The sequence below is a fragment of the Monodelphis domestica genome, chromosome 7 (genome assembly GCF_027887165.1).
Source record: "Monodelphis domestica isolate mMonDom1 chromosome 7, mMonDom1.pri, whole genome shotgun sequence".
Lineage (NCBI taxonomy): Eukaryota > Metazoa > Chordata > Mammalia > Didelphimorphia > Didelphidae > Monodelphis > Monodelphis domestica.
The window spans coordinates 218,402,903-218,547,081 of record NC_077233.1 but is presented as its reverse complement, the minus strand read 5'-3'; the positions used below and the strand labels follow the sequence as shown (position 1 = coordinate 218,547,081).

The window sequence follows — 144,179 nt, the reverse complement described above, 5'->3', positions numbered from 1 at the left end:
TCTTCACAATGGCAGCATCCTGCTCCTGCAGAGACAGCTTCTGCTCTAGTTCCTGAGAAGACCAGAGACCCAAAACAGAAGAAAAAACACGAGAACACTGTAGAAATGCTAATGAACTATTAAACTTTAGCAATTTCTTTTTTCAATACAAATCAAACTTGATGCACTTAAAAAAGTCACAGTGCTACTGACCCAACATCAAGAAAGGAAATTTGACTCATTTTTAAACTGTGGGGATATATCTATCTTGATGCAGCAACAGATACCTAATCTACTTGTTTTGAAATGCATGAATAGGGTTAGAGGTATATGTGATTATTAATAAAGTAAAAGTACCTGGTCCAGAATAAATCTACAAAAATGGCCTCATTAGCCATATCTTTAACTGAGTGGACAAAGACTCAAAATGCATGCATGCCATAAAATTAAAATTCATTCATTTTATTTCTCTTCAAAAAGATGTTAGGGGACAGCTAGGTGGCTCAGTAGATTGAGAGCCAGACCATAAGACAGAATATCCTGGATTCAAATCTGGCCTCCAATACTTTCTAGCTGTGTGACCCTGGGCAAATCACTTAATCCCCATTGCCTAGCCATTACCACTCTTCTGCCTTGAAGCCAATACACAGTACTCATTTTAAGACAGAAGGTAAGGGTTTAATTTAAAAAAATTTTTTTTAATTTTAAAATGTTGGAAGAGAGGTGGGGGTAGGGGAGAGAAAGAACAAGAGTCTTGTAAATAAAAATTTCCAAAATTTGAAATAAAAATAAAATATTAAATGGTTACATAAGTATCTAAGAATAGAATAAACCCAATGCCGGAGAACCATAGGTTGGAGATGACTCAGTCTAACAAATAATTAGTTAAAAATTACTTAAACATATTTAAAATTCATGTCATATATTTATTTTGAGCCTAGTGATATACTATATGTATAGTATAAGATGTTGAACCCTAATTCTGCCCAATTGCTCCCTCATTTTCTTAACAGTTCCTTTCAAATAATGAGTTCTTCCTGAAGGAAGTTACACTCTTGAGCTTATTAAACACAAGGTTATTAAAAAAATTGTCATACAGTTTCATCTTCATCACTTTTGAATATTCCTGCAGGAAGACCAGGTTCGTCACTTCTAACGTCTATAAAACAATAACATCTTTACCTAACTTGAAGGGAGCAAGAAATCAATACTACTTACTTTGATTTTCTGTTCATTGTCAACAATAAGACACTGATTTGCTTGGAGCTCCTGGACTCTCTGGTTGGTTTCCTGACATTTTCTGTTGAACAGATGAGAGATGTGGATATATAGAAGCATTTCACAAATTAAGCATCAATGCAAATATGAAAGTCCATTCAGTGGAAAAGTATTAGTAAGACTTGTGTGACTTTAGCAGAATCAGGACAAAGGGCAAGCAAAGTAAGCAACAGCTAATGGGTACAAAACAGAATACTTTTTAATATTTTTAAATTGCATCTGTTTTTAATGCCCAAAACTTTTATTTATGGTAAACTATTATTCTGTAGGTTTTATAGTGAATGCTCAAGCCAGAGCTGGACAATAAGAAATCTTCCAAGAACAAAATGATAAAAGGAAATGGCCTATCTCAATAGTTGTCTGCGTGTCAAATTCCACAGATTCTGAGCAACAGACTAAGTTTTTAAGGTAAGTCCAAAGATTCAGATTTGGGATGGGAATGTAATGAAATAATTCATGGTGTACAATATACCATAAAAGTAAATTTTAATAAAGAATTAAAAATAGATGCTATTTCCCTCAACCTTCATATTTTTCAGGACAGTGACACAAAATAACAACCTTCAGGATACTGAAAATGCCACTAGACCTAAGGAACATTCCTCAAAGGCTGGAAATTTTATACTTCCAGATCAACCAAATCCTCAGGACAGCTTTCTTTCCTTCTTAAAAGAAAGAAAATTATTCCATCCTACATAAAATAAATGTGAATCCTACCACATGTTACTTCCTAGGTGAAAAGGGACCAAAAATCTTCATTGGGATTTTCCACCACTTAACGGACCTTGAAACAGCTATGGCCTAGTTAGGTGGATGAAAAGTTTCATATAAATACAAACACAGGACAGACAAGCAAGTCTAGATTGAAGCAGTGAGGTACCCTGAGGGAAAGAGAGGAAGCAACAAATAACCCAGTCAAACGACCATCATCACCTTGATTACTCACCTCAGTTCCTGATGAAGATGACCAAGGACTCTGAGCTCAATGTAATGAGGTGGGGAGGTCCTAAAGCTCTTGCAGGCAAGTTGTCCCAAGATTTATAAATTGATACTGAGACTCATCACAGAATACCACTAACTAGCCCACCAGGCAAAACCTCATTCTCCCTGGAAACTCCATTAGAGGGATCATACCAAATTCCTGTCCCTTCTGCTGAGAAATTATCCTCACCCCAAACCACCTTCTGTAGTGGCTAGACAAAGACTCCTTCATACCTTTGCCCAGAGACTCAGTATTGCTACAAGGTCAGCTAAGGGGTCTCCTCTCTTCAGAGTGAACATGATAGCCTCCATAATTATATTATATACTGATTATATAGACAGTTTTACCACCTCCTCCTCATATCATTATAAAGTAAAGTACTTCCCAACAATTTTATTTCTTTTTCCTCTTAAGTCCTTTCTAGAAAGGATTTATCAAAATTTCACTGGGGCGGGGGGGGGGGGGGGGGAAGACCTGCTAATAGAAAGTCCTGAACCATTTTTTCCAAATTCAAAATCTTCAGGGATTAAAACAAACAAAAACCTAAAGGTGCAGGAAACTTCATGACATGAGTGGAATAAGATAGGCAAGCAGAAAGAATCAAAAAGACTATGTCTAAAAGTAGTTCATCCCCATCAGTGAAGTCTTTTTGAAGGACACATCAAAGAAACCACTAGAGTAGAAAGCACTCCCCCTTCCTAGCACAGCACTTATTCATCTCAGATGCAGCTTCTGGAAAGCGAGACACCCAACCCCAAAAATCAGGGCTATGATAGCACAGCTGAAGTTTCAATAGTTCCTTTCAGTGTTCAATAAATACCAGATGCCTTAAAAATGCCATTAGAGGCAAATGTGTTAGTCATGCACCCAATCTTTGAACTGTTTCACAGTAAAATGGGTGTCCTAACCAGAAGTTATGGTACAGGGGGTCTATAAGGAAGAAAGACAAGTTCTGAAAAGAGCTTTCATAGTAGCACACTTTGCTAGCACTACAAGATCCTGAATAAGCATCAACCACAATAAAAGCAAGCCTCTTGACTTGATATGGAGAAAGAAAATGGGTAATGTCATCAATCTGTCAACTGAAGGCATGTTGAGAACATAACCATGTCCAGAATTGAAGATGGACCCAGGCCCTAATCTCTGTTGGCAAAAGTTGACAAAAAAAGTAAAATTATAAATAGAAGAGTACTTAAAGAAAATGCACATATTGATACACAATTGATAGAGCTGGAAAAGTGGTAGTCATTCTTGAAAGTAATTTTGGAACTGTTTTTGCCCAAAAAATTTACTAACCAGTATATACCTTTTGACTCAGTGATACTAACCCTATACACCAAAGAGATCAAGGAAAAAGGAAAAGAATCCATGTGGAAAAAAAAGCCCAACAATAGTGGATACTCGTCAAATGAGGAAAGCTGAACAAATTATGATATAAAATGTAATGGGACATTACTGTAAATGATGAAAAGGATAGTTTCAGAAAAACCTAGAAAGACCTGTATGAACTGATGCAAAGTGAAGAAAGTAGATCCAAGAAAAGAATTTTTTTCTAGCAAAATTGATGCAAAAACAATTCTGAAAAATCTAAGAAATCTGAAATCAATGCAATGACCAATCAATGCAATGATTCCAGAGGCCTGATGATGAAGAATGTCATTCTTATCCAGACAAGGTGAAGGACTAAATATGCTGAATGAGACATGCATTTTTGAACATGGCCTACATGAGGATTAGTTTTGCTTGACGGTTTTGTCCCCCCGCCCCTCCCCCAGGGGCCGTATGAGAAAAGAAAAAATGCTTCTTAGTTGAAAAAGAATTGTTTAAATGAAAACATAGTCTGATCAAAGGGGAAGAAAAGAAGATGGGAGCAGCATTGATCCAGTTCACCAAATGCATTTCTTTCAGGAATTTCAACCTTTTCCTTGCTGATCAGAGGGAAATTGCAGAGGTAATCCATCTTTAGAAACTTATACAGATCTTCCTGATATAGGCATCAAGAGACAGTTGGCTCTACATGACTTAATTGGCTTTGCAAGGGTCATCTGTGAACCCTATCTCAACTGAACTCTGAGGCCCAGAGAAGCTCTTCATTGGCTCCTACTAATTTTTTTTTTTTAAACAAATCCCTATCTTTCATCTTAGAATCAATACTGTGTATTGATTCCAAGGAAGAAGAGTGGTAAGGGCTAGAAAGTGTCTGAGGTCAAATTTGAACGTAGGACCTCATGTTTCTGGGCCTGGCTCTCAATCCAATGAGCATTTACCTGTCCTCCCCACTAACTCTTTATAAAATGATGTTCATTAGGCTGTTGTTCAGACAAGATTCTCATTAACCCTTTTTCTTCCACTTTGAATATACCTTTATTTTTTTAATAGCATTTTATTTTTCCCCTTTTACATGTAAAAACAAATTTCTAATTTTTCTTTTAGGGGGGTTCTAAATTCTCTCCCTTCTTCAGACCCCTTCTCCCTAACTCCTTCTCTGTCTTCCCCCCTCTCTGAGATAGAAAGCAATCTGCTGGATTTTACACATGTAATCATATAAAACATTTTTCCATATTAGTTGTTTTGTAGAAGAGCTCTCAAATGGGGAAAAGGAATAAAGAAAATTAAATATAGTATGTTTTAGTATGCACTCAGACTCCAGATCTTTCTGAAAGGGAAGATGGCATTTTTCATCTTGAGTCTCTGGAATTGTCTGGTATCCCTATATAGTTGAGAATAGCCATCATTCACAGTTGTTAAAATCCAGAAATATTGCTATCACTATATATACAATGTTCCTCTGATTCTGCTTCACTTTGCATCAGTTTGGGTAAGTCTTGCCAGATTTTTCTGAAATCATCCTGCTTGTCATTTCTTAAAGCACAAACAGTGTTCTATATATCATCTGCCACAATTTGTTCAGCTATTCCCGAACTGATGGAAACCTCTCAATTTCCAACTTTTTACTACAACATAGAGCTACAATAAATATTTTTTAACAAATAGGTCCTTTTCCTTTTTTTAATCTCTCTGATACATAGGCCTAGTAATGGTATTGATGGACCAAAGGGTATATGTACAGTTTTTTTGAGTCCTTTGAACATAGTTACAAATTGCTATCCAGAATGGCTGAATCAGATCACAACTCCAGCAACGGTATATTGGTGTTCCAATTTTCCTGCATCCCCTCTAACATTTATCATTTTCCTTTTCTGTCATTTAAGCCAATCTGATAGGTGCCACTAACCCTTTTTAAATGGAATTTGTAGGTTGTGGTTTAGGTTTAGGTTGTTGTTAACTTCTTCTGCAACCATCCAAATCCATGGTGATAAAGGTCGCACACCCTCCACACACACACCCAGACCCAACACCAAAGACACTAATAGAGTGGGACAAAGGCACTCCTACCACAGGTAATATCTAATTCTCATCCTTAAGCAGAATTCAACACATTCACCAGCAAGACCTTTGGGTGTTTTCTGCCTGGAAAGCCCTTGACCCCATGAGGAGTGCTCTCTTTACCTGTACTATTACTAAGTCCATAAGGCAAATTTCTGCCTTCAAGATGAAATCCTTAAAAAACAAATATATTCATCTATCTCTAATTGTGGAATGCCCAATATCTTCACTTCCCTTCAACAAGGGATCCAGCTTTTCTAAAATTGTACTAAGAAACAAAAAGTACAAGTTTTGAAATATTTTTACTCTCCTTCCTAATGAACCTATCACACTGCAGTGTAGGTGGGGGCCTCATCTTTATCTCATTTAAAAGGTTCCTCTTATACTCAAAATTACTGTAACCCCAGGGTACCACCTCCTATATCTGTCCATTCAATTATCTGCAGCTCTATTTCTTCTGCAAAATCCTTCCCAAATTTCAATCACAAAATTATCCACAAAGTCACTAATGCCAAAAACTCTGGGTGGGACTGAACTCCCTATTCCAGAGATTCCAGTTCAACAATAAAACACAATGTAACACTTGACATGTTATTATTCAATCCATATGTGTTACAATGCATCTGTTGAACAGTAACAGACCTTCCAAGGCACAACTCAATGAAAGGAAATGGCCTATCAAATCTCACCTAATTTGAGCAACAGCATAACTAAGGCCAATGATATAGTCTTGAGATAGAATGCAATGAAACACATAAGGACAATAAAAAGTAATAAAAATTACTAATTATAGGGGATTTAAAAGGATACAAATACTATAAATAGATACTGTTCCCTTATGCCTCCACATTCACCAAAACAAAGGGAACTACACAAAATCTCAGGAACATCCACTCCCCATAAACTGGACTTTTTATATTCTTTATTCCCCAGAATGGGCAAATCCTGAGAATGACCTCCTTGCCTCCTTTAAAAGGAAACCATTCCAGCCAACATAAAATAAATGCTATTCCTACCACACCATCTAATGAGGCAACCCAAATGCTTTTGTAAATTTACATTTTGCTGCAATCTATATTCTAGTAGCAGAAAAGAACTGCTTTGTTCAGTGGAATATTGTGAGAATAGATCATATATCTGGCAATCAATGGAGTACAGTGCCTTTATTAAAGGAGAAAGTGATTGATGATTTTCAGTTCCAATTCTGTTGATCTGTATTTCCCCACCTTGTTTTAAGGGAACCATCAATGGATATTAAGTAATTAGGAAGGCAAATACCATGATATTCTCAACAGCCAATTCATTGTTAGTGACCTGTCACCTGAGCATTACAAACAATAAAATAAGATCAGTCTTAAGTCAAAGTTATTTATTTCTGGCAATCAAATGAGAACTAGTATTTCTGACTACAAACTAAAGGAGTTAAAAGGAAGAAGCTCTAAAGTGCAGTATCTTGCATTCACACGCACATAATTATTTATATATATATATATATATATATATATATATGAACATATATATATAATATTATATTATAATAAAAGCCACAAAATTATTTACAAAGTAAACAAGACAAAATTATATTAATTACTCCCTATTTTTCATATAAGGACAATTTTACTGGATGTTAAGTGGCATTAAAACAGTCTAGAGGCAGACTTAAGAAAAAGAGTGGGAAGAAGCCCAGAAATGGCCAATCACTACATGCAGAAATGGGTAACAACAGATGCTATGAACCACTGAAAAATTTGAGAAGAATATTTTTTTTTAATACATGCAATCTGAAATTCAGGAATTTTCTAAACAGCTAATAGCCAAAAACCAGAGCTTCAACAGCTGTCTACAGGTATTTCACCAAGTAATAAAAATGTTCTGGTAAGCTTAAAATTCTGTCATTCTTAAAGAAATATTGATAATTAAATCAGATGTTAACAAATCAGCACATAGCCCTACCCAGAATAAAGAGGGTTATTTCTCAAATTCAATGTGACCCATGATGACAAATAAATGTCATTTGCTATAAGCAAAGGCTCTTAAGTGTGCAGAGGGGGTGGGGGGGCGGAAGAAACGCCTTTGGCATCTACTGAAACCTACAGATCTCATGCCAGAATTAATCCCATAAATGCATAAAATAAAACACATAGGGTTATAAAGGAAGCCAATTATATTAAAATACAGTTATCAAAATACTTTTTAAAATAAATTCACACTCCAAGTTAAGAATTCCTGCTTTACAGGTTAATGGTCTTACAGACGACCATAAGCTTAAGCCACATTGCAAATTTAGCAAAGCCTGGTTGAGTAATATATCATATATCAAATTATAATTTTGTTTTCCTTGCATTCTCTTCAACATATAAAATAATGTAATGTCATTCCCCAAATAAGATACCTATTTATCTAATAAAGAAATAAAACTTACACCTAAACCTAAAGACAGAGAAATCACCTTTTTTTTAAAAGGAAGTCAATGGAAAAAGGGAAAGAGCACTTTCTTGATAATAATATTCATCAGTTAACCTAACCAAAAGTAATAGGAAGTTCCTAAATATATTTCAAAGCCCATTCTTTTTTTTTTTTCACAAAAAAATCATTAGTACTGACTATAAAATTACAAATCTAAGTAATGAGAGCTTTCTTTTCTTGCTATTTACTGAGTTTATTAATAACCACAACAAAGCACAGAAAGAAATAATTTAGATTCAATTCGATTTCAAAAGAGAATATTTTTTCTATAAACTATTCATATAATAAAATCCAAAACTGAACTATTGGCTTGTGGGTCAATGATATTAAAGCTAAAATTATTTCTCAAAAATGTTTGTTTTTCAATAGTACCTATGATGTTATGTCCCAGGAGATGAATCAAATATTTCCATAAGTCAATACTATCAATCAAAAGGCTCTCCATGAACATTTCATTTATATCCACAATGAACTGTCACCAAATTGGAATGGCACCAACATCTTTAATAAATTACTTTGGCTTATATGAAGATTAAATTTAACTCTCCTCTGATTGTGAAATTAATTAACTCTCCCCGATTGTGAAAATGAAATTAATCAACTCTCCTCTGATTCTGAAGATTAAATTGTAACCCCTGCCCATTTTTAGATTTAATCACCAAAATATAAAAACCCTACTTAAAGTTGAGTGGGAAGATCAGCTCATTTTTAGATTTAATCACCAAAGGTGTAAACACCCCATTCACAATTGAATGGGAGAGGTCTGTGAGGAGGTCTGTGAAGAATCAGAATTAAACTAACTGCCCTTGGGCAGTCTTAAAGCAAAGCTTCAACTGTAATTGGTAGATGTAAAATTAAAGGAAGGAACAGGAAGTGAGGCAAAAGGAAGTGTCTTTAAAAGGGAGTTACAACTTCCTGAGTGGAGTTCTACTTGGGGTTCTACTTAGCATGGAGGCTGAAGAAAAATCTGCTGACTGGACCCAAGACCCTGTTCCTGGTGAGGTTGTTCTTAAATCTATTCCTTTTGGACTGACGTGGTGAGTGAAAAGGCTGACTCCTTTCCTGGATATTATTCTAAAAAGAAACTAGCCTCAGGAGAGACCTACCTCTTAAGACAGTTTTCCTCACATCCTTGGCACTGCCAAGGCCAGCTGAAACTAACTCTGCGCCCGGGTTGAGCCAGGGTCTGGGAGTAAATTACTTAGTGCTTAGGCTAGATATCTTATCCTATCCTCTCTCTCTGACATCCTACTTCATTCTTTCTATATTTTGTAAAGAAATTATCAACAAATCTCTTTGGAATTAATATAAATTCCTGGAAACCCTATTCTTAAATAATCCAGTCCAACCTTTTATAATATAAACCCCTATTTCCTACCCTTAAAATTAACAACAATGATAAAAATAAATGAGGCTGAATTCATATTATAGCAAATCGTTGAATAGTAAGATAATCTACAATTTCAGTAATGTAGCCATATATTCCTTCCATTGATGGGGATTGCAACACATTCCATCCTGCCCATCATGAACAACCTTCTTCCCAAAAGCCTGTCAAAGGAAATTCATTCACTGTGCTCAGGTCCTTCCTTATTCTCTTCACATCTCAAGGACCAGTGAAACAAACAGGTTATCCACCACTGTCATCATCTGTCAAGTCCATCTTTATGGATCATACATTTCTTTAATTTCATCCTTTATTCTAGTTATAGTGAGTAAAGAGAAATGAAGCACAGCATAATACTCTTCAATAAAACAAATTTGTGACATAGTTCCACATAGGTTTTAATGAAGTAAAAAAAAATAGAAATGCAGCTTCTTTAAATGAGGTAGCTCTTAAATTTTCTGGACTAATGTAAAATCTTTTTCATTCCTTTTAGGTTCCACCACCCAGAGGAAAATGTTAATGAATAAATTAGAGCCATTTTGTAAATGTCACACTCACTCTAGTCTTCTAACATGATGCTAAAGTGATACATTCACAAATAACCTCTGAGAGTTTAAAGTAATGAATGACATTGTTACAAAAATCAACAAATCCAAAAACACTGTATGGAGACCAAAGTCCTGTTATAATGGGTATTCTTTTCATTCATGGATTGGTCTGGCTAGCCACTGAGTTCTCTTCCAACTTCCAAATTCTAGGATTACTTGATTCTCTAACTAGATATTGAGTTTTTCTGTACAAAGAAATTTTCTGGAATAAAATTCTAAGTCATGTCACTAAAGTAAACATAGCATTATAATCCATGGTTTGTGATAGCCTTAAGAACCTAAAATAAATTTATGAGAACTAAAATGTAGAGAAGATACAGAAAATGACACTGGATTTGACAATTAAGAGAGGCCATTAATCTGGACAAGTCAAGTCAAGAAATACCATAGGGGATAGCTAGGTGGCTCAGTAGATAGAAAGCCAGCCCTAGAAATAAGAGGTCCTGGGTTCAAATGTGATCTCAGACACTTCCTAGCTGTGTGACCCTGGGGAAGTCACAAGACTTACCCCTTACTGTTCTTCTGCCTTGGAACCTGCAAGTAGTACTTAGTATCCATTCTAAGATATAAGGGAGGAAGACAGAAAAATAAAGGGAAAGAGGAGAGGGAGAAAGGAAGGGAGGGAGGGAGGAAGGGAGAAAGGGAGGAAGGGAGGGAGGGAGGAAGGGAGGGAGGAAGGAAGGAAGGAAGGAAGGAAGGAACGAAGGAACGAAGGAAGGAAATAGAGAGGGCAAGGGATTTTATTTGCCTTTCTTTATATCCTCAGCACTTAACACTGTGTCTGACACAAGAAATATTTTAAAAATCTAAGCTGAATGACTTTTCTTAATCATAAAAAAGATATGTTAAAGTTTATTAAATAGTCTATGGAGCTACTTACTAAGCAAGGCAAGATCTAATAAGATTAGTTATTAATACAATAAATAATAATAATTTAACCATAAGGTTTTCCTATGGATATATTACTAGCTTTCCATAAACTCATTCTAGTGGGGGAAGGCACCATATGTATATTTGGGAGTTAGAAGGAAAAAAACAACCTATAAATTTCTATGCAATGATAGGCATCCAACATTTCATAAATTTATCAAGAACAGCTAGGGAAAAAAGCTTTTCTTCAACCAAAAGAAAGCAAAATACATCAAATAAGTTCCCTCATCAAAGTACAGACAAGAGCTTTATTTTCCTGAAAGGGATGATGTTACTATACTCACTTGTTCTGCACATCTAACTGCTCCATCAGCTCCTGCTTCTGGGATTCCAAATTCTTCACTTGCATCTCCTGGTTCATTATATTCCACTGCAACTCAGAAATTTTCACCTTTAATTCACTGATGGTCTAGATCCAAAAGAAAGAGGGAAAAAAAGGCAAACAAAATGCCAAGACTATCAGGTCAACTAATTACTAAGGCAGAATGCGCTGATATCAAACACTGTTAAACAAAGATGAAGACACTCATCCAAAAGACCAGATAGACCAGTAAATTCTGTAAAACAAAGACAATAAAGAAAGGAGAATCACTTCCAAAATCTGTTATGAGTTCTCATTTTTATAACTTAAGTCTACCATTGGGAGGGTCAAAAGCATTGTTATCCGTCAGAGTATGCAACAGGAGAATGAATTGGCTCCCTTTGCAAATAACCAGTTTCTCTACCTGCTGATCTTAAGCCTGTTGTAGTTTTTCGGGTTTGTGTTGGGTTTTTTTAAAGAAACTCTTACCTTCCATCTTAGAATTGACATTAACTATCATTTCCAAGGCAGAAGAGCAGTGAGGGCTAAGCAACTGGTATTAAGTGACTTTCCCAGGGTCACACAAGTAGGAAGCATCTGAGGTCATATTTGAACTCAGAATCTCCCAGCTCTAGGCTTGATTCCCTATCCAGTGATCCACTTAGATTTTCCTCATAAGATATTATTATTACAGGATAACCTTTTATATTAAGAGCAAGAATCACCCAAAAAGTAAACTAGCCATGAAAAAGAGAACTATAGAAACATAGTCAGTAGAACATTTATCCATAGCAGATCAACAATATAGCCAGTTCCAGTCTTGCTCATCTTATACCAACATTCAGAGTAAGTATACTCTCTTTCCCTGCCTATAAATAAAAAATAAATAATATAACCTTTTGGCAACATCCAAATAGCCATCAAGAAAAGGACCAGAAGGGGGACAGAAGGAATACGGACAACTTGCTATCATCTTTTCCCTTTCTTCTTTGACTTTTTTCCCCATCATCTCCCTTCAGAAGCACCAACCATAGACACCAATGAAATAGGATTATTTTTTCTTTAAGTCCTCAGTCTTAGTGCCTTCTTATAACATGGCAAATGCTTTGGTCAGCCACTTCAGATGAATTAGTGACTGTTCTAGTTTTAGAGTCCCTGGTGCTCTGGAGTCACTACATCCTAACAGAAAAAATAGAAACCACCATCTCACCACACCTCAACCCCTACCTCCAAAAAGCAGAGCTAAAAGATTATAGAGACTGTGATCCTGTGAAACCTTTTACAATTCCTCTCAGTAAAATGAGGGAGCTTGAATTATATGATTCCTAAGTTTCTGTACAACTATAATTCCCATGATCTTGAAATATGATCTCTAATGCTTTTTGAAGACTCACCTCATTAGCTTCAGCTAACTTGTTCTCTTTCTCCTGAAGCTTCTTATTTGCAGTGTCCAGATTCTGTTTACAAGACCTGTTGATTTCAGTCTGTTCCTTCAATTTATTCTCCATTTCTACTTGTCTCTCGTGAAGCTGTTTGATACGGGTCAGGAGCTCCTGGTTGCGGTCAGCTTCTCTCTAATGGGAGAAAATAACTTCCATTCAATACCATAGAAAAGAGTCCTGGAAAGAAATTGGGTAAGCTGAGTCTGTGTCACAGCCAACTGACAGTGACCTATACTACAAAGGGGAAACATGAATGCATAATATTGGAAAATTCTTATTTGGTCTTGAAATTTAGGATGTGCCTTTTAGGTTTGGGGTTTTGTTTGGGTTTTTTCAGGCTTTCAAGTTGTTTTTGTAACAACTGCAGATTTTCCTTACCAACTGAATTTTGCTCTGGACAGTATTAAAATAAGTTTGACTCAGGGACAGATAAGAGAGCCAGTAGGTCCTGGGTTCAAATCTGAACTCAAGACACTTCCTGGTCTAACCTTTACTGCTTTTCTACCTTAGAACCAATTAATACTTAGAATTGATTCTAAGATGGAAGATAAGGGTCTAAATAAAGAAAAAACAAAAATAAAATAAAATCAATTGAATTCTCTAAACATACAATATTTATTAAAAGGGGGAAGGGGAATATACACATAAGGATTCAAAATTTACCAAGACTAATCTACATATGGCTCTTAATTATAAAATCTTGGAAAGTGTGCACTAAAGCTAGAAAACAAATGCATCCAAATTATTAGTAGCAGAAGCCAAGAGAAACAATGACATTAAATCCTCCCTGTTAGTCACTTCATTAATTCACTGTCCTTGAAGGTTTCTCCTTCAGATTCCCTTTTCCAGATTTTATCTCCAATCTACTACCACCTATGTTTCATTGGTTTCACATTGCTCTACCAATGAAATGATCTCCTAAAAGAGAATTCTAACCTGGCCATCAGAGAGATCACTTGTTCAGTACCTGTTCCTAACCTCTCTTTTAGCCTTAACCAGTACTAATTCTAGTTCATCTTTTTTAAATTTTTTAAATTAAGTTTATTTATTAATTAATTTTGAATTTTTTCCATGGTTACATGATTCATGTTCTTTTCCCCCACCTTGTACCCCTCCCCCATATAGCCAACAAGCAATTTCACTGGGTTTTACATGTGATCAAGACCTATTTCCATATTATGTAAATCTTAAAATCTCTCAGACTTGTGAATGTTAAAAATTTCCCCATCAGGGAATTCTTAATTGGAACAAATTCCCTACTGAGAAACATTTCCCATTTTGATGTGAGAACTCGCCAGGATCAGAAATGGGAGGACCTCTACTCCACCCGTACTTAAGACTGCTTTAGGGGAGAAAACTCATTGCTAAACAAAGAAAGTACTTGGATCCATGCTTATGGTGGGGCAAGGAGTTCTTTGAGCCAAACCTGTTTTTAGAATTGATACAATGGGATGCTAAGTGCCTATAAAGGTAGAGCAACTTGTAAACTACTTAGACCTAAAAGGTGAAAACTTACTCAGAGGTTTTCTCTTAAAGAAATTAGTGGACACAGCAGCATTTTTTTTCTCTCTTACTAAAGAGATTAATCTACTCAGCTGTGAATTCAAAATGGGCTGTCTTTTGGAAAACATCTACAGTGATTGGTAGATGTAGGGACTTAGGGGAGGTGACATGGGAGAAAAACCCCTATATAAGAAAAAGCAGAATCTCCAGGATAACCTTTTGGAGAAATCCTTTTGGAGAATCTCTGATGAGGACCACTTGGGAAGAATCTCTTGAGAGAGGCTCTGGAGAAGGGAAGCTCTTGGAGGACAATCTCTAAGGAGGTCTCCCTGGAGCTCCTCTAAGGGGACTCTGTCCCTCTGGAGGCTCTGGAGAGAGGCCCTTTGGAACAGTCTCTGGCTGGAAGGCTCTCTGGTGAAGTCAGCTGAAATGGAGCTGGCCTGGTGTTACTAGAATCCTTGTTTAGTCAGACCTTGTGGTGAGTGTTAAAAAACTGACTGATTTCTCTCTTAGACTCAGGTCTAGGCCATATTGGCTTGAGGCCCTTCATACTTATTCCTTTCTTACTCTCTCTCTCTTTCTTTGATTACTCATTGTATTGTTAATTTAAATCTCTATAAAACCCAATTGACTTGGGTATTTGAATAATTGGGAATATTTCCCTAGCAACCACCTTATATTTGATTTAAAACCCAAGACACTGTAGTGAAACATATTTCTGCGGTCAAAATTACTCACCCTCTCTTATATCTATCACAATTTATATCTTCCACCATTTTAACTCACTACAGTTTAAGACCTCAACTAATTTTAATTCTCATAATTATTAACATTTGCACTAACTCCAGTTCATCTTGATCATAACATTTTATACAAATCAAAAGTGGACAATAAAAAGTCATAAAGAATAAGTATGGTTACAAAGAAAGAGATATGAGAAAACACCTTTACCCCACCTTTTAGTAGAGGTAAGTACAAGGAATAGTATATTACACATATTCCAGAATTTTTCAATGCATTGATTACTTTTGCTCACTTTCTTTTTTTTTCCTGGTCTTTAAAAAATGTTATTTGAAACACAGAAGAAAAACAACTGCTTGATCACATGGGTTAATGAGGCTATGACTGGGAAAGTAGACTCTAAATGATCACTTTAGTACAAATATTAATAATATGGAAATGGGTCTTGATCAATGACACATGTTAAAAACCCAGTGGAATTGCGCATCAGATACGGGAAGGGGGTGGGGGTGGGAGAAGGGGACAGAAAGAATGAGTTTTGTAACCATGGAAAAATATTCTAAATCATCTAATTAAATAAAACTTAAAACAAAAAATAAATAAATAAAACAAAAAAATTTTATTTGTTATGTGGAATGGCTCTATAGGAAAGAGATAGCAAAGTCTGGTAATGTAAAGAAAGTTAGTTCATCAATAAAAATTTATCTTAAAAAAATCAGATCAAAACTTGGCATTTTCTAGAAGAGGAAACAGACTGTAAGGTTAATTGATTTGGGAAACATCATGTAAGCTAGTAAGTCGGAGAGAAAAGACAAGACCTCAAGTTTCCTAACTCCCAGTCCACCCTCCCTTTTCTACTCCATCCCATGGGAAAGAGACTTGAGAGGACAGAAAAAGCTTCCTCAGAGAAAAGGAGGCTTGGGAAGCAGAGAGGAGCAACCAAGACTTTGTAATCCAATTCTCAGCTTTCATTTCTGGCAGTATTTCTGCTAAAATTGATTAGCACTTATTGAAAAAGCCATGGCAAATTGCTCTGCTAATCAAAGCAGATCAAGTCAGGGATTTACATACTAAAGGAGGATTATGCCACATCACCTCAAAGGAGCAGAGGAATCACAGCCTGTCCTGCTCCTCTGTAAGGCTTTCTCACCACTCTGGTAAAATGCAAGACCTAGTTTGTACCTAATTTGTTCATGGATGGGACAAGGGGGTTCCTTTATAGGAATCTACCTTTTCCAACTCCTCTATTACATATACAGTGTCTGCCAATACCTCTGTTATTTTCCCAGAGGAAGGAAGAAAGCCAGAAGGTCAAATTCTAGACATAGCTGCCTACTTAAGCAATATAGTTCAGTAAACCTACAAGCACATTCAACCCAAAAACTTTCAAAGTCATCATTTAGGTTTCATTTCCTCTCTCATGTGGGTCCTGGAGTTGTCATCATTCCAACTCATCACTGTCAAGGTCCTGAAGCATTTCCAATTACCTAAGCCATTTAAATAATTGGCCTAGAGGAAGAATGCCTAAGCATTCCAGACCTGAAGCTCCTTGGCTACATGCTGTCATGTCACTGTGGAATTTTTCAGCTGACTGGGCACTTATTTATTTGGCAGGTATCACGCGAGTTCTCTCTCAAGAGGCTTGTCTCGAAATGGTTTAGTCTCTAGCTCATACCCACCTCATAATTCCTGGCATTAGTTGTTGCTGCCTTCTCAAGTTCAACTCTAGCCCTTTTATGGCTCAACTCCATCTGTATCTTCTCCCGTTCTACCTGGATAAGGTGAGACTTTGAACGAATCTGCTCAGCTCTTTCTTCCAACTGTGGACAACATAGAAACACAGAATGACAATGTGAAAGTTGGAAGGGTCTTCAGAAGCCCTCTGGGCCAACCCATACATGATAGAAAACAATATATATAGTAAACTTATTCTCTTGAAAGACCTAAAAGGAAAAGGATTCTACCTCCCCTTTCCCCCTTGGGCTTTTTAGTCCTCTTTTGGAAAGCTCTGATTGTTAGAGAGGTTTTCCTGACATAAAGATTTTGCAGCTTCTATCCATCACCCCTGTTTCTGCCCTCTGGCAGAAGTTTCATTTTATTTTTAAACCCTTACCTTTTGTCTTATAATCAATACTGTGTTTTGGTTCCAAGACAGAAGAGTGGTAAGGCCTAGGCAATGGAGGTTTAAGTGCCTTCCTTGCCCAGGGTCACACAGTGTACTAGTGGGGAATCAAAAGGAACCAAAGTTTTGACAGATACTGAGAGTGAGGGAACAGGTAGAGAGTAACACCAATTCTCCTTCCCCCCAGGCAGAGCTGTTTGAACACTGGAGTCAGATCTGACTAGAGCTGAAGGGTAAGAGAAATCCCTTTCAGTCTCTTTCTTCTTTAGTTGATGTTATTTGTAATCCCCCTTCTAGTACATTTAAGATGTCTGAGTCCGTAAAGTAAAATTAGATATTTATTGGATAAGGGGTGAGGTTATAAATTAGGAAAGAGGAAGCAGGAAATCCCTGAACTAACTCCCTCCTATAGATGTCTTCAAGGGTTTGAGGCATAAGTCTGGGGACTAAGTCCCAGACTATCTTAACATCTTGGTAGATTCAAGATGATGGTGTATCTTGTCTCAGAGATATAGTTTGAATGTGTCTTCTGAAAGATAGGCTATTTCTTTCCTTGAAGGGAAAAAGTTTCTGTTCCACTACTGTAACACAGATTAATGGTCTGGATCTCTTCCTGCTCAACAAGGGATTTGTATATGGTAGCTAAGTAAGCTCAATGAAGATTTTGCTCCTTCCCTCTTCAAGTCAAAGAGAAAAGATCAGCAGTCTCTAACTGTTCCACTCTTTTCTTAGCTGAAATGTTCCATTCCTATCCCCCATTGGCAGTCAGGGTTCCATCTCATCTCTTCATGAGATCACCTTGAAAAATCCAGTTATTGCATTCATTTTAGCATTTCTCTCTTCCATAACAGCTAGGAAGTGACTGAGGCCACATTTGAACCCAAGGCCTGGCTCTCAATCCACTGATTGAGGAACTGATTCAAATTTATAAGATCCATCACCCAACTGATAAAATGGTCAGAGCAGGAATAAGCAGTTTTCAAAGGAAGAGATACAAGCAATCAGAAATAGCCATACAAAAAAATGCCTCAAATCACTAACAGGGAAATGTAAATTAAAACGCCCCTGAGTTTCCAACTCATACCTATCAGATTGGCAAAGTTAAACCAAAAAATATAAAAGGAAAACAAGAAATAATGAAGAGCTGCAAGAAAACACATGTTGAAGTTTTATTGGTAAATCTATTAATTGCCCCAGCAGTTCTGTAAGTAATTTGTAATTACGCCCAAAAAAATGATACCAGCAGTTGGTCTATAAACCAAAGATTAAAAAATAAAAAGGAAGAAAAGGACCCACATAGATATAAATATTTATAGTAGTTATTTTTGCACCGGCAAAGAACTAGAAACTAAAAGGATAGAAGGCAGATTGTTCATCAAGTAGGAAATGTCTGAACAAATTATGGTATAGGAATGTAATGGAATATAAGTGCTCTAAGAAATGATGAAGGAGAGTTTCAAAGAAGACTAGGAAGATTGATATGAATTAATGCAGTGATATAAGCAAAAAAGGGAGAACAATTTATACAATAATAACACTATAAAAATAAACACCTCTGAAAAGTATAAAAACTCAGAACAATGTAAGAAATCTAAGGTCCTAATTCACAGCCATCAGATTGGCAAAACTGAACAAAATGGAAAATGACAGAAAGCTGCAATAAAACAGGCCATTGCTAGAACTTTGGTGAAGCTATGAATTGATCCAGCCATTCTGGGAGATTATTATGAAATATTTCCTACAAAATAGATGTTTTGGACATGGGCTTTAAAGACTATAATAGACACATAAGAAATGCATTTTCAATCAAACAAAAAGAAGCAAGATTGTAGCCAGAACTTAGACTGTATATGTTGATAATTATACCCAAATTTCACATTCTAAAGAGATTCTCCCAAGACTATTAAGACTTTGAGTCCAGTTTCAGCAACATATTTTGCATTTTGTCTGAGGAGTAGCCTACCTAAATATGAAGAGACCCATCACAGCAATCTATGAAACAAAGGGAAAAGTTTGTAGGGCAGAGAGTGCTAAGAATCAGTTTCCAGAAGAATCATAAATATGAACTGAAATACCAGTATTCTGAATATGCATTCTCTGCCCAATGACCAAAAACCTGATGATACAACTGGAGGAACTAAACCACAGATACTGATATCCTTACTCTAAATGAAATCAGAAGGAAAAGAAGTTGCAGCTAAACGGAAGGAAAATTCTCAGGATTCTCTATGGAGAAAGAAGTACTGTCAGAGGGAATTTCCTTATTACAGTTCTTTAAAGTTGAAGGCAAAGTGTCTTACATGTATATTTCCTTTTATCTTAACAAGGACCCTGGGAGGTGACCACTATTATTATCCCCAGTTTAGAGATGAGCAAGCTGAGGATAAAAGTGACTCATCCAAATTTGCATAGCTAATCAGTGTCCCTTTGTGAGAATTTAACACCAGTTTGCATCCCTTTTTCTTGGCACCCTAAGAATAGTCTTAGAGTATTAAAAAGAAAGTTTCATATTGAATTAAAAAACCCATTCTTTAGTGAATTGGGTTTCAGTTCAGTTACCACCCTAAAGTCTGAGGCTTATCTGCATACTCTGGGAGGACTCCAGAAGGCTTGTAGCTCCTTGGCATCTGGAAGACACTTGCCCCTTGTCCCACATGACTCCTGGCATCTGGAAGACCAGCCTATGACCCAGACCAAGGTCAAATCTGTCTACTCAGGGAGATCCAGAAAAAGTGATGTTGAGGGGGAAGGGCAGGGGTAGGGTAAGGAGTATGAGTTATGACTCAAGGAAGTTCTCATGTCTTTTCTGGGCAAGCAGTGACAATGAATGAATATACAAGGAGAGCAGCTAGGAAAGAAGGTATGCAAAGGGGAGAGTTTACGCATTTTCTTTCACTGACCTACTTTTTACTTTTAAATAAATAATTATAAATTAAAATATGATCTCCAGAGAATTTTAATCCTAACACCAGACAGGACTTTAAATCAAGTCTTCCTGAGAAGAAACATTTCACCAGACCCATCATTTAATCCAGCAGTGCTTACTGTAAGTAAAAGCAAAACAGCTACAATGAATAAGACTTTTAAGGGTAGAAGGAATGCCAGTGGGGTTGGGAGAAGGTAGATAAGTCTGCCTGAATATACCATTTTCATCCTTTCCCATCCCCTCTCTATTTATTGGGGTTAAATCTAAATAGATAAGGAAGTAGAGTTGAGATGACCTGGACTCTGTTCTAGACATGAGAGAGGAATAAAAACTTTGAGAAAGGGAGTATGGGATAGTAAATAAGGACCTATACTTAGTGTCCAAGGTCCTGGTTCTAAATCCTGGAACTGCCAATTACTACCTAAATGACTCTGAAAGACATTTCATCTCTCTGACTTTATTTCCTTACCTGTAAAGAAAGTGTTGGATAAAATAACCTTTCAAGACCCCCCAGCTCTAAAGATATAAACCCATGTTATTTATCAAAGGATGGCAGAGAGACATTCTACAAAAAATGATGAAGACAGAGACCAAATAACAGGCATGTTTAACCTGAAGAAAAGAAAATTTAGGGGGCACGTGATAAACGTTTTCACCTATTTGAAGGACGGTTGTGTAAAAGAAGTGTTAAATCTGTTCTATTTGGTCAGAGAAAAACAACTAGAATGATAAGTGAACCCAACACCATTTCATGTCAGAAGGTGGGAGAGATGAAACAATTGATATTGAGCCTAGACATATTGAGCTTAGAGAAAAGGTAAAGATCAAGAGAAAAAAGGAGATAAGAAATGATAGCTACCATATTCCAAGTGCCATCAGGAAGAAGAGGAGATTTATTATTTATTTTATGTAGCTCTGAAGACAAAACTAGGACCAAAGGATAAAGGATACAGGGATGCAAAGTTTGGATATTTATAAGAAAAAGATTTCTAATAATTTAGAGCTACAGAAGAATGAAACATGCATATTTTTAAGTTAGTGACCTTGCCAATGCTCAAGTAGCAGCTTGTCAAGAATGAGAGAGATGAGAAAACTCACCATGCATGGTACATTCTAGAAGCTGTGAATCCACCATCTTGACTAAAGGAAAAAGGCCATGTTAGGAATTGATAAATGCCTAAGCAAGGTAGAAACCAGACAATGGAAAGTCCTGAATAACAGGTTGAGGAGTTTGATCTTATTTTATATATGTATATGTATAGGAGTTTCTGAAAAGATCTTTCTGTGACAAGATGAAAGAATGTTGATGTTTCTTTTTGCTATGTTTTCAATCAATCTGGAGGTTGTATGCAAAAAAAAAAAAAATAAGACACTCCACCTCTCAACTCCAGTATTTTCTCTGGCTGTCTCATCCCCTGCCTTTGTGCCTAGAATGCACCCCTTTCTCATATCCATTTCCTGGCTTCCTTCAAGTCCCAGATAAACTCTCAGCTTCCACAGAAAGCCTTTCCCAATATCCTTTAATTCTAGTGTCTTTCCTCATTCGATTATTTACCAATTATCCTATAGTTTGGGTTTTTTATTTCCTTTTTAAACCCTTACTTTGTCTTAGTAATAACTAAGACAAAAGGGCAAAAAATAGGGAAACAGGGCTAAGTGACTTGCCCATGGTCACACAGCTATGAAGTGTCTAAGGTCAGATTTAAATCCATGTCCTCTTGACTCAAGGTGTGGCTCTCTTAGTTGTCCCTATATTTGCACATAGTTATTTGCAATGTCTTCTCCATTAGACTGTGAGCTCCTTGAGGGTAGAAACTGGCTTTTGTCTTTCTTTATATTCCTGCACTTAGAACAGTGCTTGGCACATAGGAGACTGTTATCAATTTTAGATCTATGGACAGGAAAATAGTTTGTGACCAAACAAAATAAGGAGGATCATATAGGATAAAATAGACAATTCTGATTACCTAAAATTAAAAAGGCTTCACGATAACAAAACCAAGGCAACTAAAATTAGAAAGGAAGAAGCTAAGTGGGGAAAAAAATCTTTGCAGCAAATTTCTCTGATAAGGTTCCTATTTCCAAAATATAGAGACTCCATTTCAAATTTATAAGAATAAAAGCCATTCCCCAAATGATAAGTGTCCAAAGAATATGGAATTTTCAAAGGAAGAAATGCAAGCTAAAAATAGAAATAATTATCTGTAGTCGAGGCATTGCCGTAAAGGCAGGAGACCTCCTCTTCTCCCCGCTTGGGCTGCATAGTCAAGGTCATAGGTTGAACTGTACGACCTGCCCAGCTGCGTGTTCAAGATTGGAATAGTCAGCATGAGGGAGGTTGGATAACGACTGTGAGAAACTTGTTTTTCTGCCCTTTTTTGGAATCCTCTCGGTTCCTCCTGGTGCCTGGCAGGTAACGTCATGAATTCCTATGAAGTTGCCCAATTATTGGTTCCTGCTGTTGCTGGGCAGTAACGTCATATCTTCCTGTGGTTTTAACCTATATATGCTTTGTCTGAATCCAATAAACTTTGTCGCTATGCATTTCATATAACGTCCATTCGTTACTCTTCATTTTCGTTACCCCAAATAAGGTCACACAGGGCTGGCCAACCCTGGAGCTGAGCCTTACAATTATCCAAATCACTAATAATAAGAGAAATGCAAAAAAAAATGTTCTGTTTCATGCTCATCAGATTGGCAAAGTTGACAAAAAAGGAAAATTACAAATGTTGGAGGGGCTTCAGGAAAACATGCAACTAATAAACTGTTGTTGGAGTTATGAAACAATCCAGCCATTCTGGAAAGCAATTTTGGAACTATGTCCAAAAGTTATTAAACTATGCTTGACTTTTGACTTAATAATGCCACTACAAGGCCTATATCCCAAAGAGATAAAGGAAAGAGGAAAGATACCTATATATACAGAAATATTCAGAGCAAAGCAAAGAACTGGAAACTAAAGGAGTTCCCATCAAATGAGGAAATGGCTGAACAAAATTATAGTATATGAATATAATACTACTGTGTTATGGGAAATAATGCAAGGGAGGTTTTCAAAGAAACCTAGGAAGATTTTAATGTATTGATACAAAGTAACATGAACAGAATCAGAACAATTCATACAGGAACAACACTATAAAGACTAACTACTTTGAATATCTTAAGAACTCTAACCAATGCAATAACCTGCTATGATTCCAAAGGATTAGTGATGAAGCATGCTACCCATCCCTTGACAGGGGTGATAAAACCCAGAGTACAAATTTTTAAAGGCATTTTTTAGAAAAGGCCAATGCAGAAATGTCTTTTGCTTGACTATGCCTATCTATTAAAAGGAGTTTTGGTTGTCTTTTGGTTTTGTAATACGTAAAAGGGAAGGAAGAGAAAAAAATAGATTTTTCTTAATAAAAGAAAATTAACATAAAAAATGGGGGGTTCCTACCACTCTCTTGAACAAGGAGGCTCCAAGGCACAAGGGCCTTTACCCATACTAACCTTTAGTAAGGTTGACCCTGGAGCAGTGTTGGATCCATCAACTACATGGTCCCAAAATTCCCACATATACTTACTTGCATGCTCTGCTGATACTGCACATTCAGGCTAGATCCACCCTCCACATCTGGTTTTGAAATGAAGTCTTCCAAAGTCCTCAAGCTAGAAAGGACAGCAGTATTTTCCTCAAGATTTTCCATGATCACCTTTCCTCCTACAGAAAGATAAAGGAAAAGCAAAGGACATCCTTTATAAACACCACAAAATCTATATACAAGTGGAATGACTAAGCAATTCACTGCCTTTGCATCTTGCATCAAAATATTCCTGTATTCCAGTGTTTCTCAAATTACTCCAGCATTCTTCACAACATTCCTATGATCCAAGCATTTTAATGAGGAGTAAACTGATCAAAGAAATAAGCCCAATGAAAGAAAGGAATGGAATTCATGTCATGGTCGCATGCATACCTCTTGAGAGCACAAGAAAGAATGATTTAGTTTAGAGCACAATTAAATTACCCTAACATGATTTCATGCTTTCTGGCTGACACTTTACACAAGTCCCTTATTCTCTCCTTTTTTGATTACTGTTTCTCAACAGATATTAAAAGACTAATCTGGAGTAGATGAGAAATAATAAAGATAATTAATTAGTATTAATGAAATAAATCTCCCATCTCACCACCTTTACTCAGCTTTGTTTTAGGAAAAACTGCAGGCTGAGTTTGAATATACTTACTATTTCTAAGCTTCACTCTCAATGATATGTGTACTGTTACATCCACAAACTTCATAAGTACACTACAAACGTTTTCCAACGCCTCTTTTCTAAGAAGCTATACCAAGTGATTGCCACAAGAGAATTATACTTTTCTCCTCTACCACAGATTTGTTACCTAAGATTTGACAAATAAGGTTATAATCTATGTAATAATGACTAAGAAAATCTGAGGAAATGTAGTTAGCTCTATTCCTTCCTGGAAGATGTGAGGGACTCTGTATGTAAAACAGGGCAGTCAAGGAAGCTAGGTAGTAGAGTGTATACAGTACCAGATCTGGGGTTCAGACCAGTGTGCAAATCTGGCCTTAAATATTCCCTGGCTCTTTGACCCTGAGCAAGTCAATTAACGCCAACTGCCTAACTATTACCACTCATCTGCCTTAGAATCTATATTTAGTATGAAGTCTAAGATAGAAGGCAAGTTTGTTTTGGTTTTTTTTTTTTAAACAGCACACACTGGGAGCCATATCAGTATTTCGGTGTTATTTTTTTTTCCTTTTTAAAATTTTTGTAATAAGGGGAGAACTGCTGGGTGAGGGAGGTAACAAAGGACTTCAAAATTATATCTGACATAAAAAGAAAAATCAGGAATTTTTTAAATCCGCACAAATTTTTTTTTCAGTTTATGTTCTAAAATTGTATTGCCCTTGGCTATTATGTTTTAGCTTGATAAAGAGATTAAAATATTTGCTATCAGAGGTGGGTTCTTTAGACTCTTCATTGTGCTAACTGATTTATATTTATATTTCTTAAACTCCCTGAAATAGAAAGGTCTCTCAAAGTCTCTTCTATTTGTTTCTCATCCTGTGGCATCAACAGTTTGCTTAGGTAACTCGGGATGGAGCTGCACAATTGCATGCCCCATCTTATTATTTTTATAATCTTTCTTCTGATTTGGTTCCAATATTGATCTTTAATTTGATGAGTTGGTTGGTCAAGTGTACACAGAAACAAATGATTTAAAAATGGACTCCAGTGGACTTCCAGGTAAACATGGCCTCAGTCTAGACGCAGGATTCTTCCTCTCCTCAGCACCTACCGATATAGACTACCTCAAAAGACCAAAAAAACCAAATTCATATGAATGAAGAAACTCTACAGTAGGGCACAGCATTGAAGGTATGTGGGATTGGGGCATTTCCACACTATAAGGAGATGAAAAAGCTCCCACAAAAACAAGAGCTGATCTACCCCTCCCCCACCCCACCTAAGGAGCCAGAGTCAGAACCAACACACAGAATCAGTGAGTGAGTGAGGGGCACCACTAGAGTGAGTGAGGAGCACCTCTAGTTCCTTGGCAGCTGACTAAGACCACCAAAGACCTACCCCTGAGAGCAGCTAGACCTGAAACCCCAGCAGGCTAAAGAGAACAGACCATGGGCACTCGCGGGGAGATAGCACAGAGAAGAGCAGCAAACAGTAAAAGCTGCAGAAATTCAAGAGCTGGCCTCAGGCAAAATCCTTGCTCTGTAGCTCCATACACAGAGAACCTGCCCTCCTCACTCAGATTTCAGATAAAATACTTAGGAATTTATCTGCCAAGACAAATACAGGAACTATATGAAAACAACTACAAAACACTTTCCACACAATTAAAACTAGATCTAAACAATTGGAAAAACATTAATTGCTCATAGGTAGGACAGGCTAACATAATAAAAATGACCACCCTACCCAAACTTATTTACTTATTTAGTGCCATACCCATTGAACTACCAAAAAAACATTTTTACTGAATTAAAAAAAAATCGTAACAAAGTTCATTTGGAAGAACAAAGATCAAGGATATCCAGGGAAATCATGAAAAAAAAAATGCGAAGGAAAGTGGCCTTGCAGACCCAGATCTCAATCTATACTATAAAGCAGTGGTCATCAAAACAATATGGTACTGGCTAAGAGACAGAAAGGAGGATCAGTGGAATAGACTTGGGTTAAGTGACCTCAGCAAGACAGTCAATGATAATTCCAAAGATCCCAGCTTTTGGGACCAAAACCCACTATTTGATAAAAACTGCTGGGAAAATTGGAAGACAGTATGGGAGAGATTGGTGTTGGATCAACATTTCACATCCTACACCAAGATAAACTCAGAATAGGCAAATAACTTGAACATAAAGAAGGAAGCTATAAGTAAATTAGGTGAACACAGAATAGTATACATGTCAGATCTTTGGGAAAGGAAAGATTTTAAAACCAAGCAAGAGTTAGAAAAAGATCACAAAATGTAAAATAAATAATTTTAATTACATCAAATTAAAAATTTTTGTACAAACAAAACCAACACAACCAAAATTAGAAGGGAAGCAACACAATGGGGAAAAAAATCTTCATTACAATAACCTCTGACAGAGGTCTAATTACTCAAATTTATAAAGAGCTAAATCAATTTGTGGAAAGGAAACAAAAACAAGTTCTGGACTTTCTGCAACTGTGTTAGAACAAGCAACAGTAGGAATATTAGAGAGAGAAGAAATTGACAATACTGACAGTTGGTGGGGGAAGGGACAACTGGGAGTGGCAGTTGGTCTTGTGACTAGCATTTCCTTCCTGGCATGGGAAGTGTGTGGAATTTTTTCTTCCCAGTCTCTGGATGAAAGTGCCTCTATTTTCTTCAGCCCGAAGAGACAGGCCCAACCAGCTCTGAAAGTCAGAACTTTTCTTGTTGCTTGCTATCTACTGCTAAGATTATGAAATTACAAAAACTAGCACAGATATAGCGTAGACAGGAATAACCAGCCTGTGAGGCCTGGACTCGGCTCCAATACTGAGAGACTCAAACCTTATCTAAAGAAATTCCTCTTTCCTGATACCTCTCCAATCTGAACTGGTTATTAAAATTTATCTTATTTGAATATCGCAGGCAGATAAGAGGATTATCTTTTCAGGGGGCATAGAGGGAGCTGAACCTCAGGACAGTCATTCAACTACAAACGGTCCTTATCGGACCCTTGCTGGGCGACCAAAGTCTGAGGAAAGGCTTGTCCCTCAGGAGGGTCCGTGTTTACCTGCTCTGGGGCATCTTCAACATCAATCAATAGAAGACATCCCCACTGGCTATCATAAGTGGCCCATTTCTCAGACACCCCATTTTGTTCAAAAATAGCCTCTCAGCAGGGGGCATCTCTCTACTTTGCCTCACCGGCAGCCATATTCCCTCTCTCCCTTCAACTCCCTCCATTCCCTTTTACAAACCTTCCGTATCCCCTGCTCTTCATATCCACCCATCTTTCCCTATAAATATTACAAATTATACAAAAAATCAACCAATTCTCCAATTGATAAATGGGCAAGGGACATGACTAGACAATTTTCAGTTAAAGAAATCAAAACTATTAATAAGCACATGAAAAAGTGTTCTAAATTATAATCAGGGAGATGCAAATCAAAACAACTCTGAGGTATCACCTCACACCTAGCAGATTGGCTAACATGACAGCAGTGGAAAGTAATGAATGTTGGAGGAGATGTGGCAAAGTCGGGACATTAATTCATTGCTGGTGGAGCTGTGAATTGATCCAGCCATTCTGGAGGGCAATTTGAAACTAAGCCCAAAGGGCGATAAAAGACTATCTGCCCTTTGATCCAGCCATGGCACTGCTGGATTTGTACCCCAAAGAGATAATAAGGAAAAAGACTTGTACAAGAATATTCATAGCTGCGCTCTTTGTGGTGGCCAAAATTTGGAAAATGAGGGGATGCCCTTCAATTGGGGAATGGCTGAACAAATTGTGGTATATTTTGGTGATGGAATACTATTGTGCTCAAAGGAATAATAAAGTGGAGGAATTCCATGGGAACTGGGATGTGCAGGAATTGATACAAAGTGAAAGGAGCAGAACCAGGAGAACATTATACACAGAGACTGATACACTGTGGTACAATCGAATGTAATGGACTTCTCCATTATTGGTAATGCAGTGACCCTGAACAACCCGGAGGGATCTACAAGAAAAACCACTATCCACATCCAGAGGAAAAACTGTGGGAGTAGAAAACAACTGCTTGATTACATGGGTCAAGGGGATATGGCTGGAGATGTAGATTCTAAATGATCATCCTAGTGCAAACAACATGGAAATAGGTTCTGATCAAGGACACATGTAATACTTAGTGTAATTGCGTGTCGGCTATGGGAAGGGTGGGTGAAGGGGAGGGAGGGATAGAATATGATTCTTGTAACCAAGGAATAATGTTCTAAATTGACTAAATAAAATTTTAAAAAATAAATTAATTTAAAAAAAATTCTTAATGGACTTCAACAATAATAGTCACTTGTCTATTAAAATATAGCAAATTCTGTAAGTTGGTGCTCATGCCCAATGCCTCCAAATTTTTTCCTTAATCAATCAACTACTATTTATTAAGTGCCTACTATAAATACAAAAAATTAAATAATCCATACTTTCAAGTTTACATTCCACTGCAAAGGATGATAAATATATATATATACATATATATACACATATATGTACACATATATAATTACATGCAGAATAAATATAAGGGGAAGACATACAACATAACTACAAGGTAGTTTGGGAAGGAGAACACAAGTGATTGGGAAATAAGGAAAGGCTTTGTGTATGAAGTGGTACTTGAGCTACATCAATACAGAATAAATAAAAAAAATAAGAAAAATAATTACAAAGTAATTCAGTACAAGTTAGTTAAGGAGGAGGGTACAAGCAATTGTGAGTATCAGGAAAAGCTTCACACAGAAGGGACTGCTTGAGCTGCATCTTGAAGGAAAAGAAGTTGCCAATGAGATGTAAGTGAACAGAAAGAACATACTAGGGATGGGGAAGAGGTAATATAAAGATATATAAATATAAATATAATAAAGGTAATATAAATTCAGCACCATGTATAAGAAGAGTCATCGATTTGGCAGGATCAGAGGAACAGAGAGAAAGTAATATATAATGATGCAGGAAAAATAGGTGGGGGCCAAGTTGTGAAAAGCTTTAAAAGCTAAACAGAGGAATTCTTAAAAGGCTCCCTAGGGAGTTTATTCAGCAGAGGAGAGTGACAGTGAAATTTGTGCCAAAGAACACTGACTAAAGTGGGGAAAGACTTAAAACACAGATCACTTAGGAGGCTGATGCAATCTTTTAGGGGAGAATAGATGAGGCCCTGACCTAATTTGTTAGCTCTGTGAATAGAAAGATTTAGAAGCATGAAATATTATAAAGGTGGAAACAGCAAAATTTTGCAAACAAGCAGATACATGAGCTAGAGAATCAAGGATGACTGTGAGGTCCCAAACCTGAGAGAATAGTGATGCCTTAGATAAATGGGAGGAAGTTGTGGAGAGGAAGAGAGGGAAAGAGGTTAAGTTCTATTTTAGGCATGTCTAATGTATCATGATGGTTCTGGGATATCTGGTTTTAAATACCCAATAAGTAGTTAAGATAATTATAGTCATAAGGCCTAGGTATAATCTGTAAGTCTTTTTGACTTTTTAATTTTTTAACCATGTTTTTCACTGTGTTCTTGATGCTCACCTTTGTATTAAAGTCACCTGATATTAAAATGTTGATTTAATTTGGAATCTTCATTGAATTTCTCTACCTCTTATTCCTATAAAATAGATGGTGATACATAAGCTGCAATTATTTTCATTGTGCCTCTCCCTTTTTCAATCTATCCTCTATTCCAGCTGTCAAAGTGATTTTCCTAAAGTGAAAATTTAACCAGGTCACTCCCTTACATAATAAAATTCAGTGGCTCCTACAGGAATAAATATAAGCTCTTCTGCTTGGCTTTTAAAGCTCTTCACAGCCTGGTCCCTACTGGCTTTTACTGGACATTACCCTGCCCCTACATATACTGGGCAGCTGGGTGGTGTAGTGGATAAAAGCACGAGGCCTGAAGTCAGGAAGACAACTCTTCTTCAGTTCAAATCTGGTCTCATATACTTAGTAGCTGCATGGCAAATCACTTCACCCTATTTACCTCAGTTTTCTCATCTGTAAAATGAGCTGAACAAGGAAATAGCAACTATTCTGGTTATCTTTGCCAGGAAAACCCCAAATGGGATCACAAAGAATGGGACAAAACTAGAAAAAATGACTGAACAAGAACACATACTGTATTCCAAAGAAACTAGCCTTCTTGCTTGTTCCTCAACATATGGCATTCCTCAGGAGAAGCTAGGTGGCTGGTTCGATGGATCGAAAGCCAGGCTTAAAGACAGGAGGTCCTCGGTTCAAATCCAGCCTCAGACACTTCCAAGCTTTGTGGCCCTAGGCAAATCACTTCACCCCCTTTGCCCTTACCACTCTTCTGCCTTTGAACCAATACACAGTATTGATTATAAAACAAACAGTAAGGGCTTAGGAGAAAAATATAGATATCGCTATAGATGTATGTGTGTGTCTATATGTGTCTATATGTATGTATGTATGTGTATATAGCATTCCTGCTTTCATCCCCTAGGCCAGCAAAGTACTCCTTCCTCACCTCCATTTCTCAGAATCCCTAGTCGAATTTTAGCATAATGGCCATATTCATTCAACTTTAGGCTTTCCTGATACTCCATAGCTACTAGTGACTTCCTTCAAAAATCACCTCATATCTATTTTGTAAATAGCTATATAAGTACATTTTGTCTCACTGAGCCAGATAAATAAATAAAAAGAATAAATATAAATAATTAAAATACACAGTAATTAGGGAGGGAGGGCACAAATTATTGTGAACAAGAAAGGCTTCATATAGAAGTTGATATGTGAGCTCCATAGAGAATAAATAAAATTACAAATAATTACAAAGTAGTTAAAAACCACGCAATTAGACAGGGAGGGCACATGAAATTGTGAGGATCAGGAAAAGCTTCAAACAGAAGGGGATATTTATGCTGCATTTTGAAGGAAAACAGGCTGTTTATGGAGGTATAAGTAAAAAGTACTTATTACATTCTAGACAAGAGAAAGAGGTAATATGAGGGCAGACATAAGATTGAGGCCATGTGTACAATCAGAGATATAAATTTGACAGAATCAGTGTGAAATAGGGGAAATAAGCCATGAGGGTAAGAACTATTTTTAGAATTGTCTTCATATCCTCAATGCCTGACACATTGCTTGGCACATGGACTATTAAATAGTTCTTGACAGGTTGATGGCATTTTTTCAGATATTTGCCACAAGCACTGTAATTCAAAATAACCAAACATGCCATAAAATTAAGTTTCTAGTTCCCACTGGCCACAGGTTAAAACTAATTTTTCCAACTCCTTCTGCTGCCACTCCAAAAAGAGACCATGAGCTATCTCTCTATTTGTCTTCCAGACAAAGTATGGCAAGTAATATGATGCACAAGTAAAGGAAAACAGCACTCCATTTTTGGTTAAGGAATTTGGGTTCAAATTCAAACTTGGATGGTCTGTGACAGCAGCAAAATTACTTTGCTTCTCTGGGTTTGTTTCCTTATCTATAAAAGGAGGCTGAACAAGATGACCTTGAAGTTTCCTCTTCCAATCCTAAATGTAAATCCCAGTCTGTAAATCTATGCACAGGTCCTGAAAAAGAACCTCACATTTAGAATGCCAATACCTAAATTAAAGTATTCTAAACTACCCCGAAGCAGTGATTCTTCACATTCTCTAATCTCTTTCTCAGTACTCTGACACAATTAAATTTTGTATTTCTCCAGAAAGTTTTATATTTTTTTGTTTTATTGGTTGCCATACTAAAAACTTGATCAACAAGTTGCCAGCCTACTGAAAATTAGTCTTTTCATACTTCTAATATGAACATGTATAGTCTTCAAGAATCCAGGGTCACCTCCATGCCAGATAAAGCACCACAGCAGGACATCTTAGCAAGAACCAGTTGAGATTAGAGAACATAAATTTGTAATAGTTAACAGTATTGAGTGACTTCCTCCATGAGCAGTGGGAGTGTGCCAGGGTTGGGGTTTGGCAAGTCAAGAACATAAAAGGAAAAAGGACAAATAATTTAAGAGTACAGAATGATGTGTAGTTAAACTTGGTCACCTACACTAAAGGGAAAAAATAAGCATTGACTGTGGTGGAAACAAAAAAAAAGATACAGAAGTGAGACAGAATAAAAAGTGTAAGGATATATTATGAGACACAGTCTAAAGTAATTCAAGGTTATCCCTCTGAGCCTGTTTCCTTCTTTATCTAGACTCAGATTAGATAAAAAAAATAGTACACACCATCCCAAAACTAACATTTTTATATATATTATAAATACCCATATATGTACTTGTTGTCTTCCTTTTAAAACGTAAGAACATTGAGGACACTTGCATTTTTTTGTTCAATGCTTAGCACAGTACCTGACACACAGTCACCACTTAAATGTTTAATAAAATTTATGAGACTTAATTCCATTTCTTTTTCAACAGGAGTAACAGACTTATTGATCAGGGGAATGCTATAAAGTATTTTTAGATTTCGGTCAAAGTATTTAACAGGCTTCTTTCATGCTACATGGACAAAATGGAGATGTGTGCTAGAAGATAGTACAATTAAGGCAAATTCAGAATTGCTTGAATAATCAGAACTAAAAAAATAATAATCATTAACAGCTTTGTATCAAGTTGAAGACAGACTTTAATGGTCCAGAGATTCCTCTCCTCACCCCACTCCCCTAAGTGACTTGCCCAGGATCATAGAGCTACTAATGAGTAAAGTTGGGAGATGCTGCCATTATATTGAAGTAAAAGTTCCAGCATTCTTTCCACGGTACTTCAAGCAGAACAGTCAAATTTATGGATGCTATGAAGTTGTGAGAGAGGGTTAATAAATTGTATGAAAGAATCAAGATCCAAAAAATGGGTTTAGAACAAAATTTAGTTTAACAAGAATAAATGTAAAATATAACATTAGGATTTTTAAAAAATCAATTTCAAAAGCATAAGACAAATGTAATTGAACAAATATTACCATGAAATGGATCTATAACTTATAATGGGGAACACTATCTACCTCAGGTAAAGAACTGTTGGAGTCATCTTTCCCATCAGTGTATTTATAGGTTTATTTGGGGGTTTTGGTTATGTATGAGGGTCCTCTTATAAAAATAACCAATATATGATGGAATACTATTGTGCTCAAAGGAATAAACTGGAATAATTCCATGTGAACTGGAACGACCTCCAGGAATTGATGGAGAGTGAGAGGAGCAGAACCAGAAAAACATTATACACAAAGACTGATACACTGTGGTACAATTGAATGTAATGGACTTCTCCATTAGTGGCAATGCAATGATCCTGAACAACTTGGAGGGATCTACAAGAAAGAACACTATCTGCATCCAGAGGAAGAACTATGGGAGTAGGAAACACCAAAGAAAAACAACTGCTTGACTACATGAGTCGAGGGGATAAGGTTGGGAATGTAGACTCTAAATGATCATCCTAGTGAAAACATCAACAACACGGAAATAGGTTCTGATCAAGGACACATGTCCCAGTGGAATTGCGCATCGGCTACAGGAAGGATGGGTGAAGGAGAGGGAGGAATGGAAAATGATTCTTATAACCAAGGAATAATGTTCTAAATCGACAAAATAAAATTAAAATTAAAAATAAAATAAAAGGGAAAAATGACCAATATGGTGGTGTATTTTACATAACAATAAAAATAAAATTTTAAATTAAAAAAAAGAAAAGGATCTGTGGATTTTGGCAGATTATAAACTCACAGAATCAACTGTATGATATGTCATTCTAGGCTACATTAAGAATAAGACAGGGAAACATTCCACTGTTGGTTGGTTGATTGTTGTCCTTGAATTTAAGTGAAGTAAAGTAGCACAAAGACATCAGCCTCACGATCTCTTCTAATTATCCAAGTCTAGTGGCAAAACAGAAGTCAAAACCACCCATGATGGCTTAGAATGCAGTCACCCATTATGTGGATGACTTTGGCTTCTTCAATGTAAACCCAAGCTGAAAGAAGGTGCTATGTGTGTGTACATATATGTGTGTATGTATATATGTATAGCAACTATACACATAATTTACATATACATTTATATATGTATGCACACACATGTGTACATATAGAGTGTAGAGCTTAGAGGTAAGACGACTCATCTTCCTGAGTTCAAATATAGTCTCAGATACTTACTAGTTGTATAACTCCAAGTAAGTCTCTTAACTCTGTTGGCCTATTTCCTCCTCTGTAAAATGAGCTGGAGAAGGAAATGGCAGCCAAGAAAACCTCAAATGAAATTATGAAGCATCAGACAGAACTGAAATGATTGAACAAAAACAACTGATACATAGAAAGTTTGTTTCCTCAAAAATTATAGAAAAGATAGAAATAACCAACTATGGCATTCATTCAATAAGCATTCATTGAACTCTCTGAGGGATATGGGGCATTTTAGGGAAAAATAATGCCTCTAATGTCAGAGGTTGTTGAGCCCAGGGGTATGTAAGAATTGGAATAATATTTCTACCCAAATATATATTTTATAAAGTTTATTAGGAAGGGTAGACAATCATTCCTATAAGTAACCTGACTGCATGGTCCCTAGCCTGCCAGTCTCTTCCTCCCTCCCTTCACCTGCCTGCTCTGTTCCCAACTTCTTCCTTCTCTTCTCAATTCTCTCCCCAAGAAGCCCAAAACCTTGACTTTTATTGACAAATAATGACAAAAAAAAAACAAAAAACTTGACAAACCTGGCGCAACTATGCTATGTCAGGAATGTTTGATGGACAGATCAAGCTACAGAGGAGGGAGAGGGTATAATATTCCTAGACATAGCTACTTTCCTCCTTTGCTGTCTACCCTTGACCCAGCTCTTACTTGTGGCTCCAAGAAGATGCTCTCCTAGTTCACCCACAGACCTTAGATCTGTCAATTACTGTTAACCTGGTTTAGTTCTAGTGTGGCCACTGGGCATGCTACAGCTTCTTGGAGTCACAGGAAGAGCTAGGTAGCAGATGGACAAGCCCTGATGCACCATGCCCCTATTTTCAGTTCTGGGTGCCAATTTTTAGGAAGGTCCTAGATAAAGTGGAATGCATTTGGAAGAAAATAAGCAGGATGGTGCAGAAGAGAACTTAAAAATAGCATAGCAGGCTTCAAATATCTAAAGGATTGTCATGTGGAAAAGCTACTGCTTGGCCCTAGAGGACAGAAATAAAATCACAATTGTTATTAATTGCAGAAATGAAAGAAGTTAAGTTGTAAGGGAAAACTTCCTTATAGTTAGAAGTACCCAGAAGTGGAATGGGCTATCTCATCTATCCCTTTAGAAGTAAGTAAGATGAGTAAGTATTTTACAAGAAAGAGTCAATCCTTTATAAGGACTAAATGAATCAAATGACCTCAAAAGGTCTGTCCCTTCTTTAATGTGATCTGTAATACATTGCTAATAATACTTAAAATTAGACATTTCTCAAGATTTTTGTCAGCAAATTGCTTCATAAACCTTAGGACATGACCATATCTGCTTAGCTAAGGAAGAGTAAAGAGACAGGTTATAAGAATTGAGCAACTAGGAAATTAGGGAATTTGAAAGAGTATCAAAATGTAATTAGAACTCAAGCTTAGGCATTTACATCAGACTTTCATTATTTGAGAAATAATGCTTACTCCTTGCTCTTTATTATTATGAAGGTGAAATTGGCCAGAGCCTTGGAAATGAGTGGTGGTCTTCTGACTTGTAGCTTTGAGAGTGTGCACACAATAAGATCTAGGTTATTTTCAGAAGAGAAGATGATTCTGGAGGGAAAAAACAATATAGAGAAGCCCAAGAAACAAGCATGTCTCTATTTCCAGTTTACCCAATTAGAGATTTCCAGGAATTTCCCTTTGAGCAGGACTTGGTATAGATCAGCTATCTAATATAACTTCTAATGAGAAAAATATATATATATATAGCATTTTTCAAAACAAAGTGTTATTATATAACTGCTAGTTATTATCATTATTACTACCTTTCCCATTTCTTTCTGCATAGAAAAATGAATTCATTCACTATCAAAAAAATTTAAAAATAAACCTTAGGACACCAGATAAACATGAGTCATTAATAACTTAGTATCAGTAATACTAACCAACCAAAAGGAGTGGCAGCTTCAGCAGTTCCCTTTTGATCAATTACACCATTCAAAGGATTCAAAGGAAACCTGTGAAACTGACCAAAAATGAAGGAGTAGTAGGGAAGCTGGTGACCCAGATGGCAATTAGACATGGGGTTCTAAAAATGGGGCCCTTGAGCTAGGATTTTAAAAAATATTTTCAGGATCCTATATCAACATAACCAGACCCCTATGTAAGGGGTGCCTTACATAGATAAAGGTTAAGAACCATTATATTAAATGGCAAGAAGAGACTTGGAAACCTTCAGTCCAAGATTCAGATAGTGACAATTAAAGCGCCCTGAGGTTCTGTTCAATGACCTACTGAAATGAAAGCAAGAGAGACGTCAACTGCTACTTTCTTTATTCAAGCAAGAGCTTGAGAAAAGGCAAAAGATTTGGGGATCCTGGAAAAATTTATTTGATAAGAGTTCAAATTTTTAAATATCTCCAAGATTTTTACAATTTAGTGACTCAACAAGCATGTAAAAACATGTACTATGTACTAAGCATCACCTAGAGTTACTCTTTTCATAATACAGTTCTGTGAGGTAGGTGTTACGATTGACCCCATTTTAGAGATTTTACAGGGGTAATGAGTTTCTTGGTTTCAAACTACTCCTGTGGGTCTGGGTCAAAATTCAAATCTTGGTCTTCTTGGATCAAGGTAGGCAACTCTAATCACTTAAACCATGGTGCTCAAATGGAAAAGACTGTAGAGATGCTGGTCAAGTATGGCAGGAGACAGAAAAAAATGGATGGGCTCTGGCTCAGAATAGAGGGAGTCAGGAAGAAATCACAGTGCTGACTACCTGGGGTTAAGTTCTGAGTGGAGGAGATAGGGGTGAATCCTTAACCGGACCCAGCAAAGTGAGATGAGATAGATTGACACTGTTCTTGAGAGCAGTATCCTGACTCAGAGCTAAGGTTGGAGGGGTTCAAGCGCCAGAAATTCTGACCCTCCGAGTCCACGGTTCGGCATCAATGGAGCCCCTTTCCAGGACTGTGGGTGCGAAGCCACTGGTGAACCCATCAGTGCCTGGAAGACCAAGCTTCTGACAGACTTGGGGATACCGGGATCCCTCGATGCCGAAAGGACCGAACCTTTACCCAGGTATGGGAGTGTAAGAACCTCGGGGGGATCCTCGGTGACGAGAAGACAGAGCCCTTGCCCAGGTTTGGGAGTGCGAGGGCCCGCGGAGGGTCCATAGTGCCAGGAAGACCAATCACCTCCCCAGGTGTATAAGTGCAGAGACCCCTGGGAACCGCATGGTATCAGGAGGGCAGAGCCCCTACCCAGACTCGGGGAAGCGAGGATTCCCACACAGCCAAGAGGGCGGAAAAGGGAAGTGGTTTCCTCTGGATCTACCTTGTCTCCTCGACTAACCCCAGCTCCCTGGCCCAAATCCATTGTGGAGCATCTCCCACAACCGTCCGCCAACCCGCCTGCGTGGGTATGCTCAAGTCGCTCACCCCACTGTCTAGGAGTCTACCGCTGTCCGCTGTCCGCTGTCCGCTGTTCGCCGCCGCCACCGCCGCCGTGCCGCTCAGATCTCCCTCTTCTCCTCCCGAGTCCACCTATCGCGAGAGGTGCCGCGGTGCTCTCGCGAGATCCCAGCCAGGGCCGCCGAGAAAATTGTAAAACCAGGTTTTTTTACACATTCATTTTACCCGCTGGCAGGATTCGGATCGTCTTTCTCGGCTCTTTCCGATACGAAGCCAGGACCCAGATCCGAGCGGCGAAGATAAAACTAGGGTTTTAAACGTAGTATGAGGTTGCCTGTTACTGCCCTTTTCCCTTTAGATACCTGAAGCTACACCTCGATACGGCGTCTTCCAAGGGCCAAACTTCTCTCCGAAGGGGTGTGTAATTCACCAGATCCTAGAAACTCCTCATCTGGCGGTGAATTTGAAAAACTAATTTGGGCTTAAGACGAAAATCCCTAAATCTTCCCCGAAAGTACCAAAGAATTTAATTTGGTCACTTTTCTGACTCTGTCTGATGCAGGGCCCAGCACAACACTGAAAAAAATATTACTTAACTGGAACTTTTTGTTTCGTTTTGCCCCCATCATTCCTAGAAATACCTGAATTTTACATTTCAATTGCTTCTAAAGCTGACACAGTTTTGCATAAGGCTGTTTTGAAGATTTTTTTTTTGCCTTTGTCTCTCTTACCTAGGGCCTGACACACAGAGTAGGAGCTTAAGAAGCATGTGATTTATTGACTTCAAAGACTTGGAATCCAGAACAAGTTTATTGCACATAACAAAATAATAATACTAATACAAAGAGGGACTCATACTCAAAAAGCACTTTTTAATCACAAACTACTTTCTAAACACTGTTGTGAAAACTAAAAGACAAAGAAAGGTAAAAACAGTTCTTGATATTCAAGAGCTAACATTCGAATGTGGAAGATATGTACATAATAAATATGCAGATACCAAATATATATCGTGTAGATGCAAGGTAACCTTAGAGGGAAAAGGGGTGTGAGAGTTGGTAAGATCAGAAAAAGACTTCCACAGAAAGTGGCATTTAAAGTGAGTCGTGAAGGAAGTCTAAGATTCTGAGAGTCTGTCAGAAGCTAGACAGGGAGAACATTCTAGGAATGGAAGAAGAGCAAAGAAGAAGAGCAAAGACAGACAGAAAAATAGAATATGGAGGGGAATGAAGTCAAATGAGCAAGCATTTATTAAGTGCTTACTTGTATAAGTACCAGGCTATTTAGGTTGGTTATTGTCCTACCAATGTACCAAAATAACATCATTTTGGCAAGGTCAACATATAATGTGTCCTATGTGGCTGATCAGATCAAAACTAGTTTGGATGGCTCTACCGTAGATCAGGCACAAATATCCCACATTTGGGAGAGATGTCACTAAATATGTACATCTCATATTTGTTTTGAGCTACTGAAATTCTACTTTACTTAGAATGTAGTGCCTTCTTTTATGCAAACACATCATACAAGATGGTCTTGCAGTGTTTTCCAAATCTCACAATTGATACCAAAGTTCTTCAGAGAGACCTTGAAAATGTCTTTGTATCATTGCAGACATCATTTAAGCCCTTGCCTTGTGTGAGTTCTCTGTAAAATAGTCTTAGGCAGTTGTGCATTTGGCTTCTTACCACTCAACCTATTTTAGTTGAGTTCTCTGCAGTAGAGTTTGAAAGCTTGGCTATTCAGCTTGAGGAAAAATCTCGATGTTGTGAAGATGGGATTAAATCTCCCCTGCCCATTTTTAGATTTAATCACCAGAAACCTATACACCCCACTTATCCTTAAGTGGGAAAAGTCTGTAACTCAAATGTGCAATAGTGGGTGATGAATCAGAACCCACTGACTGCCCCTTGGACAGTCCTAAACAAAACTTTAGCCGTAATTGGTCCATATAAAATGGAAGAAAGCCACAGGAAGTGATGAAAAGGAATGGTCTTTAAAAATGCCAAGAACTTCCTGTGAACTTTCCCTTTGAACATGACCCTGGAGGAGGTCTGCCTGAGGACTGCTTCTATTAGGACTACCATGTGGGTGAGTGAAAAAGACTGACTCCCCTTTGCTTTCCTGGAAGTACTAGCCTCTGAAGGGGTCCTTCATCTGGGAAGAGGCCTCTTGGCTAAAACTTTTATTAATTGACCCTTGGGTCCTCCGGCTGGGGCTTCTGGAGTCCTGCCAGAGTAAAGCAACAGTCTAGCTAGCTAAGCTAGATTTCTTACTCTGACCTCTTTCTTATTTCTCTACATTCACTTTTCCTCTATTTTATAAGTAAATTGATAAAAATCATTTGGAATTGATTAATTCCTGGGGGCCATACTCTCAAATACTAGTCCAACCCCTTATATTCTGCCTCTTAACAATGTCCAGTAAATTTTCTAGCCAGATGATTTTCAGAATCTTCTTAAGACAATTCAAATAGGAGCAATTAAATTTCCTAGAATGGTACTAGTAGACTTGTCCAGGTTTCACAGGAATAAAACAATGAGATCAGCACAACGGCTCTAGAGTTTAATGGCAGCCTGATACCTCTTCTCTCTCACAGTTTCCTTCTGAGATTCCCAAACATTGCTAGCTCTAGCAATGCACATGTCAACTTCATCATCTATGTGGAAATCCCTGGAAAGTATATTGCCAAAAAAAGCAATCAAAACCTCTATTTGATGGTTCCATGTATGGATTGTAAGGTGATCATTGACAGGCCAAAAGTAGTATGAGACAAGAGAATTAATCCACATTCTATTGAACCCCACCCTCAGAGATTACAATGAATATGTAGTATTCCAGTTCTACGGTGACATACTTATATGGCTTCTAGATAATGGATGATGTTCTCAAGATTTGTCAGCCACCAGTGGAATGAAAGGAGGGTTATGTACACTCGCCCATACTTTTTAGCATGATATTTTCATCACTGCTGTCAGATGCCTTCAACAAGGATGAAAATGGCATCAAGGTCAGCTATTGCACTGAAAGTAAGTTATTTAACTTGAAAAGGCTAAAATCAAGCCTAGAGTTCCTATGTAACTATCTGTTTACAGATTATTCTATATTCAAAGTAACATACCAGGTACTGAGTTATAAGCAATAGAATTACAAATAGCAGAGAGACAATTCCTGCCCTTATATTCTAATATTGGAAAATAATCACCAAGACAATAAAAGGAAGGAAAGGGCAGAATGAAGGTGGCTGAGGAAAGCATTGGGGACATTATAAAGAAAATCAGGGAGGAGTCAGGTATACTGCCTAGATCAGAAAGAAGACAAGAGTGACCTGGGTGTTCTTAAAATGGAGATCCCACATTCACTGAACCCATCCCTTCATTTGTATTCACATGGTCACCACTTTGGTTCAAGCCTTTATCAAGTATTGCCTATGTGAATCTTAAAATTTCTCAGACTTGAGAATCTTAAAAATTTTCAGACTGTACCTTAGAACATTTGGTTAGGACCATTCCCCATTTTAAAATAATGAAGGGACTTTGGTCAGGAATGTGGGAACTCTAACATTACTCCACCCATACTTGGGCATACTTTAGGGGAAGATAAAGTTGTAAACTCCTGATTGAACAATGAAAAGTCCCCAACCCATACTTGAAGTGAAGCAAGAACCCTTAAGCTAGGTCTATTTTTAGATCTAATACAAAGGAGTGCTAAGTACCTATGAAGATCAAATTAATCAGGCAACTTGCAAAGGACAAGATTAGTCTACTCAGGTGTAAATTATTCAAAAGTTTTAGTCTACTAAGGTGTGAATTAAGAATGGTCAGTCCTTTGGAAAACATCTACTGTGATTAGAAGATGTAAAAATTTAGGAGAGGTGACACAAGAGAAAATTTTCTTTAAAAGGAAGGAGCTGGAGGGCTCTGGGAGGAATTCAGTTTTGGAGCTGAATTGGAGGTCAGGAGTCAGAGGAGTCTACTGGGTCTCTGAACACTAGAGCTTGCTTGGAACAGAATCTTGTGGTGAGTGATTAAAGACTGACTAGTCTCTCTTAAAGCTCAGGCCTAGGCCCTTTCCCCAGTATTGCCTCTTACTCTCTCTCTCCCTTTTCTTAATTCCTTTATTTGTATTAGTTAAAATCTCCATAAAACCCAGCTGACTTGGGTATATTTAATATTTGGGAATTTTCCCATGGCGACCACTTATTTTTGATTTAAAACCACATTTTTCGCGGTCACAGTTTAAGACAACCACTCTTTTTTTTTAACATTATTTTATTTGGTCATTTCCAAACATTATTCATTGGAAACAAAGATCATTTTCTCCCCCCCCCCCCACCTCTAGCATAGCCAACACATGATTCCATTGAGTATCACAAGTGTTTTTGACTTGAACCCATTTCCGTATTGTTGGTATTTGCATTAGAGTGTTCATTTAGAGTTTCTCCTCAATCATATCCCCTCCACCCCTGTAGTCAAGCAGTTGCTTTTCCTTGGTGTTTTTACTCGCACAGTTTATCCTCTGCTTGTGGATAGGGTTTTTTAGATCCCTGCAGATTGTACAGGGACACTGAATTGTTCCTAAGGGAGAAGTCCATTACCTTTGATTGTACCACAGTGTATCAGTCTCTGTGTATAATGATTTCCCAGTTCTGCTCCTTTCGTTCTGCATCACTTCCTGCAGGTTGTTCCAGTCTCCATGGAATTCCTCCACTTTATTATTCCTTTGAGCACAATAGTATTCCATCACCAACATGTATCACAATTTGTCCAGCCATTCCCCAATTGAAGGGCATCCCCTCATTTTCCAATTTTTGGCCACCACAAAGAGTGCAGCTATGAATATTCTTGTACAAGTCTTTTTCCTTATTGTCTCTTTGGGATATAAACCCAGCAGTGTTATGGCTGGATCAAAGGGCAGACAGTCTTTTAGCACCCTTTGGGCATAGTTCCAAATTGCCTTCCAGAATGGTTGGATCAATTCACAACTCCACCAACAATGGATTAGTGTCCCTACTTTGCCACATCCCCTCCAGCATTCATTACTTTTCATAGCTGTCATGTTACCAATCTGCTAGGTGTGAGGTGATACCTCAGAGTTGTTTTGATTTGCATCTCTCTGATTATAAGAGATGTAGAGCACTTTTTCCTGTGCTTATTAATAGTTTTGATTTCTTTGGCTGAGAACTGCTTCTTCATGTCCCTTGCCCATTTATCAATTGGAGAATGGCTTGATTTTTTGTACAATTGATTTAGCTCTTTGTAAATTTGAGTAATTAAACTTTTGTCAGAGGTTTTTATGAAGATTGCTTCCCAATTTGTTGCTTTCCTTCTGATTTTAGTTACATTGGATTTGTTTGTACAAAAACTTTTTAATTTGATGTATTCCAAATTATTTATTTTGCATTTTGTGACTCTTTCTATGTCTTGCTTGGTTTTAACATCTTTCCCTTCCCAAAGGTCTGACATGTATACTATTCTGTGTTAGCCTTTCTTATAGTTTCCTTCTTTATGTTCAAGTCATTCACCCATTTTGAATTTATCTTAGTGTAGGGTGTGAGGTGTTGATCTAAACCTAATCTTTCCCACACTGCCCTCCAATTTTCCCAGCAGTTTTTATGAAATAGTGTATTTTTATCCCAAAAGCTGGGTTCTCAGGGTTTGTTGTATAATGTCCTGCTGAGGTCACTTACCCCGAGTCTATTCCACTGAGCCTCCTTTCTGTCTCTTAGCCAGTACCAAATTGTTTTGATGACCACTGCTTTATAATATAGTCTGAGATCTGGGACTGCAAGGCCCCCTTCCTTTGTATTTTTTTCATTGTTTCCCTGGATATCCTTGATCCTTTGTTCTTCCAAATGAACTATGTTATGATTTTTTCTAAATCAGTAAAAAAAATTTTTTGGAAGTTCAATTGGTATGGCACTAAATAGATAAATGAGTTTGGGTAGGATGGTCATTTTTATTATATTGGCTTGTCCTACCCATGAGCAGTTAATGTTCTTCCAATTGTTCAAGTCTAGTTTTAGTTGTGTGGAGAGTGTTTTGTAGTTGTGTTCATATAGTTCCTGTGTTTGTTTCAGGATTCCTAAGTATTTTATTTTGTTTAAGGTGATTTTGAATGGGATTTCTCTTTCTAATTCTTGCTGCTGAGCTGTGTTGGAAATATATAGAAACGCTGATGACTTATGTGGGTTTATTTTGTATCCTGAAACTGCTAAATTTGTTGATTATTTCGATTAGCTTTTTGGTTGAATCTCTAGGATTCTTTAAGTAGACCATCATGTCATCTGCAAAGAGTGATAACTTGGTCTCCTCCTTGCCTATTTTAATGCCTTCAATTTCTTTTTTCTTCTCTAATTGCTACTGCTAGTGTTTCTAGTACAATGTCAAATAATAGAGGTAATAATGGGCATCCTTGTTTCACTTCTGATCTTATTGGGAATTGTAAAAAATAGACTCGAATACAGGACTACAATCCCCATGAGCCTTTGCTCCACTTCCCCAGAATGCCTTGTAATCTCACCTGGGCCGAGATCGAGAAGATATTTAAGCAAAGGCTTTTGAAGGGCTCGGGCTTTTTTGGACTTCCGTTTTTGGAGCAGAGAGGTCTCTTCCATGATGTGAGGTTATTTTGTCTAGGCCTCTGGCCTAGGCACATGTTTCATACTTGTATATTCTTAATCTTTAACCTTTAATAAACCTCTAAAAAATATATATTCCTTGCAGAGAGAAACTAATTTCTACCTGCCTCAGTCTCCCCCTCTCCCCTAAATTTTATTCATTACAGAATGCATCTAGTTTATCCCCATTGCAGGTGATATTAGCTGATGGTTTTAGATATATATTGTTTATTATTTTTAGGAACAACCCTTCTATTCCTATGCTTTCTAGTGTTGTTAATAGGAATGGGTGTTGTACTTTATCAAAGGCTTTTTCTGCATCTATTGAAATAATCATGTGATTTTTGTTGGTTTGCTTGTTGATGTGGTCAATTATGTGGATGGTTTCCCTAATATTGAACCAGCCCTGCATCCCTGGTATAAATCCTACTTGATCATGGTGAATGACTCTTCTGATCACTTGTGGGAGTCTTTTTGCTAGTATCCTCTTTACGATTTTTGCATCTATATTCATTAGGGAGATTGGTCTATAATTTTCTTTCTCTGTTTTTGGCCTGCCTGGCTTTGGGATCAGTACCATGTTTGTGTCATAAAAGGAATTTGGTAGAACTCCCTCTTTGCTTATTATGTCAAATAGTTTGTATATTATTGGGGTTAGCTGTTCTTTGAATGTTTGATAGAATTCACTGGTGAATCCATCAGGTCCTGGGGATTTTTTCTTAGGAAGTTCTTTGATGGCCTGTTAGATTTCTTTTTCTGATATGGGACTAAGAAATCTATTTCTTCTTCTGTTAATCTAGGCAGTTTATATTTTTGTAAATATTCATCCATATCACCTAGGTTGGTATATTTATTGCCATATAATTGGGCATAGTAGTTTTTAATGATTGCCTTGATTTCCTCTTCAGTAGAGGTGAGGTCACCCTTTTCATCTTGGATACTGTCAATTTGGTTTGTTTCTTTCCTTTTTTTAATTAGACTGACTAGTACTTTGTCAATTTTATTTGTTTTTTCAAAGTACCAGCTTCTAGTCTTATTTATTAAATCAATAGTTCTTTGACTTTCAATTTTATCAATTTCTCCTTTGATTTTTAGTATTTCTAATTTAGTCTTCATCTGAGGATTTTTAATTTGTTCACTTTCTAGTTTTTTAATTTGCATGCCCAATTCATTGACCTCTGCCCTTCTTAATTTGTTTATATACGAACTCAAGGATATAAATTTCCCCCTGAGTGCTGCTTTGGCTGCATCCCATAGATTTTGAAAGGATGTCTCACCATTGTCATTTTCTTCAATGAAGTTATTGTTTCTACGATTTGTTCTTTACCTAGCTGGTTTTGAGAATCACATTGTTTAATTCCAATTAATTTTTTATTTATCTCTCCATGTACCCTTACTAATTATTATTTTTATTGCATTGTGCTCTGAGAAGGTTGCATTTATTATTTCTGCCCTTTTACACTTGTTTGCAATGATTTTGTGCCCTAGTACATGGTCAATTTTTGTGAATGTACCATGTGCTGCTGAAAAGGTGTATTCCTTTTTGTCCCTATTTATTTTTCTCCATATGTCTACTAACTAATATTTTATCTAAGATTTCATTTGCTTCTCTCACCTCTTTCTTGTTTATTTTTTTATTTGATTTATCTAGTTCGGATAGGGGAAGGTTCAGATCTCCCACTAGTATAGTTTTTCTATCTATTTCATCCTTGAGCTCCTCTAGTTTCTGCTTTAAAAATTTGGATGCGTTGCCATTTGGTGCATATATATTGAGTACAGATATTTCCTTGTTGTCTATACTGCCTTTTATCAGGATGTAATTACCTTCCTTATCTCTTTTAACTAGATTTATTTTTACTTTGGCTTTGTCCGATATCATGATTGCTACTCCTGCCTTCTTTTTATCATTTGATGCCCAATAGATTTGGCTACATCCTCTTACTTTCACCCTATGCGTATCTACCTTCCTCATGTGTGTTTCTTGCAGACAGCATATGGTAGGGTTTTGGATTCTAATCCATTCTGCTATTTGCTTGCGTTTTATGGGTGAGTTCATTCCATTCACATTCAGAGTTATGATTACTAGCTGTGTATTTCCCAGCATTTTGATTTCTACTCCTGGTCCTGTCTTTTCTTCTTTCACTATTTCCTTCTACACCAATGTTTGTTTATAGTCAGTCCCCCTAGCCCCCCCCTTATTTTACTTCCCTTTCTACCCCCTCCCTTCTTATTCCCTCTCTTATTTTCCCCTGTAGTGTTTTTAAAATCCCCCCCACCTTATCCCTCCCTTGTACTGCTTCCCTCCCCACCAGTCGGTTTTTTACCCTTCTACTCCCCTATAGTGCGCAAATCTATTCTCTTCCCCAATGGATTGGATTGTTCTTCCCTCTTTGGGTCAGTTTCAAAGTACGTAAGAGTTGAGTATTTCCTATCTCCAACCTCTTTACCCTTCCAGTGTATTGATGTTCTCCCTCCTCCCGCCATGAGCTTCTTTGTGATGTATAAATTTACCCCCATTTGTTTCTTTTCCCATTTCTTTTAGTCATAACCTCTTTTTTTTTAGCTCTAGTCATGTATATATATACATACACATATGTATGTATTTGTGCATGCATATATTTATATACCTATTTATGTCTTGTCCTTTCATCCTATACAGTTTGTCACTGTTCCCTCTGAGTGTAATTCTTCTATCTGCTCAGATGATAGCAACAGTTTTTAAGAGTTACCAATGACCTCTTTTCTTATAGGGATACATATCATTTTAACTTATTGAGTCTCTTATAAAATTTTTGTTGTTGTTTTGTTTGTTTTTTTCCCCTATTTTTTAATTACCTTTTGATGATTCTCTTGAGTTCTGTGGTTGGACATCAAATTTTCTGTTCAGGTCTGGTCTTTTCTTTATGAATGCTTGGAACTCTTCTGTTGTGTTGAATGACCATACATTCCCCTGTAAGAATATAGTCAGTTTTGATGGGTATTTTATTCTTGGTTGTAGACCTAGTTCCCTTGCTTTCCAGAATATCGTATTCCATGCCTTTCGGTCCTTCAGTGTGGATGCAGCCAGATCCTGTGTTAACCTCACCGTGTTTCCATGGTATCTGAATGGCTTCTTCTTGGCAGCTTGTAATATCTGTTCTTTCATCTGATTGTTTTTGAATTTGGCTATAACATTTCTTGGTGTTGTCAGTTGGGGATTAAATACAGGGTGTGATCTGTGGATTCTTTCAATCTCCACTTTCCCCTCTTGTTCTAGGATCTCGGGATAGTTTTCCTAGATAATTTCCTCTAGTATTATGTCCAGGCTTTTTCTTTTGTCATGGTCTTCTGGTAGTCCAATTATTCTTAAATTGTCTCTTCTTGAACGATTTTCTAAATTGTCCGTTTTGTGAATGAGGTGCTTCACATTTTCCTCAATTTTTTCATTCTTTTTGTTTTGTTTTATAGTGTCCTGCTGCCTTGTGAGGTCACTTAATTCCAGTTGTTGTATTCTGGTTCTTATAGATTGGATTTCATCTCTCGCTTTTTGGTCGTTCTTTTCCTTCTGGTCTGATTTTCTTTGAAGATCGTCTTTCATCCTCTTTACCTCGTCTTTCATTTCCTTTGCCTCATCTTTCATCTCCTTTGCCTCATTTTCCAACTGGTTGATTTTGACTTTCAAGATACTATTTTCTTGTTTTGGTTCAAGTGCCTCTGTTTCCAGATGACTTATCTTAATTTTTAAGTTCTTTTCCCAATTGTCTTCGGCCTCTCTTAGTTGTGTTTTGAGTTCTTCCACAGCCTGTATCCAATTCACTGGGATTTCTGGTTTATCGTTTGCTGATCTCTCTCCCTCTGTTCCATTTGCTGAGTAGTAGCTGTCTATTGTAGTTTCTTTCTTCTTTTTCTGTTGTTTGCTTAAATTCACCCCTTCTTTACTCCCTGTATTTGTCTGTGCTCTTGTTCCTCTCATTTTTTTGTTTTTTGGGGACTTCTATCAGTCTTCCCTCTTGGAGCTTTAACAGAGCCTCTCTTGGTGTAGTCTCTGGGGGAGGGTTGTTGGGGGGTTTTCAAGACAACCACTCTTTTAACTGTAACACCTACACTATTGCAATAGCCTCCTAATTAGTCAGATAAGGAAACAAAGGAGATAAATAGGATTAAGTGCACTGGGTCCACAGGATCTCACAGCTAATAAAAGTCTTTGATCAAATTTGAACTTGGGTCTTCCTGATTCCAGGCCTAGAACTCTATCCACTGCACCATCTAACAGCCTTTATAATCCTTAGCTTTCCTCAAAATTCAACTCAGCTGCAACTTCCTATTTAAAACCTTTCCTGATACCCAAGCTATGTGAATTTTTGACTCCACCCTGCTTAGTCTTAGAATTCTAGCAATCAGGAATGTATACACCCCTACGTAAGGATTAAGTGTTGAGGAGGATGGCCTATGAATGACATGTGCTAGCAAGTAATAAATAAGAAACAACTGACAGACCCCCCTGGGCTGTCCTAAGTCAAGCTTAAGCTACCATTGGTACATGTGCGATGCAGAAAGTGATGTAAAGAACAGTCTATATATTTTGCATCACTTCCTCTCACAGCTCTCTCTCTCTCTCTCTCTTTCTCTCTCTCTCTCTCTCTCTCGTGCGCAGAGATGTGGGGCTCTTTCAGCGTTGGGAGCTTGTGGAGGCATTCTTAGTATGCTTGGTGAGTGATTTAGGCTGATTCCTCTTTTCCTTTACCTCCTGTAGGAGATCCTTCATCTTGGAGGAGGCCTCATGGCTGGAAGCCAAGCTAGATTGAAAAGGCCCCTTTTCCTAGGCCTCTGAACTCCTATCTGACTTGCCAGAGCAGTCCAATTCCTTTTCCTCTCTCTCTTCTTAATTTCTTACTACTATTGTAATTAAACCACCATAAAAATCCCAATCTGACTTGAATATTTTAAACCCTGGCCACCACTAGTAAATATATTCAGTCAACAACCCTAATTTTTACCCTTAACAGTCATTACTATTGTTCTCCAAATTACCTCATATTTATGAACTTCTGCCCATACTTACCTTTTTACAAATGGTGGGATCATACGCTTGGAGCTAGAAAGGGCCACAGTAGCCATTATTTTACAGATGAGATATGAGGCCCAAAGAGTTGTATCATACTGGCTTTGTAGTTTAGGGTCATACTGATACTAAGTGTGATGGGTGGGACTTGAGCCCATGTCCTCTGACTACAAATTCATTGCTTTTTCTGCAACATGGTAGAAGTGGCTAGAGTGCTGAACTTGAAATTAGGAACACCTGGTTCAAATCCAAAATGACAACTAGTAGTAAGTCATTTTATCATTCATTTCCTTTATATTTATTCTGAATCTATTTATAATGTACTCATTGTCTCCCCCCATTTAATGCTAAGCTCCCAGAAAAGGGATTATTTTATTCTTTGTATCTGTATGCACAGTGCATAACAGTGTCCAGCATAATCTAAATGCCTATGAATTTATCAAATGAGATTACATACATAACACGCTCTAAAATTCTAGTAGTGTAATATTCCCCAGTAGAATTTGACAATGTTTAGACTGTTTTTATATAGCCAGGATCTAGCACTATTGGACATATTAGGCATCAAAGTATTTAAATTGAGAAGAATACATCTGAAAACTGTATAGTTGGATACTTGTGAGACCATATTGGTTGATCTGGAAAAATTAATAAAATCAATGTCCATAAATCCAAAATTCCCTAATGACTGAACTGTTACCTTCTCAATGTAATTATTAACTATAAATCTAAATGACAGAACTCAAAAGTGACTTGTAAACCTTAAAATTCCTTAGACTTATAAATGTTGGAAATTTCACCATTGGGAAATTTCATACTTGGAAAATTTCTTACTGATAGTCTATTGGAATGTGAACCCCATTGGCATGGGAGGTTCCTCCTCCTCCCTTCTTAAGATTACTTTAGGACAGAAACCTTTTGCTGAACAATGGAAAGGACTTTGACCTATGCTTAAGCATAGAACAGGAATTTCTTTGAGTCATGATTGATTTTAGAATTGATACAATGGAGATACTTGGAATCAATCTCCACCCTACTCAGTCCTAACAGGATTTAGGAAGGGCTGCAGCATAGATCAAAATTTAATTATTCCAATCTCTACCCTACTCAGGTTAACAGGATTTAGGAAGGGCTGTAGCAAAGGATCAAAGATTTAATTATTTGAAAATATGACCTTCAACAGACATGTGCAAAGCCAGAGACCTCTGGGCGGTCCTGGGTTAAGCTAGAGCCTCCATTGGCACAGGGAAATTGATGGACAGTGATTGGTAGATATGAGAACTGAGGGGAGGGAACTTGGATGGTTTCCTTAAAGAGAGAGGGGTCTGAAGACTCAGGGGGGTTGAGGAGTTTGTCTGAGTGGTTGGAGTGTGCTCTGAGAAGCTTGCTCTGAAGGAAGCTGAAGGTGGGGGCCTCTGAGACTGTTTCTCCATTTTGGTCACGTGAGTAATAGGGACTGATCTCTTTTCTTTGCCCCAGCTATCTAAGGGCTTGGGCCTTTTGGCCCAGCCTAAACAGAAGGGGTATTTAAGCCCTATTCCCTTCTCTCCCTCTCTCTCTCTCTCTCTAATTCCTTTCTTCCTCCTGTTTGTAATTAAACTCCATAAAAGGTTGACTGCTGACTTGAGTTTTCATTTAGGAATTACATAGCTGAATTCCTTGGCGACCTTAAATTAATATATATCAGTCTTTTAAAGACTTCAAAAGATCTTCTGCTGCTTCCTCTGGCCTAAGCCTCATTTCTAAAATTTGTGAGGAAAGGAGCTCTCCTGTGTTCCAATATATAATTACCCAATCATTAAGTTCTTCATAAAGAATGAGCATATCATCATCATAAATTTGATTTTAGGAAATTTTTTTAAATACTAGTGGGAAAAAAATCCTTAAAATAATGAAATCAAGATTATTATTAAACTTATGTTGAATAGGAAAATAAATGAATGTGACACATTATTTCTTCTTTTGGAAATTGTTTTAATATTGCATTTTAGTGCTATGACATGAATATAGATTTAAAGCATAAAACAAAAAATATACCTCCTGAAGGATAGATGGTCTCAATACCAAAGACCTTTCTCCACACAAAAATTCATAAAAATTTAAGACATGAAAAGACAAGACACAAACTCAAGACATGAAGAGACAAGAGCAAAAAAGACAAGCCATGAAGAAATATGGGTGCTTTGTCTTTCTCTTAAAGAAAACAAATTAATGTTTGGGAGGAAGGGAGGTGGAGAAAGCTGGGTTCAAATTCTGGCTCTGTTACAACCTTGAAGAAGTCTCTATGGGCCTCGATTTCTGCATCTATAAAATGAGAGGTGGAAGTTGAGCTTCATAATTTCTAATAGCACTCCCAGCTCCAAATCTTGTTTGTGATCCAATAAAATAAAAGTTCTCCTAATCTGTGCTTAGTACATAATACTTTATATTTATATAGCAACAGTTCAAGGTCTGATTCAAACTTCTTATTAATATAGACCCCAATAATCCTAATGGTAAAAGTAAATGTAACTTTTTACTCTTTCAGAGATCTTTTGATTCCTAGATATGATTTTGCCAAAAAATAAGTCTCTGATGATTCTTTCCTGCTAGCTTTAGGTTTTATAGTCCTGACATTCTGGAATTCTTTTTCCAGCCTATTTTGTAAGAGATGTCGTTGACTTCCATCCCAAAATTTACAGAGGAATGTTCCCCCTGGAAGTAATATGCTTGAAGTAAAGTTCAGAAGAGACAGGCACATGCTTATGAGATTTTGGTGATCAAGTTCCCGAATTCCAGTTGCATTGGGTGCCATGTCACTCAAAATCACATCAGCTTTCTGTCCAGGAAGTTGCTCTTGAATTTTATCGAAGGTCCTTGAATCAGTTACATCAGCAGGACAGAGGAAAATTGCTCCCTCCAATGGAAATATATGAAGAAGATCCACCCCAAGGACAAAACCAACAGAAGAGTTGGGATCTAAAATAATAGAGATTATTAGTATAAATTAAAATACTATTCCTTCTTACATAAATATTTTGACCCATTGAATACATCAAGTCTATACTAATTCAAAATAGCTCTGAATTAGATCAGTAAATCCAATCAGTGTGCCAACAAATTCATCCAAAGGAACTCATTATGACCATCTAATAAAGGTAGCAATTTGAAATGGTGGAGATAATCAGATCAAATCACAGACCCTTCAAGTATTAAAAGCACAAACTACAATGATAATCTTTCATTCTCCTAATTCCAATTGCTTCATTTCTCAAAATATTCTATGCACAAATTCCTTTCTGCTCTTGTCCGCAAATGAATATTCAAACTCCCTACCCTCATTTCAGCCTTGGTCATTTATCTCCATTATTTCCCTATACTTAAATGGGCTCAAATGATTAAAGTATGAACTAAAAGTATATGGTTATATAACTGGAATGGACCAGAATCACAGGGTTGCAAGATTGAATGGGTTCTCAGAGTAAGGTCATATAGTATAACCTTGACCTGAACAAGAATCCTTTCTACATTGCACCCAATAAAAGGTCACCAGCTTCTGCTTGAAGACCTCTAGTAAGATGGAAACCAATATCTTCCAAAGTAAACCATTTCATTTTGGAGAATAATATTTTTCCCTAAATCAAACTTGAATATCCCTTAGAATTTATGCCCATTGTTCCTAGTTCTTCCCTCTGAAGTAAAAAAGGACAAGTTTAATCCCTTGCCTCCTAATAGTCCATGAGCTATCTGGAGATAGGTATCAATAATCCTCTACCACCACCACCCCCTTCAACAAGTCTCATTTTTTCCAAAGCTAAATATCTCCAGTTTCTTCAGCTGATGTTCAGAAAGCATAAATTCCAGGCCCTTCACCATCTTGATTACTCTCTTCAGGAAACTCTCCAGCTTTACTTCCTAAAATGTAGTGCTCCATAATGAATACAATACTCCAGATGTGGTTTGACCAGGGCCATACAGTGGATTATCACTACTCCCTTCTTAGAAAAAATGACACTTAACCAACCATGTCAATTTAACAAACACCTACCTGTGCCTGCAGCATTGACTTTTTGGACAGCTACTTGACTCCATGCACCAGGGGCAGCACCACAATCTAAAACCCGAAGCCCAGGATGGAAAATTTGATGCTTCTCATTTATTTCCAGAAGTTTGAAGGCACTTCGGCAACGGTAATTTTCAACTTTTGCAGCTTTCACAAATGGATCTTTCAAGTGCCTTGTCAGCCAGAGATGCTCTGTAGCTGTTTTGCCCCTATGCCTGCTTATAGCAGTGTGAAATCTTTGACATTGAAAGAAGACATAAGTCAACTTTTGGTATCTGTTTTAAGAAACAAAACAAACAGGATTTGCTTGCAATCACTTCTTGCTATCAAATGAAAGAAGACATCTCCTATTTTTCAATTTCTATACAGAGAAAATCTATTTTCTAAATACTAATAAAAACTTTTTAAGAAATATTTGCAAATACTGGCTAGCAATGTTGGTTGTGACTATTAACTATACTATATAACTTAACTATATACTATACTATACTAACTTAACTATATACTATACTTTTCCACTTATAAAACCTTTGAAGTAGCATAGGATTGGTCTCCAAACCTAGAGTTACTAAGTGGCAGAAGAGGTCTCAAATCTGGGGCTGCTGACTCCAAGTCCAATGATTGTTATCATCAGAATCTTTACTTCAACAAATAGTTACTCTATTATACTAAGCCTTTTAGTAGATAACCTAGAAATACCAAGAGAAATAAGGTATCATTTTGGTAGTAGCCTATTGACATGAAATAATGGCACAAAAATAATAGCAGATTTTTACATATGGATTATCTAACTCTTAAAAGTTTAAAGGACATTTTTAAAAAAAGTTTTGGCCATTTTTTTCCATCAATCAACAAGCATTGATTGAGTGCCCACTATGTATTAGGCACTGTGCCAGGGCCTGGAAATATTAAAAAAATGAAACAATTTCTACTCAAGAAACTTACATTTTATTGATTACAAGTTGCAACCCATCCATGCCTACCCATCTTGTATATGTTCCCACATAAGTTCCACCTAATGTGTTATCAGTCTTGCTTGCTTTCTTCTGACATCCCCTTACATACCAGTTAGTCTAACTTTTTTGTGTTTGATATGTTTTTTAAAAAGAAAAAGAAAAGACTTCAAAGCAGGTTGAGAGACTGGTCTCATCCCAACTATAACCATCAACAACTGACCAACTACAACCTATGGACTGGTATTACCACCTATTCCCTAACAGCCACAGCTCTTGAAGGCCTGGAAAAGATAGTCTTGACTCTCAAGCCCTTGGAACTATCAAATCATCAGAAATATAATTTTATTACTGAAAATGACATTAAAGAAATTACCATCTGCCTTGCTGCCATACCCTAAGGACTATGAAATCTTTCCTCTGACTTATAACTAAAATCTCCCATGTGGGGTATATAATTGGAGTTTAGGTTTTTAAAAAAAAAATCACTCTAATAATATGGAAATGGGTTTCAAGTGATAACATTTGTACAACCCAGTAGAATTGCTTGTTAGCTCTGGGAAGTCAAAGGAAAGAAGGAAGGGAACGAAAATGAATCATGTAAACATGGAAAATTTTTTTAAAAGGAAACAATTTTTTAAAAAGAAAGAAAAAATTAAAATAAAATCTCTTATATGTGTTGTTTCCCCCATTGTGGGAGTTCCTTGAGAGCAGGGACTGGGTTTGGGGTTTTTTTTGCTCCTTTGTTTTTGGTCCATTTGTATCCCCAACACTTAGCACACTGTTTTACACATATTAGGCATTTAAGCTAGTCCTTCATACAGACTCTGGTTCACAGCAAGCTACAATTTCTATTTTGGATTATCTCTGTAATTTGATCATATAAGGAGCTCCTTCCACCAAGACAGGTCTACAACTTAAAGACATAGAATTGCTAGTTACCCCCTCACCCCCACCTCCGTTATATAACTTGTCCATAGTCAAACTGCTAGCTAGTATGATAGAGGCATATCTTGATTCAAAGGCTGAAGCTCTATCCTGTATGACATTTTGCCTCTGTTATAAACTTAAGAAGTCATTCATTTCTACTGGAAAAACATGAGTTTTTTTCCCCAACTGACAAATGGTCAAGGGATAAGAATAGGCAGTTTTCAGATGAAAAAATCAAAACTATCAACAATCACATGAAAGTGTTCTAAATCCCTCCAGATTAAAGAAATGCAAATAAAAACAATTCTGAGGTACCACCTTACACCTAGCAAACTGGCCAATATGGTAGCAAAGAAAAGTGATAAATGTTGGAGGGGATGTGGCAAAATTCTGACACTAATACACTGCTGGTGGAATAGTGAATTAATTCAACCATTCTGGAGGACAATTTGGAACTATGCCCAAAGGGCTTTAAAAGACTGCCTGCCCTTTGATCCAGCCATACCACTGCTGGATTTCTACCCCCAAAGAGATAATAAGGAAAAATACTTGTAAAAAAATATTTATAGCTGTATTCTTTGTGGTGGCAAAAAATTGGAAAATGAGGGGATGCCCTTCAATTGGGGAATGGTTGAACAAATTGTGGTATATATGATGGAATACTATTGTACCAAAAGGAATAATAAACTGGAGGAATTCTATGTGAACTGGAATGACCTCCAGGAATGGATGCAGAGTAAAAGGAGCAGAACCAAGAGAATGTTGTACACAGAGACCGATACAAATGTAATCGACTTTGCTACTAACAGCAATGCAATGACCCAGGGCAATCTTATGAGAAAGAATGCTATCCATATTAAGAGAAAGAACTGTGGGAGTAGAAATAAAGAAGAAAAACATATGATCAATCACATGGTTCCATGGGGATATGATTGGGGTTTTGGTTTTAAAAGGTCACTCTACTGCAAATATTAATAATATGTAAATAGGTTTTGAACAATGACACATGTATAACCCAGTGGAATTGCTGGTCAGCTCTGGGAGAGGGGAGGGAAGAAGGATGGGAAAAATCATGAATCATGGAACCATGGAAAGAAATATTCTAAATAAAGAAATAAATTATTTTTTTTAAAAGGCTATCCATTGCTATAAAAGGAACTGGCAAAGTCTAAATGCAGATTAAAGCATACCATTCTTCAAAAAAACAAACATGAGTTTTATGTGTCTATCAAGTAGCTATTGCATATCCCCAAAGTAAACTCAGAATTGTAGTTTGTGCTTTCTGCTGATTGGTTGCTGTCCTTTTTACTTGAAGAAGACCAAAATGACATATCTTTGTCATACAAAATCTTTGTATTGCTCTTAGAATTTGTAGCAATGGCCCATAAATGAAATGCAACACTCTGAGGCTATATTTTTCTTAAATAAGCAGTTTTAAATATTTGTGAATAGCTGTAGTAACTCTATGTAAATATATTCTATCAAATGAAATAATTATAAACTACATGACTAACCTCAAAGTGCTATAGAAATAGTGTATACTGTGTTCTTTTACACATTTTAAATACAGAACATTCTCATTATATAATACACATGCTAAATACATATAATAGCAAACATGTGTTATGTATATATTAATATTGTATTAATATTCATATTACATTAGCATATGTCCTTATATGTTACATATTAAAATGTTCTATTTAGTGTTATATAAAACAATACACATAATAATATATATTTGAGAGGAAGATAACACTTTAAAGGTTTGCAAAGCATTTTACAATTTTCATTTGATCTTCACAACAACCCTGGAAAATAGATGTTATCATTATCCTATTTTATAAATGGGGAAACTGAAGGAGATTAAGTTAAGTAATTTGTTCAGGTTCACACAGCTAAGAAATGACTATGGTCACATTTGACCTCAAGTGTCTTTCTAATCACACCGCATCATCTATGTGCCTTATAGCCCTAATTTGCTAACATTACCACTAAAGAAACATCATCTGAAATACGAATTACCCTTAGAGAAATACGCTTCATTGGGTCCTCGCAGGTCACAGTATCTGAACCCCTACCAGGCTGAGCAGAAGGCAGAAAACACATCTGATGGGGAAGAATGTCTGGGGGGTCGAGGAGGAGTAAATAACAAAAAGCAGAATACCAAAGTCATCTTAACAAATGAAGCCTTTGTGAAGGGGTGGACAAATATGACTGACACTCGGGCGAAGACATGCAAGGCAGAAATGGAGTGAGAACCATTGCTTCCCATTAAAAAAGAATTACATGAGTCGACTCTGACTAGAGTTTAAAAAGTGTATCAGAAGTTCCCCCGAGTGTCTCTAAATGAGGTAACATCAACCTCAACCTCAGGCTCGAGCAATGTTCCTGATCTATCTGGGTGCAAGCTGATCGAGGGCCCAAGTTACCCCCATCTATTAAGTGAAAGGTATAAATGCCAAGATAACAACAGTGCCTTCGTTCCCTTTCGGCTCACAGGGACACCCTGGGATGCCAGCGTCCCGAAAGCCTGAGCCTCGGTGCCCCAAGGTCCCTTTGCCGCTGAGGGACCAGTTTCCGGGAGGGCAAAAGAAGGGGAGCCGACGCTTACCCAGCCATGGAGACGACACCGCGGCAGCCACATTACTGGTGCTCTGCTCTTGGTGGTCCCCTCCCCTGCCACCGCGCGGCCGGAAACTATTCTCCCCGAACACATAGTTCCGGATTTAACTGGGGTAGTGAGCCGAAGTGAGCCGAGAGGGAGCCGACGACTAACTGGTGGGAAAAGACGTGTTCCTGACAGAACTATATTCAAGGGTGCATGCTCGGAAGCCGGGATTCAGGTACTAAGAGCGCGAGGCTGAATCTGTTTGGCGTGATCCGTGGAGGCCTCCTTCCTCCTGGAGACTCCATCCTTCTCTCCCTTCGTTTCTCCCACACCTGAAGCCTTCCTTTTCCTCCCGCCTTCCCTCTTAGATCGCGACCCCAGGCCCTGAGAACCTCTGCCCCTCTCTGATCCTCACATTCTGCATCGGTAGACCTCATCCCATTCCCTTTTTGAACATCAAGGCCCCAGGCCCTGAGACCCTCGGCCCCTCTTTGTGAACCCCAACACCCAGCACTTGAAGAGCCAACCCTCTTCCCCGCTCTTGAAGCTCTACCACCCGTGACCCCAAGTTCTGAGCCCCCTCCAACCCTCACATCCCTAGACTGTAGACCTCGAGGGTTCGACCTCCTGAGACCAGACTGGGTCCTGACACTCCGCCCCCGCTCCCTCCTCCCCCCCCACCTGACTCCAACCTTGATTCATCTCTCCTCTATGAAACCCAATATCTGCCCTTCCCCCATGTAGATTTCGACCAGAGTCCCTTTCTCTCCCCTTGCAAGACTCCTCCCTAAGCCCTTTCTCTTGAGACTGAAACTGGGGGATTGGTGGGTGCGGGAGGAGGGAACTGATCCTCCCCTTACTTACCCTCTTCTCTCTACTCAGACCCTCACTCTCCTTGATGAAGCCCTCCCCTCTCTAGAGACCCCAGTGCCCCTCAGGCTTGAAGCTACCCCTCCAGAGACCGAAATTCCAGGACCTGACCTACTCCTCCCTTCACTCATTTCAGGTCCTCTTTGTCCCCTCTTGATTTCCTTAACACTGTCCCCCCATTTCGGCACCTACACCTTTTCTCTCTTCTTGTGAGAACAGGACACACACCTGCCTTGAAACCTCCTTTTCTCTGACACTTAAGGTCCTGACCCTACCCTCTCCAAACCCCAGTCTTCCCCTTTCTCTTATCCCACCCTTCTTAACTCACTCCTCACAAACCTCTTATCGTATTTATCTTCCCCCAACATACACACCCTTTCTCTTTTATCCTATTTCCCTCTGGAGACTCTCCCTGCCTTTTCCTCAGACCCAGAATCCCCTCTTTCTTAGGACCCCTCATGCCACCACTTTCATTCTTTCCCAGACCCCTCACCAACCATCCACTCCCCTCCAAACTTCCTGACCCTTCCTTTCCCCATTATGAACACGCAATTTATTAGGCATTTAATGCTGGATATAATCACCTCACCAGGCTTTAAGGTTCCAATATCATAAAAGTATTGGATTAGGAGTCAGTCCAGGGCTTTACTACCAGCTCTGTCACTGACTCCTCCTCAGACTGTTGAAGTCTTAACTTGAAATATCTGTGAACCTCACTTTTTTCAACCTCAAAATGAGTAGGGTTGAATTAAATGACATCCAAAGTTGATTCCAGGTCCTGAAGTCTAGGATTTTTCAAGTTGAAAGACTGGTACTCCTTCATCTCTCTCAAGTCAAAAGGTTTACTGGGTTGACCATATTAGCCTAGAATGAGGGGGGTGAGCAACATACTGGGTTCACCTCCAGAAGAATGTTACTCAGAGAACATTTTTCAAGGCACCTTTCATTTCCTACAGTTTTACCTAGACCACTACATATTTATATTTCCTTCTTTTTGCCACTCTCATATCTTATCATTGTAAAGATTAAAATTTAGGGGAGACTGAGGCAGGTAGAAATTAGTTTCTCTCTACAAGGAGTATTATAATTTTTAGAGGTTTATTAAAAGTTAAGGATTAAAGAAAATACAGGATAAGGAAAATGTGCCTAGGCCAGAGAGGCCTAGACAAGACTTCACCTACATTATGGAAAGAGCCACATCTGCCCCAAAACAGAAGTCCAAAAGAGTGCCCAAAAGCCTTTGCAATCAGCTTAAATCCTTCCTCGATCTTGACCCACCTCAGAATTGTGTGAGATTACAAAGCATTTGGGGGAAGTGGAGCAAGGGCTTGTGGGGATTGAAGTCTAGAGTTCTAGTTTATTTTTTATATTTCCCCCGTTTGATCGGTTGAAAAAAATTAATTTTTTTCCAAAGGATCATGAAAACATAATCAATTTAAAGATTGCAATAATTTGAGGATAAGAGAAAAAAAAAGAATAAAACCAATAATTGCTGAACGCATTGACAAAAAGCCAGTTAGGGGGCAGTCCCCTTTGGCATGAAAGTATAGATACAAATAAATGTTCAATCAACCACACCCAAAGTTCAATTTTGTGCAGCTGGCTGGTCTGGAGGCTTCTTCATGGTATCTTCTCTAACAGTTCATTTCTGGACTCAGAGAGGTAGCATCTTCTTTACCTAAAACTCTTCTCAAAAGGAATTTAAACTTTGCAATTTAAATAATGATATTTTTACATTTTCCCTGTTAAGAGGGTGATTGAAAAGGATCACTTATGGATGCATGGCTGAGGTATGAAGTATATGAATCAATTGGCAAGAGATATTAAAAAGATATCAGAAAAATCAAAAAGAAAAGAAAAATTTCTGGATGAAAATATAGACTATCAAAGTCTTATGTGTAAAATTCCAAGTAAAAAGAAAAATAAATCTATAACAGGTCCTTTTATCAGGGCCCAATCAAAATGATCTAAGCAATGATGCATTTACCCAGTCAGTAGCCAGGACTACAGAAAGGTACCACACTATGAGAGGCAGAAAAGAAAGGGACCGGATTATAGAAGCCAAGTAGGAGCCAAGTTTGGGGATACTTGTCTTTGAGTATCTTCAGAGTGAGTGTGGACACAAGGAAGGCCTACATCTTAACATAAGTCAAGTGTCACAACCCCAACCAAGTCTCACACTAGGTTCAAAACCTTTGTATTGGCCTAGAAGTGCATCAATCCATCCTGGATTGGCTTTTCTTTGGCTTTGTGCAATGGGTCTGCTGTGTATACCTTGTCCTGGAATCAGACAGAATCATTAAGCAAAGTCCCATAATTTTTTAAATAATTAGTGGCATCATTTTTATAGTCACAAGCTTTTTAGGCATGCATTAGCAAATGTATCTTACACTTGTATTACTGAAAAGTCAAAAAGTTAAAGAAAATCTTAATGCTGGTGACATGTGCTTCAAATATAAAAAAGGAGAGAAAAAAATAATAAAAACTGAAAAAGTATATTGCACATGCAAGAAAAATATAATAAAAAAGAGCTTTTAAAATTCAAAAATATAGCTTATAATCACTGACACACTGTGTCAGCTAAGAAAATAAAGATTGCAAGACTTTCTCACCAAAAATGAGATCCATTCCTCTTAATATCTGGCCATGATCACTGTGAGTAGAAGGCAAATGAATTGAACAGTAGTACAAATATGTAGTTATCGATATCCCCAAAATTCTCAATAGCCCAATTAATTACAATAGCAAACAAACACACTTTCACATTTCACATATGTTGTATGACATTTAAAAGCCTATGAATTGATGGATATTTGTCACAATTTTTACAAATGTAGCAATCTTTCAACCTTGGTATTTAAACATATATTTTTAAACAAAGTAAAACTCATCTTGGGTTAAGAACATAATCAAGAAATCTATATATCTTTCTGGTATTAGTAAAATAGTGAGCTGAAGAGTATAAATAAAGGGGTGCTCCTTTTTTGGAGGCTTTTTAGGGGTACAAATGCCCTGAGATTAACTGTCCAGTTTCCATTCACATATTTAGAAATGCGGGAAGGTTGGGGGTTATAAAATAAATTTCACTTCAACTACTGTACTGAGCCTTACCTCGTGGTAGGGGCAGACAAAAATAACCAGAGATTGTTAAAAAAAAATCCAAAATTCATATTTTAAAAAACCCTTAAAATCATTTGAGGTATTTCGCACATTAAATTTTCCAAAGGTTTTATACAATTTTAACCAGTTCTGAAGTCCATCTATCCTCTATGTGACAAAGGCAAAAATAGAAAAAAACTTTTTTTTTTATATGTGGGCTTATTCAATAAGATTTGTTCAGCACAGTTATAGGGGAAAAACAACAGAATTTCAAAACTCAGTACATTCAAAATAAATTCAATCAACCTTCAGTGTAACAGAATATTGAATCCAGTAATATATGAACTTAAAATCACAAAGTTAAACCTTAAAAAATGCAATAGAATACAGAGATTTTTATAAGCCATTGGAGTCTGAAATGCCTTAGAATATAGCCTATAATCTTTAAAGTTTCTTAGGTGTGTGTGTTTTTTTTTGTTTTCTTTTAATTAGTTATCCATTTAAATGTCTATTGTCCGAAGGCAGAGTAGTAAGGGCTAGGCAATGGGGTTTAAGGAACCCATTCAGGGCCCCACAGCTGGGAAGTATCTGAGGCCAGATTTTAACCCAGGACTGCATGTCTTTAGGCCTGGCTATCAGTTCGCTGAGCCACCCATTTGCCTCCCCAAAGTTGAATCTTTGGGCTGAATCTTTCTTCTGGCATGCAGGTGAAATCAATGAAATTACCAGAACAGTCAAAAGGTATCCTTTTAAACAGCCCATTGCTTAAAAGTCTGTTTGAAAAGTCTGTTTCTTCTCTCTCCCTTTTCTCTCTCCCCTGCTCTGATACCTCCACCTGCCCCAGTCCACGTGGAGCCCAGGCTGCCCACGTGGAGCCAATACCCCGTTTTGTTACCAGCTGATAGAAATGAGTCCTGAGAGATCTGCTCCAAGGAACTGGATTTGTTGGGCAGGCAGGCACCAGGTGATTGCAATCTTGGTTGAATCAGGTGGGCCAGGTGAGCTAGAGAAAGACCGTGGGGTGGGCAGGAGCACAGACAAACAGAGCTGGGAGCTCGGGCACCAGGTAAGAGGCCAGGAGCAGAAGCAGGAGAAGCAGGCAGGCAGAACTTAGCAGCCAGGGGCCAGGTGGGTGGCAAACGCAACAGGTCTGGATAGGGGACTGCAGCTTTGCGAGGGTAAAAAAAAAAAAAACTTGGCCAGAGAAATGTGGCTCAAATTAAAAGCTGAACCAAAGATCAGAAAAGAAATCAGAAGATTGAGAGATTTTTCTCCCATTAGGTCGCCAAACTGTAAAGATGAAAATTGGCTATCAAGTTTCTTAGCCCTTCTCATAACTATTTTTTTCTTTTGGTGGGGAAAGACCTAGGTAAGGGAAGGCTGAGGATAAGAGCAGCTTTGGCTAGCTGGACTAAATCCGAAATCTTATTTTCAAAATATTACAAATATTTTCATCTAAAATTGGCTCAGTTAATCCACCCAAAGAATTATGCCCAGATTAAACAACACGTTGATAGACACTGATGAAAATTATTGAAATAATGAAAATCCCATTCCATTTAAGCAATCTGCCAATATAGCAAGGCTTACCAAATATAGGTATCTTGCCACATGCCCTTCTGCCTTTTGAATGTCTCCCTTCCTAATACCTCCTTACTCTTGTTATAAGAACAGTAATAAAATCAGTAAAAGGGGCAACTAGACAGCTCAGTGGTAGCCAGGACTTGAAATGGAAGATCCTGGGTTCAAATATGACCTCAGACACTTCCTAGCTGAGTGACCCTGGACAAGTCACTTAAACCCCTTTGCTTAACCCTTGCCACTGTTCTGCCCTGGAATCAATACACAATACTGATTCCAAGATGGAAAGTAAAGGTTTTAATTTTAAAGCAAAATCAGTAGCAATAGTCCGATCATCACTATGCCAGACTCTGAAGATAAATTAAATACGGAAATGAAAGTTTCAAAGAGATTACCCTCAAGAAGGTTACATTATAACAAGAGAGTTAACATATAAGTATATGCAAAATATATGCAAGGCAATTGTGAGAAGAGGCACTAATAGCTGGGGGATCAGAAAAGGCATCTTGTAAGAAGTAGCAACCTGAGCTTTGAAGAAAACCAGGAACTCTTAAGAATTTGAAGGAAAGAGAATGTATATTCCAGGAACTGGGCAGGGAGGGAAGGGGAGGCAGCCTCTGCAAAGGCCAAAGATAGGACAGAATGTCATGTCATGGGTTAAAAATGGGAAGAAGCCCAGTTTAGGGCATCATAAGCTTGGAAAAGTAGATTGGAGCAACACTGTAGAGAACTGTAAATGCCAAACAGAACTTTTTATTTGATCGATCCTTTTGGTAAGTTTCTCCTGAAGTGACATGGTCAGGCCTGTCCTTTAGCAATATCGTGAATGCTTCTCTACCCCCGCCCCATGTCTAAATTAGTTGCCAAATTCTGCCCCCTTGTTTCCTCTGATAGTGCCACCAACCTTGTGCAGAATCTCCTCACCTCAAGCCTGGATTATTACAATAGCCTCAACAGTCTCCCAGTCCCCAGTCTCAGACCTCCATTCCCCTATCCTCCATGTAGCCATCAAACTGATACTCCTAAAGGACAAATCAGTATTACACATATTACATGTCAGTTGCAGTGACTCCCTATAACCTCAGGATCAAATATCAAAGCTTTTGGCTTTTAAAACTCCTCATAACCTATTCTCTTCTGCCTTTCAATTCTTCTTATGCCTTATGGCATATCACATAATGTAAGATCCAGCGATTCCATGGCCTACTGGTGTTCTTGGAATAAGGTACTTCTTTTCAGATCAGCTAGGTGACAGAGCAGATCTGGAATCAGGAAGACCTCAATTCAAATGTGACCTCAAACACTTACCTGGACAAATCATTTAACTTCTGCCTCAGTTTTCTCATCTTTAACATGGGAATAATAGCACCTCAAAGGATTGTCATAAGGATCAAGTGAGATATTTGTAAAGCACTTAACACAGTGCTCGACATATAATAGACACTTTATCATTATTATCATCTCCAAACACCCTCTGAATTTTCACTGGCTGTCCCCCATGCCTGGAACTCTCTCCCTCTTCATGTCTCCTAACTTCTTTCAAGTTCCAACTAAAAAACCTGGCTTCCAAAAGAAACCTTTCCCTTTATTGCCCTTAATGTTAGTGCCTCTCCTCCAAGATTATCAATAATTTTTTCTACACACATCTTGCTTTTACATAGTCTCCTCATGTTGTCTCCCCATTAAACTGTGAACTCTTTGAAAGCAGGACCATTTTCTGTCTTTATCCAGTGCTTAGCACTGTGCCTGGTGCATAATGGGTGCTTAATGTTTTTGACTTAACCTTTAGGATAGATTAGGAAGAGTAGAAACTTGAGACAAAGAGACCAATTTAGGGATTTACTGCAATGGTCCAGGAAATAGGTGTTGAAAGCTTAAACTAGGTTGGTGGCCATGTAAGAAGAAAGATCTGAGAGATGTTTTGTAGAGGCAAAATCAACAAGACTTGGCAACTGATTCAAAATGAGACTAGGACTGGGAGCTAGGGCTCCACTCACAATTACTGTGACAACCCAAACTGCCCTTCCCTGACCACCACTCTTCTGTTAGTGTTATATTACTGTCCTATTAAAAAACTCCTTAGGGGGCAGCTGAGTAGCACAGTGGATTGAGAGCCAAGCCTAGAGGCAGGAGGTCCTAGGTTCAAATTGTAAACCTCAAATTTCCTTAGACTTATAAATGTTGGTAATTTCACCATTGGGATATTTCATACTTGGAAAATTTCTTACTGATAGTCTATTGGAATGGGAACCCCATTGGCATGGGAGGTTCCTTCTCTTCCCTTCTTAAGATTACTTTAGGACAGAAACCTTTTGCTGAACAATGGAAAGGACTTTGACCTATGCTTAAGCATAGAACAGGAATTTCTTTGAGTCTTGATTGATTTTAGAATTGATACAATGGAGATACTCCACCCTATTCAGTCCTAATAGGATTGAGTAAGGGCTGCAGCCTAGATCAAAATTTAATTATTCCAATCTCTACCATACTCAAGTTTAACAGGATTTAGAAAGGGCTGTAACAAAGGAGTAAAGATTTAATCATTTGAAAAATATGACCTTCAACAGACATGTGCAAAAGCCAGAAACCTCTGGGCGGTCCTGGGTTAAGCGAGAGCCTCCATTGACAGGGAAATTGATGAAGAGTGATTGGTAGATGTGAGGACTGAGGGGAGGCAACTTGGATGGTTTCCTTAAAGATAGGAGGGTCTGGAGAGTCGAGGGGGGGGGGGGGGGGTTGAGTTTTTGGTCGGTGTGGTTCCTGGGCTCTGAGGAGCTTGCTCGGAAGGAAGCTGAAGGTGGGGGCCTCTGAGACTGTTTCTCCATTTTGGACACGTGAGTAATAGGGACTGATCTCTTTTCTTTGCCCCAGCTATCTAAGGGCTTGGGCCTTTTGGCCCAGCCTAAACAGAAGGGGTATTTAAGCCCTATTCCCTTCTCTCTCTATATATATCTCTAATTCCTTTCTTGCTCCTATTGTAATTAAACTCCAAAAAAGGCTGATGGCTGACTTGAGTTTTTCATTTAGGAATTACATAGCTGATTCCTTGGCGACCTTAAATTAATATATATCAGTCTTTTAAAGTGATTCCCTTGTAACAAAATTTGACCTCAGATACTAGTTGTTTGACCTAGTTGTATCACCCTCAGCAAGTCTATTAACTCATTTCCTAGCCCTTACCACTCTTGTACCTCAAAAACTTGGAATAGCTTTGGTTCTAAGGAGGAAGGTATGGGTTTAAAAAAAAAAAAGTAAACTCCTTGAAAGCATGGACTATCTCATTTTTAAATTTGTATCCTTAATGTCTCGCACATAGTAGACATTTCAACAAATGTTTTTTCACTTGAATAGCCTCGGTGAATATAAAGCAAGACCAAAAACATCCTGCCATGTAGAATATTCTCCAATTAATTTTATTTAGGTGTAAATTGAACCTCTGAATTGTCTTTAAGTTCCACATCCCCATTATGGGCACTGATAAACTAATTAGCATTATTTCTACTATGCAGCAAGGATGATGATGATAATAATAATAGTTCTATCTATAGGGCTTTCCACACAGTGCTGAGCTGAAATTTAAACCCACTATACTATGCTGGTTGTCCAGTTAATGCCAGATGGATTGCATAACTATTAACATTTATTCACGTGATTTATTCACCAGTTCCCAGATCCTTTTTGCTTTAGTATTTCCCACAAGAATAGTAGATCTAGATTTTTACTCACTTCCTTTTCTTCTTACACAGGAAAATAAATATGTTCACTTCTCGGATTTATACCTTGGTTTTCGTGATGAAGCCTCAGCAAATTCTTCTAGGAATGAAGAAACGTGGCTTTGGAGCTGGGAAATGGAATGGATTTGGGGGGAAAGTAGAAGATGGAGAGACTATTGAGGAAGGAGCCAAAAGGTGAATGGAATGGGCTTAAGCATGGTGGTAGGATAGGGGGGACTTCACTATAGGAAAGCTTTCATTTAATTTTGAAAATAATAAGTTTGCAACAAAAAGGCCACTTCCAGATGTAGAAAAAACAAATCCCTAAATTCTACACTAATCCAGGCAACAGTTTCAAGAATCAGAGATAATTGATAATCTCACAATGTAACTACTACAGTTGATTTGACTAATGCTATACAAACTAACAGGGGCCCCTAGATGTCACCTTAGGGAATATAGTGCCAGGAATCAGGAAGGCTCAATCTACCAGAATTCAAATCTGGCCCTTACTAGCAATGTGAACTGAAGCAAGTCATTTACCCTGTTTGTCTCAGTTTCTTCATCTATAAAATGAGCTGGAGAAGGAAATGACAAACCACTCCAGTATCTCTGCTAAGAAAACCCTAAATGGGATCACAAAGAGTCAGACATGACTGAAACAATTGAACACATACAATCTAACACTAACCAGACACTCAGTGCTCAGGCAATTTCATTGTCACTCTCCTATCTCATAGTTTGTTCTGGTCCTGACACAGAAGAGCAGGCTTAAGCCTGCCAGTTCTAGGACACCACCCCTTCTAAGAATGGGCTATGACTAAAAGACCTAGAAAGGCCATTGTTTTATTGTAATCAGAACAACAAAAGGCATTGTAACCTTGCAAATGGCCCAATATAAGATAATGGCATTTATATGGCACTTCCAAGAGTTAATATAGATTATCTTTGATGCTCAGAAGAGGTCCTGGGTATTTTTGACTGTCATGAGGAAGGATGGACACAAGAATTGATTTTAAAAAATTAGGTGTTCAGAAGATGCACTAACGGACTGTCATTCTATCTGTTTCTGTCTACCTTTCCCTCTCCATTCTGGGAGAAGAGTTGTCCAGACTCCTTCAATATACAGTAGTTGAACTCTATAAAATTATGAGAAAAAGGGAGAAGACAAGATTAAACAGTCACTGAAGGGGCAGCTAGTTGGCCCAGGAGAGCCAGGCCTAGAAATAGGAGGTCCTGGGTTCAAATGTAGCCTCAGACACTTCCTAGTTGTGTGATCCTGGGCAAGTCACTTGACCCCCATTGTCTAGCCCTTACAACTCTTACAACTATGTATTACAAAATACATAGTATTGATTCTAATACGGGATGTAAAGGTTTTAAAAAACAAAAAAACCTGCATCCTTACCTGAGTTTCTCCTTTCCCTAGCCACTTCAGAATCCTAAAAGAAGACTACTTCCTTTGTATACATCCCACCAGTCAGTTCACTGGACCTCAAAATGCCAGATAATCCTAGTTGCAGTTTGCAGGCAAAAGCTCACCCTGGAAGGAATTTCCTTTACTGCTGGATTTCATTAATTGGCCCTATACAAAGCAATGTGCTTTTTTGGTCTGGGTTGGGTACATAGAAACTGGCTCCTTACTATGTTTAAAAGCAGGAAAAAGATAGCTGAAGTTCCCCTCCTTTCCTTTGAGTCTGCTTAGTTTACTCTGTCAGACAGTGGCACCATTTTGCCATCTGAGGGGGAATTTCACTTATTTTGTAAGTAAAATTCTAAAATTAAGCAGGCACCATAGGATAAACATTATTCACTGGACTTGAAGTAGCATTTGATTCTGTTGCAATGGCAGAGTCAAGGCTTTCACATAATTTTCTTTTATCAGTATATCCTGGTTTCAGAGGTAACCTTATAACCTCAGTGATGGTCAAGGCTGTAGTGGTTCAGTGATTTGGCCTACTCTAACCTCACTGGCTTTGTTTGAGCAGCAGCCAGGCCTGGAATGCTGGATTGGTTGAAAGGCAGACAATAAAAAAGGTTGAATGATTCTTAGCTCTGCAGTGGACCTTCCTAAATAGCAATTAAACATGTTTGTCCTACATAAACATTTAGATGGTATTTCAAAGGTGATAACACTATTTACATATATTATCACAAGTTTCACAATAGCACATGAGATAAGTACTACAGGTATTATTTAAATCATTTTACAGATGAGGAAACTGAGGCTTAAAGAATTCTAGTGACTTGCCCATGGCCCCATAGCTAATAGGTGTCAGGAGTAATTTGTGTTTAATATGCATCAGGTACAAATGGAGAACCCAGGTCTATCTCATATCAACTGCCAGGAACACAGCAGAAACAAAGTTAACATATCAATGTCAAGTAAGTAATTGAGATGGAATAATGAATTTTCCCCAGAGATGCAAGAAGTAAAACTGCGTGTCTGATCAAGCTGTGCTGAAACTCTCAGGATTGTGGAACATCTACCTTCCCATTTCCTCATATTAACAGAAGCACATCAGTTCAGTATTTTTGTTTAATTTATTATCCATTAGTTTCTCCTTCTGCTATCTAGAGAACTGAATGGCACAGGCATACAATCAAATTCTTCAGCAAACTAGAATAATGTTGCTCTCATCTGTCTAATTACCATAGCCCATGAAATAGAGCTTTTAGCTTTGCCAAGGAGGAAATTATTGATAATTCAAATACTGCCACATACTCTGGGAAGATTAACTAAAATTAGTCAAAACATCAAATTGGCATGTAATTTTTTTAAAAATGAGATCTACTACCCTGCTGCTTCAGAGAGGCTAGAGCCCCTGCTAAGAATTCCCATTACACTTAATTGGGGAGCCATTTACCCCCCCCAAAAAGAAGACACACAATTCCTTTTTAGGTCAAGTCTAATTTTAATTAACCATCTCAGATGAACAGATTTCACCTTTCAAAATATCAGTTATGTTTACACATCTGAGATAGCGAACTAAGACAACAGATGGGAGTTTTATTTCCTAGCCTTGATAGTAGGGTCAAGGTATATTGCAAGCTGAGGAATACATTAGTCTAAATAAAACCATTTAACCTAATGATTTTTTAAATTAACAAAGCTTCCCTTACTGCTTGTTACTGGAATCCCAAAAGTTATAAGCAAGGAAAGTAATTATACTTAGTGTTTCAATTTTACATTTGAGAATGGAGGTAAAAGAATGAAGTAAAATTGCATAAAACTGGCCAGACTTAATTTAGTATATATTTTCTGGAAACCAAAAAAATAAAAGGAAAAGTATTAATGTAGTTTGTTTCCTGGCTTAGTTTCCCAAGTGTGAAAACTGAATAAAATTCATTTGCCAAAGGTCATAAAGTTAGTGGCAAGCTTAGATAATTTAAGATTTCTAACATGAACTCCTTTGTTCTGGGCAGACTTAAATCTCTGTGGCATACCAGCTGTATTTTCATAAGCATTGTTAAAACATACATAGCTCATTCCAGGCCCTTGTACAGCAAACTCTCAATGAGCTACCCTAATGAAAACAAGTAGTGGAGGAGATAACCCAAAACAGTGGCTGATTCATAAAACTAATTTCTGACCTAGTTGTACATTATGTAGGTTTTCCCCCAAGATACTGTAGCAACATAAGATTTACCATCCCAATTCTATTTTGCTTTGGGTAATAATAAAATTAAATTTCATCCCCCAAGCACATATTGTTTGGTTAGTTATAGAAGTGTCCTGGGAGTACAGTGTGCTGTTAGAGACTGGAATTAAAATTTTGTTGCAGATAATTAGTACATGGATAATCAAAAGTTGCCTATACTTTTAGTCATTACTAGAAATCAAATAGCTCCTTCTGGAAACAACAGAGGTCTGGGAGCTAATTAATTCATTTTGTTCAAAGATCCTCCAAACAAATCAGACCCTTAGCAAAAATTATCTGGACAATATGCTGTTGTAGGAAAGGAGCCAAACAGAGCCATGAAACCAGATGCACAATGACAACATCATAAATAGAACCACTACCACCAAACAACTAAAATAAATGTTGCAAAATTACCAAGAACAGTCTTGGCCCCAAAGAAGAAACAGGAGGCACTTTCCCCTACTCCTTTGCAAAAGTTGGGGGGGCATCCTTGGGTGTGGATAGAATATTGTGTGTCAGAATTTTTTAAATATACCGTGCTGACTTTTTTTCCCTCTTCCTCTTAAAAAAAAAATTCTTTGTTATACGAAATGGTAGAGAGGAAATTTTTGGCAATCTAGAAGATCTTAATAAAAAATGCATCTTAAAAAAAAACAAAAACAAACCAGAACCGAGAAAGCAATAAGGTAGGAAAGAGCATGAAAAGCCAAGCTTGTCAGAATATCCCAAGGGACTTATTATTCTCCCCTTTACCCTCCTCCTCATTTTTAAGAATGAAGTCTGCTCAGTGATTTCCCATTTTCTACTAATACAGGGAATTGCTAGAGGAGAGTGGACTAATCGTGGACACTTTGCAGAAGATAGGAAAAATCACATTTGAATTTGTAGGCAACACTGAGCTGATGGATGTTCACATCTTTTATGCGGATAGTTTTCACGGGACTCCAAAAGAAAGTGATGGTAAGCAGTGTGTGTGTGTGTGTGTGTGTGTTTTGTTGGTAGTTTCAAACAAGTTGCAGCCCTTTCCACCCAAATACAGCATGGACAATCAATTCAGAAAGCATGGGTGTCAACTGTACACTCTGGGTTAAGACAAACTTTGCAACCCACGCTTTCTACATGGCTGGTTTTTCATTCATCCCCACCACTGTTTTAGCCAGCTGTAAGGAAGTCAAACAAATGGAACCAAGCCTTGGGTAAAACTTGCCTAGTTTGAGATTAGGGCATTTCCACAATATCCCTTTTGTGATGAAATGAGATAGGGTTAAAGGACTTATGGCAGAAAGGGATCTCAAAGATGATCAAATTATAGCCCTTCATTTTAGAGCCCAGAGAGAATGCATTATTCAGTCACTCAGGTAGCACTTAAATCTTTGATGTTTCCAGGAGGAAGAGCTATTGGAACTTCTGGTAATGACTTCAGATCTAGTCAGTCAATCTTTGTTTAATCACCTACTGATCATCTGAACCAAGGTCAACGAACTCCAATTCACCACTCTTGCCCCTGTACCAACTAGCAAACTAGCTGAATCCTTGCATATAAGACTAGAATCAGAAATGTTGATGGATTTTAGGTTCCAAAGAATAAAAGTAAGTTGCATTTGTTTTCAAATGAGTGAATTTTTGTTTCTCTCCTCACTGGTATAGAAATGTGCCCCCAGTGGTTCCAGTTGAAGCAGATTCCCTTCAGAGATATGTGGCCAGATGACAGCTACTGGTTTCCACTAATGCTCCAAAAGAAGAAATTCCATGGATATTTTAAGTTCCAGGGACAAGATATCATCCTAAGCTACACACTGAATGAAGTGGAAATTGTCTAAAAAGAGAGAAACCAGTGCCTTTAACATGACATACGTAAGCCTATATAAGCTAGGGAAGTTGGCTGTTATACAGCCTCAATTTATTTAGGCTGTGTGGAATGTAGGCAAGGGTTTTACTGTCCTTGGTTTTTAAGGAAATTTAATACTTGGTATCTATTTGGGGAACAAGAAAATGATGTAAGACCATGAACTGTTTCCTTGCAATTGTACATGTCACATAGTGAGAGCACCCAGGAATGACTCATAGGTTGAATGGACCAGGAACCACAAGGGTCATTTGGTTTGAAGTGTTAAAAAGTATGGGACTGATCCATGGTGCAGTATTTGTCAATGAATCATGCCAATAGCCCACACTAGGGGGCAACAGCCACCCCAGAGAAATGGGATGTTTCCTATATCCTAGAACCATGAGGCTTCTTCTTTCTTTTCCTGCTGAAGATTCTGACAGATAATGGAAAATAAAAACATGGCATGTGATTTGCAAAGTGCTGACTGGATTCTTTCTGGGCTTTCTAAGTTGAGAGACTATTTCGAAATCATCCCTTTGAATTCATACACTAAGCTTGTCAGAACCTCTCATTCTTTAAGGAGAAAATAAGTACCTGTCCCCTTAACATGGGAGTCTTCCCTCATCTGACACCAGTAACATTTTACTAGCTTAAAAGAGTAATAATACTACAAGCTCCCATTACAGAGTTCTTTATATTTTATAAAGTATTTTCATCACACTGTGAGGTTGCCCCTATTTTACATGTGGAAACTTGGGGCTCCAGAGGTTGAATGACTTGTCTGAGGTCACAAGGCTCAGAGGTGGCAGAGCCAGCACTAAGGACTCGGGTCTGCATCCTAACCCGGTGCTCTTTTCAATACACCATCCTGCCATAATATAATTCTACAGAAGGAGGATAAGCAGAGAAAGCCAACCACACACAGTAACTTAGACCTGTCGCACACCTCTTGCAAATACATTTAATAACATTTGTTCATATATATGTTTTATTGATAAAGGTTTGGGAGTGTAATAATTTGTAAACATTTTCCAGTTCATCAGCTGTAGTAATAACTAATTCCTGCAAATTGATAAAGTGCTTCATACATAAAACTAGTACAGCAAGGCAAAAGAAATGGTAAATCAGCCCCAACCAGGAAAAGGTCTTCATTTCAGTCAAACCAACTTTCCACTCAGTCCTCACATCAGGTTTCCTAAGATAACCATCTCTTCCAAAAGCCCCTTTTAATGTAGAGTATTCACCAAAGGGCTTTTCCCTAAATATTGCTGAATAAATATTGCTGAAAGTCAAAGCTCCCAAAGAGTGGGTAGGATCTAAGAGAGAACTATCAAGGACCATTTAATATAAAGTTTCACATCTATACCATGATTTGTGTCAAAAATCTCCCAACTCCAAAAAATATATATATGGAGCCCGAGATAATAAAGGCATGCTTTCCATATTAAAACTCCACAATTATTTATGCCATTAAGTTTCACTATTGGTCTAAGCCATGTCAGAAGTCACTTTTTTTGAATGGCAAGCATTGTTCCATATTCATAACAGTGTACCCTGACTCACTTTCCCCTGAAGTTGATGATATTTTGGCATTGATGTTAGGCTACTGTACATACTAAATGGTCTTCCTTTGAGAGGATTGGTACCTCTGAAGAATATAATGGGAAGCCAATCTACCTAGAGAGCTTTTGGATGTGCAACCTGCATAAGCTATTTCCAAGTCTCAGACCAATTTCCTGGGACTCGTATACCTCCATTGCCCCTTACAATTAAGAGTTGATCCAGCAAATGGCTCCTCAGGAATCTCTCACAGCCATACTTGACTCAGAACTAAGACATGTTAAAAAGGAAATTCCCTGATCTACTCAGATCATTCTACAATGAAGGTTTAGTTTCCCACTCATTTCCTACCCTATCTCCCTCAAGATGCTCTTCAAACTAAGGGGATACCATTAGGATGCACGATACTAATAGCTACATCAAAAAACCTCTGCCATTGTTTACAATTAGAATGTCCCTAAAGAATCCATTAATATCTTTTTTCCAAAGGTAAGATCCAAAAAGAATTGGTCTCTATTTAAGCAAAATACAGCTATTAAGAGGAAAGTATGAGGATTTTTTCAACTCTTGATAATATGGGAATTCTCCTTGGTAGGGGACAAGCAGAAGTCTGACTCTTCTGGTTACCATAGTCTGTTCCACTGTAACTGGGCAACAGAAGTGCTCCCAGAAAAAGGGCCACTGAAATGGACTCCAAACACCTCTCCAAAAACTGAAGAACTGATTTTGAAGAAAAGTCTCTTTACCCATTTATCCTTTGCTTCTAAAAAGTTTTGTTCCTCAAAGAAAGTATACTGTTGGTACATACTGAGAAAAAAATGTCCTAACACATCTGATTTGACTCATAACTTAGTCAAATTTTACTCCAAGCTCTCAAAGCATCACAATTAGTACAGAAGAGGAGGGGGAAAAGTTTTCAGAAACTCGTTGGTAATAAATTTTCCTTCAAGTGAATGTTTTAAGTTAGGGTAACGCGCGCGCGCGTGTGTGTGTGTGTGTGTGTGTGTGTGTGTGTGTGTGTGTGTGTGTGTGTGTGTGTGTATTTTTGTTTTTTTAATGCATCTCTTATAAGATCTAACTAATGCCTGGCCAGCATGCCAACTGAAAGTTCTTAAACTGATGGTAGTTGATATCTACCTCTTGAGGAGCCACAGCTCTTCTGGCTGTTTGTTTTTATTTTTTGCTGGAAGAACATACCAACTGGATCTACAATGGTCCTTAATACTAAAAGCAGACACTTCCTTCCCATCCCCATCCCCACCTATTCCAATCACTCATCATGTTTAGAATATCCAGGGCAAGTAGGCTATGTCTGGATCTCTTTACTATAGATACTCTAACCATGGCCTAGTCTGTGGCATATTCTCCTAGGCTCTCTATAAAGACTCAAGGCCTTAAGCTAGCAGGATAACATGCAACTTAGCAGCCCCAGGAGACTTCAATGTAATAGCAGTGAAGGTGTGTTTAGCACACTTTGCAGCTGTGTAGACAGGAAGGAAAAGGTCCCACAGGGTTTGTACAAATAAATTTTATGTTATATGGCTTAAGCAAATCACAGTATAAAAGGGAGCAGCACAAAAAAAGGAGTATTGATCCATTCAAAGTGGGTATAGACCTTATCTCAGTAAAAAGGGGCCTGGATGGTAGGGCAGGCAGAGACCCTAAAGACAAAGACTCTACCTTTCTCTTGGCGACTCTGTAGTCACAGACAGTAATTCTCAAAAGAGAACTTCAGTACTATTTTTAGGCTCTGACTAAAGCCTGGCACCTTCTCTTTTCAGAGAATCAATGTGTTCAACAGTAGAAATATACCACTTTACATCACCTGCTGTTTTAAATGTCACATTCACTTTTACAAGCAAAGGTCAGCTTTCCTAGCAGGAGGGAAGATATGAGCCTTTGGGCAGCAAGTTACAGACCCAGGTGCCATTAGTGTTTTCTACCAAATGACCCTTATGCCTCCATCTACTTCATGAATGCAAAGCAAGCATCTGAAGAATGTGCTGACATGCCACATGAAGTACACTGCTCACAAGTCTTGCACTTCCACTCATATCCTCTTTGAACAAGTCCAATACAGTAATGTGCTTTGAAATCAGACCCCTGGTGCAGCCATTTGAGTTCCACAAAGAAAAGCCCTCATTTTGCTTGTGCCAGAAAAATGAATTAGCTTATCTGCATAAATCAAGTATTTTTGGTTATTCTGATTCCTTCTCCGGTAGCTAGAGAGAATGCTTGGTGCCTTCTATTTTTATTCCAGAATCATTCATGCTACATATTTAAATACTTAGAGAAGGTCAAAATACAACATTAAAACAGGGGAGGAAATCTCCTTGGAACCTGACAAATACTCCAGGAAGGCAATATTTTCAGAAGTCATGCTGCCCATTTAGAGGCTTTTCTAATTATTCTGTCTTTATACAAATGAGAAAAGCAAAGTCTAAATAGACCCAGAAGTCCCTGATGAAGAAGTCCAGTTTATTTTCAATCCCATAAAAAAAGTTCAACTAGGGATCTGGAATAGTAGCATATTAAGGCAAGAAATGACACCACCCATCCCGACAAGTCTCCACCAGAGGATATCTGAGAACTCTCCCACATCAGCACAAAGTAGAAAACAGACCTGAAGGGTTACACAATAAACTCCATTGAGTAAGAGCTGGGCTAAGGGAAGGGAGAGACTGAAATTAGCAGGAATGTTCCACTGCCTCAAGCAGGAGTTGTGCCATCAGGAAACTAGCTGGTTGTTTTATTTTTAATTCCCAAAGAACACATATTCTCTCTTGTAAAGGTCAATATATTTTAAAGCTAACTGAAATAAAAATCATAAATTTCTGATTTCCTCATTTCATCTTCACACCCATCTTAACTTAGTACATTCTGCACTTTCCAATATAAGCAATCAAAATAAAAGTGTGGTATCTTTCTAGAGAATTAGTTTCTAACATATGACAGACTATTCAATTAGTTCACCTTAATATGCCAAATATTTTGGTCCTATTGTGCAATAAGACATTAGGTTCAGAAGAGGGTAAAAGTGGAGGAATGGAAAATGAAATATGGCAGCCCTTGCCAAATTCAGAATGAATCTGGTAATTTACCAAGGTTCCTAGTGTTTGTCTCTAGCTGCCAGGAATAGACACTGTAGCTTGTCCCACAGAAAACTAATACTGTTTGTACCTACCAGCTAACAACTCCCTCTATAAGCAAAATAGTTCTCTTCTGCATGTACACATGCGCACACATATACATATACACAAACACACAGAGAAACTGAAAAGTCCTAGTGTAAGGCAATTTGTTCAAGAGTGTTCAACAGCATTAAATAATTATTTTTTAGACTTTTCACTGAAAACTCATTTGGAAAAAAACACTAACATTATTTTAATAAAAAGGCATGGCTGCACTGAGATAAACATGTTATATATTTGAACTTCACACTCTTCTCACCCTTACTCATGTTCTGTTAATCCTGACCCTTAGAAAGTAAAGCAATCCAATGAATTCCGATTAATTTTACCTGTCCCTTGAAAATATAAGCAGCTGTCATAATGGGACTTAACGTATTCACCCCCAGACAACTTCACTTAAATGAATGTCATCCTTAATCTCTGAGCAGCCTTCTGGAGACTAGAAGGTACATCTATTGTTTCTCACTGCCAGAGAAGAAACCAGAGTGTTATGTATTGAGGAAGAGGGTGGAGGAAGGAAAAACTGGATTTAATTAAGAGGAAGGGTATGACCAACCACCACGAGCGGGCCTTCCACCATTAGCATCTGAGAGCATTCTTTTACCTCCCTGAAGTATCCTATAGTGTCCCTCAATCCTGCCTCTGAGCACTATTAAATGAAAGTAAGAGTACAAGACAGGAATTCTTAAATCAGACTCTTAGTGAATCAGGGTCTTCTGCTCAGGTCCCAGTCATTCCAAACATCTGTGAGCACCAGAGACTGGCAGCTATTGTTTTAAGGGAAATACACAATGACACAGTTTGGTGATATGTTTTAGTAAGGCTGGAAGGGTACTTTTAGCACTGCCTAAAATCCAGGCAGTCCTGTCCAGGCACTAATGAGAAAACAGATTGCCCTCCTGTGGTGATCGTGGTGGTGTTGGTAAGTTGTTGGGTCCTACAAAGAGGCAGCTTAACTTGGGCTTCAGTTCATTCCAAACTTTACTCATCTGAAGGAGAAGAAAAAAAAATAGATCAGAAAGTCTAATAAACCATCCATCCTGTTGAAATATACACTTTTAAAAAGCTGACCTAAGTAAAAGGAATAGCAGAGACCAAGGAATGCTTTGGGGTAGCCCCTTGAGATCTAGAACACTGAGCAAGGCAAAGTGATCAGTCTAATCAGGTGATAGCTAAACATGAAGCCACATATATCCATTCTTTTTTAGAAATAAATTCTTTTGTAATTATGAAATGTCTTAACACTGCTAAAATATATCAAGTGGAAGAAAGATCAGGAATAGGAAATCACAGGAATAGAAATGTTTTAATTTTTCACTTCTTTGTTGGACAGTTTCCAATTGTTCCATTTAATGATTACCCAGGAATTGGCCATGGAGATTATTCAGTAGGATTGTGCTGATGCAAGTTAAATACCAAGTTCCTTTGTTATTTGGGAATGAATGTTTTTTCCAATAAATGGTTTATCATTCAAAGACTAGAAATCGTTATTCGGCAGTTGTGTCATAATGAGATTGGGCCTGTTGTATATGTTCCATGCCCACTGATTATAGGATACTATATTAAGTACTAGGATCCAAAATTAACAACAGCCACAATAGCAAAGTCTTCCTGACCTTGCCTCTCATATTCTCCTCAGGATTTCAATGTTTCTTTTGAAAGGCTGGCTTCATTGTTTAAAAAATAAGGGCTAAAATACAGAAACAAACTACTGTATACAGGCAGATAAAGGTACACACAAATATAGGCATAAATGGCAGGTTTCTAGAAAACTCTTGGAAAAAAAAACAATGTATTGCCTTTCATTTCAAAGACTAAAAATACTCTGCCCAATCCCTGAAGTTTTCAGAAAAATTAGTATATATCCAAACTCTTAAAAGTCTGATGCTAAAGCTCAGAATTCAGAATTAGCTTTTTCAATTCACTCAGAAAGAACTTTACAGTTTCTATCTATGTATCCCAACAGAATCATATGTGGAATTCTTAAAAATTTTAGTTCCAAGTTGAATAATGGAGCTTAAAAAGAGTTTTCATGTTTTGGTTTTTTTTATCTTCCATACCCAACCCATATCTAATATCTTGCATAGATTCTTTTTTTCCCAAAGGGTTAATGATAAGGAACACCATCCTTAAGGCCAAAATAACTACAGAATAAAATGACACCTCTTAGCTACACTACAACTAGGATAGATTTTGACAAGACAGAAGGCAAATATTCACCTCTTTGTGGCCTTGTATCTGAGAGTTGACAAAGGCTCCTAGGATGTGTGACGTAAGAGGCAGGTAGACGTGAATAAGCTGAGTTTCTTGATGTAGGCAATATAAAGAGAAATAATTCCGGAGTTCCATTATCTGAATTGCATTTTCTTGCTAAAAAGGAAAGAATCTAGATGTATCTCAAGAAGAACAACAATTTTAATCATATATATATATATATATATATATATATATATATATCATTCCAGAGTACAGAGCTAGTCCTTTTTTCATTCATTTGACCAATGAAGCCAAAGGAAAGGAAAATTCCCTTAGCCTAGCGTTTTGAAAGTGTCAAGCAGGGGAAAAGCACAAAAATCAGTTGTAAAACAAACACAATTCAGACATTTGCTAGTCAGCATATCTATATATGATATAAATTCATTGTATCATCAGCCTTGTTTATTATCATACTTTTGGGATTATTCATGCAATGGGGCCAACTGGAATAAACCAAGTAAAATACAAATCCAAGCTGACTTTTCTTCTTTTTCTTTAAACCCTCACCTTCTGTCTTGGAATCAATACTGTGTATTGGTTCCAAGGCAGAAGAGTGGTAAGGGCTAGGCAATGGGGGTCAAGTGACTTGTCCAGGGTCACACAGCTGGGAAGTGTCTGAGGCCAGATTTGAACCTAGGACTTCCTGTCTCTAGGCCTGGCCTAGCTCAATCCAATGAGTTACCTAGCTGCCCCCTCCAAGCTGACTTTTCAACTCAAAAGGTAGTCTGGAATTCCTTCTTAAGTATCTCTTGGACTGCTTTTTTCCAATTTGTCTGTCTGCCTAATATCCAAAGACGGTCTATATCTGTTTTCTTCTATCATGTTTTGTTTTGTTTTTTAACCCCTTACCTTCCATCTTAGAATCAATTCTGTGTATGAATTCCAAGGCAGAAGAGCAGTAAAGCCTAAACAGTGGGGATTAAGTGACTTTTCCACGGTCACATAGCTAGGAAGTCTCTGAGGCCACATTTGAACCCAAGACCTCCATCTCTAGGTCTGGCTCTCAAACCACTGAGCCACCTAGCTGCTCCTCACCATGCTGATTTGTAGCAATAACTGCCAGGTTCCTACCTCCACTATGCGAGACTCAAGCTGCTCCACACTCTCTGGTTCTCTGTTTTGCACTGTGGCACTCATCATTTGCTTCTTCATCATACTGTACTTGTGCAATGCTCGCTGGTGCTTATGAAGCACACCCTTTTCATGTCTCTCACAGAGATCCTGGAACAAAAAGGGAAGTAAGGTACATTCACTAACCACCCCCCAACCACCAAGACTCAATTGCAGAGAAATCAAAAAACAAAATAAATGCCTGGGTCTTCTGCTTCTTCTATTTTCAATTTCCTTCTTAGGGAGGAAAACCTGCTGGAAGGGGAGGACCAAGTGGGAGAGTCGGACATATAGAGGGCACTTTGTTGGAGCTATACCTGCCTCCCAATATGAAAATCTTACAAATAAATAGGTTTTCTTCCTCAAAAAAGAAGAAAAAGGCAGAAAAGCACCTTGATTCATTTTGTGCTCACAAAAATGCACAAGGTACAGAGCAGAAGTAAAGATGAGTTGCAATCCATAAAACTTCACAAAGATATATTAGTTCCTAATTTGACCCACCACTCTCATGATTTTGGTGGAGAGCTGACTGTGCAAATTAACAAAGACCCTGAACTCAGGTCCTAAACAGTCTGGGGAAAAAAAATCTCACAAAAGACAAAGAAGTTTACTAAATGAAAAGTACAATCCATAACCTAGAGATGCTGGTTAATTAAAGTGCCAGTATCCAAATGTAGAAATACTGAAGACTTTTGACATGTATCTTGAGGTATTTTAACCTCAGTGTATCTTGGAGCATCCCCCAAAAAGGAATCTCATGAAAAGAGACATATAAAATCTCAGCACTAGAAAGGATCTCAAAAGTCATTTAAGACCTCAGTTTTATCTAACCACCCATGTAATAATCCCATCTTCATTATCTATGTCAGTCACTTTGCACTTTGATATTTCCACTCATGGAAGCCTCAAATTGTGTAAAAAAGTCTTTACTGAGTCAAAATCTGCCTTCCTATAAAATATGAAATTAGTTCTGCTCTCAGAAGCTACAGCAAAAAAATCTAATTCCTTTTCTATATGACACTTCTCAAATAGTTAATAAGTTAATTACACTTTGGAAAGGTCAGAAGACCATTCTGAAAAGCTCTCTCTGGCAAGGAAACAGTCAAAACTTACTTTATAGGACTGGAGTAAATCCAAGAAGAGGTTCAATTTCTCCACCACATCATTCTCTTCCTGTTTACCCTAGAAAACAAGGAGATAACCAGCACATCCGTCATACATATAAACCCAGTCAGAAACCCATCATTAAAATTACTCCAACTTACTTGTTACTGAAGCCTCTTTCCAAACCCGATCTGGAGTCAACTCAGAATCATCCTTTAATAAAATTGGAGGTTTAAAACTAGAAGCTTAGATCTTAAGAGATCCTAATCCAATTCCCTCATTTTACAAATACAGAAACTAGGGCCCAAAAAGAATAAGTGACTTGCCCAAGATTATACAGGCAATAGAGGACTTAACATTTGAACCTATATACAACAACGTCAAATCGAGAGCTCTTCTCACTAGACCGCTGCCACCTCAAACTACCATTGAAACATACTATTATCATCTTCAAAAGGTGACAAAAGGCAGAAGCAATGGGGTAAGTCAAAATAGCCAAGAGCGCTATGGCTCACTGACAATATGAACAGTCTTATGTTATATATATGTTATAAGGCTCTTATATATATATATATATATATATATATATATATATATATGCATACACACATATATATTATAAGGCTCTAAAATAGATGTCTGTCCACTTCTGTTTAAATGCTTTGCTATCTCAGTTTGACATTTCAACTGTTGTCATAATCCCCAAATATCGAAGGCAAAAGGACCTAGAAATAAGTATTTAAATTTCAATCAACTGAGCCCTATGAGAGTAGGGACTATTTTTGCCTTCCTTTGGATACCCAGTATTTAAAAGAGTGCCTAGCACAGAGTGCTTAATAAATGCTTATCAACTTATTTTTTTTTAGAAAAGTAATGACATGAAGCAGCTAGGTAGCAAAGCTTAACTCAAATTGCCTAACCCTTAGTATTGATTCTAAGACAAAAGGTAAGGAATTTTTTAAAAAAGGTATTAACACTGTTATTTTCAGAGTAACACGGGGGGAAAAAGACTTTCCTAGGAGTGATATTTAGTTCAGGCTCAATTAACCAGCCATGGGACCTGAGACATATTAAATTGATACAAATGCCCTAGGTCCCAAACTTTGAGCTGCAATCTAGGCCAATGTTCGGTGCTTTCCAGTTATTTGGAACAAGAGTAAAGAAGAGAAGGGGACAGCACCTGGTACTCCTGATACCTGTACCTGGTACTCCTGATACCTGTACCTGGTACCTGTACATGATGCTCATATAAAAGAATTAGCTATAATATGGCACCTTTCTTCCTAAAACAATGTACATGAAACTGAAGTGTAAAAATGGAGACTTGAACCTGGGACTCCAATCCCCAGAAGTCTTTGGACACTTCCCGGGATGCTTTGTAATCTCACTGAGATCCTCACCCTGGTGGGATCAAAAGTTCTACTTAACTGGTTGTAAAAGCCTACTGAAGTCTTTTCCTTTTTCCGCTTGCAAGCAGACGGGTCTTTCATGATGTAGGTGAGGTTGAATGGGCCTCTCGGCCCACCCAGACACGTGCTTTCTTACTTGTATTCTCTTAAACTCTTAATCTTAAATAAACCTCATAAAATATAATACTCTTTGACAGAGAAACTAATTTTTACCTGCCACAGCTTGGCCCCTAAATTTTAATCCTAACAGAAGAAAGATCTCAGGGAAGAATACTTCCTCTTCTAATCTACACACACCTAACCACAGCCTCTACCTATCACTGGACTGTCCAAAATGCCACAAAACAGACTGAACTATAAGCTCTCTGATGTCCCTTCTACTCTTCAATCTAAAATCTACAATCTTGCTCAAGCTGAATTCATCTAATAAGGCTTAATGGGAAAAGTAAGATGTTAAGAGATATGTAAAACTGAAAAGGAGAGAGCTTGACAGGATGGGGTAGTACATCATATTCCCATCTCACTAAAAAGTGAAAACTTCCTTACTTGCCTAGCAATGATGAGTAATGGCAGTTCTTACTTCCAAACCTACCATTTACAATCATATCCAGTTTACACACCAATGCTTTGAACCTAAAATGTCAGCATGCCAGTAGCCTTTATTCAAATGCCAATTCCATACCAAAAAAATAGGTATATACAACTTTTTTTTTTTTAAACCCTTACCTTTGGGGGCAGCTGGGTAGCTCAGTGGATTGAAAGCCAGGCCTAGAGATGGGAGGTCCTAGGTTCAAATCTGGCCTCAGACACTTCCCAGCTGTGTGACCCTGGGCAAGTCACTTGACCCCCATTGCCTAGCCCTTACCACTCTTCTGTCTTGGAGCCAGTATTGACTCCAAGATGGAAGGTAAGGGTTAAAAAAAAAAAAACCCTAAAGTCAACATTACAACAACTAAGATAATGACAGTAGCAAAAAGAAGGAATGAAACCCAGGACTTTCCAGGCCCATGAACAAATCTAATTATCTCTTGATCATAAAACTCATCAATGGGCACCCAACTATTAAATAGGAAAGCCCCCAGCTGTTTGGCATTTGGCTCAGATGATGACATTTCAGTTATTCTCAGTTCTTTTTACTTAACTATGCAATTGTGGAGTCAAAGAAGGTACCAGAGTTTTAAAAATTCTCCAACATAATTTGCATTGGATTTATCTGCTAGTCAGAACTACATATTGTGTGAAAAGGAGATAGGAAACATGTCCCATTTTTTTAAATAATAAAACTAGTACACAGATGAAACTGTATTTCTCTTAACTATAATATCCTTAAATTAACAGTCATTAAAATTCTACATTGATTTCTAAAAACAGTAAATGGCTGTTGCAAAAGCGCATTTTCAGTAGCTTAATTGAGTATTTAGAATCTAAAAAAGAAGGAACATTGGGGGCTTAGTTACAGTCTGACGAACTAGGTCACTGCATAACCCAATACAAATTATATAGATAGTAAGTAAAATGGAAAGCTCCAGGTTCATCAAGGAGTAACAGACTGGAGCTTTCAAAGTTACATTTTCAAGGCTAGCTTATGCCTTCTAATCTCTGGCAAAACAAATTCTTTTAAGAAATCCAACTCAAATTTATTTTTGTTATCAGCAAATGGCTGAATTGTCTCATGTTAAGCTATCTGGAATTTATAAGGATTATATGAAAGACAAATTTCCCCTCTCATTGAACTCAAAACTTTGAAGTTTACCTAAGAAAGAGATCTTTATAAAGACTTTAATAGAGAACATCCCTTTAAAATAAATTCCTTTTAAATAAAATAAAATAAATTAAAATAAATTCGAGATACACTTACCTGCTGTGCAGCTTTATCAGCTAGCAGTGCAAATTCAACAGAGAGGCCTTTTAAGGCCTGTTTTAGGGTCCCCCATGTGCTATTATTCATTGTGGCCCAGGAGGGGAGCGGTGTTGTATCAGATCCTAATGCACTGAGTTAAAGAAAGTAGAAAAAATTCTGTTCATCAAACCTTGAATTTTATAAAACAAAAAGGTTTGGCAACTGACATGGTCTCATGCTATTCATAAATCTGTGGGCTCCAAGACAGTAGCCTATCCATGCTTGCCTCACTTAAGCTATTCTTATTCATACCCTCCCATAAGTTTAGAACCAGGGGTCCACACAACATGATGGAGGCCTTTTTCCTCATCTCTCAAGGACACTAATAGAGCCCTCTGCTTTTTTCACATCAATCTCCCTTAAATAAAGAAATGGTTAGATATTCAGAACACTAAAATGCACATTCTCTCCAAACTTCCCAAATATGAGGAGATACTTACAGAGTGCATACATTATTTAATTTGATATTCATTATGACCCTCTGAGACAGTTACGACGGATATTATTATCCCCATCTAAACCTAAGACTCAGAGAGATTAAATGACATGATCAAGGTCACAAAGAGAACAAAAGTGGAGGAAAAGGATTCAAACCCAAGCCTCTCTTAACTACAAGTTCAGTATTCTTTCCACCAAATAATGCAGCCTCAAACTCAAAACCTCCAAAATTCTCCATTGTGGAGCTATCTTCTGACACCTGCCTTAATTCTTTCCCAAATATGAGGAGGTCAGCAGCATTGTCAATGGCTCGAGATGCAATTCTCTCAGCCCGATCTCTAAGCTTATAGAAGCTATTATAGATATTTCTGATCAGTTCTCGACTGGCAGCAAATTGTGCCTGGATATCAGCTGGGAGGAAGTCCTAAAACAGTCAGAGAAGGAGGAGAGATAACAAAAAAGAATTCATTAATGGACTTGATAATTTCCATAAGGTCTTGGTTAATAAAACAAAAATATCACCATTACAGACATTCATCACTCTCTTCAGTATAGTCATACACAGAGTCTCAATCAAAAGGTTAAAATCTGAAGGCACTTCCCCAATCCCATATTTCTTCTATCCAATGTCTTTTTTACCTCTTAAATGAGGAGAAAGATAAATCATATCATTCACCAAAAATACTAACATGACCTTACAAAAATAAGTTGGTCTCAAAAGGCAATAGAAAAATGTTCAAATTGAAGGAAAATATTCAAAAGACCCAAACCAGGCTCAAACTGCTAAATAATCAGTTCTTAAATTCTTTACATGAAGAAGACCTCTCCCTTTTCCTTCCTCTCACTTCCTCAGCCCCATCTAATGCCAATATGACCAAATATTATCATAAGCCATCTAGTTTATGGATTCTAACCTGAATTTAAATTCTTAAAAAATAAATTGAGTTAAGAAAGAAGAAAGGGAATAAAATATAAAGTATATTTTCTTTCCTTTCCTTCTTTTTCTAAAGGAAGGAATTTAGGAAGAAAAATCCAAAACATAGTACTGAATCTGAATTGTATTTAATACAAAAAATAACCTGCTCATTTATATTTTGGAACGAGGAAGAAAGAAATCACAATTAAGAGGATACCTTGGCTCGAGTAGCCAGTTTACAAATCATGAATTCATCTCCAACACACTGGACTGATTCCTTCAGTTTATTCTGTACATCCTGGAAAAGAAACAAAGAATATACTCAACCCTCAAAAAAAAAGGGGGGGGGGAGTTCCTTATGTAATTTTCCAGTTAAAAGCAAGATGTAGTCCTCTCCTTTAATAGAGGGAAACTGTTTCCCTTTCCATAAAATGGCAAACAATTTTTAAAAACAATTCTTCTTTAAGATTTTAATTGAGGGGGCAGCTGGGTGGTTAAGTGGATTGAGAGCCAGGCCTAGAAACTGGAGGTCATGGGTTCAAATCTGGCCTGAGACACTTCCTAGCTATGTTACCTGGGCAAGTCACTTAAGCCCCATTGCCTAGTCCTTACCACTCTTCTGCCTTAGAACCAATACACAGTATTGATTCTAAGTTGGAAGATAAGGACTTTATAGTTTTTAAAAAAACTTTTTTTTCTAATTGAATTTGTTACCCTCAGAGCAGCTATATGGAGATATGAGTCAAACTCAATAGTATTAGTGACTAGAATGCCAACCTTTGAGTTCAGGTAGGATTCTACAGCTTAGGACAAACACCTCTCTGCAGACAACAATGCATTAATTGGATCCCTTGAGTTTTTATGCAGAGCAATAATGAGATGGAAACTGAAGTATACTGCCAAAGTAAAGTAACAGGCCAAGTGAGGGTATAACCAAAGGAAAAAAAGAAATTATCAAGAAATTTGCACAAAACCCATTATTCAGTGATTCAATGACCTCTTGAATTGTCTAACCCTCAATCTTCATTCTCCTTGACTTCTCTCAACTTTTAACACTGGTGATCATTCTTTTTGATACTCCGAGTCTCTCTTGATTACTCTTCATTTTCCTCCTACGTACATGAATGCACTTTCTCTGTCTCCTTGACTCCAGAACATATCCTCTAACATACCTTTAGGGTTTTATCCTGGACCCTCTTTTCTTTTCCCTCCATGCTACTTCACTCATCAGATCCCATGGATTTCATTACCATCTTTGTGCCGAGGAATCTCAAAATCTACCTTTCCTGCACCAAACTCTTGCTCACCTCCAATTTTGAATCTCAAACTGCCTTTCTGACATCTAGAACTGGCTGTCCAGTAGACACCTGAAACTCACTATGTCTAAAAACAAACTCATTTGATCTTTCCTCCTAACCAGAGCCTCTTTCTTCCACCATTCCCTTCAGACGCAAAACTTAGTATATTTAAAATGTAATATAATAACTAACCAGAATGAGGGAGCTTAGTATATTAAACATATTAGCATATTTTTTGTGTTTCATTTAAAAAAATATTTTTCCCATGTTTAAATGATTGATTTTCTCTCCCTCCCCTCTTCCCTCCCTCCTTCCAGAGCCAACAAGCAATTCCACTGGGTTGTACAAATGTTATCACTCAATACCAATTTCCATATTACTCATTTTTGCTACAGAGTAATTTTTTAAAGCCTAAGCTGCAAATCACATACCCATATATACATGTGATAAGTGATGTCATATGTTTTGCTTTTGCATTTCTACTCCCATAGTTCTTTCTCTCAATGTGGTTAGCATTTCTTCCCATAAGTACTTCAGGAGTGTCAAGGCTTGTTGCATTGCTACTAGTGGCAAAGTCCATTATATTGTATCATTACACAATGTTTTAGTTTCTGTGTACAATGTTCTGCTAGTTCTGCTCATTTCACTCTGCATCAGTTAATTGAGGCCCTCCCAGTTCATATAGAAATCCTCCAGATCATCATTCCTTACACATAATAATACACATAATACATCACCATCAGATACCACAATTTGTTCAGCCATTCCCCAATCAAGGGACAACCTTAATTTTCCAATTTTTTGCCACTACAAAGGCTGCAGCAATGAATATTTTTGTACAAGTTCTTTTCCTTATTATCTCTTTGGAGTAAAACATTTGTATACTAAATTTTTAAAAATAGCATATTAAAAATATACAGTTAAATCCCTGAGATTAAATCCCTAAGAAAAACAGCTAATTTTTTTTTAAAGCCCTACATAAAGACAAGGTTTAATTGATAATGGAGGCAGCTAAGGTGGCTAAGCGTACAAAATGCTGGGCCTGCAATCAGGCAGACCTAAGTTCAAATCTAGACTCACATACTAGCTATGTGACTCTGGGCAAGTCACTTATTCTCTATTTGTCTTAATCCACTAGTGAAGGAAAGAGTAAATCACTCCAGTATCTGTGCCAAGAAAACTCCATGAACAATATTAGTGTGCTATGGTCCATGGGATCAAGAAAAGTCAAACACAACTGAATAACAACATAAACAGTAGTACTGAAATGTGTTTAATAAAGTCTTATTTATTTAAATATTGTCTTCCTATCTTATACACCGTGCTCTTTCTTTTTTTAAATTTTATTCAATCAGTTAATTTCGAATATTTTTCCATAGTTAAAAGATTCATGTTCTTTCCTTCCCCTCCTCCCCCCCTCCCATAGCCAATAAGCAATTCTACTGGGTTTTACGTGTGTCATTGATCGAGACCTATTTCCATATTATTGATAACTGCACTAGGGTGATCGCTTAGACTCTATATCCCCAATCATATCCCCATAGACCCATGTGATCAAGCAGTTGTTTTTCTTCTGTGTGTGCTCTCTTTCTAACCACTTTTATGCTAACCCTCTCCTCCTCTCTTTTTGACTTATGCTCTAGAGTTCTTACTACTCCTTTCATTTCTTTGGTGGCAAATAACAACTTACCTTAAAAAAAAAAGTAGTTAGTCTGATGGTTAAAACACTCAAATCCTCTCTTATTAAGATATTTTCATTTCAATTCAACAAATATAAGTATTTTGGAATGCATTACAAAAAAGATAACACTAAGACACAGTTTCTATAGCTATCTTCATCCAGTGATTGTTATACTTTATAGTGTAAGGGGGGAAATGAAGGAAAGACTGCAAAACCAGGACTATGCATAAGGAAAAGCAAAGGTTTGCAGAAAAGTCTGATCGCATGCATGGAATTGAAAGAAGAGTTCCAGAATTGGGGGAAGGGATAAAATGTGGAACTGGACACCAAGGAGAACAGAGACTTACTTCCTGTTGGCCACCTTGTCTAGGCCAGAAGGAGATAACTGACTTTCCTGACTAAAACCTGGAGGTTCCTATGTTACCTGTCATCAAGATATTTCAGAAAGTATTTCCATCCCTGACTCTAGCCATCAGCTTCTGTAATCCAGGAAGCTGTAGCATTTCTGTGACATCATGATTCTGCGGGTATGCATGCTGCGAAGACTCAGTAACTCTACCATTGAGAAGAGCCCGACCATCTTGACAGGGCCTCTGACCTCAAGGGTGAACTCATCACTATTACAGCGATCTTATCCTGACAGACTTTTTACTACTCTCTTAGTGGATCAGTAGTTCAGGATTAGTTAGCTAGATTTCTTGTGGTACAGAGAGACAGAGTAGAAATAGAGTAGGCTTCAACTCTGTGAAGGAAGTCCATAAGGGCTTGTAGTGGGATTTTGGGTGGAGAAACTAGATTTATTAGATTTAGAGACTCCATTATCTGGTCCACTATTCTTCCTTCTAAGAGAATAAGTTTAATAAATCAAGTACTGTTTATATCAACTTACAGCAGTCAGATTGCATTCAAACAACATCTACAAGTGAGGCCTAACATTGGCCAAACCAAGTACAGTACTGGTCCAAACTTTATAAGTCCTACTTCAAGTAATTACCTTATTTCAATAGGTATCTTTAAAAGGTCAAAACCTACCTCTGCCACTTCAAGAACTATTAGAAAAATCAGAAGCAAAGGTTTCTGCTCTCATCTTTGCTTGCACCATTTAATAAAAGCTTTTCTTGTAGCAGGAAATTTTAAGGAATATACTTTAGGAGCTTTTTCCTAGTTTTATTTGATCCACAGTAATACTGTATTCTCAACAGCTAGCTTTACTGGTATATTAGGGGAAAATGCTCTCAATATATGTACTTCTCAAGTAAGACTTGTTTTCCCCTTCAACTACATATTTTAATACTGAAAAAAAGTACATATCCTCTCATGCTTGGAAAGAGATTTGGGAAAGAAATCAAGTTACCCACAGTCACATAAAAAATGCTCCAAATCACTACCAATGAGACAAATTCAAATTAAAACGTCTCTGAGGTTCTACTCCACACTTATCAGATTAGTGAAGATGACTAAAGGGAAAATGACAACTACTGGCAGGAGAGACACACTAATGCACTGTTAATGGAACTAATAAATGGTATAGTCATTCTGTGAAGCAGTTTGGAACGATATCACCCCAAAATCACTAAATTGTTCAGATTCTTTGATTCATAAATAACAATATGAGGAATATATGCTCCAAAAAGATAAAGAAAGAAGGAAACAAACCATATGCACAAAAATATTTGTAGCAGCACTTTTATGTTGTAACAAAGATCTGCATACAAAGTAGGTGCCCATTAACTGGAGGAATTGATGAACAAATTATAGAAGGTGAATGTAAAGGAATATTATTAAACCAAAAGAAATGACAAAAAGGAAAGATTTGGGGGAACCCAAGGAAGTTTGTATTAACTAATGCAGAGCAGATTGATCAAGAAAATAATTTATAATTGACTACAACATTATAAGAGAAAACACCTTTGAAAGACTTAAAAACTCTAATCAATAATATGACCAATTCAGAAAACTGATGATGAAATGTGCCTCCTACCTCTTGGTGAAGTGGCAATGGATTATGGGTTCAGAATGAGAGAGACATTTTCAAACAACCATTAATAACATAAATTTGTTTTACTTCATTATTTTTGTTACAAAGGAAGACTTTTATTTGAGAGTCCACTGGGGGGGAAAGGGTGGGAGGAATAGAGCAATAGTGAGATAAAAATAATTAGGAAAACAAAGAAAAGAGAACCAATGAAATATGTTTAAACCACATTGAAGTCAGCAGCTAAGTGGCTCAGTTGATTGAGAGAGCCAGGCCTAGAGATAGGAAGTTCTGGGTTCAAATTTGACTTCAAACTAACTGTGTGACTCTGGGCTTCTCACTTAACCCCTACTGCCTAATCCTTGCCTTTCTGTCTTAGACTTATTACCAAGACAGAAGGGGGGCAGCTGGGTAGCTCAGTGGATTGAGAGCCAGGCTTAGAGACGGGAGGTCCTAGGTTCAGATCTGGCCTCAGACACTTCCCAGCTGTGTGACCCTGGGCAAGTCACTTAACCCCCATTGCCTAGCCCTTACCACTCTTCTGCCTTGGAGCCAATAAACAGTATTGACTCCAAGACAGAAGGTAAGGGTTTAAAAAAAAAAAGAAGGTAAAGATTTTTTAAAAATTACATTGAAGAAAGCAAACGTTCAAAAGGAGATACAGACACATGTTGTTACTATTATGTGAATACAGATTTTTAACCACACTAGAAATGCACAAATTCGTATGCAATATCCATTTTCTGTCTTGTATTTGGAAATGTTCATGTTTGATGATGATTTTCCAATTCATAACAGATTTTTTAAAAAGAGGCTTTTGAACTACATAACCAGTTCTCAGTTAGCAATTCTACCTCATTAAGAACAAGGGTCAGGGGCCACTATGTGGTAGTATGGATAGAGTGACAGGCCTGACATCAGCAGGGCCTGGGTTCAAATCTTCCTAGCTATTTCATCCTGGGCAAGTCACTTAACCCAGTTTGCCTGGCCTTTGCCCTTCTGTCTTAGGATAACACTAAGAGAGAAAGGATTTTTTAAAAAAGAGAAAATAAAAGAACCAGGCTCCTTTCTTCGGGTTCTTCTAGTGACAGAATGGTCTGCCTTCAAATTAAGCTACATGATTCTGGTTTATATGAGAAAAACTCCACATTGAAATCTAGCTGAAATGCACACATACGGTAATGGTGAAAATTTCACCTTTTTAAGATTGTTGTAATATTGAACAATGGCCGCCAAGGAATTTACTTATGAAATTCCTAAAATGAAACACTCAAGTCAGAATGGAGTTTATGGAGGTTTAATCACAATGGGAGTAGGGAAAGGAGAGGGAGAGAAGGAGAGAGGAGAAAAGAGAAAAGGGAAAAGGGAAAAGGGAAAAGGGCTACTCAACCTCTGACCAAGGCAGAGGGAGTTTTAGGCCCAAGGCCAAGGTGGAAAGAATCAGTCCTTAACTCACGTGACCAATCTGAAGGGAAGCTGTCTGCAGGCGTCCTCCCTGTCCAAGCTTCTCACACCAACTCTTTTCTTTTCTGCCTCTCATAGTGTGGTACCTTTCTGTAGTCCTGGCTATTGACTGGGTAAATGCATCATTGCTTAGATCATTTTGATTGAGCCCTGATTGAAGGACCTGTTATAAATTTATTTTTCTTCTACTTGGAATTTTTACACATAAGACTTTGATAATCAGTCTATATTATCATCCAGAAATTTTTCTTTTCTTTTTGATTTTTCTGATGTCTTTTTAATATCTCTTGCCAATTGATTCATATACCTCATACCTCAGCCATGCATCCCTAACTGATTCTGTTTTTTTTCAATCACCCACAACACGGGGAAATGTAAAAAAAAAAATAATATATATATATATATATATTATTGTAAATTGCAAATTTAAATTCCTTTTGAGAAGAATTTTAGGTAAAGAAGATGCTATGTCTCTGAATCCAGAAACTGAACTGTTGGAGAAGCCACCATGAAGAAGCATCCAGACCACAAATCAAATTGAACTTTGGGTGTGGTTGAACATTTATTTGTATGTATACTTTTATGCCAAAGGGGACTGCCCCCTAACGGCTTTTTGTCAATGCGTTCAGCAATTATTGGTTTTATTCTTTTTTCTCTTATCCTCACATTATTGTAATCTTTTAAGTTTATTATGTTTTTATGATCCTTTTGGGGAAAAATTAATTTTTCCAAAAATGATCACACGGAAATATGTAAAAAATAGACTCAAATACAGGACTACAATCCCCATGAGACTTTGCTCCACTTCCCCAGAATGCCTTGTAATCTCACCTGGGCCGAGATCGAGAAGGTATTTTAAGCTGATTCAAAGGCTTTTGAGGCTCTCTCTCTCTCTCTCTTGGACTTCCGTTTTGGGGCAGGCATGGCTTTTTTTCATAATGTAGGTGAGGTTGTGTCTGGGCCACTCTATGGCCTGGTCACGTGTTTCTTATCCTGTATTTTCTTTAATCCTTAATCTTCAATAAACTTCTAAAAAATATAATACTCCTTGCAGAGAGAAACTAATTTCAGATGCCTCAGTCTCCCCATATTCCCTAAATTTTAATCTTTACAATACACACACACACACACACACACACACACACTTATGCACTGACAAGAAGGGACTTGCACCAAACAACACTAACATTAAATGTTAGCAGAAGAATTTGAATCGAAGTCATCTTGACTTCTAGACAAACTAACCCCAATGCCACATTGCCTCTCTAATCAGTATATGATCTATAAAACTATAACTGTAAGACCATTTCTGTTTAAATAGTGTTTCATAATATACAAAGTGCTTGCATGTGCCATTTCCCTAGAGATCATCAGATATCAAAAAGTTGAAGTTCTCCACCAAAGAAGTGCAATTTCTTCCTTATTTTTGTCACCTCCAGTAATATTTTTAGTCAATAATACTCCCAATTATGTCTACTGTCCCAACCTAATTTCACCAAAAAGACTCTCTCCAAAGTTACCAGTGACCTTTTGAGTTGTCTAATCCAGTGGCCTTTCCTCAGTTTTCATTCTCCTTGACTTCTCTGCAACTTTTAACACTGGTGACCCCTCTCCTCTTTGATACTCTCAGTCTGTCTTGATTAGTTTTTCTCCTACCTGTCTGACCACATCTTCCTGTCTCCTTGGCTGGATCTTCCTCTAGAACAAGTCTTGTAACATACCTTCAGAGTTCTATTTTCAACATACCTTCAGAGTTCTATTTTCTTCCATGCTACTTCATTCGAGGAGCTCATCAGCTCCCATGCATTTCAATACCATCTTAATGCTGAGCAATCTCAAATCTACCTTTCCTGCAAACTCTCACTGATCTCCAGTTTTGAATTTCAAACTGCCTTTCTGACATCTGAAACTATATCCAAAAACAAACTCATTATCTTTCCTCCTAACCAGAGCCTTTTCCCTCCAAAGTTCCCTATTATTGTAGAGGACCACACCATCTTCTTGGTCCTTCAGGCTCAAAACGCAGAAGTCATCTTGGATTCCTCACTACCTGTCACTCTCTGTATCCCAGCTATTGCCAAGGCCTGTCAATTTCACCTTTGCAACATTTCTCAAATCCCTCTAGTGCAAGCTTTATTATCTCACACATAAAGCTGCTGGTCGCTCCACACTCCATTCAGCCACTAAAGTAATTTTCCTAAAGTATTGGTTTGACCATATCATCCTCAAACTCCAGTGGCTCCTATCACCCCCAGAATGAAAACAAAATCCTGTTTTGCATTCAAAGCCCTTTATAACCTCATCCTCTCTTATACCTTATTCCCCAATACACATTCTTCAGTCCAGTGACAGTGGTCTCCTGTCTGTTCCACAAACAAGACCTACATCTCTTGGTTTTGGCCATTTTCTCTGGCTATCCCCAATTTTTGGGATACTCTCTCCTCATCTCTGCCTTCACTGGCTTCCTTTAAGTCTCAACTAAAATCCTTTCTGCAGCAAGACTTTCCAAACTTTTCTTAATTCTAGAGCCTTTCCCCTTTTAATTATTTCCTACTAATACTATTTAAACAAGCTATATGTTCATATGTTGTTGTACATATTTGTTTGCTTATTATCTCTCTAATTAGATTATAGTTCCTTGAGAGTAGAGCCTATCTTTTGCCTCTAAATTTTGTATACTCAGATATTTCCACAGTTCCTGACACTTGGCAGGGGCTTAATAAATGCTTATTGAATGACTAGCTTATTGAATGCGTTTTGTCTATTTCCCACAAGTCTGGTTCCTAAATTATCACTATATCTTTGTTAGTAAAAAATCATTAAGATATGGCCAATGTACTGAGCTGTTTTGCTTATATTTTCTTTTGCTATATTTCATTGAGGGGGGCATTCTGTTTTGTATGAAGTTACTGGGAAGTGATGGCTATGAAAAAAATTAATAAAGCACTGAAGTAAAGTGTTTGGTTTGGGGTCTAAACACTTTCCCACAACATCTAAAATACATACAACTACATAGCTCCAAGGGATATAGCTGTATGGAAACAGTCTTTAAACACTATCATTGATTACAATTTTTAAACGTAGCATTTCTCATAAAGATAAACCTAAATTCTACATTGCCACAACTAAGCACACCTCTCAAAAGCATATTCAGCATAAGGTTAATTTCCTTTATACATAATTCATATTCCCTCCCCAGTCACTTTTTTTCTTAATCCTTACCTTCCATCTTAGAATCAATACTGTGTATCAGTTCCAAGGCAGAAGAGAAGTAAGGATTAGGTAATTGGGATTAAGTGACATGCCCAGGGTCACACAGCTAGGAAGTGTCTGAAATCATATTTGAACTGACAGTCTCTAAGCCTGGTTCTCAGTCCACTAAGCCACTTAACTGTCCATAACCAATCACTCTTAAGAAATACACCTTCCGGAACTATAAGAAAATTAGGCGAACACAGAATAGTATACATGTCAGACCTTTGGGAAGGGAAATACTTCAAAACCAAGCAAGAATTAGAAAGAATTACAAAATGCAAAATAAATAATCTGGATTACATCAAATTAAAAAGTTTTTGTACAAACAAAACCAATGTAACCAAAATCAGAAGGGTAGCAACAAATTGGGAAACAATCTTCATAAAAACCTCTGACAAAGGTTTAATTACTCATATTTATAATGAGCTAAATCAATTGTACAAAAAATCAAGCCATTCTCCAATTGACAAATGGGCAAGGGACATGAACAGGCAATTCTCAGCCAAAGAAATCAAAACTATTAATAAGCACATGAAAAAGTGCTCTACATCTCTTATAATCAGAGAGATGCAAATCAAAACAACTCTGAGGTATCATCTCACACCTAGCAGATTGGCTAACATGACAGCTATGCAAAGTAATGAATGCTGGAGGGGATGTGGCAAAGTGGGGACATTAATTCATTGCTGGTGGAGTTGTGAATTGATCCAACCATTCTGGAGGGCAATTTGGAACTATGCCCAAAGGGCGATAAAAGACTGTCTGCCCTTTGATCCAGCCATAGCACTGCTGGGCTTGTACCCCAAAGAGATAATGGACAAAAAGACTTGTACAAAAATATTCATAGCTGCGCTCTTTGTGGTGGCCAAAAATTGGAAAATGAGGGGATGTCCTTCAATTGGGGAATGGCTGAACAAATTGTGGTATATGTTGGTGATGGAATACTATTGTGCTCAAAGGAATAATAAAGTGGAGGAATTCCATGGAGACTGGAACAACCTCCAGGAAGTGATGCAGAGCGAAAGGAGCAGAACCAGGAAAACATTATACACAGAGACTGATACATTGTGGTACAATCGAAGGTGATGGACTTCTCCATTAGTATCAATGCAATTTCCCTGAACAATCTGCAGGGATCTAAAAAAAAAATACTACCCACAAGCAGAGGATAAACTGTGGGAGTAAAAACACCGCTGAAAAGCAACTGCTTGACCACAGGGTTGGAGGAGATAAGACTGAGGAGAGACTCTAAATGAACACTATAATGCAAACTCCAACAACAGGGAAATGAGTTCGAGTCAAGAACACATGTGATAACCAGTGGAATCATGTGTCGGCTATGGGAGAGGGAAAGGCGGGGGAAGGGGAGGGGAGGAAAAGAAAACGATCTTTGTTTCCAGTGAATAATGTATGAAAACGACCAAATAAAATAATATTAAAAAAAAAAGAAAGAAATACACCTTCCGGGCTCTAAAGCCAAGGACAAAAGACAGAAAAAAATAGGAGATGAAAAAGATAATAGGAAAAGAAAAGGAGATGAAAAAAAAAACATTTATGGACAGGAGACAGTCTACTACACAAGTGGAATGAAAAATACACATCAATGTTATTTTTAAACAATACTTACTGAGCCACTGAAGGAGAGGAACAGCTTTAGGACCACATCCTCTGAGAAAGGGGGATGCCGGGCCACCAGGTTAATGAAGCGTTTCAAAGCTCTCCGTCTGGTCTCAATGAACTCTCTGTCAGCTAGAGGAAATTAAACTGTATGAATGTTTACAAAGGAAGTTCTATTATACCTTAACTTCACCCAAACAGGAGCTCTTGCCATCTTCAGTACTTCATTACAGCTTCTATAGTAAGACAATCCCAAATCTGAATCATGCAGAAATAAAGCTCACAATTTTCCATAATGGCACACTGAGCTCCTAATCCTGGGAGCATAAGTATCACCATCCTAGCAAAGACAAAGAAGCTGTAGGAGAGAAAGCAGCCATGCATCCTACATATTACAACCATCCCAATTAGTACAAATAATCAATGCCATAAAGTGGTCCTATTGTTTGAATTTGAACATCCTGTTTCTATTGTGTTGGAACAATTAATATATTTTACGTAACTATAACTTCAAAAAAGTGAAAATTCAAATATATGCACCATTTCACGAGCTTCATTATTTGACCTAATGGGAACAGGTTGTATTTTGAAAAGTTAAGCACAGACAAGGTGAATTAACAAATCCTATTTGCTACAAAACAGCCTCGGAACTACACTGAATTGCAAGTAATGACCAACTAAATAAAAGACTTCTTGTTATGAATAAATTAGTTCTGTTCCACTTTTACATTTAATTAAAATCAATTCTACTTCCCCCCAATTTTCAAATCCTAACCTACTTTTCTTTTGTACTGGCTTCCAATGTAAGGTTTGGTTTATATTTTGTTTTTGTTTTTTTAATTTTAATGGAGAAAAAAATTGAAGCTAAAGAATACTTGGACCTGCCTAATAATAATATACATTATTTTTTAAAAATCAAATGATAAGAATTCCATTGAATCATTGAATTTTTCTTTTAAATACTATGAAGGGAGGCCGCCAGGTGGCTCAGTGGATTGAAAGCTAGGCTCCTGAGTTCAAATGTGGCCTCAGACACTTCCTGGCTGCAAGACCCTGGGAGAGTCACTTAAGTCCCCATCGTCTAGCCTACTCTTCTGCCTTGGAACCCACGTACAGTATTTATTCTAAGTTGGAAGGTAAGCATTTAAATTAAAAAAATACTACTAAGTATCTTTCCACATGACTTGACATTTGCAAAGCTCTAAATGAATTTTTTCTTTTTTGTTTCCTATTCCAGATTTGTAATTTTAACAAGTTGAGGACATACCTGAATGGAAACTCATGCATGTGGCTTATAGTTTTAAAGTACTGCCTTGTGTACCAAGAGGGAAAGTGGCTTACCCAACCAACATCTCCCTCAGAGGCTGAACTAAACAAAGGCCTTTCTTTTAGTGGTATTTATATTCCAAATTCTACCTAACTCTCAACTGTGATTTAGTAAATCAAATCAAAGATCTTTATTAAACTCTCAGAAATCATTCCATGCTTTCTCTTCTATGATGTGCATGGCATTCTTTGGATTCCACAGAATTATGAGCATAACTCATCACAGAGTACTAATTTAGGAATATAGAAAAATGAGACACCATTGAAATGCTACTCTTTATCACATTTATCTGATCAGAACCTGTTGGTATATGGCAAGACGATATATAAAATTTTTAAGCTTAAAAAGATGTTTCACAATACTTAAAATTAAAGAAATTTACCTTTGAAACATTTTGAACTGTATTAAATCTTGAACTATTACACCATCTGAGAGAAATGACCAGACTGATTCTGCATAATTTTTTAATTGATCCTATTTACAGTTAATTGATTTTGTCCTGTAACTCCCTAAGTCATGGTTGTTTGTCTCTAAACTTAGAGCAGAAACTCTGTTAGCATATGAGTTAAGTTTAGAAATTCGTTTCTACTAAGCACAGCTCTATTCTTGCCTCAAGGTAATCTGTTATTCTTGGGGGTGCAAATGGACCCAGGGAGACTGGGTCTTTATACCTTTATACCACCAAGCTGTCCTTCAAGCATGTGTGCAGTATCTAAAGAAGTATGGTCTACAATCTATAACCCTTCAAGTATATTCAAACAATTAACATCTCTTAGACAAAGGAGGGAAGGAGGGGGTTGTTACTAGTCCCTTATTCCCAATTTCCAACCAGTCATGTTGATTTGTCATTCATGAGGTAGACCTCTTTTAACCAGTCATAATTTGCTCTCTAAGAAGTTCTGTTCTTTGTTCTTTGCTTCCCAAAACTAAAAATGAGTTGCCTCCCTCATTCAGGGTCTTAGCTTTTCTGAGGTAGCTGACATCCTATTTATTGGTAAATTCATTCTTTACTAATAAACTGATCATGTTCAGAATGGTGTGCCTCAGTTTATCTTATTTTAGATGTTAACCAACTATACCATCACTATTAAAGTATGAAAAAAATAATATCACTATTTCACCTCATTGCTTTTCAGTTCTAATCTAGAAAGATGGGTTTCTTTTAGAATCTGGGGGGAGTGATGTGACACAATTATATTGGGTTTTTTTTAGCAAGATTAAGACAGAATCTCTCTGAGGAAGAAATGATTCCTACTGTCTCCTGTCTTATTTGCACAGATGGCATTACAGTGAAAAAATTCCAAAATAAGAAGCATATGTCAAATTAGAAGTAGCTCAAATAATGTCCTGTAGCCTTTTAAGTGAGCACAATGCACAAACTTTCACACAAAGAGTATGGGAGAAAAAAAAGTGAGGCCCCAGTGAGGCAAGTAAAAGAGGTTTCAATGTCATTTTTAAACTTTCAAGATACTAATAGTTTTCTACAGTTCTCCCACTGAGGAAGAGAACTGGATTTTTTCAAGCAACTCCTTCTCGGACTCAGATCACTTTACAAAGCAGTGTCTTAAAACCAAGACCCTGTGAGTAAATATAACCAATTGCCATTCATTTTTTTAGCGCTAAAAGAAAGAGATTTTGATGCTCAAATTGGACATTAATAACTACAAGAGCCCATTATTTATCCTTTCCTTCTTCCTGCTCCAATAGTAACTAAAAAAATGAGTATAATCTCACCAAGATTTTAGACGTCTGAGACACTGCACATTCTAAAACAGGGACAAGGTTCGAATTGCTATGATTTGGGCTGCTCATCAGGTCAGAAATTATAAGGATGATATTAGAAAATAAGTATTGTTTCATTAGTTTAGGGATAAGTAAAGTGTCTGACTTGAGAAAAGAAGTGGAGTTTGAAGCAGAGATGAGAGAGCATGTTAATTTCAGATGTTGACAGTTATAATCCTTTTTCTGTGTCAATTACTCCCTCTGGCATTTGGGAGTTGGACTTTAGCAGTTGGCAGAGACTCACTCTCAGCTGAGGAGCTCACTGTTTTCCTTTCCCAACACTATTGAATATCTAGTGTGGTTTTTATAGATTGGTTTATATCTGAGGAGACCAGAGAAAAATCTGGTCTTTGGTTTGGACTCTGAGTCTGTTAAGGCTCAGAATCCTAGCTTGATTCTTGTTGAGACTCAACAAGCTAGCCTTTGCTATTTTATAACTGTAAGGTGAAATTAAGAATTATAAGGATAATAGTGGTAGTTTTTATTTGGATAGTATAAATTTGGGTTAGTCAGATCAGGGAGGATTAGTGTAGCCTATGAAAAAACAAGAGAAGCGGTTCCTTGCAGAACTAGGGAGTTTATTTGAGTGGATTTAGAATCCCATAGGATTAGAAATCCTTTATCCTTATATATTTTTATAAATACTTTATTATTATAATAAGAAACACTTTAGCATCCTTGCAAAACAAGCAGGTGTGACACATACTAATGTGTGGCTACAGATATCAAGTGAAAGGTGTATTCCCTGTCAGTAGCCTCTGCAACCTGAAGAAACAAGCAGGTGTGCCTCTAGCTGTTCAACTATAGCATTTCTCCACCCTACCACTAAACAATGTTCTGCCAGAGAACTCCCTCCTTCCAAATTCTAGGTTGACTATGATGTCAACAAAATGGCAGGCCAAAAAATACATTAAGCAAGGCAGCTAAGTAGCACAATGGATTGAGCACCAAGTCTGGAGTCAGAAGGGCCTGGGTTCAAATCTGGCCTCAGATATTTCCTAGTTATGTGGCCCTGGGCAAGTCACTTAACCCTGACTGAAGCCCTTGCCATTCTTCTGCCAAAGAATTGATAATAAGATAAAAAGGAGGGAAGAAAGAGGTGGAGGGAAGAGGAAGGCGGGGAGGGAGAACATGAATACTGCTACTTGAATTACAATAAATAAATAAACTTGAAGAAACTGATGATGTTTTCCTTTCTGCCATTCCATTTGCCAGAAATCCCAGTTTTACCTCCCAGCATTCTCTTGGGTGGAAGTGCTGGCACCATTCGATAAGGGAACTTCTGTAGCAGTATCTCATGGAAGACCACAAAGTCATTGTACCGTCTGTACACGGAGGACTCGAAGCGCTAAAAGAAAGAGATTTTGATGCTCAAATTGGACATTAATAACTACAAGAGCCCATTATTTATCCTTTCCTTCTTCCTGCTCCAATAGTAACTAAAAAAATGAGTATAATCTCACCAATTTTGAATGATCTCTCCTTACTTTAAGGAGAAATGAAGTGACTTCTTTTTTCTGTCATAATCCTTTTATTCGATATAAATTATTATTAGCATTCAGATATTATAGAGTGACAATAAAAAGGCTAGAGGATCTGCCAAGAGGGCTTGGACTCTATTTATAGGACTTTCAGAAAGTATATATATGAGCTTCCTACCCTTAAAAGGGAAAAGCAACTGCAGTTAAATTGCATCTACCATGTTTCATAGTGAAGATATTTAAAAATGATATATTCCTTACTCTCAGTAGAAAGCATTTCATTTTGGTAAAGCTCACAACACAAGTCTTTGATCAATGCTAGGACAAATACGGCTTTCTTTCTATCTTTTTTTTAAAAACAGATTTAGTTTGCTATTTTTTTGTTCTTTCCTCATCTACACTTCCCCTCATGCTCCTTCCCAGAAAAGTATTGCTTATAACACAGAATTTTTTGAAAAAGAGGAAGAGGGGGAAAATTCATCAAAACCAATCAACCCTAAAACCAAATCTGACACAATATGCAGTGTTCTACATCTGAGGGTCCTTACCTCTCTCTGCAAAAGCACAAGGAAGATGTCTTCCTAAGCTATTCTCCAAGTCCAAGTTAGTTCTTTATAATTTTGCATTCTTTAGTTTCAATTATTTTGTGGTTGCTCTTCTCACCAATTGCATTTTTATAGTCAATTGTGTCAAGTACCACTTTTAGCCTTTTGATAGAAACAAATATCTAAGACGCTCTCCAGGGCCTTCTTTTTTAACTCTATTCTCTTTCCCTAAGTAATCTCAACCGCTTCCATAGGTTTACCTATATACCTGTAGCTCCCAAATATATCTATATTTGTAAAGCCATATCTTTGTGTGTGCACATTTATTTATTTAGAGACAGATTAAAAATTTGGTCACTAAATATTTGGAACTGAATATAAGGAGAAATATCAGGGCTAGAGATTCATCCCTATACCTTTCAAATGAGGTATGAAATATTTACTTATGGATATATTCATATTTCTATCTCAAAATCCAGTTCCTACTGGATTTGGATCCAAATCCAGTGTTTCCAACTGCCTGCTAGACTTCTCCTCCTGGATATAATGCCAGAAAATCAAAATCAATGTGTCCAAAAATCATCTCCCTGGCTCCTAAACGAATGTCCCCATTCTGTTAAGGGTCTCTCATCACCTTCTTAAAAATCCAAGTTCAGGGGGCAGCTGGGTGGCTCAGTGGATTGAGAGCCAGGCCTAGAGATGGGAGGTCCTAGGTTCAAATCTGGCCTCAGACACTTCCCAGCTGTGTGACCCTGGGCATCACTTGACCCCCATTGCCTAGCCCTTACAGCTCTTCTGCCTTGGAGCCAATACACAGTATTGACTCCAAGATGGAAGGTGAGGGTTTAAAAAAAAAATACAAGTTCAAAAGTAATATTCAACTCTTCCCTTTCCCCTAATATGTCTCTTCCCTCTCCCTCACACACCCATATCCAATAAAATGTCAATGATACTCAATAACATGTCTCACATCTACTTCTCTCCACTACTATCAATTCCCTAGTTCTGGCCCTCATCATCTCTTGATTGTACTATTTATTCCCCAAAATAATTTGTCTAAGAGAATTTCCTTTTTTTTTTAACCCTTAACTTGTATCTTAAAATCAACACTAAGCATCAGTTCCAAGGCAGAAGAGCAGTTAGGGCTAGGCAATTAGGGTTAAGTGACTTGCCCCAGGTTTTCCCATCTCTAGGCTTGGCCCTCTATCCACTGAGCCACCTAGCTGCCCCTCTGAGAATTTCTTCAACATTGCCTTGACTCAACAGGGATCCTATGTAGAAATACTGTAACTATGATTTGAATTATCCCTAACTGGCTTCCTAGCTCACGGAACCTCCTTGGGGTACCTTGAACACAAGTACTATATAATGAGACAGTACTCTTTTTTTATTCCAAGTGTTTTTCTATTTCATTGATAGGCTCATCCCAAAGATAAAAAACAAAACCCACTATTACAATTTACTATAACTAAACCAAAATGTTAAAGCTATCAAAGACTAATCAATAAGCATTGTATTAAGTACCTACTACATGCCAAACACTGTACCGGGTGTTGGAGATACAAATACAAAAATGAAACATTTGCCCTCAAAGATCTTATAGTCTCCTAATGGAGAAAGTGTGTACACATAAGCAGTGATTTGGGGAGCAATAACAACTAGGGAGAATCATAAAAGGTTCATTCTTAAATCAATCGATAAGTATATCAAATGCTTATTATGTGTCAGACACAGCTCTAAGCAAAGAGCAAGGGGGGGGTTCTGCTAGTAGTCAAATAGGGTCTGAAAGGTATCACATAAGAGGTCCCATTGGAGCTGAACTTTGAAAGAAACCACAGATTCTAGGAGAAGAGTTAAGGAAGGAGTGCATGCTGGCATGGAGAGGGCAGTCTGGGCAAAAGCACCTAAATGAAAAATGGAGCATTCCTTCCGAAGAACAGTAGGCAAAACAGTTTGGACAGTACAGAAAGGGGAATGACATATAATAAAGCTATAAAAGTAGGTTGGGACCAATCTATGAGGGGCTTTAAATGTCAGAGAGAAATGTGTATTTAATTCTAAAGACAACAGGGAATTGCTAGAATTTAACCAGCAGGCAAGTGACATGGTCAGAACCATACTTCAGGAATGAAACTTTGGAGAGAAACAGATTAGAGCAGGGAGTTACTCAAGTTACTTAAGACAGGGAGGCCAATTAGGAGGTTCTCAGAGAAGTCCAGGACAGGGGTGACAAGGTTCTGAACTAAGATGGTGGCCATGCAAATGGGGAGAAAAGGATGTATTCAAGAGATGTGAAATTACACTGATTGCATAAGTGAGGTGAAGGAAACGTGAGAAGTTGAAGATGACTCTCAGGTTTTAAACCTGGGTTATTTGAAGGAAGTTAACACATAAACAGAGCCTTAAAAGAAGTTTGGCCCTTCCAAGAAGCAGAGGTGAGGAGGAAGAATATTTTAAATAGAAAGAAGAACCTATGGTATGAAAACATAAGGAGCCCAAGAAACGGAACATCCTGAGTCCAGGGTGATAAAAAATATTTTGAAGAGTTCTATATGTACCTTCTAAAGAATCTTGAAAACATAAAAAAGATTTTATTCTAATCCTTCTCCCCTAAGAACTTCATTTAAAACCAAAGGAGGGGGCAGTTAGGTGACTCAGTGTATTATTGAAAGTCAAGCCCAGAGACAGGAGGTTCTGGTTTCAAATTTGGCCTCAGAAACTTCCCAGCTGTGTGATCCTGGGCAAATCACTTAACCTCCATCTCCTAGACCTTACCCCTCTTCTGCCTTGGACCCAAAGCACACTATTGATTCTAAGACAGAAGGTAAGGTACTTTTCATTGTTTTTTGTTTTTTAAATAAATAAAGCCAAAGGAAACCATTTAGCCCCATAGTTTAGACTTCAGTAGTTTTCTAATATTTCAAAATCATTGCCAAAATAAACTTACCTAATTCACACGTTTATGCTTAAAAGATAGTCATAATAAAGATTATAAAAGGACACTTTGGGTCAACTAGTCAGGGGTGCTGTAGGGCAGGGTTAAGTGAGCAACAAAAATATTGAAAAGCCTGCTCCACAGCTTAATTTAATATGTTGCCACATTGGTTTCTTCTTCTTACTTCAATTTAATACACAGCAAATCACATGATTTTTCTGTTCTCCTTTCCCATCTCACTCTTTCCTTTTCATATCACACAGGAATTCATTACCTGGCTCGAAACTTCATACTCCACATGTTTCAAGAAGAGGCCCTTCTTCTCAGGAATAAGCTCCACCTGCACAGAGTCCCTAGCTAGCAACTCCTGGAGGGTGTGAGAGAGCAGTAACGGGTTCCCTTGAGGCATCTGCATTCGAAATGAGTCTGGCTCCCTCTGCTCGATTACCTGAGGCTTTGGCAAATCTGGAGAAGAAACAGTGAACACATTAAAAACAGCTTAGGACCTTTTTGTTGGGGGGCGAGGAGGGGAGTCATCATCTAAGACAGCTCTCTGGAAGGAGTAGTCAGAGGGGTACCAGGTGAAATATAGGCAATGAAAAAAAACAAAAGTTATCAATAAAACCTTATTTTTAAAAAACAGTTCAGTGGATTGAGAGCCAAGGCTAGAGATGGGAGGTCCTTGGTTCAAATCTGGCCTCAGAGACTTTCCAGCTGTGTGACCCTGGACAAGTCACTTAACCCCCATTGCCTAGCCCTTACCACTCTTCTGCCTTGGAACCAATATAAAGTAAGGGTTTAAAAAAAATTGTTTAGGAAGTAGCGATCTCTGGTCAGTTTCCTCATCCCAGATGCTTTCTCAGCATCTGGACTCTGGCCAATCAATGTAACCAATCCACTCCTTGCACATATTACACATACTCATTCATTCCAGACTTAAAGGCTCAACTGAAATGCCTTTCTGCACATTCCAAGCACCAGTCAGTTGTACTCTCCACTTGCTTGTGAATCAGCAGATGTGTATACTTCCTTTTTGAAAATCATCCCAAGAAAATTATTCCCTCATAGAATGAAAGCTAATATTGTTGGGAAGGGTGTGTGTCTTAATGTTATCATGGAAGAAATTATTTGAAATATTCCCTAATTATTTCAAAAAAATTCCTTCCACCATCAAGAGCTCTCAAAATAAAAGAAAAAACAATCAACTCAGACAATTTTCATAGTCATCTCCCAGAGTTGGAAGAGGCCTCAGAGGCTCTCTAATCCAACCCATTCTCGAATAAGAATCTAAGCTACAAAATTACCAAAAGGAGGCCATCCAGCTTTGCTTGAAGACTTCTATGGGGAAGAGGTGAGAAAAAAAAAACACTCAAATCACTATCACCTCCCAAGACACTTCATTCTATTTGTAGACAGCTCTTTTATGAGGTTTTTCCTTACTGTGTACCTTAATTTCTGCCCATTGCCCCCTACTCCTACCCGCTCTGGTTAAATGGAACAATCTAATCCTCCTTTCCTATGATAGCACTTTCCAGTCCTCAAGATCTTTCACCATCCCTCCCCTTTTGGCAAAAACCATATTTACTTGCCCCAACAAAGTACTCTATCGATTGAAGAATAGCTGATCAAATTTTAATACATAGATGCAACAGAATTTAATGTAGTATCAGTTTCAGAAAATCCGAGGAAGAACAACCTTCAGAAATTGATGCAGAGTGAAAGGAGCAGAACCAGGAGAACATTATACACAGAGACTGATACACAGTGCAATGATCCATGAAAATTCTGAGAGACTTATGAGAAAGAACACTATCCACATCCAGAGGAAGAAGTGTGAGAGCAGAAACACAAAAGAAAAACAACTGCTTTGATCACATGGGCTGATGGGGATATGACTAAGGATGTAGACTCGTAGACAATTATCAATAAAATGGAAGTGGGCCTTGATCACATATAAAACATATAAAACCCAATGGAATTGCATGTCAGCTAGAGGAGTGGGTGGGGGGAACAGAGGGAAAGAACAAGAATCTTGTTCTATTATCTATACTCTAAATTAATTAATTAATTAAAATCCCCCCCCCCCCAAAGAAAATCCCAGGGAGAATTATAAGAACTAGCAGAAGGAAGCAAGTGGAACCTAAAGAATGATTAAAAGAATAACAATATTACAAAGACAAACAACCAATGATTCACCTCTTGAAAGGGAAGTGATGAACTTTTTTTTTCTTCTCTTCTCCAATTAAGGAAGATGGGAGAAAGAGGAAGGGTAAGGATAAGGTTGTCCAAAAAGGGGGATGAAAGGGGCAGCTGGATAGCTCAGAGGATTGAGAGCCAGGCCTAGACAGGGGAGATCCTAGGTTCAAACCTAATCTCAGACACTCCCTAGCTATGTGATCCTGGGCAAGTCACTTAAGCCCTTACAAGGTAAAGGTTAAAAAAAAAGGCAAGGGGAATGAAGGGGATAACTGAAGCATTTTTTTTTAAAATATATTTTATTTGATCATTTCCAAGCATTATTCATTAAAGACATAGATCATTTTCTTTTCCTCCCCCCCCCACCCCCATAGCCGACGCGTAAGTCCACTGGGCATTAGATGTTTTCTTGATTTGAACCCATTGCTTTGTTGATAGTATTTGCATTAGAGTGTTCATTTAGAGTCTATCCTCTGTCATGTCCCCTCAACCTCTGTATTCAGGCAGTTGCTTTTTCTCGGTGTTTCCACTCCCATAGTTTATCCTTTGCTTATGAATGGTGTTTTTTCTCCTGGATCCCTGCAAGTTGTTCCGGGACATTACACCGCCACTAATGGAGAAGTCCATTACGTTCGATTATACCACAGTGTATTAGTCTCTGTGTACAATGTTCTCCTGGTTCTGCTCCTCTCGCTCTGCATCACTTCCTGGAGGTTGTTCCAGTCTCCATGGAACTTCTCCACTTTATTATTCCTTTCAGCACAATAGTATTCCATCACCAACATATACCACAGTTTGTTCAGCCATTCCCCAATTGATGGGCATCCCCTCGTTTTCCAGTTTTGGGCCACCACAAAGAGCGCAGCTATGAATATTTTTGTACAAGTCTTTGTGTCCATTATCTCTTTGGGGTACAGACCCAGCAGTGCTATGGCTGGGTCAAAGGGTAGATATTCTTTTGTCGCCCTTTGGGCATAGTTCCAAATTGCCCTCCAGAATGGTTGGATCAGTTCACAACTCCACCAGCAATGAATTAATGTCCCTACTTTGCCACATCCCCTCCAGCATTCATTACTTTCCTTTGCTGTTATGATAACTGAAGCATTTTTAACATGCACAAACAAAAAAAAAAAGGAAGGGCAAAAGAGTAAGTAACAAGTAACCTTTGAAAATCGAATTTTGAATTTATTCTATATTAACAATACAGAATAATTATTTTATTTATCATTTTCAGTATATAACAGAAGAAAAAAGTTGTACATAGTAGACCTACATAGATACAAATACAATCCTCTTTGTTCTCCTATGTATAGAAAATACTCGTTTTATTTGTTGTTTGCTCAGTTCAGAATTTTTTTAAAAGGGTCACCTAAAACTCAATGCAAAATACTCCAGATGTGGGCTAAACAAGGCAAAGTACAGCAGAGTTATCACCATGCGCTCCTTAGTCCTGAAAACTGTTTCTTCCTAAACCCTGAGATTGTATACTACACTGGAAGCTCATACTGAGTTTTCAGCCTCTTGAAGTCCCCAGATATTATTCATAAATATCACCTAGCTATAACTACCCCTTCTTATACTTGTAAAATTGATTTTTTTATACAACTACAAAGCTTTACATTTATTCCTATTATAGTCCCTCCTACAAAGTTAGGTACCATGTTCTAATTAGCTGAGATCTTTCTAATTCCTGATTTTCTTATCCCACATTAGCAATCTTCTTAGGTTTGATGTAAACTAAAATTTACTCAAGTCATTTAAAAAAATTAAACATCACAAGGTCAATTAAAGATCCCTAGGACCTTCCCCTGGAGATCCTTCCAAGCTAACACAAAACCATTTATGACTACCCTTTAGGCCCAGGGATTCAACAAGTCCTCAATCAACTTATGTGGACTACTGTCTAACTCACATTACTCCATATTTTCTATAAGAACAACAAAGATGAATTATAGCTACAACATTTCTCTAATCTGTGGGTACAGCAACCCTATCAAAGAAGTAGATTTAGTCTAGAGCGGACTTTTCTTGAAGCAATGCTGGCTTTTTACAACATATCCTTCTTTGGAAAGTCATTTGCCATCCTTTCAATTAATATATTCTAAAATTTTATCAGGAATCAAAGTCAGGTTGCTATAATTTGCAGACTCCATTCTCTTCCCTTTTAAAGTAATTACTTTGTTCTTTTCTAATCCTGCTCTTTTTGCGATCTCCATGATCTTTTAAAGATGGTGATAGTGACTCAGCATTCACAACTGTCAGTTCTCAGTCCCCTCAAGTGTGATTGATCTAGGTGACCTGAACTGATCAAGGGCAGCATGGTACTCTATTACTACCTCCTTTTAGGACATATCAACTCCTTAGTGGACATTTTTATTCTATTTCTTCCAGTGTGAACATTATTCTCTTTGACTAAGAAAACATAAGCAAAATGAGATGAACAGCTCTGTCTTTTTTCTGTCACTGATTCACCAAGAGCAGTGATACTCTATCTTCTTTGATTTAGGCCCAATGTTCTAATCTGCTGATCTCTTTCTGAATCCTGATTTTGTCATTCAATGTGAGCAATATCTCTTAGTTTTAATGTCAACTGCAATTTTTTAAAGCATATCATCTAGTTTCTTTGCCCAAGTCATTGGAAAAAAGATCCTCTTCCCCATTATAGCTTCAAAAACTAAAACTCTGTTACAATACATCCAAAACTCTGTTACAATCATTCCACAGAATGATCAACTGTAGCGGACTTAGCTACTCTCAGCAATTCAACGATCCAAGATAATTCTGAAGAATTTTTGACAAAGAATGCTGTCCACCTCCAGAGAAAGAACTGTTGAAGTCAGAATGCAGATGAAAGCATACAATTTTTCACTTGTTTATCTGGGTTTATGTTTTGAGGTTTATGTATTATATATTCATTTATAAAAAAGAACAATATGGAAATATATTTTGCATGATAATGCATGTATAACCCAGATTAAATAGCCTGCCAGCACCAGGAAGGAGAAGACAGGGGAGGGAGGAGATAAGTTCATTTATGTAATTTAGGAAAACTTATGTAGAAATTTGTTATTACATGTAATTGTTTTAAAAAAAAGAAAAAGAGATTGAAGGAAAACATAATTTTTTTTATTTTTATTTTTTTTTAATTTTATAGTATTTTATTTGATCATTTCCATGCATTTTTCATTAAAGACAAAGATCATTTTCTTTTCCTCCCTCCCACCCCCCGTGGCCGACGCGTGATTCCACTGGTATCATATGTGTTCTTGACTTGAACCCATTGCCATGTTGTTAGTATTTGCATCAGAGTGTTCGCTCAGAGTCTTTCCTCTGTCATGTCCCCTCAGCCATTGTAGTCAGGCAGTTGCTTTGAAGGAAAACATAATTTAAAAAAAAAATAGAGGGCAGCTGGGAGATGGGAGGTCCTAGGTTTAAATCTGGCCTAAGACACTTCCAAGCTGTGTAACCCTGGGCAAGTCACTTAACCCCCATTGCCTAGCCCTTACCACTCTTCTGCCTTGGAACCAATACACAGTATTAATTCTAAGGCGGAAGATAAGGATTAAAAATAATAATAATAATTTGTATTCATCCATTTTGCTTCTTAGAAAGTCAATGAAGTATTTCTAACTCCTTGAACATATCTAATATGATATGGAAATGTATTTTGTGTGATAATACACACCCCTCCTAGCACCAGAATGGGACAGGAGGGAGGGATCTATGTTTGAACATATAACTTGGGAAAACTTGTGTGGAAATTTGTAATTACATGTAAAAAATAAAATAAAAATACTTTTTTAAAAACTAAAAAGAAAACATCTAATATGTTACTATTCATTGATAATATTAACCAATGAGGATTATTGAGAAAAATCAACCAGGTATAGTATCCCTATAGAAATCTTCAATTCTTCCAATCCTTTCTGGCAAGTTAAAATTTAGTACCTAGAATGTGGGGAAAGTGACAGCCCTACCTATCAATGACTTCAATCTAAGATATAATCTTTTAAATAGATTTAACTATTGTAAATATCTGCTAAATCCATGTAATTAGGCAAAGATCTACAAAATAATTTTTCTTAGTGTATCAGTATTATAAGAACTAAAAATCAAAAAGAATGTAATTTTGTGTGCATTTTTAAAAAACTCTTAACTAGGTTGTTGTTGTTTTTTTAAACTCTTACTAGGTATTGGTTCCAAGGCAGAAGAGTGGTAAGGGCTAGGTAATGGGGGTTAAGTGACTTGCCCAGGGTCACACAGCTAGGAGGTGTCTGAGGCCAGATTGAACCCAGGACCTCCAGTCTCTGGGACGGGTTCTCAATCCACTGAGCTACCCAGCTGTAACCCTGCAATTGTTTTTATAATAGAACAGACCCCTTTTCTAGATTCTCTACCCCACCACAGTTACTGGTGGACTATAAATAACAATAAAAGACAATGCAGGGAAGTACAAAGGAAAAAAGCAGTAGAGAAGATGTGAAGAAGCATTAGTCCTTTAAGATCTGATAAACTCACAGACCTGGGCGTATATTTGAAAGCAGAAGTTTTCTGGATTCAAGAAGGACAGAATCATAGAAAATGAGATTAGAAAAAAACCTTGAAAATCATTTGCATCACATTACTGAGAAATTATGGCTCAAACAGAGATATACCACTTATACAAGATTACATAGTTAACAAAGGAGGTAGCAGAAACTAAGCTTCTTGGCATTTCAATACTTATTAAGCATCATTGTGTGCCTTAGGCACATAGTAGGTTTCTACTAATCTTCAAGATATTAATCAACAGTATATACAGGCAAACAATTTAAAACTAGGATTTAAACTTGACAAATAGAAATCAAGAGTCCACCTGGGGAAAAAAAAGGCTAGTTTTTATTACTAGAAAGCAATAAAAAAGAAATCTCCAAGTTGGGCCCCACAGAGTCAGCAGGAAGTTTGTCTAAAAGTTTCACAAATAGTGCTCTCAAATTCATAAGTCAGCAACTTCTTTGGAGTTCATTTCAGGAAAATACATCTGAAACTGCTTTTATCCTATGTCAATGGCCCACAAATCTACTTAGGGATGTAATTTCTGGTCACAGTACTCAAAGAAATAACCCTTTAAACTTTACAGAAAAATAAGTTACCCTATTACCCACACAAATAGCAGACAATTATTCAAATAGATTCAATTCCTGTCTAAAACCTCACAAGAAATCAAGGAAATTATAATAATGCTTCTTGCTAGGAGGGCACTTAAAAGGAAAACTGTTCTTTTTAATTATAAATAAGAGGTGCTATTTACCAAGAAAAAAAAAACACCTCAACTACTGGCACTAAAATTTTTGTGTAAATAAATAAACCTAAGACTATGTTATTCTTTTAAATCTGAATAAAAATAAATTCCATTGGCTTTGTTATAATAACAAATTATATTTATGTAATTTAAGAAAGGAATTTAAGTAGGATACTATATAACCAATCAAATCGAGGTCATAGATTTAGAGTTGAAAGAGATTTTAGAAACCTTCATCTAATCCAAATCCCTTCAGTTTACAAATGAGGAAACTAAGGCACAGCAAAAGGAAGTGCCTTGACAATGGTCACACAGAACGCTGAATCCAGGTCTTCTGATTCCAAATACAGTTACTTATAATACTGTCTCCAGTTGCTTTGGTCCCTAATTTTGCCTTACTGCTTTTCTGATATATATATATATATATATATATATATATATATATATATATATGAGAAGACATCAATAAAAATGTTCTTAAAATCAACTAAATAATTTCAAGTTGACCCAGGTATATCCATAAAAACTTAACTGAGGCTTTTCTCTCAAAGTAAGGTATTCTCCAAACTTCAATTACCCAGCAACAAGTAAAAGGAAACCTATAAAACTAGAACATAACCTTTAAAATTGAAGGCTGTAAATTTTCTCTCCTCTAGTATAATGTTTATCATATTTATAGTAATTAGTTGACTGTATAAGAAGATTCCATTAATGAGATTTTTGAAGTGAAGTGCTACCCTCAAATGAGAGATGGAGTACACTGTGAACCTCAAAAGTCTTTAGGTTTCTATACTGATAAAACACAATGGCAAGATCTGAAATAATGGGCAGACTTTAGCCTAATATCAGATACAGCTACAAAAGGTACATCTTCAACATCAATCAAGCCTCAAATGTTCCTAAGTGGCAGAGGAAATGTCCCAGTTTAAGACTAAAATTCACCTAGGTATTCGGGACAATTAATATCACAAAACAAAGTTACAAATACAAGAAATCCAATCATTCTTTTAATTTTGGGATATGTGCATTATGTCAGTTTGTCAAACAAGAGGTTAGTAATCATTAAACAAAAACCCTCAAGTATAATTTTAAAAGATTTATCAAACAGCAAGATAGAATCTAAACTCAAGAATGTTCAACTAATCACATGCTAGGCCTAAATTCTGATCATAAGAGGAACAAAGAGAAAGAATCTAGAAAGGAACCATTTTCATCTAAGGATATATTGCTTAACTCTTCATTTGGCTTCAAACACCTTAAAGAATGAACTGTTAAGCAAAAATGAAAGATGAACAGATAAATTACAGGAGTAAAAAAAACCATTTGCAAAAGTAAAAACTACTTTTAGTTGGAATGAAAAGTTATATTTTACATGTCAAAAGTAATTCATTTAAGTGTAAACAGCAAATAGTTGGTTGTACTAATATGCAACATTGGATTTTTAATAAACATTTTATAAAAAAGAAAACTACTCTCTGGTAGACATTCAAATTTGATGAGAAATCTATCTTATTAAAATCCATACACCAAACTATTGGTTTATTGTTTTTAACCTGAGTTATATTTTTTCCTTAAAAAAAATTTTTTTCCCAGTCATCAAGCATTTTACCTTTTTCTCTCTTACATATTACCCCAGGTGGGGTGGGGAAGAAGACAGCCTTCTAACATACATGTATAATCAAATGAAATAAATTCTAAAAATATTTGTCTCATTTCTCCTTCAAAAGATATACACACTAATCTAGAAAGAATATCTCATTTAAAATTCTATAAGAAACTTCCGATCATAGTTAACACTACCATGTGGCAGGGCACACAGAAGAAAATGTATAGCCACAAGAAAAACAATTTTGAGTTTCTGGAGAGCAAAAATACTATATTGCTGCATTTGCTAATTGTCAGATTGCATTCAAAGGCATCTACAATATGGCCCACTTCTCCCTTTCCTGCCTTATCCCACTGACTAACCACCCAATGTGTTAACCACTGTACTGCCCCCCCCCATAAGCACATCCTGTACTTTCTAGAGTTAATTAAGGGGTGTAATATAAAATAAAGGTAAAAAGGTGGACAGGAACTAGATTGTGAAGGACTAAATTTCAGACTAAGTTTCTTTAGTATCTAGAGATTTTTGTACAATGTAATAACAGTAACATCAGTACCTTAGGAAAATTATTTTGGCAGTTATACAGAATATGGATTGGTGATGGGAGAGATTAAAAGCAGAAAGACCAATAAGGAAGTATTGCAATCATCCAGGCGAGAGATGATGAGAACGTGAATTAGAGTGGTTGTGGTAAAGACAGAGAGGAGTCTTTTACAACAACTACACCATTTATCAATATCCACTGGCTTATTTCTCCATAAGATATGAGAAAGACAAGTTAACAATGCCATTTTAGAGTGTATAGGTTATCTACAATGAAATCTGGCTTCTTATCCATATGACCTTCAACAGGTAACTTGACCTCTCTATTTCTCAGTTGCTTCATCTGCTTTCAGCACAAGGCCTGGAATATTTTTGTTTTTCTGCTTGGTCATATTTGACTCTCATGACCTTGTTTGAAGTTTTCTTTGCAAAGATATTGGAGTGTTTGCCTCTTCCTTCTCATGCTCATTATACATGAGCAAACTAAGGCATACAAGTTAGATAACTTGCCCAGGGTCACACAGCTACTAAATGTCCAAAACTAGATTTGCATTCAGGAAGTAGAGTCTTCCTTATTCCACTCTATCCACTGTACCACCTAGGTTCCCTACCTGGCATGAAGTGTTTAATATGTTTATTGATTGGTTGAACTGTAAAATAAAAAGGCTGACGCAGATGACTTAAAGTCCCTTTGGACTCTAGATCTCTAATCCTACAATCCTATAACTTCAGTAGATGACTGTGAAGCATGTTTCCTACCCTCTTAGCTAATGGACTAGAGGGGCAAAAATAAACATACATTTTCAAATACTGTCAGTATACAAATGTTTTGCTTGACTATTCTTTTTTGTTACAAGGGCAAGCTTCTAATTAGAGGAGAGGAAAGGGCAATCTTGGGGGAACAGGAACTTGGGTAACAATAGAGATGCAAAAAAAAAGGACACAAGTATTAATAAAACATTTTTTAACTGTAGAAAATGGAAGAAAATTCAGAAATGAGCATACACAAACAAGGCAACTTTGTTCAAGCATTAAATTTAATATGCACCTAGTGCATAATAGAAGTCCAATTTCATATCACATCTTTTTTCTCTTATATAATGAAATGTTTGTATTTCTTAATGTTTCAAAGTTCACAAAAAATAAATATTTTAAGTAAGAGAAAGAATATGGAGACCAGCAAATCAAAGTCACAAGGATCTCGGCCATGTAATAAGGATAGAGGGAGGTAAACGACCAATTGCTGAGTTATAGAAGGTAGCACCAAATTTCATCCAAAGATGTCAAAGATATATAAAACACATCCAGAATATATTCCACATGTGGGACATACACTCCCTCTGCTCTTCCAGGCCTGGTGCTAGTCCTTTTGGCTTTCAGTCTGATATCTGAAGTCTTATGAGGGCAGCTTTAGATTTCTGAATGAGTCATCTTTCTGACTCCAGGCACAGTGGCTAACATCAGAGTGACACTCACCCTCTCTTTGAGGTCTCAGTCTTTCTGATGATGGAGGACAGGGGAGTGTAGTACTTCTTTTTGTAGGGTTGAGAAAGAGTATTACCACTAGTCCAAACCAGGAATACCAGAGCAACAGAGGCAGCTGAAGTTCCAGTAACAGAAGGGAATAGCTGCTTATGATCCCCATTCTATCCTTCACACAGTCACCAGAATCTTCCTATTGTATAGACATCATTGATATCATTTACCCACTCAAAAACCTCCAATGATTCTCTACTGCACATGAAAAAAAAATACAGACTACTTAATATGGCATTTTAGTTCCTCTTCATCTGGCTCTACACTACCACCTTTCTATCATCGTTTCACATTACTGAATTTCAAACACTCATGGTCAGCAGTGCCCTGACCATGTGCGAGCACTTCCATCCCACTTCTAGGCAAACCTCTTACCTGAAAAACATACCTCCTCATCTACCTACTGCAATTTCTGAAGGCCCAACCCAGGTATCCCTGTAACACTTTCTCTGATCACACAGGTGAAAAGCATCTCTCTCTCTTCAAAATTGCCTACATCAGTGTTGAACATATGGCTAGTGGAGCAACACACCTAAGCACTGCTGAATCAGATTAAAATTTAACTGGGAAATGCTTAACAACATAAATGATAATATAACAGAACATGCATAATATTAATATTTAGGATTCTAAGTCAATATGCTTCCTATAGGGATCCTTCCTATGGCTCACCAGTTTCTATTTCAGTTTGACACTGCTGGCAGAGAGCATTTTGTCTAGCTCTCTCTTTACCCCTAGAACATTCTATCTTTATTATACTTATTTGAGTACAAAACACATGACCCTGGTAGGCTATAAACTCCTTAAAGGTAGGGACCAAGGCATTTTATTTTTTATCTTTATGCTCCTAGTAGTTGGGCAACTTACATATGGGAGATAATTAATGAATGTTTAATTGAATTGCATCTATAAATCAAATCTTTGTAAACTGCATATCTCTTGGTAAAGAAAGAAAAATGTGGAAACCTTCTGAGTGTACCTAGGCTTAATTAAATTCAGTTGTGTCAGCACCTACCTAACACACATGTTTTTAGCAGTCTAAAAGACTGGTGCCAAACACCTCTGCCTGAACCAGATTAAAATGTAATTAGGAAATATTCAACAAATTAAATAAAAATGCAGTGGAACATGGATAATGTTAATATGGTTTTCTAAGTCAACATGCTTATGTAGGGATTCTTCTAGACAGTTTAACAGCCCTTGATTCTGTTTTGGGTTCGAAACCATTGGTTTACATCACTATGCTCACCAATGTACATTTTGAGGTACTCCTTCACTGTGAAGGTGCAGATATCTATTAAATTGGGTAAAAAATACAAAGTAAGTATCTTGAAGGCTGACTTTCTATACTATATCTATGCTAAGATCTTTTACAAATTCAGATATAAGCATAAGACCAGTGGGATTTCTGCACAAATAGTACAGCTGTGGAAAGGTTTACTTAGTTTTGGCTCTATCCCCCAAGATTACTTCAATGCAGCTGCAGATCCATGCTGGGAAACATGCTGGCCAAGAATTGACATGAATGCTGCAAAGCAACACACTCAGAGTTATTCAGCAGCCTGTTTTGTTAATGGAAGAAAACTTTCTTTGGATTTGGCCACAGACTCCTAACATGTTTTACTCTGCAGAAGTACCATTGAATTCAGTCAACTGTTAGAGGTATTTGCAAATGCCTCCAAAGTACAGCATGCCTAACTTAGCCAAAGTAATCCAATTCAAGGGGGGTAAACTCTGGATTCCATAGCTAAACAAAATGTATGGCAACTGTATATACAGGACAATGAAATGGGTCAAAATCATAGATCAGTAACAATAACAGCTAAGGAATTCAATTCCTTAAGGAATCTAATTCCCAAACTGTAATAGACTTGCTTCCCCTTACTCAGCCACAGAGGGAAAATCTAGCTTTTTAGGAAAAAAGAAAATCTAGATCATAACATTCACAAATAAAAATAAAGTGGAAGAGATACAATGCATGTGCACATAAAAATATACTACCCTCAATTACTATGTCAATATTTATTCAATCCTATAATACACCTCTATCTATCTGCAAAAGACTCATACTTATTCAGATCTTGATATACTGAATAAACACATAAATAATACTTATAAGAGAAGGAAAATATATTCCTTTCACAGTAACAAATTGCACTCAGGAAATGTAAATTTACATTTCTTCATCACTATCATAGGCCATGGTCTCAGAATTTAATGTGTAAATGACCAAATTTTCACATTTCCTGTGGATGTAGATTTCCCCCTATATAAACAACATTTTTAAAATAACAATCAATATTGGCATACTCTTACTCCCATCATCCTTTCAACACAATTTATTTTTATATTTATATTTATCAGGTTAATATCAATATGAATTATTACTACCACTACCACCCTTCCCTCCCCAGTTTTTCTTGCAAGAGAAACAATTTGCAGGGGAAAGGCAGGGAGACTGTGGTAGAGAGAAAGCTGCCCTCAAAGTCAGAAACATTTGCCTTCAAATATAACATCTCATACATCATTGGGGCTGAGTGACTCTGGGCAAGTCACAGAACTTCTCAATGCTTGAGCCAATTCTCTAAGACTTTAAGTAGCAGAGAAGGTGGCAACTGCCTACTGGCAACAAAGGAAGATTTCCACACTACTGACCTCCCAGGACTAATCCCAATCTGTGGAGCATGGCAGAAAGGGTATAAAATCCAACAGGAAGTGAAAAGCATTTTAGTTCAAAATCTTCTTAGTTTTAACTATTCTGGAATAAACCATATGCCTGGTGTTCTTAACCCCAAGGGGTCATCAAATTTAATAACAAAACTAATCTATGACAGTTAAAAGCTACAATCTGGCAGAGAAAGATATAAGTATTGAAGATGATCACAGCTTCTGAGACAAAAGTGACCTCAAAGGCCAGAGTTCAACCTACTCATTTAATAGACGAGGTATTTGAAGGGAACAATGGATAGAGAGCTGGGCGTAGAGTCAGGAAAACCAGAGTTCAAACCCTGTCCCAAGTACTTACTAATAGTGTGACATTGGGCAAGTTACTTAAATCTCAATGCCTCAGTTTGCTCATCTGTAATTAGAGGTAACTGGATTCTATAGAAGTGCTCTTGAGCTCCAGCTTTAAGTCGATGAACCTGTGACTATTTTTGCTTTTTCTTTGTATGTCAAGTCTTTAACAATTTCTGGCACATATAAAAGCACTCAATGTGTTTTGATTGACTGACTGCTCAGGTCTACATAGCTTGCAAACTGTCTGTAGCAGAATTTGAATATAGATCTTCCTAACTCCAGGTTCAGTTCCATTCTCAGTATGCTATAAGGTCTCACTTAAGGATAGGAAGAAAGCTCTTAATATGAGTACTCCACCCCAACCCCCCCCCCCCATACACACACACAACTTACCCAGACAAGGGACATAATTAAGCAATTTTCAGATTAAGAAATCAAAACTACAATAAGCACATGAAAAAGTATTCAAAATCTCTTATAAATCAAAATCAAATCAAAAACAACTCTGGGGTACCACCTCACACCTAGCAGATTAACTAATATGACAGCAAAGGAAAATAATGTTTTGAGGAGATGTGGCAAAGTTGGGACATTAATGCATTGCTGGTGGAGTTGTGAATTGAGCCAACCATTCTGGAGGACAATTTGGAACTATGCCCAAAGGGAGATAAAAGACTGTCTGCCCTTTGATCCAGCCATAGCACTGCTGGGTTTGTACCCATATATATGTGTGTGTGTGTGTGTGTGTGTGTGTGTGTGTGTGTGTGTGTGTGTGTGTGTGTGTGTGTGTGTGTGTGTATTTGGTGATGGAATACTATTGTGCTAAAAGGAATAATAAAGTGGAAGAATTCCATGAGAACTGGAACAACCTTCAGGAAGTGATGCAGAGCGAAAGGAGAACAGAGACTGGTACAATCAAAGGTAATGGACTTTTCTACTAGCATGAATGTAATGATCCAGGACAATTCAGAGGGACTTATGAGAAAGAAGGCTATCCATATCCAGAGGAAGAACTGTGGGAGTAGAAACACATAAGAAAAACAACTGCTTGATCACATGAGTGGATGGGGATATGATTGAGGATATAAACTCTAAATGATCACCCTAGTGCAATTATCAATAATATATGGAAATGGGTCTTGATCAATGATACATGTAAAACCCTATGGAATTGTGCATCAGCTATGGGAGAGGGGAGGGAAAGAACATGAATCATGTAATAACCATGGGAAAATATTCTAAATTAATTAACTAAATAAAAATTTTCAATTAAAAAAATTTACCCAGAACACCCCAGAAACAGTATGTCTTCATAAAGTATATTGAACTGAACTTCTAACTAAAGTAAAATAATAAGTGACTTGCAGGCCAAAACATATTTCTTTTACTGAAGTAAGACAGGTTCTAATGAAGTTTTTTGCCCACTTTCCTAATCAAGAAATTATTTCATAGGTCTTTCCAGAATCAAACTTATATGTTTTCCATGATTGTTGTAAATCACACACTGATAGAGGCTCACTCATAAAACTGGATCATTCTCAAACTTTATGGTGCTTCTAATAAAGGGTGTGCTAAAGGTTCTTCTTGAGAGGAACAGTCTGTATACATAGTTCTTTTTGATTACAGTATTGGTGGTTAGTTGAGAAAAACACACAGAATTCTCACCTATAGCCTTCATATGCACAAAAGACAATTATGTTGGTTTACTGAAAATTGTGTAGCCTACCCAGTTTTCTATCAATAAAACTTAATAGAGAAAAAATTGTTAAATTTTGTTCATTGTTAAATTTTCAGTGTGAACATTTAAATGTCAGAAACCAAAGCTTGACTTATTGTTGTTTATTGTCCAGACTTAAGAAAGGAATAGAAAAAATGTTAATAATGCAGATTAATGTCTTTCCTACATTTTTTCCCAGAGAGCTGGTTGTTAAAAATTTACCAACATAATCCTGGTTCTAATACTTTCCATAAGCAAACACCAAGGTAACCATAGGAAAAAGAGAATCTTTGGTTTGCTAATAATGTCACAAAATTAAAAGAGGGTACTGAAAATAGTCATCTATCAGATGATTTCCTGGTGACTCAGATCAAAGTTAAAGGAACCTAGCCAGAAAGAAGTTATCAGGCTATTACATCTCTCAAACTCTTTAAAATAAAACATTTCTGAAAGGGCCCATTCAAGTCCAATTTGTTCCTCTGAAGACCTTTTGCTCCCTTCTTCTATGAAATATTCATATCAGAAGAAGAGAAAAGACTTCTCCACAGCTTTAAAATGGAGAATTATTTTTACAACTTGAAAGAAATCTAAAGAATGCCTCTAAGTTGGGAATCCAAAGTTACATATGTAGCTCTATTCTGTTTCACAATGTAATCTATTCCTTTTCTCCTACCTCTATTTTGGTTCTCAGTTCAATTAAAAATGATTTAACTTTTCTGAGTTCTCAAAAAGTAAAAGTTCAAATGCTTCCAAAATAAATTAAGTAAGTAGATAAGTTGAATTTAGTGAAAACTAAACAGAAATATCATGTGAAAGCCAGAGAATGGGGGCAAATCTAAAAGCAATACCAGGAAAGCTCTCTGTTATAAACTCGCTGGGACACAACAAATCAGAAGATTGAACACCTTGAGAGTTTTCATTATTAACACATATTTCATTTAGTATGTCATTTTGCATTGTACAGAAACTGATCAGTTTTCACAACTAGACTTTCAGGAATTTGGGAAGTCACTGCAACTAAATTATTTCCCCACCTCCAAAGAAAATTGAAATTTTTCTATGATCATGTGACTGAGACAGTCTCTGTAACAATTTGTGATTAATTAGCTGAAAGGGAACACTGTCACAATCCAGTCTTTTACTTCAGAATTTTATAAGTGATATATTTCTCTAAATGTTTTGAATGTTGGCAACACAAGGAGACATTACACTCAATTCAAAGGACAGAAAATCTGTCTTCCAGCCAACCACCAGTCTGAAAGGAAAATTTTTTAGCAAAAATCTCAAGTCAAAAACTGGGGAAATTAACATAAACTCAAAATCTGCATGACCCTCAACAATGCTGGTTAATCCTACCCAAGATGAAAGGGGAAAAGAGCAAGTGACTCACTCAATTTTCTCCCTAGATAAGATTATATCAATGGAGAGAAGTTAAAAAGTTAGTAAATAGTCTATAATAACCACTTGAGTTAAAAGACAGGAAATTTGAAATGGCCTAGTTAAACCAATTAAATTCAACAAATATTTATTAAGCATTTAAGTAAAGAACACCACATCAGGTGGACAATACAAAAACATTTATTCACATGGTTTCTCCTTTTATATAAATAACTATTATGTGAGATGGGGAGGGGGAATCATTACTTATTGGGAGGGCAAGGAAGGAGGGTCACAGAAGGATTTTTTTTGTTAACCTTTACTTTCTGTCTTAGACTCAATATTAACTGTTGATTCTAAGGCAGAAGAGTAGTAAGGGCTAAGCAACTGGGGTTAAATGATTCCCATGCATGGTCACACAGCTAAGAAGTATCTGAGGTCAAATTTGAACTCAGGTCCTCCTGACCCTAGGCCTGGGGCTCTTTATCCACTATGCTACCTAGCTGCCTCTCACCGAGGGCTTTTTTAGAACTTTTTTTTTTCAAATAACAAACATTTATTTTCTTTCTCTCCAACCCCTTCCCCTGCTCCATTTCATTTTCAGTGGGAGGGTAGGAAGAGAGAAAAGAGAAAAAAAAGAGAAAATACTGGGGAAAAAAATACAATTTCATTTAAAAAATGCATAGTGTCAAAGGAATGGAAAAGGTGATATCAGAATTGGCCTTTAAAGAATGAGTTTAATTTCAGCAGGTAGAGAAGGATATTCCAGGTAGGAGAATAGCACAAACAAAGGCTGAGAGAAGGCAAACGGTTGGATACATATGGGTTTGTCAAGTAGTTTGACTTATATAGCACATATAAAGGAAAAATAAAACTGGAAAGGCAAGGTGATTCCATATTGTGATGAGCCCTAAGTGTCTGGCTGGAGGAATTTTATCTGGCAGGCAATAAATTAGGAGTTAGTCAAAGACTCTGAGCAAAGAAGTCATATGACCAGAGATACATTACGATGAGAGCTGAGGCAACAACCAAAAAAGGAAGTGCCTGTAATCCCTTTCCAGTAAACCTAAATCTGATCTAACTGTTACAAGTGGATGGTATTTGCACATTTACTACCTAGGATAGAGACTTTTCATAAGCATCATTAAAGACTTACCACAGAAGGAAATAGGGAGGTGAGAGCAATTTTCTTTGGCTTACTAAAGATTTAAAAAAATCGGTTATCAATTTTACAACCCATGGAAAAATTAACAATCCAAGTAACCCACAAATCCCTCTAATGAAAGATGAAATTAAGATTCTCTAACAAAATCAAATTTACTATCTTTCTTAGCTACCAAATGCCAGTGAAAGTACTTCCATATTCATTCTAAATTAGACTGACTTCTCCCCAATATAAAGGAAAAATTATGTGACTTTGGAAAGAGAAGTTTCAACAAAATAGTGGGGAAAGAAGCCATAAGAACACATTTTTACATAACACTTAAGGAATAACTATAATTTAAAATTTGAAATCATTTGGTAAGATAGGGAGCTGAAGTATATCTTTGTACTACATTGAAAAAACTCGTCAACAATTCAGTCTCATAAACAAGATTTGGAGGGGAATATTTATATAAAAGAAAAAATTATTTTCACTTTAGAAACACCTACTTACGTACAACTAATTAAATCACAGTGGTTAAAATAGTATCTTGATTTCTAATTAGATTTCTAATCTAATAAAATAATTCTTATTTGATAAAAATTTCTGGAAGTCAGAGATTGGTCCTATTTATCTTTGTATTTCTCCTACTACCCAGTAGAGTATATTTTATACTATAAGTGTTTGTTGAATAAATAGATAAGACATAAGACTTCTACTAAATTCTACTATTGTTCAGTTGATTCAATTATGTGCAACTCTTTGTGACCCCAAGAACCATACTGTCCACACAGTTTTCTTGGCAAAAATAATGGAATGTTTTACCATTTCCTTCTCCAGTGGCTTGAGATTAAGAGATTAAGTGATTTGTCCAGGTTCACATAGCTAGAGTTTGATGCCCAATTTGAACTCAGGTCTTTCTGACTCTAGGCCCAGCATTCTATTCACTGAATCACCTAGCTGTTTCTTAGACATCTACTAGCCAATTTATAAATGTATTTTTTAGTAACATAATTGTATTTTATTTTTTTTTAACTCTTACCTTCCATCTTAGAATTAATACAGTGTATTGGTTCCAAGGCAGAACAGTGGTAAGGGCTAGGCAATGGGGGTTAAATGACTTGCCCAAGGTCACAGAGCTAGGAAGTATCTGAGGCCAGATTTGAACCCAGGAGCTCCTGTATCTAGGCCTGCATAATTGCATTTTAAAATTCCATAATTCAGATTTTTCACTAATCCAGAGTTAACTTCCTTCCAATTACTGTCAATTTTTAACACCTGTCTCCTTAATGCTCTAATTCCTAGAAAGTCATGCTTGTATAGTACCATGCACACGGATGGAAATACTTAATAAATATTTAATAATTACTTTATTAAAATTGGGACAACAAAATAGATTTTTCTCCTACAATGCTGCCAGTGTTTAAACAGTAACAGATTTAGGGACAAAGTACAATATCATCTACTGAATACTACTCATATCACATTACCCAAATTTATTTCCCAGCTACTCCTTCTGAACTTACCCAAAACATTTATTTCACATGCCATTCAATTTCAGCATCTAGTAGAAATAAAACTAAAAAAAAATCAAATCATTGTCCATAAGATTAATCTTTTCCTCTGATTCTGAAAAATTACACCTAACAAGGCACCAACACTATAATTCTGTGCTCAGCAATCTACTTTCTCCCTCAATAAAATTCTTAAAAAGAAAAGCATAGTGGAAAAGTCTAGTGGAATGAATACTAGGCTCATAGATAGGGCTTCTAATCCTAGCATGGCTTCTCCTCAATATGTGATCTTGAACAACTTACTTCCCATTTCTGGGGCTCAATTCCCCAACTTATGATATGAAAAATTAAGGAGTTAGTAGATGAAATCTAAGGTCCCTTCCAGACAAAAGATTCTATAAGTCTATGAAAAATAGTATGGCATTCTCAACATTGCTCTTACAGTTAACTTACCTTTGACACTTTCAGTCTCTCTGGATTTGATCTTCACTTAGGTATAAAGAAAGCCAGAAAGGAAGGAGTATTCCTCAACTAAGCTGCAGCTAAATCATCTGTTTGAGGAAAAAATATCCATCCAACCTCCCCTCCACTTCCCAGCAGGCTTAATTTATGAGGACGTCTCCTTTTGTACCACATTTTTCTTAAGAAGGAAAAAAAAACCTTAAGCAGAATTCCCCTCCTCTCAATATATCTTTTTTGTTTAACCACACACAGTGGCAAAATTTTTTCTATATAACAGTGCCTCAGTTCCTCTTTTTCCTAATTGAGGGAGATTCTGCATTGCAAATGACAAATATTATGCCAAAGACTTTAAAATGAAGAGTTTCAGAATCAAGAATGTAAACTAAAATATTATTCAAATGCTTATGGTTGTTATACTTCCAAATAAAGTATTTTCTACCTATCTGTACTTCTTAATAAGGAAAACCATATTAGAGTCTCCTCTGTTTAAAAATTCTGATTCCCCTGGGGCAGGTAGGTAACTCAGTGGATGGAGAACCAGGCCTGAAGACAGGAGGTCTTGAGTTCAAATATGGCCTCAGACACTTCCTAGCTGTGTGACCCTTGGCAAGTCACCTTAACTCCAATTGGCTAGCCCTTACAATTCTTCTGCCTTGGAACTGATACTTATTATTGATTCTAAAACAGAGGGTAATGGTTAAAAAAAAAATCTGGTTCTAATTACACATATTGTCACATTATTGACATAAATTGGTTTTGTTGAACTATTTGCCCCCCACTTTTTGATATTTTATTATAAGGCATGGTAGGGTAGGGGAAGAACAAAGAATATACGAAGGCAAAGTTAAAACAAGAGATATTTTAAGACATATATTCAGGTTTATAAGGTTATATGAAACTATTGTAATAAAAGCTATTATAAACTATTATAGGATCATAGAGTTGAAGCTGGAAAGAATTTGGGAGATCATCTAGATCAGTCTCTTCTTTTATTTTGCAAATGAGAACTGAGACACAAAATGGTTAAATGATTTGCCCAGGATTACATAAGTAAGAAGCAGAGCCAGTATTCAAACTCCAGTCTTTTGACTCCAAAGTGTGGTTACTTACAAGCCAAATTACAGTGAAAATTTGTGAGATTTGTATTCCGTTGATCCCAAAGAACTGAAATTCAACATCTTCAGAATTAAAGGAGCATCAAGCAAGAAAAGCAGCTATTAGACAATGGTTTTTGCAACTCTCTCTCTGAATTACTCAACTTTACAGCCTTAAAACCTAAACTATCCAAAAGATACTTAGATAAAATTCTCTTGAAGGCACCCTTCATTAAACTCCCCATCATCCTAGACAGCAAGGTTTGAGAATAGATTGTTCTGATTAACAGAGAATTATCATATGCATCAATAACGAAACTTCTAATGAGTATCTGTTACATATGACTCTGTATTTTACTCTTTTGTTTCTCTCACTTCTCCCCAATTTAGTACAAACGCCCTTACCCTCAAAGACACATTAAAAAGTGAACAATAGAGTAAAAGTGAATTTCCAAGAATGCCAAATATCTAGTAAATAATAAATGCTACAACAGTTCAGAAGAGGGAGGAGCACTAAAAGACCTATTCCTTCTAGTGGATGAAAATTCCCATTCCATTACACTTCTGGAATCTCAGGGACTAGAAGACTAGAAACTCCTGCTTCACATTCAGGTTATCTCCTAAACATGCATAAATCCTTGAAACCTTAGATTCCACACAAGGCTACTACTATCAAATGAGAGTGCAGTTTGGCTAGAGGAATAGTATCACCAGATATATATATATATATATATAAAATTCCTGCCACCTCCACATCTATCCCATCCCCAGTATTCATAGGGACAAGTCATAAAAAGTGATGCCATAATACCTAAGTCACACTTAGTCATCACAGGACTTAGGTCAGATTTCCCCACTTTTAAATGGTTCTTCCATCATCTCATGACTGTTAAATTCCCACTTCCTGTTCTTATTTGCAAATTCAGAATCTCCATCTGACACAAAAATCCTTTCCGAAGCTAACTCCACCCATACCCTCATCATCATCATTTTAGATCTTTTCATGTTGAAAACTCTTTTCCATCTTCATATGAAGTCTTTTCGACAACCCTTACCCATTCCCTTATTTGGGGACTTAAACACACATGCCGATGTTCTTTAAAAACACCTTGGCCTCTTACTTCACCAGTTTCCATAATTTCCATGACTGTCTCCAATCCACCCACAAGGATGATTGATCATACTCGGGATTTCATACTAGGCCACCTCTACAACCTCCAATTTGAACTCTTATTCTTCCATCTCTTTCTGCCTCTCTCCCACACAACCAGTACCTCATTGCCACTACAGTTCTTCCATCTATCTCTATTCCTACTCAATTATCCCTACTTTAGTTTTATTGTCTTCTCTTTATAGTTTTGTCTAGAATAGATGAATTCAACTAAACAGTGTCTTCCACTTTCAAATCCCTTACTCCTTTGTTCTACCACTGTTCATCCTGCCAATGTTCAACCCTGGATCACCCTCAACATTTGTCTTCTTTACTCTTCCCTAGCTTCTGAATGCTACCAAAGAAGTAAAACCACAGTGCCAAAAGGACACCAAAAATGTATGTTATCTAAACTCTATTGAGCCCTCAAGGCTATCAGATAATCCTTTTATTCTTCCCTAACTGGACACTCTTTCCAAAACTCCTTACATCTATGTTATCACTTCCAGTTTTGCTGAAAAATTAAATAATTTGTCCATTAGGTGTTTCATTCCCTTGGTTCAAAATTCAAAACCACTAAAGGTCTTTTACCCAGGCTCTCCTTTATTCTCCTGAGAAGGTGTCCTTTCATCTTGCCATTGTCAATGTGGAATCAAACTTGTAGCTTGGAGGGATTTGGTGATCCCCAGTTTATTTAGTTTGGCCCCTGGGTTTTTACTTTGTCACAGTAGAGTTTCTGGTCTCAGGCTAACAACAGACCTTGAGTTAGTTCTGAGTGGGGATGGCTTTTCCCATCAGATGACTCTTTTTGCCTTAAGAGCTTCTCCCATTGTATCACATCCCCCTTTCAAGGATCAAACTTGGGACCTGCTTATGAGACTGCTGTGCTACCTACTGCACTATAATTCAAGGTCTGTTGTTAGCCTGAGACCAGTGAAGTAGGGCTTTCCCTCAGGGCAAAATTCTCTTGTGACAAGGTCAAAACCTGGGGTTTCTACCTCCAAACTAAATAAACTGGGGATCACCAAATCCCTCCAAGCTACAAGTTTGGGGGCTTCTAGATTCCACATTGACACCACCTTGAATCCCATCTCCTACTGTCTCTCTCCTGGGAGATGTCCCAGGATTTATTCTTTCACTAATTCCTTCCCCTGTCCTAAAACACTTTATATAACTTCCACTTCATACTTATTTTATTGACAAAATTGGCAAAAAAGAAAAATGACAAATGTTGGAGGGGCTATGGAAATACAGATGCATTAACTGATTCTTAGTGAAGTTATGAACTGTGTCACTGAAAGTACTTTGAAGACCAACCCCCTCATTTAAAAAACTAAGTAACTAAGGCTCAGAGAGGTTGAATTTGTTGAATTGACTCAGGCAAAAATTTATTTATAACAATATTTTAAGGGAAGGAGGGAGGGAGGGAGGGAAGGAAGGAAGGAAGGAAGGAAGGAAGGAAGGAAGGAAGGAAGGAAGGAAGGAAGGAAGGAAGGAAGGGAGGGAGGGAGGGAGGGAGGGAGGGGGGGGAGGGGGGGGAGGGAGGGGGGAAGGTAGGGAGGGAGGGAGGGAGGAAAGGAAGTTTTTTATTCATTGTAATTCTGAGTTGTGTCTTGGGGAACAAGAGGGACTTCAACTGATAAAGAGAAAAGAGAAAAATTATGTGAGCCAAGGCATGGAGGCCAATATGTTATATGTGTATATACATACACAAATACATATACATACACAGATAATAAGACTGGGGATATAGACAGATAACATTTCTATATCTCCCATCTATGTATAATTCTTTGCAGAGGTTAGCCTCTCTTTCTTCATTCCTTATTCCTGCCTCTTGGAATCTCTAATTTCTTTCAAAGTTCAGTTCAAGCACCATTTTTTTTAAATTCAAAGACATTTTATTTTCCCAATTACATGTAATAATAATTTTTTTCTTTTTCTTTTTTTAAACCATTACCTTCATCTTCGAATCAATGCTATGTATTGGTTCTAAGGCAGAAGAGTGGGCTAGGCAATGGAGGTTGGGATTGTCCAGAGTCACACAGCTAGGAAGTCTGAGGCCACATCTGAACCCAGGACCTCCCATCTCTAGGCCTGGCTCTCAATCCACTGAGCCACCCAGCTGCCCCTGTAATAATAATTTTAAACATGTCTTCCAAAATAATAAAGATCCAAACCATCTACTTCCCTGTCTTCCCTCCCTCCACTCTGAGGTAGTATAATTTGATTCAGGCTATACATGTATTACCATGCAAAACACACTTCTATTTTGGTCACTGTTGTAAAAGCACATTCATACAAAACCAAAACCCCATAATAAAAATAACTGGTGTGAAAGATAGTATGCTTTAATCTACATCTGACTCCAACAATTCTTTCTCTGGAGGTAGATAGCATCCTTTGTCATATGTCCTTCAGAATTTTCCTGGATTGCCTTGCTGAGAGTAGCTGAGTCTTTCACAGTTGATCATCATACAATACTGCTGTACAATCTTTTCCTGGTTCTATCAAGTACCATCTTTTAAACAAAACTTTCCCTGATCCAGCACCATTTAATACATTGCCTGACATACAACTGGCAGTTAATAAATTCTTGCTGACTTCACTTAATCCCCCCCCCCAGCAGTTTGTCCCATCCCCCTGCCCAAAACTTTTTCTCATAATAATTTTGTATATATTTCATACAAATTCACCTGGGTTTGTGCTTTTCCCTCCAGTGTAACGTAAGCTCCTTGAAGGAAGGAACTGTCTCATTTCAAACTTTCTATTGCCAGCACCTAACATGGTGCCTGGCACATTCATACACTTTAAGAAAAGTTATCTAAGGGGCACCTAGGTAGCACAGTGGATATGGGGTTGGTCTTTTGTCACTCTTCTGTTTTAGAAGTGATGCCAAGACAAATGGTAAGGGTTTAAAAAAAACAATAGAATAAGAATTTGGGAGTAGAATTTTGGACACCCCACAGGATACCATTTGGCCATACCATCTAGTTCTATACATGACACGCTTCACATACAAAGACAATGCTACTGACCAACACAAGATCATAGAAGGGGCCTTGGAGACCATCTAGTCATTTAAGCAAGCTGCCTGAGGTCACACAGCTAGTAGTGGGAATGAACCCAGGTCTTCCTGAATCAGTCTGGCATACTCTCTACTACATCATACAACCAAGGTATGTACCCTGAGCTATTTTTTCAGGCAGTGAAAGATTTGTACTTATCTAACCACATACTGCCCAATCAGTTGTTGTAACCAAGGGTATATACATTTGCAAGACACCTAGTCATAATTAAAGGCAGTCGGTAGCCTTGGAACAGACAGATTCATCTTGTGATCTTGACCTAATAAACAGAGTTCTCAATAACACAACTAGTCAGTCACAGAGTAAGGTATATGATATTTCAGAACTAAAAGTGGGAATGGGTGTCCTAAATGTAGTCTAGCCTAGGACTAAGAACTTGAGGAATCAGGATCCTATACTACATGTAATACTAGTGTAATATCTAACATATACTGTATAAGATTTCCTTCAAAAAGCCAGAATGGGCAAGAAGGCAAGGCTTCTTACTTGTAATAAACTGAACATCAATAATAACAAAAGATTTGATACTAGTGAATGATATGGGTCAATGACCTCCAAGCAAAAATATACAAAGGGGCACCTTTGAAGCCAGCTCCCTAGAAACAACCTGGTATCTTGGTATCCACCTTTCATGGATCTCCAGGCAACAAAAGACATAGAATACTACTTTATAGTGTATTATATAACCTTCTTTGTATTTTGAAACTCACACACACCCAATGAGATATATATATATAGGGCAAGTATCAGTCATTTTTAATAGAGGAAAAAACAAGTGCAGAAATAGGACAAGTGACTTGTCTGAGATAGTAATACAATAATGACATCTAAATTTCTGCAATGCTTTACAATTTGCAAAGTACACATACATTATCTCTATGATTTTGCTTCATTAATCTCCCTTTTCTCTACTGGTTCTTTCCCCTCAGCATACAGCCATATTCAGGCCTCAATGTCTTCCTTAACCCTGCTTCTCCCTCAAGATCACTCTCCTACTCCCCATTCCTACCCTATTATAAATTATAAATTACAAAACTCCTCTATTTCAGTGCCTCCATTTTAACACACATATATCCCTCAATTCCTTATAACCTGGCTTCTGTCCCCAACACTCTATAGAAACTGTTATCTCTCACTAAGGACTTTCTAATCATTAAATCCGCCTTCCTTGACATTCATGCAGAATCTAAGACTACGCGTGAGAGACCCTGAACTCTCCTGGTTCTCTTCCCTTATTTCTGACCATGCATGTCTCCTTTGCCAGTTCCCTATGTAATTCTGGCATCTTAATATGGGTGGTACCCAAAGTTGACTTATCTTATCCCTCTACAATCTTTTTCTTGGCAATATCATTCAATCTCTAAGCTTCAGTGATCACATCTCTATGTCTGTGACTAACATATCTAAATTTTTACTTACAACCTCTTTCCAGAGTTCTAATCCCATATTTTCTATTATTTGTTAGAAATCATGAATATTTCAAAATTAGCATGACTCAAAGTGAATTTAATCTACCCTACAAAGCCCATATTTCAGTTTTAGTTGGGTATATTGTTAGTAGGCTAATTACTTTGGAATTTTTCTTAACTCTTTCTTTTGCCAATCCCATATATATCCACTCATTTGCCAAGTTCTATCTTTCCTACTGCTTCAATAATAGCTCTTCCCCTCTTCTCCTTTCTACTCCCATTACAACCATCCTAGTTCAGGCCAATATAACTCTTCTGCCTAAACTATTGTAAACGACTAATTAGTCTTCCTGCCTCCAGTTTATCCTCTCTCTAATCCATCTTCTACACATTCTTTCTAATGCATTCTTCTACTTAAAACCTTTAGTGTCTCTCCACTGTCTACTGAATAAATTATTAACTCCCAATTCTGGCATTAAAAGTTCTCAACCTTATCCCAATTCATTTCCTAATACTCTGCTTCAAGTATTCTTCATTCCAACTAATCTGGACTACTCACAAAGTCCCAGTTACTGTCCTCCCTTCTCACAGGTAGCCATGCCTTTGATTACACTGTTCCTCTTTCCATCCCACTTTCTCTATCAGTTGAGTCACTCCCTTCCCTTAAGACCCAAGTAAAAATTCCAAGATTAAGAACCTTTTTGCTCCCACCCTACCCTTAGAGGAAAGTATTCTCTTTCTCCACAGATTTCTCTTGGCATTCAGTCTAGAGCATTCCTTTGAACTTCTAATTTTCTTATACATTATTTATTTGTATACCAGTCTTTGATAAGGATGCACACTATGAAAGATCAGGGACTGCTTTTTATTTCCCTAGCACCTACTACACAGTCTTGTATATCAGATACTTATAATATCCTTGGAATTGAATAACAACTTTTAAAAGGTAGGAAGGACAAGTATTTTTTACCCATTTTCCTAAGGCTCAGAAAGGAGTTTTCATATATATGCGTGTGTGTGTGTATGTAATCTGTATGTGTAATGTATATGTAATGTGTGTGTATATATCCACACACACACACACATATATGTATAAAATTTGCTACATCTCAGAGTTAGGAGCCAGGCTTCCTGATTTCTAGTCCAACACTCTTTCCAGAGTTCTTAGGTTTCTTCCACCTCCAACAAAGTAAGGTTAAGATTTTTCTAGAATTGGGGTTAGAAGGCTGGACTTCAGAAGTGTGGTGGATGTGATCTTTTCAAGAGAATGAGATGAGAAATCAGAAACTGGGACAGCTCCAAAACCCCCTGGAATTCATGGAAGCAAAGTCTGTTACACCATAAATATTTATTAAGTGCCTACATAGTGCTAAGCAAAAGAAGTTAATTGAAGATGTCTGTTAGGTTGTCAATCAGAAAGTACTGGACTTAAAGTTAGGAAAATCTAAATTAAAATCCTACCTCAGGCACTTAGTAGTTGCCTGATCCTAATCAAGAAACTCAATCTCTCAGGACCTCAGATATCCTCATGACCTCTCTTATATTTGCCTAATTTTCTCCTCTAACACCACCCTGATGTAGGCCCTTATCTCACATTGTTGTTTAGTTATCCAATCATGTCTGACCCTTAGTGATTTCATGGACCATAGCTATCCATGGGGTTTTCCTGGCATAGTTATTGGAATGGTTTGCCATTTCCTTTTCCAGTGGATTATTCTTAAGACTATTGCAACAGCCTTCTTATTAGTCTTCCTACCTTTCTGATCCATCCTCCAATCAGGCACACCAAAGTATGACAAAATGATCTTCCTAAAGCACAGGTCTGATCATGCCATCCTGCCCCATTCAATAAACTCCAGTGATTCCCTATTACCTCTAAGATAAAATATAAAATCCTCTAATTGACTTTCAAAATACTAAATAACTTATCCTTTTCCTATCTTTTTATACCTTCTTTCTCTCCATGGATACTCTAATAATCCAGTCTCCTAACTTGTTCCTTCAACAAGACACTCCAGCTTCCAATTCCAAGCATTTCCCCTGGTTGTCTTCTATGCCTGGAATGGTCTCCTTCCACATCTTGGCTCCTTGGCTTCCTTGAGTCTCAGCTTCAATGCCAACTTCTACAAAAAAAAATTTCTCAGATCTCTCCTTAATCTTGGTATCTTCTCTCTGCAATCATTTCCAATTTATCAAGCATTTCTCTTATTTGTGCATTGTCCCCCAATTAAACTTGAAGACAAGTCTTTTTTTTTCTTTTTTGCTTTTGTATCCCCAGCACTTTGTACAATATCAGGCACACAGCAGGTGCTTAATAAATATTTGTTGACTTGAAAGATCTACAAAACAGTTATTAACTTCATTTATTCCACAAGGTGGTTGTGAACATCAAGTGAGATAACAAATTTAGGAGTTTTGCAAACATTCAACTGCTAAAGAAATACTAGCTATTATGATAAATGACATTTGCCAAATTGCAAATCAAATAAATCATTTGCCAAGTTGAATCCTTTCTACCTCTTCAATAATAGCTATTGCACCTGTAATGCTCCTTTACTCTATCATTACAACCAACCTAGTTCAAATAAACAGAAACAGTTTAAATAAATCAAAACCAGTTTAAGCAGAAAGGGACCTTGGGGGCTCTTTGCACACTACTTAAAAGGATAGTGGGATTGATTGGAATCCTATCTAAGTCTACTCGACAGTCCTCAATTTACAGTATGGATCAGATAATAACAATAAATGCTTTATTAAATACCATCTGTGTGTTCTTCACATACTGGCTCACTTTTTCATATTTAAATGTTTCCCCCGTTTTACAGAGTGGGAATTGTGAAAGACTGCCAAAGCTCAAACAGTTAATCCAGGCGGGTGGGCAGCCCCAGGACCACAGCAAGGAGAGCCCGGGTTTTTCGGTCTCCTTACCCGCCCCCGTCCCCGCTCAGAGGCTGGCCAGGTGGGAAGAATCTCTGGGTCGGGGAAGAGCAAGGGCTGGCAGAAATCTCTCAAGTGTCCTCCTCCTCCTGCTCACTTTCAAGTTTGCAAAACGCTTTATAATAGAATCTCATTTGAATCTCAGAACCAACCTAGGAGGTCGGTGCTATTAAGGTCCCCAGTCTATAGATGGGGAAACTGTTCAAAGTTAAAAGGGACTAGAACAAAAGTCCTTGAGTTCGGAGTGAGGAGGGAAGGATGGGAGTTGGGGGGCGCCGAGCCGAGGGACCGCCAAGGGTGCAGAGAGTGGGGCAGCTCGAGAGCGGGAAAGGCGGCCCAATGGCTGGAGCAGCTCTCGGGCCGGGCTGGAACCACTGGGGGAGCCCGGACGCCTCGGGGTCGAGGGAAACGCAGAACACCCCCGCCCCCTCGCCCCCAAGAGTCATCTACGGGCCTGGCCCTGGGGCGTCCCCGACCCTCCTACCTGCCGTCGCGAGGTCCGCAGCTGCCACCGCTGCTGCCTCAGCGGGAAGCTGCCGGTCCATCTCGCGACCGGTCATGTGAGCCCTAGCCCCACGTGACTTCCTCCGCAGAAGCCGGTCCGGGGCCCCCTCACCCTGACCTCCCCCGAGGCCCGGCCTGGGGATGAAGGAGGCTCAGGCTCCCAAACTAAAGCCTCCGGGATTTGAGTTCCCTCTGCCCCCTGCTGGCTGCAGTGGGTCACGCTGCACCCTTGCTGCCTCCTCCTTCGCCCCCGCCTCTAATACCCTTTCTCTCTGCTCCTTTACCTCCATCTTCACCTTTACCCTCTTTCCTCCTTTCCCTTTCTACTCGCCTCCTTCCCACTTTTCTTCTATCCCCCTTCTTCACCAGCCTCCCCTCCTCCCTTCTTTTCATCTTCTCCTTCTTCTCCCCTCCCTCCTCCACTTCATTCTCCTTTCCCTTTCTGCCTTCTTCCTCCTTCCTTTATTTTTCTCTTCCCTTTCCCCCTCTCTTCCCTCTCCCTCTTCCTTTTATTCTCCCTTTCCCCTTTTCCCTCATTCCACCTCTTCCTTTCCTCTTCCTTCTTCTCTTCTTTCTCTCTCCTCCACCTCCCCACCTTCTTCTCACCTTTCCTAGTTTCTGGCACATAGTAAACTTTTTTATTATTATTCAGTCTTTGCAGAGTGCCCAACTGTTTGTGGGTTTTCTAGGCAAAAGGAGAAGGAAAGGAAGAAAATGTAGTTCTCTTAAAAAAAAGTGGAACTTATGTTCCACTAGACCAGAGTCTATCCCTTTATTTATTTGTGTTTATAATGTTGTATCTACAGGAGGAGCTGCCTGGTATAATGGCAACAGAAGGCCTTGAAGTAGGAAAGACCTGAGCTGAAGTCCCATCCCTGGAACATTGACTTTCTAACCCTAGACCAGTGGCAACCTCAATGCTCTTAGCAACTCTCTCAAGACAATCAGTGGCAGAGCAGATATCGATGTGCACTGTTAATGGGAATTTCCTGATTTGAAATTCCCTAGGAAATCATAAGTTTATTCCCCGTCCCCAACTACAAAAAAATAAAAATAAAAAACCCAGGGCATAGCAGTACAGTCCTTATATTAGCATTTTTTTTAAAGCTGATAGAATGATTCTTCTCCAACCTTATGTTGACAACCACCTCCATCAGCAGATCACTTCAAAAACTAATGTCTGTTTCATGACTAAACTGACTTGGCTCCAGTTCTACCAGGAAGCTACAAAATCCTGAAAATTCTTTTTGAGTTATTTGTCTCTGTTTGGGCTTAAGGCAACTGGGTACCTAGTTAGTGGAAGAGCTCCTGGCTGATGGGCTGAGAGTTCCAGGCAAGAAGTGAGAGGAGAAATTGAAAGTAACAATGGCCTATCAAAAGTGGGAGGGTAAAGGATATTCACCAAGAAGTGATGTGCCTTTTTTTTTTAACCTGAAAATTCCATATTTGGTTTGTCCCTCCTTTAGAGTTTACAGCAAACTTGAAGGAGGCCTCTATGCAAACTATTCCAGTGAACTTACTGTGAAACTACTGTTAGCTGATTTTGCTTTCTAGACTTCCTGAATATGTTTTTATTGTAAGAATTGCAAAAAAAAAAAAAAACACCTTTTTCTTTTAAAGTTTTTTGAAAAATTTTAATAGGATAGAGCTAGAGTGACATCTTATGACTAGTCAGGGAAGGACAGGCCAGCATATAATACTAATTTTTTTTTTTAACAGCAGTAAGTGGAAGAAGGGAACAAGCAATTATTAAATATCTACTACTATGTGCCAGGCACTGTAATAAACACTTTTACAAATTTTATCTCATTAAATATAACAATCCTGTGAAGAAGGTGCCATCATGATCCCCATTTTATAGTTAAGGAAACTGAGGCAGACAGGATTTACAAGACTTGCCCAGGGTCATATAGCTGTGTCTCAGGCTACATTTGAATTCAAATCTTTACTGTTACACCTAACTGGCTAATTAAATGATATTAGAGGCATTAGCATTCCAAAGTTTCTTCTACATAGAAGAAGGTTCTCATTTCAATAAACATTTATTAAGTACCCATTGGATATACAATACAACTGTAGATGGGGCATAGAAGTGGAAGAAAAGACCCAGAGTTTAGAAAAGTTAAGTCCAGCCTTCTTGGAGCTCAATAATAATAATAATAATAATAATAATAATAATAATAGTGGAATATCAGTAGTATTTTATATTACTGGCTTCATTTATAGGTGAGGAAACTGAATCTTAAAAAGCCTAAATTAATTCCCAACTGCACAGAAAGAATTTGAACCCTATCTGAAATCAGTTTCAAATACAGATCTTCATAGGACTTCCTTGTATCTACACTCTTTTGAAGTACTCATACAAGTAAAAAATTTGACTATCATGCTGGCTCCCTATATCCCTGAGAATGTCAAAAATCAGACGAGGGAATGACACTTCCCTATCAAAATAGAGTTCTAGTTCCTTTTCTTTCTTATAGTATGGCAACTTCCTGTAGTCTTGGCTGCAAATGGGTAAGTGAAATATTACTGCATTCTGTCCTACAGACTTGTGGGATAGAAACTACTTTAAATTGGACCTATATAAGGGCCTATTTTGAATTTTTTCCCCTTATGTTTTTGTTTTTCTCTTCTTTTAATAATTAACTCATACCCCCCCCCCCCCCCCCCCATAACTCAACATTGCATCCTGAGCTGAACTGGATTTTTTTTAACACCCACTTCACAGAGGGGTTGTATTTTAATATAAAAATCCAAGATTTTGAATTTTTTGTTCAATAAAAGATCTTCAAGGAAGAAGCTTGCTAACTCCTAAATCCAGAGAATGAACTGTTGCAGAAAGATGCCAGAAAACCCACACTACATCAAGAAGATCAAGAATGAACTTTGGGTGTAGTTGATTGAACTAAAGTGTGATTGAACATTTATTTGTAAATGTACACTTTTATGCCAAGGGAACTGCCCCTAATTTGTCTTTCTGTCAATGCGCCTAGCAAAACATTGCTTTTGCTTTCTTTCTTTTCTATTCCTCCCTCACTACTGTAATTTCTTCTTAGAAAATTGAATATTGTATAAATCTGTAGTTAGCAGTGTGTTTAGGACTACAAGATGATTATGTTAAATGATCAATGGGGACACTAGTCTCCCAATGATCATCAGGGGGGATTGTGAATCTTAAAACTGCTCAGACTCTACCTTAGAACATTTGGTTAAGGCCATTCCCTTATTGTAACAAATGGAGGTACTTGATCAGGAATGTATTGGGAATTTTAACATTACTCCACCCTGTTCAGACAGTACCTTAAGGGAAGATAAAGTTGTAAACTCCTGATGGAACAATGAAAAGTCCCTAACTTAGAGTAAAGCTAGAACCTTAAGCTAGGTCTGTTTTTAGATCTAATACAAAAGGGTGCTATGTACCTATAAAGGTTAAATTAATTACTAAAAGGTCAAGCAACTTACAAAGGGCAAGCTTAGCAAAGAGGTGTGAAGTTTTAGTCTACCCAGAGAAGGTAATAACAAAAGAAGATGTGAACTAAGAATGGTCAGTCCTGGCAGAAATGTCTACTGTGATTGGTAGATGTAAAAATTTAGAGGAGGTGACACAAGAGAAAATTTCTTTAAAAGGAAGGGGATTTTGAAATTGAGGGGAGTTCAGCTTTGGAAGTTGAATTGGAGGTCAAGAGTCAGAGGAGGCTCTCTGAAGTAGTTGGCGTTTGGGTTAGATGGAGTTTGGAGTTAGTTTGGAGGAGCTGGCTCTCTGAACTCAGTTGAGGAGTTGTGGATTTCACTGAAGGACTGGAGTTTTTGCTTGGGAAGAATCTTGTAGTGAGTGATTAAAGACTGACTAGTCTCTCTTAAGGCTCAGGCCTAGGCCCTTCATACTATTTTCTCTTATTCTCTCTCTCTCCCTTTCCTTAATTCCTTCATTTGTATTAATTAAAATCTCCATAAAACCTAGCTGACTTGGGTATTTTCATATTTGGGAATTTTTCCCATGGCGACCACTTAATTTTGATTTAAATCAAGACACTAAAAATTATCTTTACAGTTTTGGCAATTCAGTCTTGAAACCCACATTTTCACAGTTACATCCAGTATAGTACATATGCTAAATATTCTTTCTGTGATGTAGCTGCTAAATGGTCCATGGAATATATCATCTCATTCCAATCTTGAATCTGAAGACCAACCTGAGTCAGACCTCACCTACAGAAGAGCCATCCCATGGATTATGTTCAGAGTTGTCATTCCTGTTCCTGGTCAACCCCAGAGGTTTGGGACCTGTTTCATGTTACTCAGGGATAAAAGGCCTGTACTTAGACATGATAAGGGGTCTTTTTCTGGACTGTGGAACCAGAAGTGATGACTTGGTAGATGTAGTAAAAGAGAATGATAGCCTCCTTGGCTTGGCCTTCTTCTCCTTTCCTGTAGTAAATTCTGTCAGAATTATTTATATGAAAAGGGGAAGAGAGGGTAGGAAAGGAGTATCTTGCCCTAACTCCACACTAATCCCCATGTGGCTATAAACATCTTGTATCTAAAAATAGATATCCTAGATATTCTGCCTAGGGAACCTGAGCCAAAATTTGGGCTTCCTTTTCTGTGTTTTTTTCCTACTTGATCTAAGGTGAATGAGTATTTATTCTAACATGGACATACACAAACTTGGAAAGCTTATTAATTCCAGAGGTCCAGAATTCTTAAATCTCATAGGGTTGATACCTGAATGACAGCAGGAGAAGTGTCCCTAGCAACTATTCATGTGCTATTAGAGTGTGACCACTGAAAAGATTGGTCCATGCCTTAAGATACTTCCTCCCCACTGCCACTTCTAGGCTCTCCTTCTACCATGTTTGCTATGTAAATTCTCCTCTGAGTTTCTTACAACCCACATTCATCAAGCAATCCAAATCCCATGACTGTTATCAACCAGCTCCTGTAACATACACTCCCCAGTACACTCTCTTTCCTCTGCCAGTGAATACAGGACCTGGCTATCAACCCTTTTCTTCCCCCCACCCCCCATCTCCTGCCATCATATAAATCACATAGCCTCAAAATACTCCCGCAAATATCCTAACATTTCAATTGCTCAGCTTCTCAATTCTCATGGCCTATTCTTTGATTCCACCTTAACTACACACACAAAAGGTCATATCTTTTATCTTTTCATCATCCAAAGTGTTCAACTTATTTATGAGCTGAATTCCTTTATCTGTTTGTAATCCTTTATCAATCCAGCTTTCTTAATCCTATGCCTTAAAATCAAAACAATGTTTCTTTTCCTTGGACCTCTATTCCACCTACTTTTCTGTGTTTTCAGGGGATCACCCCTATCCAGGCTACACTGTCCTCCCTTCCCTTTTTTAATCCTTCAGTGAACCTTATACACTATACACTTTCTATTCTAGAATCTCTTGTCCCTCTTTCCTATCACCAATCATGCTTTAGCACTCCAAACTGGGATTACTACCACTTTCTGCCTCCATTACTCTTACTGGAGGAAATCTCTAAACCTTGCTGACTGGGCCTTCTACAAATTCATATTATGTCACCTCATCCAGACCCTCACTGAAGCAAGGCAAGCATTCTATTTCTATCTAAATAATTTGATATCCCATTCTCCACAGCAGCTGTTCCCAACTTTCTGGTCTGGCCTCAATCTTTCCATTGTACCCTGTCTTCTCACACTTCCAGATGAAGCACCTTGACTCTTGCTTCACCAAAAATATTGAGTCCATTCATGGAGAGATCCCTTGGGAGATAGCAGATTATGAACATTTATTGCCTCACAAACAAACAAAAAAAAAGAAAGAAAAGAAATGGAGGAAGAAATGAGCAGTTTAAATGCACTAGCCTAGCACTGCTCTGCACTTAATCAGCAATGACCTATTTTTGATTCAGAAGACTAATGATGAATTCATTATACTTTTCTTCTATGGGTAGGGTACTATAGGTATGGAAGATTACATACAACTGTTGGTTTGTTTGTTTATTTTTTGTCACCAGAAAGAGTAGAGAGAAGGAATATTTTGAGAACTGTGATTAAAAGGCTAAAGGCAAATAGATGGCTAAAAGGATAGAGTGCTAAGCCTGAAGTCAAGAAGATCTGACTTCAAATATGACCTCAGACATTTACTATTTCTATGACCCTGGACAAGTTAGATAATCTCTGTTTGCCTCAGTTTTATCCACTGTAAAATGGAAATCATAATAACACTTACCTTCCAAGGTTATTATGAAGATTAAATGAAGATTTATAAAACATTCAGCACACAACCTGGAACATAGTAGGGACTCAGTAAATGCTTAGTTCTGCCATAATGGCATATTTCTTAAAAGCATCTGTCAGATTTTTGTTTTAAATGAAAGAAAATGAGCTTGCAGATAGTTTGGCATTAGACCAATTAAACAGCTCATTCCAAGAACATTTATACTCAAAATTGGAAAGAAGACAACAAACAGATGCGAAATGGAAGAGGTTTGCCAACATCTCTAAAACATATCATTTTCATTATCAATAACAGTAGAACAACTACAGTTGTACTCTAATAGTAGTTAATTACTGAGAATCACTTTTCAATCTAGATCAAAGAGAAGATGCCAAAAAGGAAGTGGGGTGAGTGGGGGAAGAATCATAGATTGTCATTACCAAGAAAAGACAATACAATCACAACTAGAGATTCATGATCCTACTTTATTGTCCCTTTGGGAGTAATCTATGTTTATACTGAGAGTATCTTTGTGAAATTTTTGAGAAAAGAATAGGTGAGCTTTGCAAACAGTTTTCTTTAATACATGAATTTTTCAGACACATAATTAGACTGAAAGATGAAGAAAATACTATAGCCTGCTTTTTTTTTGCTTGTTGATTTTTTTAAAAAGACATTTGGAGTGGTAAGGCAAATACAATCACAAAGCTAATTGGCTTCTTTCTCAAACTCAGAATTCTAGCTATTTTCTTAGGCCTTTTCACAGGCTATCTCTCACTCCACTCCCCATCCCCATGCAAATTTGTAATATATTCTCAGATCATTTCTCATCTTATTTTCCTTCCAGACTTAGTCCCAGAGCTGAATGCTCACCAAAGGTGCTTTCCACAGTCAGGGAGGAAGTCTTAGAATATAACTGAGGGGGCAGCTGGGTAGCTCAGTGGATTGAGAGCCAAGCCTAGAGACGGGAGGTCCTAGGTTCAAATCTGGCCTCAGACACTTCCCAGCTGTGTGACCCTGGGCAAGTCACTTGACCCCCATTGCCTAGCCCTTACCACTCTTCTGCCTTGGAGCCAATACACAGTATTGACTCTAAGACAGAAGGTAAGGGTTTAAAAAAAAAAAGAATATAACTGAAATAGAAATTTCTTATAGATGCTGAAGTTTACCAAATACTCTTATTTTGGGTTTAGTCCTAGAATACAGAGTGTGGTATCCTTGTTTCTTCCAGGTAAATTCCTCTCCTGACTCAAAGTATCTTCAATGAATATGTTATATGCCCCCAGGAGAATGGAAATTATTTGATAGCAATGACTTAATTTCAACTTTGTGTTATTCATTTGCCTAGTGTAGCACCAGAAAGT

General features: G+C 37.5%; 4 protein-coding genes across 13 annotated transcripts in view; 1 reads left to right on the top strand and 3 right to left on the bottom strand.

Moving 5' to 3' along the window:
* Window positions 1-38,235, bottom strand: part of MAD1L1 (mitotic arrest deficient 1 like 1) — a 999,035-nt gene extending 960,800 nt beyond the window's left edge. For 7 of the 8 annotated variants that reach the window (XM_056804306.1, XM_056804308.1, XM_056804307.1 and 4 more), the window contains exons 1-7: window positions 37,876-38,235; window positions 23,625-23,761; window positions 16,684-16,824; window positions 12,713-12,892; window positions 11,302-11,426; window positions 1,198-1,279; window positions 1-52 (exon numbers count right to left, since the gene is read on the bottom strand). The exon at window positions 1-52 is cut by the window's left edge and continues 79 nt beyond it. In XM_056804306.1, coding sequence (XP_056660284.1) covers window positions 1-52; window positions 1,198-1,279; window positions 11,302-11,426; window positions 12,713-12,892; window positions 16,684-16,824; window positions 23,625-23,747 — 703 coding nt within the window. In that variant the 5' untranslated portion in view covers window positions 23,748-23,761; window positions 37,876-38,235. The remainder of the gene's footprint in view (window positions 53-1,197; window positions 1,280-11,301; window positions 11,427-12,712; window positions 12,893-16,683; window positions 16,825-23,624; window positions 23,762-37,875) is intronic. The other variant, XM_056804311.1, reaches the window with a different exon arrangement.
* A 13,226-nt stretch (window positions 38,236-51,461) lies between these two features.
* On the bottom strand, window positions 51,462-58,133 carry MRM2 (mitochondrial rRNA methyltransferase 2). 2 transcript variants are annotated; one of them, XM_001379030.4, is made up of 3 exons: window positions 58,048-58,133; window positions 53,536-53,825; window positions 51,462-52,466 (listed from the first exon to the last, which is right to left on the bottom strand). In XM_001379030.4, exons 1-3 carry the CDS (start codon window positions 58,053-58,055, stop codon window positions 52,024-52,026), a joined length of 741 nt encoding a protein of 246 aa, XP_001379067.2. In that variant the 5' UTR covers window positions 58,056-58,133; the 3' UTR covers window positions 51,462-52,023. The 2 variants fall into 2 exon arrangements, with proteins under 2 accessions (XP_001379067.2, XP_056660282.1); XM_056804304.1 differs by having other exon boundaries at window positions 53,536-53,786; window positions 58,048-58,120.
* Window positions 58,134-58,149: 16 nt separating this feature from the next.
* On the top strand, window positions 58,150-73,256 carry NUDT1 (nudix hydrolase 1). The gene is made up of 4 exons (XM_056804305.1): window positions 58,150-58,279; window positions 67,341-67,502; window positions 71,766-71,911; window positions 72,599-73,256. The coding sequence occupies exons 2-4, from the start codon at window positions 67,351-67,353 to the stop codon at window positions 72,769-72,771; spliced, it is 471 nt and encodes a 156-aa protein (XP_056660283.1). The 5' UTR covers window positions 58,150-58,279; window positions 67,341-67,350; the 3' UTR covers window positions 72,772-73,256.
* Window positions 70,203-136,763, bottom strand: SNX8 (sorting nexin 8). 2 transcript variants are annotated; one of them, XM_056804303.1, is made up of 12 exons: window positions 136,581-136,762; window positions 135,110-135,282; window positions 106,298-106,488; window positions 102,293-102,410; window positions 97,964-98,085; window positions 86,881-86,961; window positions 86,011-86,171; window positions 85,268-85,400; window positions 82,010-82,078; window positions 80,858-81,007; window positions 79,751-79,900; window positions 70,203-78,519 (listed from the first exon to the last, which is right to left on the bottom strand). In XM_056804303.1, the coding sequence occupies exons 3-12, from the start codon at window positions 106,436-106,438 to the stop codon at window positions 78,406-78,408; spliced, it is 1,239 nt and encodes a 412-aa protein (XP_056660281.1). In that variant the 5' UTR covers window positions 106,439-106,488; window positions 135,110-135,282; window positions 136,581-136,762; the 3' UTR covers window positions 70,203-78,405. The 2 variants fall into 2 exon arrangements, with proteins under 2 accessions (XP_056660281.1, XP_007498393.1); XM_007498331.3 differs by lacking the exon at window positions 135,110-135,282 and having other exon boundaries at window positions 136,581-136,763.
* Between the last annotated feature and the right edge of the window lie 7,416 nt (window positions 136,764-144,179).

Coding starts and splice junctions, on each gene's coding strand:
- MRM2 (XM_001379030.4), bottom strand. Junction 52,467..53,535: donor AGTCAATGCTGCAGGCACAG/GTAGGTGTTTGT, acceptor CTATTATTTTAG/ATCCCAACTCTTCTGTTGGT.
- NUDT1 (XM_056804305.1), top strand. CDS start 67,351: ATGTTCACTTCTCGGATTTATACCTTGGTTTTCGTGATGAAGCCTCAG. Junction 67,503..71,765: donor ATTGAGGAAGGAGCCAAAAG/GTGAATGGAATG, acceptor CTACTAATACAG/GGAATTGCTAGAGGAGAGTG. Junction 71,912..72,598: donor GACTCCAAAAGAAAGTGATG/GTAAGCAGTGTG, acceptor TCACTGGTATAG/AAATGTGCCCCCAGTGGTTC.
- SNX8 (XM_007498331.3), bottom strand. CDS start 136,656: ATGACCGGTCGCGAGATGGACCGGCAGCTTCCCGCTGAGGCAGCAGCG. Junction 106,489..136,580: donor TGCGGACCTCGCGACGGCAG/GTAGGAGGGTCG, acceptor TTTCTTCTCCAG/ATTTGCCAAAGCCTCAGGTA. Junction 102,411..106,297: donor AGTATGAAGTTTCGAGCCAG/GTAATGAATTCC, acceptor TCTTTCTTTTAG/CGCTTCGAGTCCTCCGTGTA.